This window comes from Equus asinus, chromosome 1, assembly GCF_041296235.1.
Source record: "Equus asinus isolate D_3611 breed Donkey chromosome 1, EquAss-T2T_v2, whole genome shotgun sequence".
In the NCBI taxonomy this organism is placed as follows: Eukaryota; Metazoa; Chordata; class Mammalia; order Perissodactyla; family Equidae; genus Equus; species Equus asinus.
This window is the reverse complement of record NC_091790.1, coordinates 106,924,486-107,039,364: the sequence shown is the minus strand read 5'-3', so window position 1 is coordinate 107,039,364 and position 114,879 is coordinate 106,924,486. Positions and strand designations below refer to the sequence as shown.

At 38.7% G+C, this 114,879-nt stretch overlaps 1 protein-coding gene, 1 long non-coding RNA gene and 1 gene segment (V, D, J or C); 1 reads left to right on the top strand and 2 right to left on the bottom strand.

The window, feature by feature from the left end:
* Positions 1–3,871: 3,871 nt before the first annotated feature.
* Positions 3,872–59,755, bottom strand: LOC106825183 (uncharacterized). 2 transcript variants are annotated; one of them, XR_011501851.1, is made up of 16 exons: positions 59,457–59,755; positions 33,934–34,263; positions 30,535–30,594; positions 30,201–30,248; positions 25,741–25,800; positions 25,424–25,471; positions 20,619–20,678; positions 20,302–20,349; positions 15,520–15,579; positions 15,195–15,242; positions 14,065–14,124; positions 13,736–13,783; positions 12,254–12,301; positions 5,863–9,765; positions 5,281–5,377; positions 3,872–4,347 (listed from the first exon to the last, which is right to left on the bottom strand). XR_011501851.1 is itself a non-coding variant. In XM_070504633.1 (16 exons), exons 1-16 carry the CDS (start codon positions 59,497–59,499, stop codon positions 9,566–9,568), a joined length of 1,521 nt encoding a protein of 506 aa, XP_070360734.1. In that variant the 5' UTR covers positions 59,500–59,745; the 3' UTR covers positions 4,359–9,565. The 2 variants fall into 2 exon arrangements, 1 of the variants encoding a protein (XP_070360734.1); XM_070504633.1 differs by lacking the exon at positions 3,872–4,347 and adding exons at positions 43,467–43,522; positions 59,039–59,342 and having other exon boundaries at positions 4,359–9,765; positions 59,457–59,745.
* Positions 59,756–66,524: 6,769 nt separating this feature from the next.
* Positions 66,525–67,450, top strand: LOC139044773 (uncharacterized). Its single transcript, XR_011501903.1, has 2 exons — positions 66,525–66,687; positions 66,969–67,450. It is a non-coding gene; the product is annotated as an uncharacterized lncRNA (long non-coding RNA).
* A 6,696-nt stretch (positions 67,451–74,146) lies between these two features.
* On the bottom strand, positions 74,147–113,015 carry LOC106825208 (T-cell receptor gamma chain C region C10.5-like). The segment is given in 7 exon segments: positions 74,147–74,740; positions 76,382–76,426; positions 76,694–76,741; positions 80,073–80,402; positions 89,931–89,981; positions 112,140–112,445; positions 112,562–113,015. Coding segments are annotated over 7 exon segments (960 nt in total).
* Between the last annotated feature and the right edge of the window lie 1,864 nt (positions 113,016–114,879).

The following is a 114,879-nucleotide window of genomic DNA, read 5'->3' as shown; positions in this document are numbered from 1 at the left end:
AGAGTCCCATTCCATGAATGTTGGTATGCTTGATGTTATCTCATAGGTCTCTGAGCTCTATTCAATTTTTCTTAGGTCTCTGTTGTTCAGATTGGACCATTTCTATCATACCATTTTCAAATTTATACATACTGTCTTCTGTCTCCTTGAATGTTCTCTTAACCCCCTCTAGAGAATACTTTACTTCAATTATTATAATTTTCTACTCCAGAGTTTATTTTTATGATCTGTTTATTTTGTAATTTCTGTCTACTTTAGAATCTCTTTTTGTTGATTTATTGTTCTCATACTTTCTTTTAAATCTTAAAATGTGATTTTCTATATTTCTTTGAACATACTTATAATAGCTGCTTTGAAATCTTCGTCTGCTAAATAAAATACCTGGAGACACTCAGGGACAGTTTATACTGATTTGTGGTTTCTGTTTTGTTTTTCTGCTGAGAATAGCCACAATTTTCTGATTCTTTGCCTGTCTTCTAAGTTTTTATTGAAAAATATTTAGTTGAGAATATATTGCAGAAACCCTACAATTTGATTTTTTTCACAGAAAGTTTCTTATTGCTATTTGTTTGCTTAGAAAATTGCCTGAGCTAAATCTGAAAATTTGTGTCCATTGTGGTGTGTGTCTGCTGATGTCTCTTCTCAGTTTTTTTCCTAAATTCTCTCATTTTTAAGCCTAACTTCCTAGGGCGTTCCCCCTGTGTCTACATAGCTTAGTGGAGGCCAGTGATTGGTTGGAGATTGTGCTCAAGCCCCTTTATTAAGGCTCCCATCCTCTGCCAGGTGGATATGTGTGTGTATTGGGGAGCAGATTCAAATTGCAGGCCATGTTGATTCTTCCTCAGCTTGTATGTTTTGCTGAGTCCTTTCATGTCTCCTCTGCAAATGGTCACAGCCTCAGGGCTGGCCAGGAGTCTTTGGCAAGCTTGGGCTATTTTAGGTCTCTGCTGAACATGCACACAGCTTGAGCCAAGGATGTGCTTGTTGCAGCCACGACCACAACTTCAAACCAGCAGAGCCTCCGGCCCTTCCTGCTTGCACACCACTGAGTTTGTCAGTTCGCCATCACATCACTCCCCACCCCAAATCAAGTGAGTTCCCCTCAACTGTGCAATTTTTCTGCCAGTCTTCATGACCTGCCCTACACAGGAAGAACCTTCAGGCCTGTTGGGCTGGGTGTTGGGAGGTAGGAAAGGAATGGAAGCAGCTCGAGGCAAAAGCACCACTGTTGTTGCTCGAATTCTGCAGTTTTTCAAGCACAAGCACTTCTCAGATTGTTGTACACCTTTGGTCATTTCCTGAGTTCTAAATGGTTAGTTTTGTTCTTCTTGTCCAGTTTTATAGCTGCTTTTCAAAAGGAGAGTTTACTGACAGCAATTTGAAAATACGTAGGTTAAATTATGTGCGCCAGAGCTCAAAGTTATTTGCACTTAAAAAACATATGGAAGCTTTTTAGCAAAGTTGTAGAAGAGCAATAGCACTAGATAATAATTCTTGGTCTATATCAATATTTTTACGATTATGTAAGTGAATCCATTTTGACAGATTAGTGCGCTTGATTGATCCTATTTTAAAGGCTTTCATCCTCCAAGAAATACGCAAACCTTTATTTTATATTAACAGTTTTGTTAACCTAAATCTCTTGAGGATTAACTATGTGTACTTCTCACTTAAAATGTTATGCATATATGGTGTAATTTTAAAGAAATCATCTCTTATTTTAACGGAATATGATAATTTTTCTTTATCACCATCCTAACCATGTAGGATCTGCAGAAGCTAAAGAAAAGCAGGACAGTGAAAAACCACTTTTAGAACTATGAGTGCTACATTTGTTAAAGTAATTCTTTGAAAATATAACCGTAACAGCAAACTAGTTAAATATGGAGCATTTTCTTTGCAAAGAGAGGAAACTTGCAAATCACTGAAAACTTTGTGCTGCTGACTTCACTGCCAGGCACTACTAGGCAGTGTCTCCTGTGGCTTCCAACTTCTGAGCAACTTCCTTCCGCACTGGGCCTGGGCTGCCCTGAACGAGGCGGCACAGAGAGGGAGAGCACAGGTGGTGGAGGGGACAGCCTGGGTGGCAGGAGGGCACTGGTGTGGCTGCTGGTGTGTTATTTTCTCAGACTGCTTTTGCGTACATACTCTGTCAAATGTGGTTGATTCATGGAAAATGCTTACATTCAAACCAGTTCCTATTGGTTTGGGCTTGTGCAAGCAGTGGCTAGGGTCTCATAAGGTAAATTGAGGACAGTTAAACCACAACCAACTTTGCTCACTTTCAAGAGGCCACAGCCAATGGGAGGAAAATATCCATCCACACACACATGATTGTTGTCCAACATACTCTTAGGCTGTGGGTAGCGGGTTCCCTGCTTTTTGTGTACAGACTTTAGTCCTATTAGCTGCAGTGTGAGTTGGGAATCTTACTCCCAGGACTGTTCAGATGCTGCATCTCAGTCCACTCTCGTGACCCTGTTCTGAAGGAAAGAGCAGACAGGACTTCTTGGAGCACTAAGATCATCCTAACAGTCCACCAAGTATCCGAGCTCTTCCATGGTGTTTGATTTACTGAGGGTCGTACCTTTTAGTTGCATTTTCTCAGTATAGATGAGGTGACACAGATCTGTGTCCCTGAACCAGGTAGCATGGATGGACTGTAGATGTGGGCAACAGTGATGTGCCTTTTCTCTCACAAGATCACAGAGATACTGAGGTCATGAGTTCAACTGTGTAACTGAATGTCATATACTGAATCATATAAATCCCTCTAAAATGAGTCAGAGTCAAGCTGAGCAAGCCTTAAGAGAGGACATTAATTTCAGACAGAAGTGTGATTGGGCTCAACTAGAGGGTGGATTTTCAGCAAAGAGAGCATAAAGAGCAAATGTACCCACTCCCAGCCACCCAAGCATGGTAGAGAGTGGGTGCGCAGCCCATGGACTCAATCTATCCGTCCCAGAGGAAGTAGAGCTCTATTGTTGAGATTAATGCTTTAGGCTTTCACAGTTTGACATCATGGCACCTTCACACCATTAACTTCATTCTCCTTGGTCTGTGCTCTGAGAGCCAACTTCTGGGTGAGCCTTGGCTTCCTCTGAGTATTGGCTGCATCTACTAGTTGAGCCCAGCATGTCTGGAGGAGAGCTGTTTCTCAGGTTAAATTAATACACTGACATCCAGTTTAGGCATCTCTGTGGGCTTGGTGTATATGCGACTGCACTCCTGAGACAGGACATTCTCCCTGTGGTAACACCATTGAGTTCCTGAGGCTTCAGTCCCACAGCAGACCCTGGAGCTGTTTCCCACCCCATTCTCCTCCACAGGAGCTCTTCTCCTTAGTACCCAGCCTCCAAGCACAACACCCAGTGGCATTTCTGTCATTTGGGGCCTTCTTAGAACAGCCATACATGAACTTGATTAGCTCTGCACAAATGGCCAGTTTCCACCCAAATCTGCACCATTCCCGCTACACACAATTGAGTTTTTCTTGAATGACTCAGTGGATAATGAAAGAAAACTAACAGACAACCTGCCTTCCTGTGAAGCCTTAACGTGAGTATTCATGTTTGAAAAAAATATATCATCATATGATTTAGTTCATTTTAATTCAAATTAGCTAAACATAAATGGAAAATGATGGCAATGATTTCATAGTGTGGGTTCAAAATAGGAGTACTCAGGCTATTTCAGAACCATACTCCTAGAAGGAAGATATTGTTTCATGATAAATGTAATATAAAATGTCTTGTGACCTTTTATATATATTCGCAATCACTCTTTGTCCTTCTTTTGTAATTCCAACACTTTCAGCCAAATACATAATGCAAAACAAGAAAAATAAAACTAAACATTTTGATATGTTGGATTTTATTACTTTAAAAAATTGTACAAAGAGCATATGTGCATGAGTTAAAAAACACAAAGGAAATGTAGGGTGTCCAAAAAGAAATACAAAAGAAATATGAAACATGAAACAAAAAAATTCCATATTGCAAATCAAAATAACATGATACTTTGCTTACTAAAACAGTGTTATTCCAATATGTTAAGAAGTCTTTTGATTAGGAATGAGGCACAAGACTTTTCTGCAACTCTCCATTAACAGATCAGACTTGGTCTCACTGAATACAAGACGGATCATTCCTTTATCTTACCAGCTACAGGAAGGCTACTAAATGTATGTGGATGTGGGACAGTGTCTGTGAGGTATGACAATAAGTAAATTCTTTATTAGCCGTTCAGTGAAGTCAGCAGTGGATGTCAGCATTTCAACCTTCAATAGGGAGACCCCATCTCCAGTCCTTTTTATCTCCAGGTGACTTTCGAGGAGGGTTTTTCACACTAGAAAAGAGAGAACACAAAAATGTTTGAGATGTAATATAAAGGGAAAATGCCACATTGCCTTATGTCGTTATAACAATGTCTGTGACCTGAAGATGAGCTGTGTTACAGACACTTGAAGGACCCTGGGTGTGGCCACACAGAATTTATTTAAGGAGTTTTAGAAGAGGATCTGCTATTCACATGCCCGCACTGTTGCTTCACGTCAACCACTGCTGTGGAAAGAAGGGGCCGCAGCATGTCGGGTGCTTCTGCTGCGGGCACGGGGCCTCCACCCACCACGACTCCGGCCGCCTCTGCTTCTCCACGACTCCGAGTCCATCCACGACTTCTCCCTTCTGTGACTAAACCATTAGGCAGAGTCGCTGCTGCTACAGTTGACTTCAGTTTATTTGCTTGTGTCTCTGAGGATGAACTATTTCCTGTGATGACCTGAAGGGACTCAACCACGTGCCCACCTTGAGGCCCAGCATGAGCTGCTGCTCTGACGATCACGTCCTTCATCTCTGAGGCTCCAGAGCACTTGAGAGACATCCCAGTGCAGGGCTGGAGGGGACCCTGGAGCCACACTGGGTGGGCCTGAGTCCCGGCTCTGCCACTTGCTCACTGTGTGACCTTGGACAAGTTACTCACACACTCTAGTCTCATTCGCCTCAGGTATAAATGGAGACAGTAACAGGACCACATCTCACAGGACTGCGACCCTCACAGCTCAGTAAGTTAGGGTTTGTGGATGAACAACATCTGACATGGAGACATTCTGACTAAGTCAACAATAACGAACTCATGCTCATTGTTTAGAAGTTTGGGACCCTGAGGTATTTTTCATACTTCATAAATTTATATTTATGGAGGAAATGTTTAAGACTGTGACATTAATTAAACGTGACTGATAAATTCACGTACATAGGACAAATCTGGCTTTGTACTCACACTCATATTCGTTGAATTTTACTTGGAATCTTTGCCTCTACTCTTTCCCAATGTAGGAATACTTCCAGGTCTCTAAGCAGAGGGCCAGGGATTGGGCCTAGGGAATCAAAGAGTAGATCTAAATTAAATTTAACCTTTCCTGTGTCGTGTGGGTCTTATTTTGTTTCCAAATGGGAACCTCTACTTGGTTTCCAGAAGAACCTGTCTCAAAGAAACTGAAGGCGATTGTAAAGAAATCAGCACAATTTTTCCCCCAATTTTAAATGAGACTTTTATTTTTAACGTATAAAAGAGTTATGTTAAAAAGATTAGTTAGAGAAAATAGAATCTCTCAACATTTTTTTACTCTCCTACCATACATGGAACATGTTGTTTTATGCCTATGCCTGTAGAAATACAGTGACACATATAAATTAGTGTCATACCTGTTGGTGTTATTACTCAGTATAAAAAATGGTCAAAGGACGTGAACAAATACTTCACAGAAAGAGAAATATACACTTTCAAAATATCAAAGATGCTTCTCTTCACTCATAGTATGAGAAACCCAATATAAAACTACACGAGGACACTATTTTTCACCTGTCAGTGTAGAAAGTCCTGAAGCACACTCTTGGCATTCACCAACACTGTGGTAGAAGTACGACATGGTGGTCTCTCTCTTGTAGGCAAGTTGGCAATACCTATCAAAATGACCAACGCACACGTTCAAAATGACACAAGACACTATTACAATTGCAGGCTTCTTCTAAGAGCAAAAGATTAGAAATGAGCCTATGGTCTATCACAGCGGACTGATTTTATAAAGTGTTGATATTCACCAGGGAAATATCATGCAGCCGTCTAAGTGTCCTTCCACACCGACATGAAAAGAGCTGTAGGATGTTTAAGGGAAAAGAGAAGTGCAGCATAATGTATATCATCAGCCATCTCTGTGTAAGAAGGGAGGAAGCGAGAAAATATATACGGGCATATATATTTGTATGCATACATTCATATTTGCATAAATAAAAACTGGAAGGATGCACAAGACACAAACGTAGGACTGGCAAGAAGTAGGGAGATAGTGACAGTGGTTGAAGCAAGATCTCTTAATGCATTTTTGGGTGTGTTTTGCTTTTGAACCAAATGAAGGTATTATCTAACAAGTTTTAGAGTATCATGCTATGTGTACTATTTTTCAACAATGCTGTCTGATTAATTCCATTACTTTAAACCATCTTCACTTTTTGAAGATACATAGTAGATAATCATATGATAGCCTTGAGTTTATTTTTTAGTTTCTTATTGGCATTTGGGTTAATTAGGAGCTGCTGTAAGCAGTGGTACAGTGAATGAATATCCTTGTACGTAAGTATTAGCTCATACATTTTGTTTCTTTAGGACAATGATGGGTGGAATGGTGAGAACACTTTCCTGGCTGCAGCACGTTTTCCCTTGTGTGCTGGGCTCTGTGATGGCTCCTCACTGCGTGTGATCTGGGACAGCAGCGCTGGAGCTCAGGAGCTCTTTCAGTCACCTGCTGGCCTCCACCCTGGTGCACATTAGAATTACTGAAGGATGTTTGTTAAAGTCTGATGCTTGGCCTGTGAGGAAGTCTGGGCTTCAGTGGTTTCTAAAGACTCTCAAGAGGAGAGCCAATGGGATAATGGATAGAGCAGCCGGTCTTTAGTTAGGCAGACTTGGAGTCATGTGGACTCGGGCTCTTCTGTGTTGAACGTTGTGGGTACAATCCACTGTTCTGGTATTCATCTCATCCAACCAGGTGCCAGGAACTTTAATCACAGAAATCCTGTTGGTCAGTGGGAGGTAACTGTATAAAAGTTACCTTGCATAAACTGTATAAAACTTACCGTGCATAAAAATTTTGTGTCGGGTTGGCCTATGACCCTCAAATTGTAGGAACAGCATAGGAGCAAGGAGGGGAAGTGTGGACAGGTGAAGAGGCAGTTCTCTCCATCAGCTCTTAGTCTAATAAACAGAGAAAGTTTTCTGTTTTAATTGAAACTACAGTAACCTGTTTCTACTCTTGTAGCAAATAATGTAGAAGTTAGGAGCAGAGCTCCTGCAGCCAGGCTGCTGGGTTCACATCCCACCTCTGCTTTTTATTAGTTACATAAGTAAAGGGACAATCTTTATCCCCTCTCTGCCTCAGTTTCCCCATCTATAAAACCTATAATTGTGTATATCTGGGAGTTAAAGATGTTAACATGTACTTAAACCAGTACCAGGAAGCACCATACCAGCATTTGCTTCATTCATTCATTATTACTTCATTCAGATGTTAACTGAATTTGTAAATCATACTAGAAACCTGATATTATTTTATTTGAACACTTTCTTCTAAAGCTGGGTAAACTTAGGCAATGTCACACAGTCAAGAACAAATAACACAGCTAGTTAGAGACAGCCCAAGGAGCCGAGGCTCTAACTATGGGGTGTGAGGTATGACCTCTGGGTCAGTGTTTCTCCCACCAGAGTACATGGCAGTTGTGTTGTGGTGGAAATATACTGGGCCAAAAATGATGTATAATCTACTTCCTAAATCAGAAATGCACCTGGTCCCACCAGGTGTTTCCACAGGAGATTGTGAGGACCTCCAGGCCCATTCCGTCCAGGGGAGGAGATGGAATGTCAGAATGGTACACCCAGAAAGCACCATCAGTGGGCATACTCTGCCCAAAACTCTCAGTCCATTTCATTAGCAGCACCCCAAAACAGTTGCCAACCTAGAATACAGACTCAGAATAAAGTAGGATTTCCATAGTATTGATAACGAAGGGAGCACTTAAGGTAAAAACAGAGTATATACATGAGGAGAACACACGGATGCAGCCAGGAGTCCTTAAGAAAATTCTCACTGACTCCTTGGAAGATGCCTTTAGTAGAGAAGCAGTGCAGGTTTTGTACTGTTTTACTCTTCCCAGTTGACAGTGGGTGAAGGGAAAGCCACCTGATAATAGGTAAGAAAATATTGGCTCTGAGTTCAGAGAGACCTGGCTCTAATTGACTATTACTTACAAAATAATGACCTTGAACAGAAGACTTCATTTCTTCAGTATCTGCATTGAGGACTATAATTGTGCCTATGTCGGGGGCTAATAGAGGATTAACAGGGTTGCCTGTTGCATAGTAGAAACTCAGAGTCCCTATTCCATCCATGGCTAACCTCTCTGCGGGCAAATAAGATTACAGATGGCTGTCAGTGTTTTTGTATCGTGTGGTATCCTCTATTCAAAAGTAGAAGTGCCTATAGTGGATGCTGATGCTGTTGAGGACGTGTAAGTACCAGGCGTTATTAACTCATCTAATCCAACAACTCCAGGAGACAGGGTGCTGTAACTCCATTCTACAGATGAGGATGTTATGGCATAGAGAGTTCAAATAGCTTTCCTGAGGTCACACAGATGCTAATACTAGACCCAGGATTCAAACACAGGCAATAGGGGTTCAGAGTCCAGGGGCTTAAACACTTTACCACGATGCCTCTTGGTGTGAGTGCAGGTCTCATGGGGTTACCATGAAAACCAGGAAACACAGTGCTTGTGAAACAATATTGTGAAGCTGAGCACACACAATGCAAGTCATGCTAGATGGTCTACTGACACCATCAGAATGTCCCAAACCAAATGACTGTGAATCTGGTGACCTTTGAAAAAGAAGTAACCTGGTTGCTTTCATTTGACTGTGGCACCTCTTGGAGCCAGTACCCCAAAGAAAGCGTTGTGACCACTATCTCGGGGCAAGAATTAGAACTGAGTATTGACCATCATCACACCCATCACTGGATTTGATGGCTCAGTCATCATGCTTCTTCTGTACCTTGGATTTTCAGTTAGATTTCATCAAATTCGAGTACACATACACAAGTGTAGACTTTTGATTTCTTTTTTATTTTCCCCTTTATGAAAAACAATGTAAAGAATTCAAGTAGCAAGGGTGTTGTGTTCAGGGTGTCCAAAATGGAAGGCTTCAAAGTAGTTCTGCTTAAATGGCCCTAAGCTATGCGACTAGAAGCTGCTTGCTGTCTGTACTCAGAAGGCATGGTTATTTGGGTTGCTGGAGGAACTGGTGGAGATCATGGAGAGAATGGTGTTAAAGGACAACCCTGTGGCCCTGCCCCTCAGTAATGACCGAATTCATTGTTGTTACAGAGTAAGATTTTCTGTATGTTCAGCGGTTTAAAATACCATTTTGTAAGATTGACTTTATAGAAGAATACACAGGTGAACTGAAATAACGCAAACCTAGAAAGAAAGTCTACCTAGATCCTCAGGAGACACTTTTAAGGAAATAAACGAAGAAGACAAGTTGACAGTTGACTTCTTTGTGCCACCGACTGTTGCAAACTCTTTCCATTGCCACAGTCTGCTGTTCTCCTAAACAGACAGAAGTTGATGATGGCAAAGTAGACTGTGCTGGCGAGGAGAAGAAGCAGGTAGGTGTAATAGGCAGAGGTGCTGGTGAGCTGCAGCTGCAGGGGGTCTAAGAGAAGTCATTTGGTTAGTTTCAACTGTTCTTTTGAAAGGATGGGGCATATTAGTGGAGGGTGGTCACAGTTATTTATTTCTGATGACCAACATTGCTGTGACACCCCATACCACCAAAACCCAAAAGTAAACATGTACCTCACCACCTCCAGAGACAACAACAAGACCACTCAGAATCCAGCTTGCAGGACATGTCAACCATCAACGTCTTAAATTCACTTAGAATATTCCATAATATGAAAAGTAAGATTGTATTTTTAATGAATGTGTCCAATGGGAAAGAAATATTTGTGATAAATAGATTTTGGCATTTCTTCACCCCCACCATATCTGTTAAGTGATGATAATAATAACTAGTATTCATTAACAACTAACCAAATGCTAACCACTTGTTCTGAGAGCTTTGCATGCAAACCGTTATCTTATTTAAGTTTTACAACAACCTATGAGATTATTATTTTCATTCCGATTTTTAAAATAATCTGAGGACAGAGAGAGAAGTAATTTGCCAGAAGTTATGCACTTAGTAAGTACCAGAAAGAAGATTTCAATCCCAACAACACGACTGTAAGAACACATTCTTAGCTATTCTGTAATTCTCCATCTCCAAGTGCAATAAATACGCTAGACATCAAAAAGTTAAGCATAAAGATAAAGTTGAATTCTAGTTTAGGTGCATCTGAGTTATTACACGTTGTGTGTACAATAATATTTCTATGAAGGGTACAAACCATGGAAATTTGGTGGCGTTCACAGTGGGTTGGGTGAGAGGTTTTATAAAGAGGACATTATATAAAATGGAAGAAAAGGGTTAATCCAAATTCTCTGAAACTTTAGGAGGTCATGGCCCATTCACCTGTCCTTCCTAAATATCCCTCATTGTGACTATGGTATTACATGATAATTGCACTTAATATCTTTTGCAACTTGAAAGAAATATGTGATGTCAAGAAATAATTAACGACAATGATGGTGAGCCAGACTGGCTATTCAGTGAACCACAAGGCCATGTCTCTTCTAGTGGAAATTTCCCTTTTACATGTTTTATCTTCATATAGTCAGAACTCCAGAATCACTAGCACTTGTTATGAGCACAATGGTGATGTGCTCATAACTCCTTGCCCTTTGTCAGGTAAGGTGTTAGCAGAGGTCCAGAGCCCACTTAGTCTTGGAAATGGAGGAAAGATCAGCAGGGCTGGAGCCAATGCTTCTAGTCACTTCCTTTGTACATATGTAGAGAGAAAGGGCCAGAAACTAGCACTGATTCTGTGCCAGTTAAATGAGATACCATATGTTAGACATCCAGCAAAGGTGACCTTGACTTTACCTCTTCAATAACTGAGTTAGGTGTAATTATTCCTGGCTGGCAGATTATGAAAGTGTTGCTCAGACTGTGTAAGTAATTTACCATTATTAGTGAAACTAATCATTAAAAGAACTGGGGTTCAAGTACAGCCTGTGATCATGTGAAGCTCACGTACTTACCCACCCTCCCACCATGTGTCCATCATCTCCCAAGGCCTTGGTTTTGGGGTTTCTTGCTCTAGAACCATATCTTAGAGGAGGAAGAGAGAGCTGAGTAATTGTATGAACCCTTGATTCAGATGGCCTGGTTTGAAAGTCCAGATCTAGCTGTGTGGCGTAGTGCAAGGGACTTAATTCACTTTAGCCCGTTTTCCTCATCCATAAAATGGGAAACAATATTGTAGACCTCATAAGAGTATTATGAGAATTAAAATAGAAAATGCACACAAAACACAGCACAATGCCTTCTGTATAGGAAGCTCTCTGTATGTGTCAGTTCATGTTATTAGGTATTAGGGAGGACCAAAGACTTAAAATAATCTAGAAGCACCTTGTTATCACATATTACTCACTCATTAGAAACAAAAGCTGCACCAAAGAATGAAATCCATTGTTGAAATAATTCAGAGCCTATCCCAGAACCCTCTAATTTATAGTCATCTCATCCCCAAATCAGCATCTACTGTGTTAAATGACTCCTAGGAAATGATGGATTGATTTAACATATCACTCTGTCTGTTCTGCAACAGCTACTCATTCTATCTCGAGTCAGAGAGCTCAAAAGTTAAGTTGTTCAGGAAGAAAAAATGCTGTCGCATGACATAAAGGCAAACAATACAAAATTTACTGCCTTCATTTTTCATACAAGCTTCTGTAGAATGAATAGCAGTGGCCTCTAGAAGAAAGGAGACCAAGTATTAGCCAATGTTTATGACTGTTATTTGATAACTGACATTATTTGACAACTGTGTATATGCAAATATCACATAGACACACACCCACGTATATAAAATCTGTCAACAGAAGGACAGGAGAGATATCATTAAAAATACGAACCTAACCATTCCAGGAATAATTGGGCTCATCTACCATGAACCACGGAGATCAAAACGTAATTTGATCAGGAAGGAAGAAACTGCTATAGCATGAGATGAAGAGAAACCTATACAAGAACTTACCACATTCCTCTTTTGGGGAAGCGGTTGCAGAATCAGTAGCAGTGACAACTAGAAGAAATGAGTGCGAGTATTAATCATTTGTCCATGCCCAGTTTTTGACAGTGCCTATATATGTATATAATATATATAACATATATTATATTATTATATATAATATAATATATAATCTATATTATAATATTATATATATATATATATAAAATATGTTGACAGACAAGAGAGACAGTCATTAAAAACAAGAAAATCATGAGCCACAATTCCAGGAATAATTGGTCTTTTCTACTTTATGCCTGAGAAGTTCGAAAGTGAAGTTGATGAGGAGGGAAAAAGCCTATAGCACGACAGAGATGCATAGACAATGACTTACTGCTTGCCTCTGTTGGATAAGCCTTTGTAGAATCAATAGTAGTGACAATTGAGGTGACAACGAGAAGAAATGGGAGCAAGTATTAATGAATTATTCATGCCCTTTGCTCAATAGTGTGGGTATGTGTTCATATGAGTATATGTGTATGCACACACAAACACACATACGCTGCTGCCAGAGAGACCATCATCAAAATTAGGAGCCCTACAATTCCAGGACTAGTTCATCTGATTCTACGTAATTCAGTAGATCTAATCCAGGTAATGTGTTTCTGGACATGAAGATACTGATTTACATGAAGGATACGTTGTTTTCTTCTGTATCACAACTAGATGGTAATATCCAAGACAATCTTGTTTTAATATCCAAGACTATCTTGTTTTCCTTCTGTACTCACAGCTCCTAGCCCAGTGCCAGCTACAAAGGAGGTCACGGAGAAACACTTGTCGAATGGAAAAATGAACAGAAAATGCAGCTACTCTCCTGTCTTCACACATGCTCTTAATATAAAGAGTTGCTCTAAAAAAATTCACATATTCCTCAGTCACAGAATAATTCAGAGCCTATCACTGCACCCTCTAAGTCACAGCCACCTCATCCCAAACCTGCATTTAGTACGTTAAGACGGCTCCTACGAAATGATGGATTGATTGAAAATGTCTCTCAGATTATTCCGCAACATGTGGCCAGTATAGTTTTTCTATATCAAGGCAGCAAAATTTCAAAAGTTAAGCTTTTCCAGAAGAAAAATATGCTATCACGTGACATAAAGGCAAAAATACACAAAAACTTAACAGCTTTCGTTTTTTGCATAAGCTTTTGTAGAATGAATAAGAGTGATTTCTAGAGGAAGTGAAAACAACTTTTAGTCATGTTTATTGCCTATTAGTAGTCAGTTAACATATATGTATATGTATGAGTGTGTGTCTACATATTTATATATAAAATCCGGAAACAGAGAGACAGGGGAGAGACTCCATTGCAAATAAGTGCCCTACAATATCAGGATTAATTAGTCTTGTCTGCTGTAAACTAGTGAAGTTCAAAATGTAATTTGATCAGGAGGGAAAAAAATGCCATAGCATGACATGAAGACAAGTATACACGCAACTTACCACCTTGCGCTGTTGGGGAAGCTGTTGTAGATGCAATAGTAGTGACAACTAGAAAAGATGAGAGCAAGTATTAGGAAAGGTTCATACCCATTAGTTGACACTGTGTGTGTATATAAAGCAATGTATAAATATATATATGTATATACATATATATGACCTGCTGACAGACAGGAGAGATGATCACTAAAAGTATGAAAGTTATGAGCTCCAAAATTCCAGGAATATCTGGTCTTTTGTATTTTAATCCTGAAAAGTTCAAAAGTTAAGTTGATCAGGAGGGGAAAATAACCCATAGCATGACATAGAGGGAAACATACGCAATGACTTACTGCTTTGCTCTGTCATATAAGCCGTTGTAGAACCAACAGTAGTGGCAGTTGAGGTGACAACTAGAAGAAACGGGAGCAAGATTAGTTAATTACTATGCCCATTGCTGGACAGTGTAGGTATGTGTTTATCTGAGTAAGTGTGTATGCACACACACACACACACATAATCCACTGACTGAGAGACCATCTTTAAAAATACGAGCCCTACGATTCCAGGAATAGTTCATCTGATTCAATGTAATTCAGTAGATCTAATTCAGGTATCGATTCTGCACATGAAGATGTCGCCTTTCATGGAGGATGCACCTTTTCCTTCCATGTCACAATTGGAGGGTAATATCCAATGCTATCTTGTTTTCCTTCTGTATTCACAGCTCCTAGCACAGTCACAGCCACAACGGAGGAGTTGGAGAAACACTTGTCAAATGGAAAAATAAACAGAAAATGTGGCTACTCTACAGTCTTCAGTACATGATGTTGACATAAATAATTCCTACCAAAATGATTCACATATTCCTCAGTCGTTAGCAAGAAAAGATGCACAAATGAAACAAGTCCAGTTTTGAAATAATTCAGTGCCTACCACCGCACTCTCTAATTTGTAGGCATCTCAACCCAAAACGAGCATTTAGTATGTTAAGACATCTCCTAGGAAACGATAGATTGGTTGAAAATATCACTCAGATTATTCTGCAACATGTGGCCAGTCTAGTCTAGTTTTCTAGGGAATTTCAAAAGTTAAACTTATCCAGAGGAAAAATATACTATCACATGACATAAAGGCAAACATTTACAAAAGTTTAACAGCTTTCGTCGTTTACCTAAGTTTTGTAGAATTAATAGTAGTGATTTTTAGAAGAAATAAAAACAAGTTTTAGTCAGTTGTCTGTGCCTATTAGTTGTCAGTTGATGTATATATATATATACGTATGTGTGTGTGTGTGTGTGTATTTATATATGAAATCAGGAAACAGAGAGACAAGAGAGGGACTCATTGAAAATATGTGCCCTAGAATTCCAGGATTAATTAGTCTTGTCTACCATAAACCAGTAAAGCTCAAAAATTAATTTGATCAGGAGGGAAAAAAATGCCATAGCATGACATGAAGACAAGCATATACGCAACTTACCACCTTGCGCTGTTGGGGAAGCTGTTGTAGATGCAATAGTAGTGACAACTGGAAGAAATGAGAGCAAGTATCAGGCAAGGTTCATGCCCATTAGTAACACTGCGTGTACATATAAAGGAATATATAAATATATATATACATGCACACAGATGATCTGCAGACAGAGAGGAGAGGTGGTCACTAAAAGTATGAAAGTTATGAGCTCCACAATTTCAGGAAGATCTGGTCATTTGTATTTTAATCCTGAAAAGTACAAAATTTACGTTGATCAGGAGGGAAAAATGCCTACAGCACAACATAGAGGCAGGTATCGACAATGACTTACTGCTCTCCTCTGTTGTATAAGCCATTGTAGAACCAACAGTAGTGGCCATTGAGGTGACAACTAGAAGAAATGGAAGCAAGTATTAGTCAATTATGACGCTCAGTGCTCGATAGTGTAGGCATGTGTTTATGTGAGTATACGTGTACACACACACATAGTCCACTGACTGAGAGACCATCTTTAAAAATATGAACCCTCTGATGCTAGGAATAGTACATCTGATTCCATGTAATTCAGCAGATCTAATTCAGATGTTGATTTTGCATATGAAAATGCTGACTTTCACGAAGGATAGATTTTTCCTTCTGTAGCACAACTGGAGTGTAATATCCAATACTATTTTGTTTTCCTTCTGTATTCACAGCTCCTGGCACGGTGACAGCCACAAAGGAGCTGTTGGAGAAATACTTGTTGAATGGAAAAATAAATAGAAAATGTGGCTACTCCACAGTCTTTAGCACACACTGCTGACATGAAGAGTTGCTACCAAAATCAATTCACTAGCTCTCAGAATCCACAACAGAATCTCACTTTTGAAGGAGTCTGGTTTAGGCACATTGCCCATGAAAGTAAAGGAATCAGGCATGTTTTTAAGGAGCATGCATATCCCAATGTCCCCAACGCATGCCCATGATTTTCTGAAGTTGTGGTGTCTGTGGATGACAACAATATGAATAAAAGCTCAAGGCTATTGAGTGATTATTACTGTACCAGGCACTGTGTTAAATGCTTCACATGCTTTGTCTCATTTAATGCTCCAGTCACACTGAAGCGAGTTGTAGTTTGGAGGAGTCCTTGTTGTAAATGAGGAGTAACCTTGGGAGAGTAAGTAACTTGCCGAGAGTCACATCAGTGATGGCAGAGCCAGCATTCAAAGGACCATTGTGGAGGATTCAGTGAGATAGAGCATGTGGAAAGTCCTTTGTCAAAGTAATTCCTAGAAATAGAAAATAACCTATCGAGGAACACCATAATTCCTCCACTGGGGACACTGAAAATATGTCCTCTTCCAGATATGTAAAAGATTTTTAGCCCATGACCTTTTCATTACAGGAGCTCAGCATTTCAGTGCAATTCTTTCCAGTGATAGAAAGCTAGGCCAAGTCACACTTACACTTCCCTGAATATATACAACGTGAGGTGAGGCTTGTCTACAATGTAAAAAAGAAAGAAGGCAAACACACAAAGAGAATACTTGTTTTAAAGACAATTGCCTGTTGGATGGAGGAAAACAGTGTAGAGACCATTGTTTTTATGCACCCTTTTTCTACTGGATGTGTCCTTGTCCATATGGATACAGTTGATGTATGCAATTTTATGCACCAGATGACATCTTTTTTTGATGGCTCTAAAACTGCGTTTGAGGTATAGGATTTGGAATGAATTTATAGAATGAAAATGCTAGAATAATCCTGTTTGGATGTTATACTATCTTCAAGAACTTACTTTAACGTGTCTTAAAAGTCTCTTTTTCTTCAGCAGTGACTTGTTCACCAAGAGATAGCTGAATCTCTTATTACCATGCATTGATTGAGGTAAAAACAGTAATCGTTTTTCATAATAAAATCTGTGTACATATCCTAAATTCTCTCTCTCTCAAATGATGTTAATCAAAACTTGGACCAGACTAGTTTTATCTTCTTCAAAATCACTTCACTGATTTGCGCTTCCAAGTTAAATTCTTAGCTTTCATCAAAAACAAACAACATCCAAGAAACAGCATTAGAAGTTTTCTGTAGGATGACCTTACCAGCAATGTCCTCATTAGCTCTGTTGCCCTGAGAGGCCCAGGGGAGATATTTATTTCAGAAATTAGATGCCAAGTAAAACACATTATGAACTGCAACTTCTCTGTGATAATCATCATCATGGAACTTACTGTAAGTCTAATTTTCCCCTGATCTCTAGAAAAATCAAAACCTAACAGAACATTTCAGCTCTGTGGTTATATTAACTTGTGCTTTGCACATGTTGCTTCCCCTCTGTCCTTATCTGTAGAAATAGTAAATTAGGGGTGTCATTTTACTCTTACGTTAGTCTTAGAAAAGGACGTGGAGAATACAATAAATACATAAAGAAATACATCCATGTTGTGTTTTCTAAGCAAGTGTTTTCGCTGACATTATTTCATTTGCTTTTCATCATTGCCCCAGGAGAAAGCCAAGGCAAGTGTTTGAACCTAATTTGGTCACTGATTAAACTACGGATCTGAGAGATGAAGACTCACTTTAGAAATTCCCACTGGTAAAGAGAAAAGGTCTACACACGTTTTCTTCGGGCTTGTTCCCCACGGTTTCAAAAGGGCTTGTTAACCACAGGGAAAAGTAGACTGATTCCTTCTCATTTATAGGTTCTCTGGGGCTTTTGGTCTGTTGTGTTCATACTCAAGACTTTACGATCCAGGTATAGAGAGTGACGAGACCACTGACGAGACCAAGGTCCATTCAGCCCTCTGCCCGCACTGTCTGAATCCGTGCAGCATCTGCACGAAAGGGACTCCTTTGGACATCATGCCTGAATCATGAGTGACCCGGAATAATTAGGAAAATAATCTACTCTCTTACAATAGTGCATCCTCCTTGGGAAAGCAATTCACCCCAGTGTGCTCATCTACACATCCATTCCAGGCCTGGCACAGGCCAGTTCTGCAAGAAATGTTTGTTCAGCTGCATTTTACCAATGGCAAGAATACACATTATGTACATAGGAAGTATGTGTGTACATATTAGCCTCACCCAATCTCTACTTATGAAATTTGACCTTACGGTGGTATATAAAATACAAACCTGGAAACCTAAGACCATAATAAAAATGCAAAGGCCAAATTATTGTATTTTTTGTTGAGGTGCCATCTAGCTCCTTCAAATGAACACTGTTTTGTCGCCTAATAGTGTAGTTTTGGGGTTGTACCCTGAGTATAGCAAGATGAAAGTGAGAGTGACATTTCTCGCTGAGTAGAAAATTCCTGAAAGGCATATAATTGTACCTATTCCCTAATCAAGTAAGATCATCCAAAGTGGGTGAGTGGTTAAGTTTGTGCACTCTGCTTTGGTGGCCCAGGGTTTTGCTGGTTGGGATCCTGGGAGCGAACACGGCACCACTCATCAAGCCATGCTGAGGCGGTATCCCACGTAACACAACCAGAGGCGCTCACAACTAGAATATCCAAGTGTGTACCGGGGGAGCTTTGGGGAGAAAAAGAAGGAAAGAAGCAAACATTGACAACAGATGTTAGCTCAGGTGCCGATAAAAAATATACATAAGAAAACATCATCCAAAGTGGAATCTCTGTCTGAGCATTTCTTGTGTGCTAAATGCTAGGTGCTGTCACGTATCTTGTTTCATTTAATCCATACAACTACCGTAAATAATATCATTGTGAGCTTAATATTTTGGAGGATGAAAGTCAGGCCTTGCAAGTTTAAGTAAATTTTTCTTCTTCATTTTTATGTTCAAAGCCTATAGTATTTTAAATCTATAGGGAAACAGAGGGACACTTATGCTAGCAATAATTGGAATAACATTTAGGAAAGATTTATATTTGTTTAATTAATGATAATGATAGTGAGCCTGGCTAGCTATTCAGTGAAACACAAGGCCGAGTCTCTTCTTGAGAAAATTTCCCTTTTTTATGTTTCGTCTCCACAAGTCAGAGCTGCAGAATCATTAGCACTTGTTGTGGAAAGGGATCTCAGAGGAGATGTGCTCATAATTCCTTGCCCTTGGTTGGGTAAGGTGTTAGCTGAGGTCCAGAGTCCCCTTGATAGTGGAAATGGAGGGAAGATCAGCCGGGCTAAAGCCAATGCTTCTAGTCAGTTTCTTTGTACACATGTGGGTAGAAAGGGCCAGAAACTAGCACTGATTCTGTGCCAGCCAAATCAGACAGCTTATGCTTGACATTCCACATAAGGTGACCTTATCTCTTCAATAACTGAGTTAGGGGTAATTATTCCTGGTTGGTGGATGACAAAAATGTTGCTCAGAAACAGTAAGTAACTTTCCTATATTGATGCTACTAGTCTGTAAAGAACTGGGGTCAAGTCCAGTCTGTGACACTGTGAAGCCCGTGCTCTTACCCAACCCCCACCATGCATCCATCATGTCTCAGGGTCTTGGCTTTGGGTTTTCTTGCTCTAGGACTATATCTTAGAGGAAGAAGAGAGAACCGGGTAAGTGTATGAACTCTTGATTTGGAGGGCCAAGTTCAAACCCCAGATCTAGCTGTGTGGCGTAGTACCAGGGACTTAATTAATTTTAACTCATTGTCCTCATCTATAAAATGGGGAAAATATATTGTGCCACCTCCTAGGAGTATTCTGAGAATTAAACAAGAAAATGCCTGCAAACGCTGCACAATGCCTTCTGTATAGGACGCTGTCAGTACGTCTCAGTTCATCTTATTAGCGATTAGCAAGGAGCGAAGCCTTAAATAAAAACATAGAAGCACACTGATATCATGTATTCCTCAGTCATTAGAAACAAAAGCCCCACAAATGAATGAAGTCTACCACTGAAATAATTCAGAGCCTATGACTGTACCCTCTTGCTTACAATCATTTCATCCCCAAACCCTCATGTACTGTGTGAAGACGACTCCTATATTATATATATTATATAATCTGCCAACAGAGAGACAGGAGAGACTGATTGACAATATCTGCCCTACAATTCAAGGAATAATTAATCTTGTCTGTGAAAAACCAGTGCAGTTCAAAAGCTAATTAGATCAGGAGGGATAAAATTCCATAACATGACATGAAGGCAAGCATATACGCAACTTACCAATTTGCTCTGTTGGGGAAGCTGTTGTAGATGAAATGGCAGTGAGCTCTAGAAGAAAGGAGAGCAGGTATTAGTCAAGATTCGTGTCCATTAGTGGACACTGTGTGTATATATAAAGGAATGTATCTATATGTATAATATAGGATCTACTGACAGACAGGAGAGATGGTCACTAAAAATATGAAAGTTATGAACTCCACAATTCCAGGAATATTTGGCCTGTTGTCTTTTAAGCCTGAAAAGTACAAAAGTTAAGTTGATCAAGAGAGAAAAAAGCCTATAGTATGACATGGAGGCAAAAATACACAATGACTTACTGCTTGTATCTGTTGGATAAGCCGTTGTAGAACCAACAGTAGTGGCCGTTGAGGTGACAACTAGAAGAAATGGGAGCAAGAGTAGTCAATCAGTAAGCCCAGTGCTGGACAGTGTGGGTAAGTGTTTATGTGAGTCTGCATGTATGCACACACACACACACACACACACATACAAATAATCCACTGAGAGAGACCATCTTTAAAAATATGAGCCCTCTGATGCCAGGAATAGTTCATCCGATTCCATGTAATTCAGGAGATCTAATTTAGGTATTGATTTTGTACATGAAGATGTTGAATTTAACGAAGGATACATTCTTTTCTCCTGTATCACAACTGGTCGGTAATATCCAATACTATCTTGTTTTCCTTCTGTATTTATACTCCTGGCACAGTCACAGCCACAAAGGAGCTGTTGGAGAAATACTTGCTGAATGGAAAAATAAATAGAAAATGTGGCTACTCTACAGTCTTCAGCACACACTGCTGACATGAAGAGTTGCTACCAAAATCAATTCACTAACTCTCTGAATCCACAACAGAATCTCACTTTTGACGGAATCTAGTTTAGGCACATTGCCCATGAGAGTAAAGGAATCAGGCATGCTTTTAAGGAGCATGCATATCCCAATGTCCCCAATGCATGCCCATGATTTTCTGGAGTTGTGGTGTTTGTGGACAACAACAATATGAATAAAAGCTCAAGGCTATTGAGTGATTTTTACTGCGCCAGGCACTGTGTTAAATGCTTCACGTGCATTATCTCCTTTAATGCTCCAGTCACAGTGAAGTGAGTTGTAGCTTGGAGGACTCCTTGTTGCAAATGAGGAATAAGCTTGGGAGAGTAAGTGACTTGCCGAGAGTCATACCAGTGAGGGCAGAGCCAGCATTCAAAGGACCATTGTGGAGGATTCAGTGAGATAGAGCATGTGGAAAGTCCTTTGTAAAAATCCCTAGAAATAGAAAATCACCTATTGAGGAACACCATAATTCCTCCTCTTGACACCAAAAATATCTCCTCTTCCAGATATGTTAAAGATTTTTAGCCCATGACCTTTCCATTACAGAAGGTCAGCATTTCAGTGCAATTCTTTCCAGAAACAGAAAGCTAGGCCAAGTCACACTTACACTTCCCTGAATATATACAACCTGAGGTGCGACTTGTCTACAAGGTAAAAAAGAAAGAAGGCAAACACGCAAAGAGAATACTTGTTTTAAAGATAATTGCCTGTTGGATGGAGGAAAACAGTGTAGAGACCATTGTTTTTATTTATCCTTTTTCTACTAGACGTGCCCTTGTCCATATGGATGCAGGTGAGGTATGCAATTTCATGCACCGGATGACATCTTTTTTTGGTGGCTCTAAAACTGGGTTTGAGGTATAGGATTTGGAATGAATTTTAAGAATGAAAATGCTGGAATAATCCTGTTTGGACGTTATCCTATCTTCAAGAACTTACTTTAACGTGTCTTGAAAGTCTCCTTTCCTTCAGCAGTGACTTATTCATCAAGAGATAGATCCAAATCTCTTATTACCATGCATTGATTGAGGTAAAAACAGTAATCATTTTTCATAATAAAATCTGTGTACATATCCTAAATTCTCTCTCTCAAACGATGTTAATCAAAACTTGGACCAGACTAGTTTTATCTTCTTCAAAATCACTTCATTGATTTGTGCTTCCAAGTTAAATTCTTAGCTTTCATCAAAAACAAACAACATCCAAGAAACAGCATTAGAAGTTTTCTGTAGAATGACCTTACCAGCAATGTCCTCTTTAGCTCCCTTGCCCTGAGAGGCCCACGGGAGATATTTGTTTCAGAAATTATGTGCCAAGTAAAACACATTATGAACAGCAACCTCTCTATGATAGTCATCATCATGGAACTGACTATACTTCTAATTTTCCCTGATCTCTAGAAAATCAAAACCTAACAGAACATTTCAGCCCAGTGGTTATATTAACTTGTGCTTTGCACATGTTGCTTCTCCTCTGTCCTTAGCTGTAGAAACAGTAAACTGAGGGTGCCATTTTACACTTATGTTAGTATTAGAAAAGGATATGAAAAATACAATAAAGACATAAAGAAATACACCCATGTTGTGTTTTTTAAGCACGTGTTTTCACTCGCGTTATTTCATTTGCTTTTCATCATGGCCCCAGGAGAAAGCCAAGGCAAGTGTTTGAACCTAATTTGGTCACTGATTAAACTACGGATCTGAGAGATGAAGACTCACTTTAGAAATTCCCACTGGTAAACAGCAAAGGTCTTCCCACGTTTTCTTCGGGCTTGCTCACCACTCCTTCAAAAAGGCTTGTTAACCACAGGGAAAAGTACAGACTGATTCCTTCTCATTTATAGGTTCTCTGGGGCTTTTGGTCTGTTGAGTTCACACTCAAGACTTTACGACCCAGGTATAGAGAGTGACGAGACCACTGCCGAGACCAAGGTATATTCAGGCCTCTGCCCGCACTGTCTGAATACGTGCAGCATCTGCATCAAAGGGACTCCTTTGGACATCATGCCTGAATCATGAGTGACCCTGAGTGATTAGGAAAGGAATCTATTGTCTTACAAAAGTGCGACCTCCTTGGGAAAGTAATTCATCCCAGTGTGCTCATCCACACATCCCTTCCAGGCCTGGCACAGGCCAGTTCTGCAAGAAATGTTTGTTCAGCTGCATTTTATCAATGGCAAGAATACACATTATGTACATAGGAAGTATGTGTATACATATTAGCCTCACCCAATCTCTACTTATGAAATTTTGCCTTATGGTGGTATATAAAATACAAACCTGGAAACCTAAGGTCGTACTAAAAATGCAAAGGCCAAATTTTGTATTTTTTGTTGAGGTATCATCTAGCTCCTTCAAATGAACACTGTTTTGTCACCTAATAGCATAGTTTTGGTGTTGTACCCTGAGTATAGCAAGATGAAAGTGAGAGTGACATTTCTCGCTGAGTAGGAAATTCCTGAAAGGCATATAATTGTACTTATTCCCTAATCAAGTAAGATCATCCAAAGTAGGGGCCAACCCATGGCTGAGTGGTTAAGTCTGTGCACTATGCTTTGGCCGCCCATGGTTTTGCTGGTTGGGATCCTGGGAGCGAACATGGCACCACTCATCAAGCCATGCTGAGGAGGCATCCCATGTAACGCAACCAGAGGCGCTCACAACTAGAATATACAAGTAAGTACCGGTGTCTTTGGGGAGAAAAAGAAGGAAAGAAAAATTGGCAACAGATCTTAGCTCAGGTACCAAAAAAAAATATGCATAAAAAAGGTCATCCAAAGTGGAATCTCTTTCTGAGCATTTCTTGTGTGCTAAATGCTAGGTGCTTTCACATATCTTGTTTCATTTAATCCATACAACTACCGTAAATAATATCATTGTGAGCTTAATATTTTGGAGGATGAAAGTCAGGTTTTGCAAGTTTAAGTAAATTTTCCTTCTTTTTCTTTTTTATTTTCAAAGCCTATAATATTTTAATTCTATGGGGAAATAGAGGGACACTTACGCTAGCAATAATTGGAACAACATTTAAGAAAGACTTAAATTTGTTTAGTTAATGATAATGATGGTGAGCCAGGCTAGCTATTCAGTGAACCGCAAGGATGAGCCTCTTCCTGAGAAAATTTCCCTTTTTTATGTTTCGTTTCTACAAGTCAGAACTGCAGAATCACTAGCACTCGTTGTGGAAAGGGATCTCAGAGGTGATGTCCTCATACCTCCTTGCCCTTGTTCAGGTAAGGTGTTAGCTGAGGTCCAGAGCCCCTTGATATTGGAAATGCAGGGAAGAACAGCTGGGCTAGAGCCAATGCTTCCAGTCACTTTCTTTGTACACATGTAGGGTGAAAGGGCCAGAAAGTAGCACTGATTCTGTGCCAGCCAAATCAGACACCCTATGCTTGACTTTCCACATAAGGTGACCTTATCTCTTCAATAACTGAGTTAGGGGTAATTATTCCTGGTTGGTGGATGACAAAAGTGTTGCTCAGAAAAAGTAGGTAACTTTCCTATATTGATGCTACTAATCTGTAAAAGAACTGGGGTCAAGTCCAGTCTGTGACAGTGTGAAGCCCATGCTCTTACCCACCCCCCACCATGCATCCATCATGTCTCAGGGTCTTGGCTTTGGGTTTTCTTGCTCTAGGACTATATCTTAGAGGAAGAAGAGAGAACCGGGTAAGTGTATGAACTCTTGATTTGGAGGGCCAAGTTCAAACCCCAGATCTAGCTGTGTGGCGTAGTACCAGGGACTTAATTAATTTTAACTCATTGTCCTCATCTATAAAATGGGGAAAATATATTGTGCCACCTCCTAGGAGTATTCTGAGAATTAAACAAGAAAATGCCTGCAAACGCTGCACAATGCCTTCTGTATAGGACGCTGTCAGTACGTCTCAGTTCATCTTATTAGCGATTAGCAAGGAGCGAAGCCTTAAATAAAAACATAGAAGCACACTGATATCATGTATTCCTCAGTCATTAGAAACAAAAGCCCCACAAATGAATGAAGTCTACCACTGAAATAATTCAGAGCCTATGACTGTACCCTCTCGCTTACAATCATTTCATCCCCAAACCCTCATGTACTGTGTGAAGACGACTCCTATATTATATATATTATATAATCTGCCAACAGAGAGACAGGAGAGACTGATTGACAATATCTGCCCTACAATTCAAGGAATAATTAATCTTGTCTGTGAAAAACCAGTGCAGTTCAAAAGCTAATTAGATCAGGAGGGATAAAATTCCATAACATGACATGAAGGCAAGCATATACGCAACTTACCAATTTGCTCTGTTGGGGAAGCTGTTGTAGATGAAATGGCAGTGAGCTCTAGAAGAAAGGAGAGCAGGTATTAGTCAAGATTCGTGTCCATTAGTGGACACTGTGTGTATATATAAAGGAATGTATCTATATGTATAATATAGGATCTACTGACAGACAGGAGAGATGGTCACTAAAAATATGAAAGTTATGAACTCCACAATTCCAGGAATATTTGGCCTGTTGTCTTTTAAGCCTGAAAAGTACAAAAGTTAAGTTGATCAAGAGAGAAAAAAGCCTATAGTATGACATGGAGGCAAAAATACACAATGACTTACTGATTGTATCTGTCGGATAAGCCGTTGTAGAACCAACAGTAGTGGCCGTTGAGGTGACAACTAGAAGAAATGAGAGCAAGTATTAGTCAATTATTACGCCCAGCGCTCGATAGTGTAGGCATGTGTTTATGTGAGTTTACGTGTACACACACACACACACACACACACACATAGTCCACTGACTGAGAGACCATCTCTAAAATTATGAGCCTTAAGATTCCAGGAATAGTTCATTTGATTCTATATAATTCAGCAGATCTAATTCAGGTATTGATTTCGCACAGGAAGATATTGAATTTAACGAAGGATAGATTTTTCCTTCTGTAGCACAACTGGAGTGTAATATCCAATACTATGTTGTCTTCCTTCTGTATTCACAGCTCCTGGCACAGTCACAGCCACAAAGGAGCTGTTGGAGAAATACTTGTTGAATGGAAAAATAAACAGAAAATGTGGCTACTCCACAGTCTTCAGCACACACTGCTGACATGAAGAGTTGCTACCAAAATCAATTCACTAACTCTCTGAATCCACAACAGAATCTCACTTTTGAAGGAGTCTGGTTTAGGCACATTGCCCATGAGAGCAAAAGAATCAGGCATGCTTTTAAGGAGCATGCATATCCCAATGTCCCCAGTGCATGCCCATGATTTTCTGGAGTTGTGGTGTTTGTGGACGACAACAATATGAATAAAAGCTCATAGCTATTGCGTGATTATTACTGCACCAGGCACTGTGTTAAATGCTTCACATGCATTATCTCGTTTAATGCTCCTGTCACACTGAAGTGAGTTGTAGTTTGGAGGACTCCTTGTTGCAAATGAGGAATAAGCTTCGGAGAGTAAGTGATTTGCCGAGAGTCATACCAGTGATGGCAGAGCCAGCATTCAAAGGACCATTGGGGAGGATTCAGTGACATAGAGCACGGAAAGTACTTTGTCAAAATAATCCATAGAAACAGAAAATAATCTATGGAGGAACACCATGATTCCACCATTGTGGACACTAAAAACATCTTCTCTTCCAGGTATGTTAAATATTCTTAGCAAATGAACTTTTCCTTACAGGAGTTCAGCATGTCAGTTCAATTTTTTTCTGGCGATAGAAATGTAGGTCAAGTCATATTTATACTTCTCTGAATATATACAACCTGAGGTAACACTTGTCTACAAGGTAAAAAATAGAGGGCAAATATACAAAGATAAAAACGTTTTAAAGACGATTGACTGTTTGATGGAGGAAAATAGAGTTGAAACCATTGTTTTTGTTTATTCTTTTTCTACTAGAAGTGTACTTGTCCAAATGGATACAGTTGAGGTATGCAATTTTATGCACTGCATGAGATCATTTTTTGTGGCTCTAAAACTGGGTTTGAAGTATAGGATTTGGATTAAATTCCAAGAATGAAAATGTGAGTATAATCATGTTTAGATGTTAAAATATCTTCAAGAACTGACGTTAACGTGTCTTAAAAGTCTCTTTTTCCTATACAGTGACTTATTCATCAAAAGGTAAATCAGAATCTCTTATTACCATGCGTTGATTGAGGTGAAAGCAGTAAAGTAATCATTTTTCATAATGAAATCTGTGTATGTACCCTAAATTCTCATTCTCGGACAATGTTAATCCAAAACTTGGACCAGACTAGTTTTATCTTCTTCAAAATCACGTCACTGATTTGTGCTTTCAAGTTAAATTCTTAGCTTTTATCAAAACAAAAAACTTCCAAGAAACAGCATTAGAAATTTTCTGTAGGATGACCTTACCAGCAATGTCCTCATTAGCTCTGTTGCCCTGAGAAGCCCATGAGAGACATTTGTTTCAGAAATTAGGTGCCAAGTAAAACACGTTATGAACTGCAACCTCTCTGTGATAATCAACACCATGGAAGTTATTCAACCTCTTATTTTCCCCTGATCTCTAGAAAAATCAAAACCTAACAGGACATTTCAGCCCAGTGGTTACATTAACTTGTGCTTTGCACATGTTGCTTTCCCTCTGTCCTTAGCTGTAGAAATAGTAAATTAGGGGTGTCACTTTATTCTTATATTAGCGAGTCAGGAAAGGATATGAAAACTACAATCAATACGTAAAGAAATACACCCATGTTGTATTTTCAAAAGCAAGTGTTTTCACTGACATTATTTCATTTGCTCTTCATCATGGCCCCAGGAGAAAGCCAAGGCAAGTGTTTGAACCTAATTTGGTCACTGATTAAACTACGGATCTGAGAGATGAAGACTGACTTCCGAAATTTGCACTGGTGCACAGCAGACGTCTTTGCATGTTTTCTTCTGTACTCGTTCCCCACTCCTTCAAAAGGGCTTGTTAACCACAGGGAAAAGGACAAACTGATTCCTTCTGATTTATAGGTGTTTGGGCTTTTGATCTGTTATGTTCATACACAGGACTTTACCACCCAGGTCTGGATATTTCCTGGATCACTGCCAGGACGAAGGCACATTCAGTCCTCTGCCCACGCTGTCTGAATATGTGCAGCTTCTGCATCAAAGGGACTCCTCCAGGGCTTCATGCCTGAATCACAAGTGACCCTGAGTGATTAGGAACAGAATTTCTTCCCTTACAATAGTGTATCCTCCTTGGGACCATAATTCATCCTAGTGTACTCATCCACACATCCCTTACTGGCCTGTGACAGGGAAAGATTTATGTTTGTCTAATTAACAATGATTGTGAGCCAGACTACCTATTCAGTAAAGCACCAGGCCGAATCTCTTCCTGAGAAAATTTCCCATTTTCATGTTTTATCTTCAAGAGTCAGAACTCCAGAATTACTAGCACTTGTTGTGGAAAGCGATCTCAGAGATGATGTGCTCATAACGTGACCAGCCCTTGGTCTGGTCAAGTGTTAGCTGAGATTCAGAGTCCTCTTCATTTTGGAAATGGAGGAAAGATCAGCAGGGCTAGAGCCAGTGCTTCTAGTCCCTTTCTTTGCGCATGTTTAGGGAGAAAGGGCCACAAGCTAGTGCTGATTCTGTGACAGCCAAATGACATACCCTACGCTAAACATTCAGCATAGGTGACCTTATCTCTTCAATAACTGCATTAGATATAATTCTTTCTTGTTGGCAGATGAGCAAAGTGTTGCTCAGAAAATGTAAGTAACTTTCCTATTTTGATGCTATTAATCTTTAAAGAACTGGGGCTCAAGACGAGTCTCAGATACTGTGAAGTCCATGCACTTATCCACCCCCCACCATGTGTCTTTCATGTTTTATGGTCTTGGATTTGGGATTTCTTGCTCTAGGGCCATATTGTAGAGGAAGAAGAGAGAACCCAGTAAGTGCGTGAACTCTTGCTTTAGATGGCCGGGTTGAATCCACAGATCTAGCTGTGTAACATGCTGCAAGGAACTTACCTGCTTTTGACTCATTGTCCTCATCTATGAAATTTGGTAAGATATTGTACCACCTCACATCAGTATTATAGGAATTAAACAAGAACATGCAGGCAAAAGCCAGCACAATGACTTCTGTACAGGAAGTTCTCAGTGTGTTTCAGTTCATGTTATTAGCTATCAGCAAGGACCGAAGACTTAAAAAAATCTAGAAGCACCTTGATATCACATATTCCTCAGTCATTAGAAACAAGCCACACAAATGAATGAAGTCCATTGTTGGAGTAATTCCAGCCAATTACTGCGTCATTTAATTTAGAGTCGTCTCATCCCCAAACCAGCATTTACTGTGTTAAGGCGACTCCTAGGAAATGATGGATTGATTTAAGGTATCATTCAGTCTATTCTGCAACATCCGGTAATTCTAGTTTTGCTATCTTAAGGCAAGGAAGTTCAAAAGTTAAGTTTATCTCAAGGAAAACAATGCTATATATAGCATGACATAAAGGCAAAAGTATACAAAAACTTAACGACTTTCATCATTGAGAACAGCTCTTGTAGAATTAATAGCAGGGATCTCTGGAAAAAATGAGAGCAAGTGTTAGAGAATTCTTTGTGCCTATTTGTTGAGAGTTGCCATGTATGTATACGTATGTGTTTGTATATATACATATATTTAAAATCTGCCAACAGAGAGACAAGAGAGATGCTCACTAAAAATGTGTGCCCTCCTCAGCCCAGTGGCATAGCAGTTAAGTTGATGTGCTCAGCCTCAGCTGCCCAGGGTTTGTGGGTTTGAATTCCGAGTGTGAACGTACACACTGCTCATCTAAGCCATGCTGTGGTGGCATCCCACGTATAAAATAGAGGGAGCTTGGCACAGATGTTAGCACAGGGTCAATCTTTCTCAATCAAAAAGGAAGAAGTTGGGCAACAGATTTTAGCTCAGAGCCAATCTTCATCAATAAAAAGAAAAGAAAAGAAAAGAAAAGAAAAGAAAAGTACCCTACAATTCCAGGAATAATTAGTCTTGTCTACTCTGAACCAGAGAAGTTCAAATACCATAGCATGGCAGGAAGGTAAGCATATGAAAAAAACTTACCACGTTGCCCTGTTGGGTAAGCTTCTATGGAACCAATGGCAGAGACCTCTAGAAGAAATGAGAGCAAGTATTAGTCAATTGTCCATGCCCATTATTCGACACTGTGGGTATATATGTAGGGATATATATGCGTGTGTGTGTGTATTTATACACATACATGTGATCTGCTGATAGACAGGAGACTCAGTCTCTAAAAACAGGAAAATTATGAGTGCCACAATTCAGGAATAATTGTTCTTTTATATGTTAAGTCTGAGAAGTACAAAAGTTACGTTGATCAGGAGGGAAAAAAGCCTATAGCAAGACAGAGAGGCAAATAAGGACAATGACTTACTGTTTTCATCTTTTGGAGAAGGCTTTGTAGGATGAACAGCAGTGACAATTGAGATGAGAACTAGAAGAAATGAGAGCAAGTATTAGTCAATTATTCATGCCTATTATTTAACACTGTGCATATGTGTTTATATGAGTTTGAGTGTATGCACACACACACACACACACACAATCTGATACAGAGAGACCATCCTTAAAAAGATGAGCCCTACAATTCCAGGAATAGTTCATCTGGTTCTATGTAATTCAGTAGATCTAATTCAGGTGTTGTGTTTCTGCACAGGAAGATGTTGCCCTTCATGGAGAACACATTATTTTCTTCATTATCACAACTGCAGGGTAATATCCAAGACCGTTTTGTTTTTCTTCTGTGTTCAGAGCTCCTAGCACCGTGCCAGGCACAAAGGAGCTGATGGAGACATGTGTGTCGAATGGAAAAGTAAACAGAAAATGTGGCTGCTCCACAGTCTTCAGCACACTCGCTGACATGAAGAGTTGCCACCCAAATCAGCTCATCAACTCTCAGAATGCACAACAGAATCTCACTTTTGAAGGAGTCTGATTTAGGCACACTGCCCATGAGAGCAAAGGCCTCAGGCATACCTTTCCAGAGCATGCACATCCCAATATCCCCAACTCATGCCCATGATTTTCTGAAGTAGTGGTATTTGTAGACATGACAACAACAGGAATAAAAGCTCATAGCTATTGAGTGGTTATTACCACGCCAGGCACTATGTTTGATGCTTCACATGCATTATCTCCTTTAATCCTCCAGTCACACTGAAGTGGACTTCAGTGGAGTCCTTGGAGGACGCCTTGTTACAAAGGAGGAATAGGTTGGGAGAATAAGTAACTTGCTGAGGGTCATACTAATGAGGGCAGGGCCAGCATTCAAAGGATCGTTGTGGAGGATTCAGTCAGATACAGCATGTGGAAAAGACTTTGTAAACATAAGCCATAGAAATAGAAAATAATCTATAAGGGAACTCCACCATTCCACATTTGCAGACACCGAAAATGTGTTCTCTTCCAGATGCGTTAAATATTTTTAGCCAATGACCTTTTCATTACGGGAGCTCAGAATTTCATTGCAATTCTTTCCAAAGATAGAAAGGTAGTCCAATTCACATTTAACTTCTCTGAACATATGCAACCTGTCGTGAGACTTGTCTATAATGTAAAAAAGCAAATAAGACAAACATGCAAAGATAAAAGATGTTTTTAAATATAATGGCCTGTTTGATGGAGGAAAACACAGTAGAAACCTTGGTTTTTGTTTATTGTTTTTCTACTAGATGTTTTCTTGTCCATATGGATATGGTTTTAGTATGCAATTTTATGCACTCAATGAGATCTTCTTTTTGAAGGATATTAAAATAGGACTTGGAATAAATTCCAAGAATGAAAAGGTTAGCATAATCATGTTTCGATGTTAAAATATCTTCAAGAGCTGAACTTACTGTGCCTTAAAAGTCTGTTTTGTAACAATGACTTTTTCATTAAAAGATAAATAAAACTCTTTATCATTATGCATTGATTGAGGGAAAGCAATAAAGTAACAGTGCTTCGTAATAAAATCTGTGTATGTATCCTAAGTTCTCTCTCTCAATCAAGGTTGGTCAAAAACTTGGACCAGACTAGGTTTATCTTCTTTCAAATCACTTCATCGATTTGTGCTTCTATGTAATATTCTCACCTTTTATCAAAAACAAAAAAACTTCCAAGAAGCATCATTAGAAATTTTGCTGTATAATGGCACTAACAGAAATGTCCTCATTAGCTTCAGTGCCCGGAGAAGCCCATAGGAGACATTTGTTTCAGAAATTAGGTGCCAAGTAAAATACACTATGAACTGCAACCTCTCTATGATGATCATCACCATGAAACTTACTATACGTCTTGTTTCTTCCTGATCTCTAGAAAAACCAAAACCTCACAGGACACTTAAGCCAAATGGTTATATTAAACTTGTGCTTTGCATGTGTTGCTTCCCTGGGATTCTTAGCTGTAGAAATAGTAAATTAGGGCAGTTTTATAAATTTTATGTTAGTTTTAGGAAAGGATATTAAAAAGTACAATAAACAGATAAATAAATACATCCATGTGGTGTTTTCAAAAGCAAGTATTTTCACTGACATTGTTTCATTTGCTCTTCATCATAGCCCCAAGAGAAAGCCAAGACAAGTGTTGGAACCATATCTGGTCACTGAAGAAACTAAGAATCCCAGAAGATAACGACAGACTTCAGAAATTCATACTGGTACACAGCAAAGGTCTTAGCACATTTTTTTTTTTTTGTGCTCGTTCCCCACTGCTTCAAAAGGGCTTGTTAACCATAGAGAAAAGTACACTCTGATTCCATCCTATTTATAGGTCCTCTGGGGCTCTTGTTCTGTTGTGTTCATACTCAGGACTTTAAGTCCTGAGTCTAGAGAGTTATCGGACCATCGCCAAGACCAAGGCACATTCAGTCCTCTGCTCACACTGTCTGAATACGTGCAGCACCTGCGTCAAAGGGACTCTTTTGGGACATCATGCCTGAATCATGTGTGACCTGAGTGATTATGAAAAAAATGTTTTCTCTTACAACAGTGCATCTTCCTTGGGGCAATAATTCATCCTCGTGTCCCCATCCACACATCCCTTCCAGGCCTGGCACAGGTCAGTTCTGCAATAAATCTTTGCTGAGCTGCATTTACCAATGGCAAGAAATAAATTCATTACGTAGAATGGAGGCATGTGTGTACACATTAGCCTCATCCAACCTGTAAGTAGGAAATTTTACCGTATGGTGGTATATGAAATACAAAAGCAGAACATCTAAGACCATAATAGTACTGCAGTGGCCAAACTATTTATTTTTCTGTTGAGCTACCACCTGGCTCCCTCAAATGAACACCATTTGGTTATCTAATAGCATTGGTTTGAGGTTGTACTCTGAGTAAAGCAGGATGAAAGTGCGAGTGACTCTGCTTGTTGAGTAGAACGTCCTGGAAAGACATAGAGTCGTACTTCTTTCCCGATCAACTAAGATCATCAAAAGTGGAATCTCTCTTTGAGTATGTCTTGTGTGCTACGGTGCTAGGTGCTTTCACATATTTGGTATCATTTAATCCGTCAACAATCCTGAAAAATGTCTCTAAGAACTTAATATTTTGGTTGATGAAACTAAGGCTGAGAAAAGTTAAGGAAATTTTTCTTTTCTTTCTTTTTGTGTTCTGAAGCCTATAATATTTTAATTCATTGGGGAAATAGAGGGACATTTTTGCTACCAATAAATAGAACAACATTTAAGAAACATTTATATTTGTTTACTTTTCATTGATACTTGACAGAAAAGGTGGGATATTCCCTTTGGAAAAAAAGTGTTCTAGGAGGTGTATTTATATATACATACCTTCAATCACTGAAGGAAAAATAATCTCTTGGTCAACCCCTCCTTTATTGTGCTCGTGTTGGACGATGCATTTGTGTTTCTTATCCACTGACTTTTCAGTGACGGTCAGCCAGCTGAATTTCATGTATGTGTCATTAGTCTTCATGGTATTTCCCTGCTGGGATTCTAGAATTGCTTTGCCATTCTTTTCTTTCCAATATATGTTAATAACATCAGGGAAGAAATTCTCAAGAAGACAAAGATACGTTCCAGCCTTATGGAGGTTTATTTCAGCAAGCGAAGGAAGAAAAATGGTGGGCTTGGGGGAAATGTCTGCAGGAAGGCGTCTATCTGTGGGGGAAAATGGAATAGCAATTAAAAAGAATCATTGGAGATGCACAATGATTGTGTGGTTTGCAACAACCTAGCGCACAGCAATAGGAAGAAAAGCTGCCATTGAATTAGTGCTTACCAAGGCCTTTCTTCCACCATAGGCTGTGAGGTTTTTATTGGTTTTATTTTCAATGAGAAATGAGGTTCCAGAGGTTATGTGACTTATCCAGAGTCACAGCTGTTAAGTGGCAGAGCCTGGATTTCAACTTGGCCTTTGTTCTGTCTCGACATCCTAAGATGGGGTATTACTTTTAGCTGCTCCATTGCAAGGCAGCTAACATTCATGAACAAACGTATTTTTAAAAATCTCTTTGTTCTATCATAGCAGAGTTTGTTTTCAAGGTGGGTAGGTAGGTGGTGGGAATAGGGGAGGAGATCAGGTAACTTTGATGATGTCTCTACACATGAGAATGTCTGGTCCTTTCTAAAGTACGTCCCTTTTACCATCCCATGAAGTTTGTAATTTATGCTCTTTTGGCCAAGTATCACTTTTTCATTTCTGCAAGTCTGTGAAATCTCACTCTTCATTTAACTCTTTCTGGAATGCACCTTACTTGGCTTATTTGTCATATAAATAAATATCAGGGAGAAGTTTTTCATTTTTTTAAAAACAATGCACAGTCGCTTGTTAATAGGAATCCATTTCCTCGTGTACTTGACAATCGAGTTGACTTGTTAGCTTCATATGTGGGTCCCATGCTCAGTTCTGAGGTAATAGTGTTCTCCTACTTGATGTCTAATTTTATATAACGTCTGAATTTCACCCCTGAACCACTCCAGATTTTTGAGTAGAACAGTATTAATAATGCACCTCCAAAGTATTTACAATGCCTTGAATTTAGAAGCAAAATAGCAATGTTTCCAAAACTCCTATTAAAATTTTTATTGATTATTTTCAGAAACGCTATTATAATAATCTTATCAGGTACTGCACTTAGAATTTTGCTTCACTTTAGAATATGCTCACCAAAAGCACATTTTATTGTGGCATTTGTTTAAGTTTAAGCCTGATTAATAATACACCACATTTTGACTCTCAGTGTCTCCTCCATAATTTGTCTCTAGCCTATAGGGCTGTGATATTCTTTTAGAGCTCCATTCTTTTCTCTGTTTTCACCTGCTGGTTGGTGTAATGTTAAGTGTCACAGTTCCAGAGTCTCTTGCAGACATAATGTCAAAATATATAAGAAAACATCATATAACAAAGGCATGTCACTTGTATGCTGGGATGTTAGTTGATTATATGTTTATTGTTAATCTAATGATGGCAATTATAAATATTAAAACCCTTCAATTTGATTTCCAATTGACTCACAAATGCTTTACTAATATTTATTGTCTTTGGGCTTGCTTGGAGTAAATAATTCAATGGACAATTTCTTAAGAAAAGTAGAATTAAATTTCTTATTTGAGAAAAAAGACGAAAAATTCTTGAGAAGTTCTGCCTATATAGCAAAGCTCCAGATTTTTATAGTAAATTAAGCAGCAAACTATGTTGAGCTTTTTACTCATACTATAAATGCAATTAGGTTATAATGTGCTTATTTTAATTTTATACATCTTGCTTTTAGTGCTATTGATATTTTATTGATTATGACAATAAAAAACTATATTTCTCCAACCATTTACTTTGTTTTTAATTTCCAAAGCATGTTATATTAAACAAGATTAATTTTTCAATCATACATTAAATTTATATAATTTTCACCTTTAGTCAATATATTAAAGAAACTAGGGCCACCATGGTGGCGTGGTGGTTAAGTTCACTGTGCTCTGCTTCAGTGGCCTGGGTTCGGTTCCCATGGAGGATCTACACCACTCTTAGTGGCCGTGAAGTGATGGCGATACATATACAAAATTGGTGAAGATTGGCAACACATGTTAGCTCAGGGCGAAACTTCCTTACCAAAAAAAAAATAAAAAATCTAATTTTCATCTTAGGAACTTTTGTTTCTTTATAGGGATAGTTCTGATTCATTATATTAGATAAATTGAAAATAAAATAATGAACTGGAAAATTTCTGTGTGATAACACACTATTCTTACCTCCTGCCCCTTTTCCTTAGCTAGATTCTTTAACTTTCATTGTTTTCAGAATAAAACTAATCTTGAATTCACATAGCTTTCTCAGTATAATGGTTAACGAAGCATTAGGTAGTGCACTTATGTATGTATGGTTAGTGCCTGTATTTTAAATAATTATATTACATGTTTGTTCTTTAAATATATTTAAAAAATATATTAATAGTGTTTTCTATGGTCAAAATCATTTTCATGATACATAGAATGGAAACCAAGAAAAACGTAAATAAACCCGTCTAATTACTTCATATACATTCATCTGTATGATCAAGTAACACATTTGAGTGAAATTTCAGGACTTCTTTACATTTTATTAAGGTGCTGCAGTATGAATTCCAAATAAATTTACCAATTGTCAACAAAACATTTTATTGAACGTATGGTATCTCAAACCTGCAGAGTGATTTTAAGTGTTCTCTAGTTTCTTCTTGTAATTTTTCTTTTATTAAATAAATAATTATAGATATTTCATATTTAAATATGCATTTCAAATTATGACAAGTTTCTACTATAGTTGATTTTTCATTTTGAGCAATTTCTATATGAATTAAACTTTTCTTTCTGATAAACAAGAGTATGAAGCCATAACTTACTAGCTGCAAATTTTTGGGCCAATAAATGTTGGCATTAGAGATGATATCAATTAAAATAACGGATTAAGATGTAAAGCACATGGAATATCAATAACAAAATAATCAAACACATTTTCATCTCATTTTCTTGCCAAGTGAGGGAAAAGTCTGCTAAAGAGAAACAAACACCCCGAAACTCATTTATATGTGCAAGTGGACAGTGAGATGAGTTTCCATTGGAGCAGTTGAAGTACAGCTAATCCTCTGGAGAGTTGCTGCTCTGTCAGTGTCATTGGCTGCAAACAACTCTTCACACTGGGTACAATTCTCCCTTCACATTTGAGTCGGGGGAACGTGTATTTGGCACCTGTTATGTGTTGACAATTTGCCGAGCACTTTATTCATGCTATTTCATTCCATTCTCATACCAGCCCTGCTGGATACACACTGTCTTCCCATTTTATGGATTAGGAAACTGAGGCCAGAGAATAAGCACCAATTTGCATAAGCAGGACCTAAAGTGGTGGATCCAGGTTAGCCTGACACCAAAGCCCAGGCTCTTTGACAACACCCTCTCACCGTTGGAAAGGAAATGTGTCAACTCACAAACTTATCTGTAATCGTAAACTTTGTCCGAGGGCCAAACACTTTCATGTCTCATACATTATACTTGAGTCCTTTAATAAGTCCATATTTACACGAAACCAGACCCTATTCTAATATTTGCACAATGTTGACTATGCTGTTCTGTGCCAAATGATTTGCTTTAAAATCACTTCTAAGGTTTCTACAATTGATCTCCTTCACATTCTTGCTTTTCCTAATCATTCTTTATTATTCCAATTTAATTGCTTCTTGCCTTTCCTCTATTACCGGGAAAAGTTCCATTCTTCTGATGCCTACCAATGATGACAAGTTTTGTTCCATCACCAAGGAGTTTTGTATAATAATTTCCACAGTGATCAATCCATATCAAAAATTTTAGACTAGTTTAGTTTCTCTGAGGTCTTCAAATTCTAGGAAACTATGGTGGCCTGCAATCAAAAGACCAAAGTTCTATCCTGGGGCGCCTTGCTGGGAACAAGTTCTGTGACTGAAAAAATCAAGTACATTAAAGTCTTTTGTGCTTTATTTGTTTGCACATTGTGATGTTAGTGTAAATCAACTCAACACCTCTTCCAGAGCTGAAGTGAGACCAAAACGAAACAAGATCTAGAACAGGATTTGATTAAAAATGCTGTGGAAATAGAGATTACAATAATGATTATTATTATCATTATTATTAACAATTTGTTTATAATGATTGTGTGTTCCAACACGATATTTTAATCTCATGTGACCAAACCTTGCTCTTACTAACAGGAATTCAGTATTTTGGGGTTGCAATTTGATTGCGGCAATTAAGTGTGAAGAATTGTCCCTTCATTTGGATTCCACTTTGCTCTAATATGCCTGGAATTCTCAAAGCCGTAAACACAGGAAACATGCTTTTTACACATCCAATTAGGAGGTAATCATTTGTCTTGTCTTATCTGCTCCATTCTCAGTGTAAGAAAGTCAAAGGATCATTGGGTAAATCCTAATAATATGTAGTCAGTGTATGGAACTGCTTCACTTGTGTTGTCCAAACAAATGGCTCTTTTCTCTGATTAACAGCACAATCTATTTGCATTTCAAGTTTTCACCAGAAATTTAAGCCTCAAAGTGACATCTTTTCAGCTAATTAAGAAAGTTCAGCTTGAAACTCCTGGCAGTGGGCCTTCAAGACAGAAGGATTAGAAAGATGACAGGAGGCCTGTCCTCAGATCCTCCTATTGTCACATTAGACACTAAATGCTACCTGCCTGACCATGTCTGCTGAGGGTCACCCTCTGTGGATGACATTCAATGTGACGATGCCCAAAGCGTTGATGCAGTAGTGGTATAAAATGGGTTTGCGAAAGACTATTTCTTCCACTTTATAAAATGTATGTTGAAGGCAATGTCCACCCTATTACTTCACTTTCCTCCTAAAGGACTCATGCATTAAAGTCCTTTTCTAATTTTATGGTGGGAAAACATATCCTACTTGAAAATTTAATGTGTTTTTTTCGTCAGTTAACGATAACTATGAATTCTACTTTATGTTCTTCTCCTACCTTTGAACATAAAATTTTACCCTATGCTCCTTGCTAGATATTCACAGCTCTTTTTTCTTCTGCTTTCCTTCATGGTTTGGATCTTCTATTTTTATTTCATGGTCTGACTGCACAGACATACCTTGGAGATATGGCAGGTTCAGTTCCAGATCACTGCAATAAACTGAATACCTCAATAAAGCAAGTCACACAATTTTTGGTTTCCCAGCATATATTTAAGTTATATTTACACTATACTGTAGTCTATTACGTGTGCAATAGCATTATGTGTAAAAAGCAATGTACATGGCTTAATTAAAAAATACTTTATTGGTTAAGAATGCTAACCACTGAGGCTTCAGCAAGTCAAAATCTTTCCTGGTGGAGGGTCTTGCCTCGATGTTGATGGCTGCTGACTGATCAGGGTGGTGGTTGCTAAAGGTTGGGGTGGCTGTGGCAATTTCATAAAATAAGACAGGAATGAAGTTTGATGCATCCATTGACTCTTCCTTTTACAATCAATTTCTCTGTAGCGTGTGTTGCTGTTTGATAGCATTTTACCCACAGTAGAGCTTCTTTCAAAATTAGAGTCAATCCTTTCAAACCCTGAGACTGCTTTATCAACTAAGTTTGCATGACACTCTAAATCTTTCATTGTCACTTCAACAATCTTCACAACATCATCACCAGGAAGAGATTCCATTTCAAGAAAGCACTTTCTTTGCTCATCCGTAAAAAGCAACTCCTTGTCCGTTAAAGTTTTGTCATGAGATAGCAGCGGTTCAGTCACATCTTCAGGCTTCACTTCTATTTTTAGTTGCTATTTCCACCACATCTGCGGTTACTTCCTTTACTGAAGTCTTGAACCTCTCAAAGTCATCCGTGAGGTTTGGAATCAACCTCTTCCAAACTCCTATTAGTGTTTATATTTTGATCAATTTCAATGAATCACAAATATGCTTAACCTCATCTAGAATGGTGAATCCTTTCTGGAAGGTTTTAAATTTACTTTTCCCAGATCCATCAGAGGAATAACTACCTATGGAAGCTATAGCCTTATTTCTTAAATCATAAGACTTGAAAATCAAAATTACTCCATGATTCATGGGCTGCAGAATGGATGTTATATTAGCAGGCATGAAAACAATGTGAATCTCATTGAACGTCTCCATCAGAGTTCTTGGATGACCAGGTGCATTGTCAATGAGAAATAATGGTTTGAAAGACATCCTCTTTTCTGAGCAGTAGTTCTCTTGAGTGGGCTTAAAATATTTAGTAAACCATGTTGTAAACAGATGTGTTGTCACCCAGGTTTTGTTGTTTCATTTATAGAGCACAGGCAGAGTCGTTTTATCATAATTCTTAAGTGTTCTAGGATTTTCAGAATTGTAAGTGAGCAGTGGCTTCAACATAAAGGCATCAGTTGCATAAACTCCTAACAAGAGAGTCAGTCTGTCCTCTGAAGCTTTGAAGCCAGGAATTCCTTCTCCTCTCTAACTATGAAATTACTAGATGGCATCTTCTTCCAACATAAGGCTGTTTCATCTACACTGAAGTTCTGTTGTTTACTGTAGCCACCTTCATGAATAATCTTAGCTTGATCTTCTGGAAGCGACAGCTTCTGCATCAGCACTTGCTTCGTCACCTTGCACTTTTATGTTACGGAGATGGCTTCTTTCCTTAAACCTCATGAATGGAGCTCAGCTAGCTTCAATCTTTTCCTCTGCAGCTTCCTCACTTCTCTCATCTTTCACAGAATGGAAGAGAGCTGGGCCTTGCTCTGGAGTAGATGTTTGCCTAAGTGAACATTGTGGCTGGTTTGAACTTTTATCCAGACTGCCAAAACTTTCTCCACATCAGCAAAAAGTCTGTTTTGCTTTCTTATCATTCATGTGTTCACTGGAGTAGCACTTTTCATTTCTTTCAAGAACTTTTCCTTTGCAGTCACAACATGGCTAACTGGCACAAGAGGCCTAGCTTTTGGCTTATCTCGGTTTTCAACATGTCTTCCCCACTAAGCTTACTCATTTATAGGTTTAACTTAAAGTGAGAGGCAGGCAGCTCTTCTTTTCACTTGAACACTTAGAGGCCATTATAGGGTTATTAGTTGGCCTAATTTCAATATTTTTATGTCCCAGGGAATTCAGAGGCCCAAGGAGAGGGAGAGAGATGGGGGAACAGTCAGTGGGGCAGTCAGAACACACAATGTTCATGCATTAACTTCGCTATCTCATATCGGCACAGTTCATGGTACTCCAAAACAATTACAATAGTAATGTCATAGATTGCTGATCACAAATCACCACAACAGATACAATAGTAATGAAAAAGTTTGAAATATTGGAAGAATTTCCAAAATATGACACAGAGAAATGAAGCGAGCAAATGATTTGGGAAAAATGGTGCTGATAGACTTGCTCAATACAGGGTTGCCACAAACCTTCTATTTTTAAAAAATGCAATATCTGCAAATTGTATTAAAGCAGAACGCAACAAAATGAGGTATGCCTGTGCTTGTGTATTTGATTTTAGGTCTTCCCAAATGGATTCTGGGAATAGGCACTAAAATAAATGACAAATATTTTGTGCATTATAGCTTATTTCTTTTTCTGCCCCAGCGGTTGATAGTTTAGTTAAAGGTCTAACTTGAATATGACATGAAAAGTGGGAGAATATATTTGCAAATCCTGGCTCTGTGATATAGAAACAAAACAGGCAGAATTCAGATAGACTCAAAGTGCCAGAACATAAAGAGAGGCTTTCTTTCTCAAAATTATCCCTCAGAGAACGGGAGTCATCTTATGTTTCAGTCCTTGTGCCACCTCTCATATTAAAAGATGCTCTTCTTATATTCTGCTGTGATCAAAAACTACTACTTGGACAAGATCACCACTTGAAATGAACTCAATTAATGCCAATTTTGGAACTAACACTTGCAAAAGAAAGTAAAGAAATTTAACGTGGATTTGGTAAATACTACTCGGGACTACAGCTCTACAGTTTGTGTTTACATTGCACGTTTATAGAATCACAGAAGAGATGAAAAAATTATTTCCTTTTAGTTTGTAAATGGATAGTTGTCTCTTTAGATAAAATATCCAGTGACATCGTGTATGGGGATCCCAAAACAGACACTCAGCTCCTGAGTTGATCTAGAAAGTTTCCCTAAGGTAGATGTTGCTGATGCATGTGAAGAGTCTGAACAAAATTTTTAACAAAATTAGTGCAAAAAAAGTAATATTGCTCAAATGATATTTGTATTAATATAACTTTTAGCTTTGTAGCTATAATCCAACTAAGAAATATTATAAGTGGATATTTGACTTTTACCTATATCACTATAAATTTATACATTCAACTTGAAAGAGCACCTCTTTTTTGGACTTCCAGGTATTTATACTGGTAAACGAAGGATCACCTTATTCAGGCTAATAATATTTGAGATAATTCTTATTAGATTCTAGTTTTTACAGAAGCAGGTAACAATTAGTCTTAGAAATTGAAAGTTTTTTCCAAATGCTGACCATTGTTCTAATGTAACCTGTAGACTAGAAGATAATTAATACATTTATCTGTATAAGAACACTTATCCACTAGACTAGAAGTTTTTGGAGTATTGGGAAGTTTTCTATCTTTATCTTCTTCCCCCATTTCTCCCCGCTATCCAGCACAGAAACTGTCTTCATTGAGTATTTGCTGACAGAATAAATGAGCAAATGAGGATGTAAAACCGTGAAGACTCTTTTCATGGCCTTTGGAGCTGAAATGTTTTATTAAACTTATATATTCCCTTAAACTGATCCGTCTCTATGCAAGTCAATTGATTTGTCATAAATTTTGACTGCTCTCTGCCTACATCTAAGAACCTAGAGTAATAATAAGTGAGATTTATCAATGTTCTATAGTCATTTACTCTAAGAATTCATGTTTTGCATTGCTGGTAGGAATGAGATGAAAACCAGTACATAGATTTTGCAGGTTATTGTGAGAAAGGAGCACTATGTTTTGTCTCAAAATATAGACAAGAGGTAATTAGTAAAAGTATCTTCCGCTTAAAAGGCAGTATACAACAAAAGCATTTTGAACCCATAACTTATACCAAATGTTTACAGATGTGGTCCAAAATATATCTTAATTTCTAGTCTGAGTCTATCATTTCTGTGTGTGTATTCTAAAAGTAATGTTTCAATCTGCTAACAATTATGGAAGTAAACAAACCATTTATGAAGTAGTTTTGTTTTCACATATAGTGTTAGTAGCTGCGAACTCGCTGTTCATATGCTAAGGCCAAGCATGTGGCAGTCAGATAAGTGTGATCCTAAATTGTTTTTCCAAAAAAGCATCTATCATTTTTTCATTACTAGGGCAAAAATAGAAAAAAGTTACTTACCAGAGGAAGTTACTATGAGCTTAGTCCCTTTTCCAAATTTCTTGATCCAGCTTGAGCTATCACACTGGTTACAACTTCTACAAAAACTCAGCCTCCTCCTAAGCTTCATGATGTAACTAGCAGTTTAAAAACCGTGTACGAGCAATTGGATCTTCTGGGTTCCTTTGGAAGTCCTTGAATATAAGTTTTGTGGTATCACATATTTTATAACTTTTCCTCAGATAAATTGACCCAAATGTCTGTTTTCCAACAAAACAGTAATCATTGAAAAGCAATGATGGAAAATGGAAATAATAAAAGCAGCAAAAGAAGAGATCAGGCCTAACTAGTCAACCAATTACTTTTCTAAATTACTAGGAAAAGCACTCAGAGAATTAAGGCTTTTTTTTTTTTTTTTTTTTTTTTTAATATCCAGGTGTTCAATTGTGTTGTAACTGCTCAGAGATTGCATCAAAAGAACGTCCCTTTTGTTCTCAGCAATTCGGGCATGTATTTCTGAATGGAAGAAACTCTCCAGTAACTGAAATGGAAAAATGCCAATATAATTATATTTGAGAAATGTGCACCGATTTCTTCATTTTTAATAAAGCCACTTTTACCATTTGGCAATATGATTCTTTACTCTGCAATTCCAAATGAGAAAATAATTTACTTTTCCTGGAGTAAAAGAAGAAATTTATAGAATTCTATCTCCTATGAAATCATAGATTCTTTATTTGAACTAAAATTTGAAATAACATCAAGCATCTTTTCTGATCACAGGATGTGAAACGAGAAATAAACTATAAGAAGAAAGCTGGAAAAGCCACAATTATGCTACTGAATAACTATTGGTCAGTTAAGAAATTGAAGGAGATATAAAACAAATACCTAAATACAAATTAAAATGAAACACAACATACAAAAATCTATGGGATGCAGGAAAAGTCATACTGAAAAGAAAGGTTATAGCAATACTGTCCCAACTCTGAAAAGAAGAAAAACCTCAAATAAACACTCCAACATTACACATAAAGGAACTAGAAAACAAAGAGCAAATGAAGCCAGAAATCAGTATGAGGAAGGAAATCATAAAAATCGGAGTGGAAATACATGAAAGAGTCACTAAAAGGAAAATAGAAAAGATTAATGAAACCATTACCAGAACATTCTTACTATCCCCCAGGATAGAAATCAAGAGAGACAACAAACGGGAGTAGAAAAGTAAAGTTTATTAGCTTGTCCATAGGAGAGGCAAAAGGGGGTCAGTGCAGAAAACAAAGGGGCAGGTAACCAGCTCATTAGGGAGGGAGATTCTGGGGCTTTTATTAGGCAAAGACATGTAGAGGTGGGGTTGTGCTTGTGCCTGCACTGTTGTTCAAAATGCCACCACATGCAACACATGTATCATTAGCATGCTAGCTCTCCACCCTTGGCTGTGATTTTTACTATGCTAATAGGGCTAGGGTCACCTTCGGTGGACTCTTGGGTGTTAGGGTGCATGTGTAAGCCCAAGAATGTCCCGAGGCTGCGAATGCGGGTTTTGGTGGCCTCTATCTCATTCTCCTAGCTTGCCAATTGGTTAGGGGCCTTACCTTATTAGGCCAGGGGCCTTGCAGATAGCCCTGTCTTGTTAAGCTGACTAGATAGCTCCCTGAGTCTGTGTCAGCCTGTGCACTAATGACTCTTTTTCTACCTGTTACCTGCAGTGGATGGGTGGAGGTGACGTCTAGGAGAGTCCAGGATAATGAGGGATGACCCCAGGGTAACCAAAGGGACCCAGAGGTAGTGAAAGTTGCCAGGCCTTGACAGAGTAGGGAGTCCACGTGCTTTTTGCATGGGGTACAGGGCAGCTCGTGTAGCTGTGCTGGTTCCAAGAAGTGCAGTAGCACATGCCTGCATTGCGCTTCCCACCCTCCAAGACAGACAGAATACGTGTGCCATCCTTGACCTCCATCATGGTGACTTTATCTTCTTTTAGGACTGAATCCCACTGCACATCTGTCTGAACATGGCCAGTCGGAGGAGTCTTTCAGGGTTCCTGCTGTCCAGTGACTGTGGAGTCACAGGTGCATGCCCTAAGCAGCTGGAGGAAGTTTAAAGGTGCTTAACACTCCCTCAAGGATGTTCTTCAGAGCTATGTGGGGAAGAGATGCCAGCATCAACTACCCTGAATCAAATTGATCCTCACAGCAAGGGCAGCACCTGCCCAGATGATCTGAAGATGACCAGAAAATGCCCTTTTTCCTCATTGTAATACTAAAATCTCTGCTTAGGAGGAGCCTAGCCTTATCAGTGTAACATGTGATGTATTGAGAACATGTTTTCAGACTGTGCCCGTGCCAGCTAATACCCACCTCTACATGTGATGACAAAACTTCCCTTTGAAATATTCATTCCCCACCCAAAATAAAAGGACCTCCTTCCCTTTGTTTGGGGAGTCCCATAACTCTGGAAATGCTTCTGCATAGTCTCCTGTTTGCTGCAAATATACTTTACTTTGTGTGTCAACTACTTCTGGTGGAGAGTCTGACTTTAGGTCACGAGGGAGTGAACTCATCTTGATTCGGTAGCAGTGGTACCAAGTGGATGGAGCTGATCATGGTGTGGGCATGCATGGTAGGATGGCCAAGCTGAGCCAAGGTGATGGTGCACACTCCTGAGGCCCATTCCCCCAGCCTGACTGCTGCCTCTTCACCTGCGAGGGAGACAGTGGTGAAGCAGGAGAGGCAAGAACCTCAGAATCCTCCTGTGCATGCTACACTGGAAAATGGGGTTGGACTTACCAGGAACAGGAGGGCACATGGGAGGGCAAGGAGACCAGCATGGCCCTGCATCCTGCCCTGGTGGAAAGAATCCCAGAGTGATCTTGTGAGAGGAGTCACACTTTGGTGCATGGTGGAGGCAAGGTTAGGGCCTCAGCTGCTTCTTTCCTGGGGGCACAAGGAGGTGACTAGTGAGAAATGAGGGAGGAGTGGGTCTAAAGAGAAGAGACAGAAGTCTGGCCACAAGGTGTAGGGAGGGATGATGAATGGTGAGATTTCTGAGAATCCTAGAGAATAATTGGTGGGATAATAACAGCAATAATAGCATTCTTTGATTGGACATGGACTACACTGTAGCACTGCTCTAATTCGTTTATATTCATCGTTTTATTAAATCCTGAGAATAGCCCTTTGGGATAAATATTATTATCCTCAGTTTAGAAATGGGGGTGGGGCTGATATTTTAAATCATGTTCCCAAATCTGCACATCGTGATAGATGACATGAGTGCAGTGTGTTAAAATGAAGCCAGGGCAGCCATTTCAGAGGAATTGCCTTGCTCATCTTGTTTTCTTTGTCTTCCAAACTGGGTCAAATTGCCAGCATTCCAAGCAGTCAGTAAGGACAAGAATATCCTGTTTGTAAGAACTGATGAAATTGGATTTTGCTGATGATTGAATTGCTAACCAATCAATGAAGTACGAGTCTAGCCTTTTGCCTGATGACTGAATCTCAAGCCAGTTTATGAATTACAATCCTAGCCTACCTCATCTGGCACCGATGAACTCTTCTTTAATACAACTAACTTCATCTTCCTCCCTTTTTCCCTTAAAAACCCTGAGGCCCTCTCTTATAATCAGGACACCACTATGGTTTCTATGTATATCTGTGTTCCCAAAATTACAATTCTTTGATCACAAATAAATGCTTTGCCCTTAAACTACTTTCTGTTTCTATAGATTGCCAAGATCTGTGGAGAATGAGGTAGGGATATAGAGCCTGGTCTGGCTGGAGACAAATCTAATGCTTCACTTCCCACTTGATAGGACAATGAGTGTGCTGCTTGCTTGGGAGGGAGGGACAAGCACAGAACAGCAATCCCTGCCAGAAACACATGCCCACTGTCTGAGCTGGAATGAACATATTTAGCTAGAGTTCTCATCAGAAGGAGATTTTAAATGCCCTAAAATATCACGATAGATTTGTAGCAGCTACCAGAGTTCTTATTGTCCCCCAGGATAGAAATCAAGAGAGACAACAAACAAGAGCAGAAAAGTAAAATCTTATTAGCTTGCGCACAGGAGAGGCTCAAGGGAGCTGGGGAGGAAAGAAAAGGGGCAGGTGATCAGCTCATTAGGGAACAGGGTTGTGGGGTTTTTCTTAGGCCATGACTGGGGAGGAGGGCCTTGTCATGGCATGTAGAGGTGGGGTTGTGCTTACACCTGCACTGTCATGTAGCATGCCATCAGATGGAATGCATGTATCGTTAGCATGCTAGCTCTCCACCCCTGGGGGTGATTTTCACTCTGTTAATGGGGCTAGGGCCACCTTCAGTGGGCTCTTGGGCACTAGAGTGCATGCTTGAGCCCAGGAAAGTCCAGAGGCTGTGAAATGTGTATCTTGTGGCCTCTATCTGATTTTCCTAGTTTTCCTATTGGCTAGGGGCCCTATCTTGCTAGGAAAGGTAGCTTGCAGATGGCATGACTCAGTTTGCTTGCATTCTCATAGTCTTGGGCAAATTATGCCACCTCCTTTTCCTCATCTGTAAAAAAAGGGAACTCATATGGTTGCCTGGAGAGTAACCAGGATGATGTGAGCAAAGCATGTAGCCAGTCGCAGATGCATAGAAATTCTAAGGACATGGTGGGATTATTGTTTATCTTGAAACTGCCAGGTTGCAGTGGATGATCTCTGGGGTCCACATAAAGTAGAAATTATAGGGAATATAATAGTTTTGGAGACTCAGCCATGTGTATATGTGAGTGCATAGCCAAAGGAAGAAGCCTAGATTGAACCAGGGGGCAGGGAGGGTCAGGGGCTGGACCAAGCCCTCCTGTTCCAGAACCATATCCTCAGAAATGGCAAGATGACGTTGTGAAAGATCAGCTGAAGAATGCATGTGAAATGAAGCTTTGAGAAATAGAGGTAGCCTAGACTTCCAACTGAAAGGAAAGTTCCTTTTCGGTTATGCTAATTCTACACAGTGCTTCCTGGGTATAGTTATGCTAATTATACCCTGATGGCCAAGAAGAGGAAACAGTTGGCAAGGGGATTTGGCCTGGGGAGTGGAGATGTTGGTCCTTCAGCACCTAGTATCAGACCCATTTCCTGAGCTCCTCTTCTATAGTAAAAGCTGAAAGGCAGACCTGCTCAGCTGTAGCCGAGATTGAAGGCTCAATTGTCCCCAGATGTAGGCTTTGGGGTCGTGCTGAGTTGGTGAGGTGGTGGTCAAATATAAAGCAATAGAATACTTTGCTAAAAGAATATTCAGGGCTATCATTTATACCTTCTGCTGATGTCTAGCACATTTGTTGTAAAATGTTAATTGGAAAAGGAAAGTGACAATTGTGGTGACATCTACATAGCAAAAGGACAGGTGGAAAGAGTCTCAATAAAGTCAGTAAACAATTGGGTAAACTCTTTTCTTTCATTTTTCTCCGTATTATAGACTTTCACCAACAAGAAGACAGTATTGGGGGACAAAATCCACAATCATTTACTGCTTTATGAAAAAATGTTATTTCACGTTGTCAACATTCAAAACTATGCTTCTCTCAATGAGTATCACCATTTTTATTCAAATACTGCTCAAATTTAAAGCATAACAACTGTTCAATACTGACTCAACATAAGGTTGACATAAGGGAAGTCATATTGTAGAAAAGAAAGCATGTTGTAACTTTGGAATGACCTCTGATTAACTAACCCAGACATGCACTGTAGATTTTACGGCCCCTCCCAGTGGCTGTGAGTTGACAATTTTGTTCCTTGAGTTCCTTCTGAATGTGATGATTCCCAGGCAGAGAGTCTGTGCTGATGGCCATCATCAATGACAACTGAACCATCTGGGTATAGAGCATTGCTCCATCTCTGATGCATATTATTAAAAAAAAAAAGATTACAGGAACTAAGACCAGGTGTCTGCCCCCACCCGGAGACCAGCCTCCTACATAACTGGCCTATAGACTTTGTTCTGTAAGATGATTCTTTTGGACATTAGTTAGCCATCTTCCCCCTTGCTATCAAGCTGTAATAAAAAAACCCTTTCTCTCCTATCACCTTGCCTCTTGACTATTGGCATGTATTGCTGTGGGCAGGTGATCCCCCTTGGGTGGTAACATATTTGGCACCCCAGATGGGACCTTACGTCCTGCTCATGGCCAGTTCACCTTGGATGGGCAACCTGTTGGGTAAGTCCTTAGAGGCTGCAGAGGTTCTCTTTGTCCCCAGGAACTGCCTTTCCTGCTTTCCTGCACCCAAGCTTGCTGCTTCCTATTGCTCACTGTGGTAGGAAGAGTAATGGCAACATATATTAAGTCCATGGGCTCAATCTGGAATAGGGTAAGTCATCTCGGGGATGACTATAAAATTCTTTTCCCTCTGTCTGGGGTCCATCTGTTTACGGCAAGGCCCTCTGGGGTCCAATGTGACTATCTGGGCACACATTCAGAGTGGGAACAGTTGTAGGACCTGTTACCCTAAATCTGAGAACTAGTTCAGTGGTGTCTGGATTTTCTGAATCTGTGTCTGTGTTAGTAAATAGCTTAAAATTGGCTGTTTGGGGACTGAGTTTCTTGGGAATCATAACAACCTCTCTTTAGAAAAATTACCTTGTTTGTTGTGGCCGCCTTGGGAAAAGCTCCCTAAAATGGGGATAGCTGTAAATAGCTGGCAAGATAAGCTGGGATAAATTAAAATTATAGGGGCCACTTTGGGCTCTATTTGAGTTTTGGAACCAAGAAACAAAGAAATCTTTAAAGAGTCAAAGTCTCCACCCCTGGGAGGACTCCTCTGGCTTCTGGTTTCAGAGAGTCCATGTTCCACCCCTGGCAGCTCTCCTCTGGTTTCCAGGCCTGATCAGTCCAGTGACCCCAAGTGAGGTGCCCTGTCTTGGCAGTCCTGGGTTCTCTTAATCTGTTTGGGCACCTGGAGTGATTCAAGGTTGGCACTAGGGCAATCCTTTGATTGACAGTCTGGGACCCTGTTTTCTCTCCTGTCAAGAACCTGCTGAGTATTTTAGGCACCTACTGAGTCAGTAACAGAGACAGGAGAACTGTAATTTATTCTTTAAACTGTCCTACCAGGGTTGTGTGTCCCAGCATGGGAACAATTGCTTGTGTGACCCTTATCCTGATAACCCTTGGGAAGAGGCCATGAAGGCAAGGCTTTATCATCTCTTTCCCTTCTTTGTCTGTCTCATTCATGACCTCCTCTGTTGTCAGTATATCAAAGTTAAGTTCAGGCTGTACCTGAGCAGAACATGGACCTTCTGTAAAACCAAAAACTTGAAAAACTTTCTGCCATTGACTTAATTCTCAACCCCAGCATTTGGAGCCCCAGGCCTTTTACCTCCCTAGTTTGCCTTGTGCTGGCTCAGAAGGCTGAGTGGGACTTAACTAAATCTTATAACTATACTGAGAATTGCAGTTGGGCTTTGCACCCTTCTCCAGGCCCACTGTCAATCAGACATGGGCTTTACCATTGTGGGGAATGCCCCAAGCATCCTGGGAGACTCACCCCTTGGGTGCATTTTAATTTATTAGAAACATTTTCAGTTGGATGGGTTATGCCCCAGAAACTCCATTTTGGAGAAAACTTGAGTGGTTTCTCTGTGTCTTTGTGATGTAGCTGGACAAGTAGATCAATCTGAAATTGTCAATTAAGTTACAACCCAATTTCTGAGAAATCAAGAGCAACTGTCCTTAAAAAAATCCTTGCAAGACTAGAAATGCAGCTCTAGAGGCTGTCAAAGGTCCATCCATTTTCCTAATCTCAAGAAACTTGCAAACCCTCCAGGGAATATCTAACCCATCACTAAGTCCTAGGAATGAAGAAAAAGAAAAAAGAAAAGCAGGCATAAGTGTGTCCTCACCAAAAATCTAGCTTCTTGAGTGTCTTCTCCACAAATATTAGTAAAAATGGCTTAAAACAAAATTTGGATTCATAACTGGGAACTTTGTATTAGTGTACCTGATTCATGGCAGTAATTTTAAAATAGTATCTGTGGAGACTCTGTGTATCTGTGTCTATAGGTATGTTATATAAGTGTGATATTTTACCTCCGGATGGTATGGCCAAAATTAAGAGCTCTATTTAATTGGCTTGAAGTAAGTGTTTACATAATTTATTTCTAAATGTAATAGAACATAACCCAAATGTCTTTCAAGTTAACATGATATGAAATAATCTTTGGTGAATGAAAGCTTGTTTAGGTTTGTTGGTTTGATTGAAATAAGCACGTTCCCAGATTTGTCAGTATTTGGATATGATGCAGATATGCAGCCTTCATTTACTAGTCAAATAATCTCATGTTATCTGTTACACATTTGTCAGCAAAAATCATAGCTTTAAAAGATAGCTAATTTTGTCTAATGTCTCATGAAGTTTTCATGGGTAATATAAATATAAATATAGTTGTTGGAAACAAATGATTAAGACAGATGAAATGGTTAAGAGTTTTTGGATACAATAATAATGTTTTATGGCCTGTATACTTGAAAAAACAGCTTCCAAATGCTTTTTGGTAACTTAACATTTTAGGGTTTTACTAAATTAAGTTAAATGATAAAATTGTGATGAGTATTTAGGTCATGTCCACATAAGATAAAATATTAGAAGTTGATTATTAAGCATAGATTTGTCTCTCTTTGGTTTCTTACCTCACAGCAACTAAAAACATGCTTAGGGTTTGTTGATAGATATGTTTTGTACATGATGATGAACTTTCTATGAGAAAAAATATATTTCTAGAAAGTTTGTATATAAGAAAACTAAAATGTATGTTTTCAGAAAGGAGGTGCAAGGAATAGAGATATTTGTTTTGTTAATAAAGATAAATTTGTCCAAAAGCACTAGGGGGAAAGAAAGAAAAGAAGGCATGGGACAAATTCTGAATGTAAAAAAAAGAAAACTATAGAAGGTTTGTGGGGGAGGAACCCTGAGAAAAGAGTTTTGCTTGGTCACAATCTTAGTTGGCTAAGACTGAAATAAATTTAATTAAGTGAATAAGTTTTAATGTGAAAAGGAAGCTGGTGCAAATTTAGAATTTTGTCTTCTTTCTCTTAAAAGAATCATTTTCTTGAACTTTTGGTCTGCTTTTGATAAAGAGGTTATAAATGGTTTTTCTGTTTTTTTGAGTAAGTCTACCTAAAAGAAAGAAGAATTATATTCTGTTAAAATAATTTCCTATGTTCAAAAAGACTGAGGTGTCTCTATTAAGTTTCTATTAACTATTTGTCTTTCTAGGTTTGCCTTCAAGATCTTTGGTTGTCATCATAGTTAAATGGATAGCTAAGCATTGTTTCATGGGGACCTATGATAAACTTTTGGATCATAAAACTGAACTGGGTAAGAGATTACAGATGAAAAATATTACAGAACTTTCCATGATGACTTCGTGAAACTGCTAACAGATTAAGGTCAAGAATCAATTACATAGAAGTGAATGAACTGATGAGGACAGTTCTAATTTTTATGACTTTTACTTGAAATATTGCTGACTTTTAATGTTTTTTTTCAGATTTAAGTAAATCTTTTTCTCATTTCTTTCAAGCTAGCTATGATTTACAGCAATTTGGTAAACCATACCTTTGTAAGCAGAAATGAAACAGTTATTTTCTCCATACCTGATCCCTCTAGAACTTGGAAACTCTTAGTGAGTGAGTGAGCATTATTTTCATGGCAATAGAATTATTTGCATAAGTTCCATAAGAATCTGTTCTCCTTATAACAGGACACATTTGGAAACACTGGTTATATTACCATGGCTTTGTCTGGAATGTCATATTTGAGAGAAAAATGCATAGGCTCAGGTATGACTAAGCTTTAATAGACAAAGATTGGACTCCATGGAATAAAACCACTTGGAAATATTGGCCTGGTATCTTGTTTACAGCTTTCCCAGCAAACTTAACAGGTAAGTAAATAAGATCATTTCTCTGGCAGGTTCAAGGAGCCTCTAAATATTTGGGCAGACCTTGAAAAGAGAGAAATTCACCCGATTCTGACGGTATTGCAGGTTAAGCCTGATGACAAATCCTTGGCTTTGTTTCCTTGGCTTCAAGACGTCTTTAAACTTCAATTTGAGTTTCTTTATAAAAACTTCCAGCAAGGTAGATTTAAAAGAACCTATATGATGAATGGCTATTCTTGCTGGACTCATGTAAAAAATTGGGCCAAATTTATTGAAACTAGACTTATTTTGCAAACCAGATAGTCTTAATTTGGCTATGTTTTGTAAAAAAAAAAAAAAAAAAAAAAGAGTGATGGTAGAGAGAAAATTATGTTCCAGTAGAAACTAGAGTAAATATTCATTGATGTTAGATTCTAGCTCTGTTAATTGTCTTTGATGTTTTTATTTTATATCTGTTAACTGGACTAGATCCTGAGTAGTTCTAGTCTCCTGAAATTTCTGGCTACAAATCTCAAAACAAACGTTTTCAATTTTTTCTAACATTTTCGTTTGGAATCATTGAAGACTGAACTTGCCTTTGTGCCTGAAGGCTTGTAAACTGAAGCTGGAGAACTTGATGTCAACTTAAGAGAAATTCATATCTGTTCCTATGTAATCCACTCAGAAAGATATCTACATACCTGATGACATCATCAGAGACATTTCAAACTACAAAAGATGCTTTGACTCTGACATCTAGAAGTCATTTTGGCTGGCTGCCCCCAGGGCTCAGGAACTGGTTTATAATTGGCTCCCACCATTACCCTTGTTTTTGTCTTATTAAATACCTGATTACTTGCTTATAGAACATAGGCCTAACTTTGGGAGCCTAACTGCATCACCATCTTACTAAGAGACTGGTTCAATGAGATGGAACATCCTGTGCCCCTCATCAACAGGATAGCCCTCAAGATTGAGGGATGAAGAAAAAGGGGGGAGGAATTGATACCAGCTCAAAACAAGGTTGATATAAGGGGAGTCATGTTGTAGAAAAGAAACCACATTGCAACTTTTGAATGACCTCTGATTAACTAAACCTGACATACTCTGTAGATTTTATGACCCCTCCCAGCTGCTGAAAGTTGATAACTCTGTTCTTTTTAGTTCCTGAGGAATGTGATGACCCCTGGGCAGATAGTCTACATTGATGGCAATCATCTGTGACAACTAAAAAGCCTGGGTATAGGGTGTGGCTCTCATCTCTGATGCATACCCAGTAAACCAAAAGATTATCAGAACTAAGACCAGATGTCTGCCATCACCCAGAGATCAGATGGATGACCCCACACAGAGACCAGATAGCTCTCTCACATGGAAACCAGACCCTTACATAACTGGCCTGTAGTCTTTGTTCTGTAAGATGGTTCTTTTAGACATTAGTCAGCCATCTTCCCCCTTGCTAGCAAGCTGTAATAAAAAACCCTTTATCTCCCACCACCTTGTCTCTTTATTGTTGTCATGTCTTGTGCAGGGCAGGTGACCATCCGTGGGTGGTAACATGTTCACAATAACCAGCCATAGTTAATGAAGACTGTCCCAACTCCTAGACAAATACCTTTTCCAGTGTGTCAAATTACAGAAATAATATAATTTAGTAATGAGACTGAGGCCTTTATGCAAGGGAAGACAATACATGGACTGGGGAGCACAGTGACTCACAAGCAGTGGAGCCCTCTTCCCTGGGATTTTGTGCAAGTGGAGTTTTATGGAGCCTTAAGAGCAGGGATGCAGAAAGACGGCAGGATTAACTAGGAGGCCAGTGATTTCCCAATAAGGATACAGGGCAATTGGGGAATAAGAAAAGAGTATTTGGCTTAAGTTGATTTGCTTGGGTTGCATATCTGACCTTATTTAGAACAGGGAAATCGTTACAGATTCTTGGCAGTTGGGGACTGGCTGGCTGGATAGACTGCATTTCTGGTCCAGCACAGCATTTACAGGGACAGGAAAGTTACCGAAGTTTCAGTTTGCTGATGTGGCACATGGGGCAGGAGCAGCTCCATCTTGGGCCTAGAAGGTAATTTCAACAAGTGACATTGGTTTTCCTTTCCTCTACTTCTTCTCCTGCTGTGGTGTGTCCTCTCTAAAGGGCGCTGAAAGATTATTCTCCGCTAAAAGAGACGCATGTTTAAAAAACAATAGAGGAAAACTCTTGTTCAGGACTCAGTCAAAGAGCAGCCACGGGCTTCCCTCTCAGCCCTCATGTGGAGTCTGGAGGGTTCTCGTCAGGACCCCCCTGGTCTCCGGGAAAAGAGAAGCAGGTGTTGCTTGAGGGAGAAGGACTTCTTCTCATCTGGGTCTTCCTGCTGCTGCCAGGACTGACCCTGTTCTGAGGGAGCTGAGCTCAGCCAGCCTGGGAGCAGGGCGTGGGGAGAGCAGATCAGACTCAGGCAGAGGAGGGAGCAGAGATCCAGGTGCTGAAGTTTGGACTTTTAATTTAAACCTCTGAGACCCTGGCAACGTTGTCTGACCCAGGAGAGTGCTCTGCTGGCCATCACAGAATCTGAGAACTAATCTAATCTGACTTCTCCATTTCCGTCATATGGAATCAATTAGATGTACACATGAGGACAATTATCAGTGAAATGGACAAGCCTGGAAAACCAAAAAGAAGGAGGCCATATTTTGATGAGAGGACTGTGGACATAATTTTCTTTCTTTCATCTCTTACTTACGTCTTTTTAACACTATGTGTTGTGTAAATTTTTATTTATTTATTTTTAAATTTGTCTTTTATTACAATGAGTAACCCCATTGCTAAAACCAAGTCATAGGTTTGCTAAGGCATCACAGATGCATAGACGCTTAAAGAGCTCATTGTTTCTTATTTTTAAAGATGGGAAACAGCTCCCAAAATGAAGGTGACTCCTTCAGTGTTACAGGACCGTGAGCAGCTGAGGCAGGATCAGAACGCCCCCTCCCTCCTTTCTAGTGTGCGCACCTTTTACGGAGTGAACCTGTCATCTCAAATTTAACAAGTCCATCCAGAACACCCAGGACATGCCCAGGCTCTTTCACAACATTGATCTCATGTTTATAACCAGTGAAGACAATGAAAGTTTTTGAGGCCACACTAGTATTCTCAGTCAACAAATGATGAGTGTGGGGTTCCCTGGACATTCCTCACAAAGGTTTCCTTACAGAACTGAGGAAGCCTAAGATTTATCAGGTTTGGGGGTGCTTCCTTTTAAAGAACATGAAAAGACACCATCAAGTGTCCATTTGTAAGACGAGAAGTACTTCAGAGAATGAAAGAAAGGTGTACTATAAAGGGATTGTAAGAATTTGGTTTGAAGACAAAAAGAATTCATTGAGTGTGATTTGTCTTAGGGATGCATGCTAAGTCAGGAAATAGGAAGAATTGAGAAGGAAGTGTATTATTGGCATTGGTGTTGGTGGTGCTGTGGTTTACAAAGCGGGATGCATAAGATACTTCATTGATTTGTGGGAGGAAAGTGTTAGAACTACACTTTGTATTTGTTTTTATCAAATATTTTAAAATTGTTTGTTTTTGTGTATGTTTTGTAATATGCATAATACATTTCTACCATATTTCTTGTGACTTATTACTTGACAAGTAAATACATGTACTTATATGTACTTATATTGAGTGTTTATTCATGCATAAAATAAAGCCAACAAAATTTTGAAACACAAAAAAGCAAGAAAATTTGCTTACCAAAAATCAAGCATTATTATAAAGCTATACTAATTAGAATACTTTGTTCCTGGCACAGGAATAGACAAAACAGGGATTTGGCCCCATTTGTAAAGGTGAAGTTCTGCATACTCAGCGACTCCACCTGTAGCTGTTTCCTTAGAGAAACTGGCTTGTGTAAGTGGACACATACAATGAAAGGAAGAGAGAGAGAGCAGCAAGGGCTGTGTGAGCCTCTGGAAGCTTAGTTATCACAGGGGTGCTGATGAAGAACAGTGGGAGTAATGATGGATTAGTCAATAATTTGGGGGAGAAATTGGATCTCCACAGTCAGATTCCTACCTTACCCCCATACACGAAAATTCAATTCAAAGCAGATCAAAGAAATAAATGTGCAGAACAAAGCCTTAACACTATGAGAAAAATATAAATGAAAATGTTAATGCTTCAAGGTAAGGAATAAACTTTTATAAGGCTGCAAAATAGTTAAAATACATGGTCCCTGGTACAGTAGAGCAAGTTAAAGTTGGTTTATTTAGTGGACAATTCTTCTTGCCTGAGGTCACAGCAGTGGGAAGGAACTGGAGTTTCCACTTGTGGTTCTGGTGGAATTATGGAGAAATGTGATGACCTGTTAGAGCAGCAGCATCCAGGGTGCGATAAGAGGGGAGGGCTTTGTGTGTTCGGAGAAAGCCCATGAGCACCTTTCTAGAAAGCATTCTTGTGTCAGGCTGAGAACCAGGTGATCTCAGAGGGAGACAGGTCACCCTATCTGTTACTGCTGGGACGGCAGTTCTTAAAAATCTATTTGAATAAGAATCAGTGTGGAGTTCATTGAAAAATAAACATCTTCAGCTTTCATCCTAAAATTCTGATTTAATTTGTTAGATGTTATCCAGAACCCATACTTTTATTCAAACCTACCAAGTGTTTCTGATGCAGGTGGTCCATGGACCACAGTTTGAGAAACAGCGTTCTAGGAGCTTAAACCCTAAGGTAGAGTCAAGGTTAAGAGATCTGGCAGAAGGTTGGAGGATCCAGTACACAAGAGATCATGCACATGTGAATCTGGCACTTCTGTACTTCAGGATTAATTTCATATCCTCAAACCTGGTCAATATGGCAGCCACAACAGTTTCCTGAAGGACTTCTCAATTCAAATATATACTATTCATCATGTGATTCTTCGCCCGAAGTGTCCCTTAATTTTAATAATTGAGAAAAAACAATCTCCTAAGACTCATTCCAGTTCAGGACTTGGCTATGTCAATGTTGGTGGAGGGGTGGAAACGAGCTTTGACTTTACCTGTCTGAGACAGAGCAGTTTTGGCTGAGGCTGAACTTCAAAAGAAGCTGTGAGCAGAATATGATGCTTGGCATCTCTACAACAATCACTTTATTCCTAGACTTTCAGTGTATCAACAGTGCCATGGTTCGCTATGTTGAGGGAAATATCAATTTGTCCAAAAGATAAATTGGATACCAGCTTGAGGTCTTCATGAAGTCCAAAGTCTTCATTTCATTATTTCTCATTCTCCTGAGTAAGGCAGGAGCTCCTTTCCCAGCCATTTTCTCTGGGAAATGATTGGAAAAGTGATTTGGTACCACTAGCCTTCCCAGATTGCTCTCCTAAATGTCTCCCCGAACAAGTAAGACTCTAGGTGACCTTGTCTGTACCTGGAAGCAGATTGAATGTTCTGCACAGACTCCTAGGAGAGTAGAAGGATTATGCGGTCTGCCAGACTGCTTGCCTACCTCCTGGAGATGGGGACTGGGGTCTTCGAGAATGTGCTATCACTCATTGGGGGAGGAAGGAGGTCAATGGGATGTGAGGTTGGGGATTGGGCTTTGACTTCAGGGTCTCTCTTTGTTCAGAGCACAGTGAAGTCAGGAAGGAAGGGAGGCAGGGGCTGGTCCATCCTGTATGACAAGGTTGCTCTTGGCAGCCACAAGCAAAATTTTCAGTGCAGGATAGGGGAGGTCTGAATCACTGTGCTACTCCCAGACAGCACAGTAATACACACCAGAATCACTTTCTTCTAGATTTTCAAGTGAAAATTTACAGGTCCTCCCTGTGCCTCCATAAGCATGGTATTTCCCTGAAGTGATTCCGGATTCTACCATAACATTTGAGCTGAAGACCTGATAGTAGAGAAGTCGTCGTGGGGCCATCCCCTCCTGGTATTGGTACCAGTGGATGTAGTTACTGGTATGTTCAATATCACAAGTGATTACAGCAGACAACCCAGCTTGTCTGGTGAGTGACATCTGTTTCCCTTCCAAGTTGGAAGATACCTGAGTGGCTGCAATGGGAACAACAAAAAGTAACAAGGAAGCGGTAATAAGAATTCCTTACTATGGCCTCCTGTTGCCAAAAAAAGAGAAAAATCCCAGAAGCAGGTAGGCAGCACACTTACCAGGAGCCAGGAAAGCTAGAAGGAGGGCGAGAGCCCACAGCATGCCTTCCTCCTCGGGCCTTAGAAGAAAGGGACAGATGACAGGAGGGGCAGACACCCTCTCACATTCCAGTCCTGCTCCAAAGACAGGGAGCCCAGGACAAAAGGAGGGAGTCAGAGCCGGTCTCTGCACAGCTGTCCCAGGCAGGCAGTAACTGAGGGGCTCTCCTAGAAGACCACTCAGCTGATGACCCAGAGGGGGTGGGGCTGGGGGAGGCCTGGGGAGGAGCCCTGCCTCTCTGCTCAGCCCATTTCCTGAGAGCCTCCTGGGGCAGGCTGAGAGCAGGCCCTCTGCAGAAGAGGAGGAACCAGGAGCCCTGAGAGCCCAGAGCAGAGGGAGGGACAGCCTGAGCCCATGGAGGGGGCAGGAGAGTTATTGATAGATGAGATCATCAGAATCTTAAGAAGATTTACCTGTTCAGGTCACTTAAGCAGTAACTAATGGAGCCTGGATTCAAACCCAATTCTAACAAATTCCAAAACCCATGTCACCATCCATTCACTATACATAAATTCAGTAGTCATATATATAGAATTTCTTTTTAAACTAAAAGGTCTAAGTCACATGAAGAAAATTTCAGAGGCATTGCGGTAACTCAAGAATAACTCTCACATGCCAGTAAGAGCAGAAGTTATTCTTGAAGTGCATTTATTCAATTAATGTTGATGGACCTCAAAAGGTAGTAGAAATTTCTTCTAGCACTTTTGAGTTGAGTTGATCACCTTTTGTAAAAGTTAATTTTTTTAAGTCATGCCAGAAATAACTTATCCATGAAATGATAAATTATTGAATGTCGAACATTGCACATATTTATTCCTTCCTTGCAAGCATAAAGCAGGTGTTACTGATCCACATTTTGCAGATGAAACAGAGTTTTAGGCTGCTTAAGTAACTTAACTCATGGTTGCGTAGCTAATAAAGAGCACACCAAGACTTTGAACTAAGTCGGCCATTCTCCTGGGCCTCTGCCCCAAGTAACCTGCTTGGCTGTTTGTGATTCAGGGATTAATTTCTGTTCTCATTGGGCCTTTGCATTTGAATACCAAATGTGATGTTATATTTCCTCTTTGTTTTCAATTCCCTGCTTAGAAAGTATAGCATTTTGATTGCTTTTAGTTATTTAGACTACCTTCTAGCACCCCCTCCTGGCGATTTTGAATTAATTTTTGTGTATGGAGGAAGTAAGGAACTAGATTCGTTCTTCCGAGGCAGCGCCATTTGTTGAAAAGACTGTCTTTTCCTTCTTGAATTAACTCAGCACGTTTCTCAAAAACCTATTGAGCATAAATACAGGGATTTATTGCCGGACTCTGCACTTTCCTCTGTTAACCTGTGTGCTCTCCTTGCCCCAGGACCACACTGGCCTGATGACTGTGATTTTATTTTTATGTGACTTTAAAATCAGGTTCTGTGAGTCCTTGCTTGAAAGGCCTGCCCCGCCGTCCCCAAGACCTCGCTTTTCTGAGTAATAAAACTTGTCAGACCCTCTGGGTGTGTGGCATCATCAGTCTCAACATGGAAATTAGATTTGGGGGGCTCCGCTAGCCCCACCGCTCTTGCAGGGTGTCCATAACAGTCCTCCAACTTTGGTCTTTATAAAAATTATTTTGGCTATTCTAGGTCTTTTGTGGTTTCACGTAAATTTTAGGATGAGCTTGTTAATTTTTGCCGCAAAAACCTGCTGCACGAATTAATAGATCAATTGGGGAAGAATCGCCGTGATGACATTACTGAATCTTCTAATCCTTGAACATGGACTCTCTCTGCATTTATTTAGATGTTCTTTAATTTTCTTTGTGTCATTTTATACTGTTCAACATACAACTTTTGTTCTTCTTTTGTTAAATTAATTCTTAAGTATTTTATTCTTTTTGGCCCTATTGTGAATATAATTGTTGTTTTACTTTCATTTTCAAAATTTTCCTTGCTAGTATATAGAAATACAATTGACATTTTACTTTTTCCTTTTCAATCTACTGGATATCTTTAATTTTGTTTTTCCATTGTTTCACTGTCTAGAACCTCCAATACAGTGTTGAATAGAAGTGGCAAGAGCAGACGTCCTTGTCTTGTTCCTGGTGTTGGGGAAAAGCATTCAGTCTTTCAACATGAAGTGTGATGGTAGCTGTGGGTTTTTACAGATGCCCTTTATCAGGTTGAGGAATTTGCATTTTATTGCTAGTGTTGGAGAGTTTTTATCGTGAATAGCCATTGGATTTTTCAAATGCTTTGTATGCACCTGTTGAGATGATCATGTGTTTTTGTCCTATAGTCAGTTAATATGATGTGTGATTTTAACTGATTTTTGGATGTTAAATCAACTGTTTATGTATAGGATAAATCCCATTTGTTCTTGGTTATAATCCATTATGTATGTTTCTGGATTCAATTTGCTAATATTTTCTTGAGGATTTTTATACCCATGCTCATGATTTTTGTATCGATCTGTCTGTGGATTTCTTATAATGTCTTTGACTTTGATATCCGGGTAACGCTGGCTTCATAGAAAACATTGGGAAGTGCTCCCAACTTCTGTGTCTTCTGAATGAATCCTTTTCATGAAGGATCAATATTATTCCTTCTTTAAATGTTTGATAGATTCTCCAAGGAAACCATCTGGGCCAGGGATTTTCTCTGTGGGAAGATTTTCAATTACTAATTTATTTACTTATTATTTATAGATCTATTCAGATCTTTTGTTTCTTCTTGAGTCCAATTTATTAATTTGTGTCTTTCTAGGAATTCATCCATTTCTTCTAAATTATCTAGTTTCTTGACATAAATCATTTATACTATTCCCTTATAATCCTTTTAAATTTCTGTAGGGTTGGTGGTGATGTTCCCCTTTTTTTCCTTGACTCAGTAATTTTTATCTTCTCTAATTTCTTCTTGGTAATTCTAGCTTGAGGTTTGTCAAATTTGTTGATATTTTCAAAAACCTGACTTGTTTTTATCGATTTTTATCTCTTCTTTTCTGTTTTCCATTTCAATTATTTCCGTTCCTATCTTTATTATTTCCTTTATTCTACCTGTGCTGGGTTTAGCTTGCTTTTCTTTCCATTGTTGATTTGGATCTTTTTTGCTTTTTTGATACAGACATTTAAAGCCATAGATTTCTACTAAGGCACTGCTTTAGTGACATCTTATAAATTTTGAAGTGTTGTGTTTTCAGGCATTCCTTGGTTTTCAACAGGTTTCCTGTAATGTGTCTACTTGCGAATATCTTGGTACATTTTTTAATCAGTATTTGTTTAGCTTATTTGATGTGTAGATTAATATTTCTCAACAATTTTGAGGATTTGAGGACATTCAGGCCATTTCTTCAAACATTTTTCGGATTCTTTTTTTTCCCTCTTCTCTTTTTCTGGGAGTCCTATTACATGCATGTTGGTATCCTTGATGTTCTCTCATAGGTATCTGAGCTCTGTTCAGTTTTTCTTACTCTTTTTTTCTCTCTGTTATTCAGATTGGATAACTGCTATTGCTCTATCTTCAAGTTACAGATTCCATCTTCTGCCAATTGACTACTCTGTTAGCCCTGTCTAGTGAATATTGGACTGAGCTTATTATACTTTTCTACTCCAGATTTTATTTGTTTGAATCTCTTCATTTTTCGATTTGTCTCCTTGAGAATTTCTATTTGTTGATTTACTGTTTTCATACTTGCCTTTAATTCTTTTAACATGGTTTTCCATATTTCTTTGAACATATTTATCATAGCTGCTTTAAAGACTTTGATAAATAAAATATCTGAATATACTCACAGACAGTTTGTATTGAGTTGTAGGTTTTGTTTTTTCTTCTGAGAATGGTCACACTTTTTTGTTCATTACCTGTCTTCTAATTTTTTATTGAAAAATATTTTATTGAAAACATATGTAAGAACTCTAGAATCTGATTTTTCCCAAATGCATTTGTTGTTATTGCTGGCTGTTTTCTTTGAAAATTGCCTGAGCTAAATCTGTGAAATTATGAGCCCTGTGAGATGTAGTGGCTGATGGCTCTTCTCAGTGTTTTTACTTTTTTCTTTTTAGCTCTCTTATTTTTAATTCTAGCTCCCTAGGGGTCCCACCTGTGTCTACGTACCTTAGTGGTAGCCATTGATTGCACAGAGACTGCTCAAGCACCTTAAGACTTCCATCCTCTTCCAGGTGGATACATATATATGTTTTGGGGAGCACATTCAAATTTCAGGCCATTTTGAGTCTTCCCCCCTTGTACTTTTTGCTGAGTCCTTTCATGTCTCCTCTGCAAATGCTCCAAGCCTTAGGGTTGCCCAGGAGTGTTTGGCTAGCCTGGGCTCTTGTGGGTCTCTACTAAGGATGTACACAGCTTTAGCCAAACATATACTTGCTGCAGCAGTGACCGCAGCTTCAAACCAGCAGAGCCTCTGGCCCGTCTTGCTTGCAAACCACTGAGTTTGTCAACTCACCATCACGTCACTCCTCACCCCAAATTAAGTGGGCTCCCTTAAGCTGTGTAACTTCTTTGGCAGTCTTCATGACGTACTCTACCTTGAAAGAACCTTCATGCTCATTGAACTGAGTGTTCAGAAGTAGGGGAGGAATGTGAGAAGTTCCAGGCAAGAATACCACTGTTGTTGCCTGAACTCTGCAGTTTTTCAAGCATAAGCGCTTCTCAGTTGCTGTGTGCCTGGGGTCATTTCCTCAGTGCTGAAATGGTTAGTTTTTCATCTGGTCCAGTGTTATAATTGCTTTTCAAAATGAGAATTACTGACCTCCTCACTTGACCAGAGCCTGAAGTCCTTGCTATTATTCTCTTTTATATTATGTAAAGCATACATATGATTAGGTTTTAATTAAAAATTTGGCTTTATTTAGGACTCACAAATAATTCCAAGACATGTCAGCTCATTGTGGCTCCAACGCCATTAGCCTGACAGGTGGAAAGTGAGCCCAGAAACAGGAAGACTTGGTTTGTCCATCTTCCTCAGACTCCTTTCAAAAGGAGAAGGCAGTTAAACCACCCCAGTGTCTCTACGATTTACAGCAGTTTAACAGGCTGGAAAGGGAAGCCTTCCAACCCTATACCTTTCTCTATTTATTTCACCACAAATGTGACCTGAACTATGTGGCACTGATGAGGTTATGATGTGGGACACAATCTTTTCTTAGGATCCTCGGCCATTCTTTCTCTTGTACCAGGTTTGTTCTTGGCTATAGTCCAGGTAGACGTTCTCATAAGAAAACATGTCCCTCTTGAAGTGCGTTGTCTGACACGAGGAAAGCACGGGAGGCAGGCTGCTTCTGAGTGTGAGGAGGTCACATCCCTGACCTGCTGCCTCAGCCTTCTCACCGCTCCTTTCTATTTCCCTTCTCTGATTGTGAGAATAATGCAAGCTTTTTAGAAAAACATGGAAGGGCAAAAATAAAGGTCCCCTGTCCTTCACACGACTCAGCTACATCAGTGTGACAGTTTAGTTTGTATTAAAGTTTAAGAAAACAGTTTTGGTTTGTTGTAGAAATTTTGGAATCTCCGGAAATGTATGTAAGTCTCCTGGCTGTTTTCTTCTAGACTTCCTGATTTGCACATTTTTATTTAGTTATTTATTTTTGTCAATTATGATTTTACAGTACCTACAGTTTTATTATATATTTTCTATTATTTTGTAGCATATGCCTTTTCCATGTTGTATAACCTATAAATATATTTTTAAGTGATTTTTGGATATTTCACTGAAATACCATAATTATTTAACTTTTACTCTCAGACATTGAGGTATTTTTTTCTAATTTTGGGAGGCAAAATCTCCATAGTGGAAAACTAATATTTTTTTTCCTCAGGGATATATCCTAAGGTAGTAATTTCAGGATGGAATGACTGGATAAAAAGCACAAACTATCTAAGTCTCACGAGACATTGACCCTCCATGGTTGTAGCAGTGGTCACTGGCAACAGTCACAAGAATGACCTTGTGGCATCACCCTTGGCATTAGGAAGCCCTTTTAGCTCTCTCAGTCACTGGGGACAGCGATTTTGAAAATACGGAGATAAAATTATTTGTACCAAAACTCAAAGTTATTAGCGGTTGAGAAACACATGCAAGCTTGTTAGCAAAGACGTGCAGGAGGAATAGCAGTGGATAGGAATTCTTGATCTGTATGAATAATTTTACAATTACATAGGTGAATACATTTTGACAGATTGTTGTGACTTATAGATCCTATTTTAAACACTTTCATCCTACAATAAATAAAGTAAAACTTTATCTTACATTAACAGTTTTGTTAAACTAAATCTCTGAGCATTCAACATATGACTCTCTCATTTAAAATTTTATGGATATACGTTGTAATTTTGAAGAACTTGTTTCTCACTTTACTGGAATGCGATGCTTTTTCTCCTTCCTCTTCCCTACCGTGTAGGATCTGAAGAAAAGCAGGACACTGAAAAACTACTTTTAGAACTATGAGTGCTACTTTGTTAAAGTGAGTCCTTGAAAATGAAACTATAACAACAAAGTAGTTAAACATGGAGCGTTTTCTTTGAGTAGATTCAAAGAAAATTCAAAGAATAAGAGAGTGAGTATATAACCAGATTTGTCATATTTACTTGAATTTATCATTCATATTTTGTTAATGTCACATTTCTTAACATTTTCTGCATAGGTATAAATTTGTGAAGTATTAAAAATGCTTCAGAGTCCCAAATTTCTAAATAATCAGCATGAGTTCATTATTATTGACTTAGTCAGAATGTCTGCATCTCAGACGTTGTTTATCCACAAACCCTAACTTAGTGAGCTGTGAGGGTCGCAGTCCTATGAGATGTGGTTATTGTCTCCATTTATGCCTGAGGCGAGTGAGACTAGAGTGGGTGAGTAACTTGCCCAAGGTCACACAGCGAACAAGTGGCAGAGCCAGGACACAGGCCCACCCAGTGTGGCTCCAGGGACCACTCCAGCCCTGCACTGGGATGTCTCTCAAGTGCTCTGGAGCCTCAGAGATGCAGGATGTGATCATCAGAGCAGCAGCTCGTGCTGGGCCTCAAGGTGGGCACGTGGGTGAACCCCTTCAGGTCATCACAGGAAGCAGTTCATCCTCAGAGACACAAGCAAATGAACTGAAGTCAACTGTAGCAGCAGCGACTCTGCCTAATTGTTTAGTCACAGAAGGGAGAAGTCATGGACGAACTCGGAGTCATGGAGAAGCAGAGGCAGCCGGAGTCGTGGTGGGTGGAGGCCCTGTGCCCGCAGCAGAAGCACCCGACATGCTGCGGCCCCTTCTTTCCACAGCAGTGGTTGGACCTGAAGTAACACTGTGGGGATGTGAATAGCAGATCCTCTTCTAAAACGCCTTAAATAAATTCTTGCGTGGCCACACCCAGAGTCCTTCAAGTGTCTGTAACACAGCTCATCTTCAGGACACAGATGTTGTTATGAATTCATAAGGCAATGTAGCATTTGACCTTTACACTGCATCTCAAATATTTTTGTGTTTTCTCTTTTCTAGTGTGAAGAACCCTCACTGAGAGTCACCAGAGGAAAAAATGGACAAGACGGGATCTCCCTATTGAAGGTTGAAATGCTGACATCCACTGCTGACTTCACTGAACGGCTAATAAAGGATTTATTTATTGGAATACCTCACAGACACTGTCCCACATCCTTATACATTTCGTAGCCTGCCTGTGGCTGGGAAGATAGTGGAATTATCCATCTTTTATTTGGTGAGACTGAATCTGATCTATTAATGAATAGTTGCAGAAAAGGCTTGTGCTGCATTCCTAATCGAATGACTTCTCAATATATTAGAATAACACTTTTTAAGTAAGCAAGGTATCTTTCTGAGTTGCAGAATGGACATTTTTTGTCTCTTGTCTCAGATTTGTTTTGTATTTCTTTTTTAACACCTGACATTTCCCTTGTGTTTTTTAACTCATGCACATGTGCTTTTTGTACAATTTAAAAAGAATAAAGTCCAGCATATCAAAATCACTAGTTTTATTTTCCTTGTTTTGTATTATGTATTTGGCTGAAAGTGTTGGAATTACAAAAAGGTGGAAGGAGGGATTTTGATACATATAAAAGCTCACCAGATGTTTTGTGTTAATTTTATCATGAAATGCTATATTTCTCCCAGAAATATGGTTCTGAAATATTCTGAGCACTCTTATTTTGAACCCATACTATGAAATCATTGCCATCATTTTCCCTTTGTGTTTAGCTAGTTTGAATTAAAATGCACTAAATCATACGGTGAGCTATTTTTTCAAACTTGAATATTTACCTCAGTGCTTCACAGGAAGGCAGCTTGGCTCTTAGTTTTCTTTCATTATCCACTGAGTCATTAAAAAAAACTCAATTGTGTGTAGTGGGAATGGTGCTGGTTTGGTTGGAAAAGTGGCCATTTGTGCAAATCTAATCAACTCCAAGTGTGCTTATTCTAAGAATGGCCAAATGACAGAAATGCCACTGGGAGTCTCTTAAGGAGACCGGGTCCTAATGAGAAAGAGCTTCTAATGGAGGAGAAAGGGATAAGGATCAGGTCCAGGGTCTGCCTTGGGACTAAAATCTCAGCAATGCAACGGTGTTACAACGGTGAGAATGTCCTGTCTCAGGAGTAGAGTCATATATACACCAAGAAAGTGGGTGCCCAGGCCCACAGGTGATGCCTAAGCTGGACATCAGTGTATTAATTTAACCTGAGAAAGAGCTCTCCTCCAGGCATGCTGGGCTCAAGCAGCAGATGCAGCCAATCCTCATAGGAAGTCAAAGCTCAACCAGAAGTTGGATCTCAGAGCGCAGACCAAGAAGAATGAAGTCTATGAATTGAATGTGCCATGATGTCAGACTGAGAAAGCCTACAGCATTGGTCTCAACAATAGAGCTCTACATTCCCTGGGATAGAGAGATTGAATTAGTGGCCTGGGAACCCACTCTCTCCCATGCTTGGGTGGGTGGGGGTGGGGACATTTGCTGTTTATGCTCAAGTTGCTGAACAGACCTCCTCTAATTGAGCTCAATCACACTTTGATCTGATGTCAATGTCCTCTGTTGAGCCTTGCTCAGGTTGACTCTGACTCATTAGAGGGACTTATACGATTCAGTAAACGACATTCAATTACACAGTTGAACTCAGGGCTTCTGTATCTCTGTGTTCTTGTGAGGGAAAAGGCTCATCATTGTTGCCCACATCTACAGTCATTCTGCGCTACCAGGTTCAAGGCACAGACCTGTGTCACCTCATCTACACTGAGAAAATGAAACCAAAAGTTACCAGCCTCAGTAAGTCAAATACCATGGAAGAGCTCGGATACTTGGTGGACTGTTAGGATGAAGTTCGTGCTCCAAGGTGTCCTGTCTGCTCTTTCCTTTGAACAGGATTGTGAGAGTGGACTGAGATGCAGCATCTGAACAGTCTTGGGCATAAGATTCCCAACTCACACTGTAGCTAATTGGAGTAAACTCTGTGTATAAAAAGCAGGGCACCCCTGGCCACAGCCTGAGTATGTTTGACTGCAATCACATGTGTGTAGATGGATATTTTCCTCCCATTAGCTGTGACCTTTTGAAAGTGAGCAAAGTTGGTTGTGGTTTAACTGTCCTTAATTTATCTTATGACACCCTATCCACTGCATGCACAACCCCAACCTGTAGGTGCCAGTTTAAGTTTGAGCATTTTCCACAAATCAACCACACTTTACAGAGCATGTACATAAAAGAAAGCTGAGAAAGTAACACACCAGCAGCCCCCTCCCGCCACCCAGGCTGTCACCTCCACCACCTGTGCTCTCCCTCTCTGTGCCGCCTCATTCAGGGCAGCCCAGGCCCAGTGCGGAAGGAAATTGCTCAGAAGTTGGAAGCCACAGGAGACGCTGCCTAGTAGTGCCTGGCAGTGAAGTCAGCTGCACAAAGCTTTCAGTGATTTGCAAGTTTCCCTTGTTTGCTTCTACTCTTTCCCAACACAGATATAGTTCCAGGTCTCTAAGGAGAGGGCCAGGGATTTGGCCTAGAGAATCTGATCAGATTCATGGGGATCGAGGAGTAGATCTAATTAAATTTAATCTTTCTTGGATCATGTGAGTCTTACTTTGTTTCCCAATGGGAACTTCTACTCGGCTTTCAAAAGAAGGTGTTTCACAGAAACTGAAGCTGATTGTAAAGAATCAATAAAAATTTTTCCAAATTTTAATTGAGATGTTTCAATTTTAATATAAATAAGTTTTTGCTTTAAAAGTGTTTGTAAGAGAAAATAGGAAAATATAGAATCTCTTATCACTTTTGCACCTTCCTACCATACATTGAACATGTTGTTTTATGAATATGCCTGTAGAAATGCAGAGACACATATAAATGAGTGTCATACATGTTGGTATTGTTACTTAATGGAAAAAATGGCCAAACGACATGAAAAATATTTCACAGAAAAAGAAATTTAGACTGCTGGTATAAGAAAAGATGCTTCTTCTCACTCATAGTAAGAGGAAAAAATTAAAACTGCAATGAGTCTATGTTTCATCTGTAGACTAGAAAGTCCTGAGGCACTCTCTTGGCATTCACTGACACTTCGATAGAAGTACAACACGATGCTCTCTTTAGATCTTGGTTGATTTGGCAATACCTACCAAAATGACCAATGCACACATTCAAAATAATAGGAAATGCTGTTATAGTTCCAGCATTTCTTACAGTAGCAGAAGATTGAAAATGAGCCAATGGGCTATCATAGGGAACTGATTTAATAAAGTATTGTCCATTCACCAGTGAAATACCACACAGCCATCTGTCCATCACTCTTTACTGACATCAAAAGAGCTCTAGAACTTTTAAGGGAAAAGAGAAGTGCAGAATAATGTATATCATTTACTACTTCTATGTAGGAAGAGAAGAAATGAGAATATACATATCCATGTGTATATATGTTACATGTACATTCATATTTCCATAAATAAAAAACAGAAGGATGTACAAGAAACAAAAGTATTACCTATACGAATTGGGAGAGGGAGAGACAGCGGTTGAAGCAAGATCTCTAGATGCATTTTTTAGAGTGTTTCGATTTTCTTTTAAATTTTTAAATTAATTAATTATTTTTTTGAGGAAGATTAGCCCTGAGCTAACATCTGCTGCCAATCCTCCTCTTTTTGCTGAGGAAGACCGGCCTTGAGCTAACATTTGTGCCCATCTTCTTCTATATGTTGGACGCCTACCACAGCATGGCTTGCCAAGCGGTGCCGTGTCTGCACCCGGGATCCAAACCAGTGAACCCTAGGCCACCGAAGCAGAACGTGCGAACCTAACCACTGCACAAGTGGGTCAGCCCCTAGAGTGTTTTGATTTTTGAACTATGTTACGATATTTTCTAATAATTTGTATAGGGTCATGCTATAGGTAATATTTTTTTGACACTTTGTGATTAATTTTACATTTCTTTAAACAATCTACATCTTTTGAAGATGGATAGTAGACAATACGACATCTTTTAGTTTATTTTTTAGTTTCTTATTGGGCATTATTGTAGGCATTTGTCTTAATTTGGAGCTGCTATAAATGGTGGCACACTGAGTGAACAGCCTTGCACGTAAATCTTAGTTCATACCTTTTGTTTCCCTAGGAAATCTATGGGAGGAATGGTGAGAACACTTTCCTGGCTGCAGCACAGTTTCCCTTGTGTGATGGACTCTGTGACGGCTCCTCACTGCACGTGATCTGGGACAGCAGTGCTGGAGCTCAGGAGCTCTTTCAGTCACTTGCTGGCCTCCACCCCAGTGCACATGAGAATTACTGACGGAGGTGTTTTTTAAAGTCCTCTGCATGGCCTTTGGGGAAGGCTGGGCCTCAGTGGTTTTTAAAGGCTCCCAGGAGGAGAGCCACTAGAATAATGGATAGAGAAGGAGGTCTTGAGTCAGGCAGACCTGGAGTCATGTGGACTCAGGCACTACTCCATGTTTAATCTCAGGCATATCTCTTAGCTTCTCTGGGACCTAGTCTTCTCATCAGTGAGATGAGCATGATACACATGTGTGGTGAGAACATTAGACATAAAGCATGCCAACTGCCCAGCAGAATTCTCGATGCTCACTAAGTGGTAGGAACTTGCTTTATTCAAACAAAACAAAAGACAGCAAGCAAACAAAAAATAGAATAACAGAACATGACAGAGTCCATGAATTTACCCATATAAGATTTCACGGCTAATGAAAATGTTAAGTTTCTGGCCTGTGCGTGAATGGTGCATGTTTGTATAGCATCTCTCTTTATCTCTTGTTACTTACATTTTCAAATTTGCAGTTGTATGGAACCTTGAGCGATATGAAAGGGAACATCAAATATTACTCAATTGTGACCTGCTTGATTGACAGCAGCCTTCAAAAATTGAAGTCTTTGAAGAAAAAAATTCCAAACAGTAGGGAGAAGTTGTAATGGGGAAATTTTCAGAATTGCTTCCTTGAGGTTTCCCTTTGTTACAGCTGAGAAGTGTATGGAGACTCTCTAAAGATATTGAGACACGAGTGTTTTTATGTGGAATTGTGTAAATCTTTGCCTAGTTTTCCATTGCACACCTGTGGATGCATCCTGTTGTTCTGGTATTCATTTTATCCAACACAGTGCCGTGGACTTTAATCACAGAAGTCCTATGGGTGGGTGGAGGTCTGCGTATAAAAGTCTTCCCAGCATAGAAATTGTGTGGCCTGTTGACCGTGACCCTTGAATTGTAGGAACAGCATAGGAGCAAGGAGGGGAAGTGTGGACAGGTTTACTTGGCAGTTCTCGTCACCAGCTCTTAGCCTAATAAAGAAGGAAATGTTCCTGCTTTAACTGTAACTCAAAGTTACCTATTTCTACTCTAGTAGCATCTAATGGAGAAGTTATGAGCAGCACTCCTGCAGCCGGGCTGCTTCGGTTCAAATCCCAGCTCTGTTTCTCAGCTGGCTAACTATGGGGACATTCTTTATCCCCTCTCTGCCTGATTCCCCATCTATAAAACAGAGATAACTGTATATATCTCAAAGGTTTCTTGTGAGAGTTAAGTCAGTTAATGTGTACTTAGACCAGTACCAGTAAGCACCATACCAGCATTTGCTATTATTACTTCATTAGGATGTTAATAATTGAATTTGTAAATAGCACTAGAAACCTGAAATTATTTAATTTGAACACATTCTTCTAAAGCTGGGTAAATTTAAGCAATGTGACTTGGTCAAGAATAAGTGACACAGCTAGTTAGAGCCAGACATAGGTACTGAGGCTCTAACTATGGAGTGTGAGGTGTGAACTCTGGGCAAGTGTTTCTTCCAACACACCATGTGGCGTTCATACTGTGGTGGAAAATTACTGGACCAAAAAGGATGTATAACCAACCTCCAACCTCAGAAATTCACTTGCACCTACCAGAGGCTTCCACAGGTGATCGTGAGTTCCTCTGAGCCCATCCAGTCTAGGGGAGGAGGCGGGGTGTCAGAAGGGTACACCCAGAGAGCACCAGCAATGGGCCTGCTCTGTCCAAGACTCTCAGTCCATTTCATTAGCAGCCCCCAAAAAAGCAGTTGCAAATCTAGGACACACACTCACAGAATAAAGTAGGATTTCCTTAATGCTGACAACAAAGGCAGCAATTATTGTAATAACAGCATATAAACATGAGTAAAAAACAAAGATGTTCCCGCAAATCCCTAAAAAAATTCTCACTGACTCCTTGGAGGATGCTTTTTGTAAAGAAACAGTGCATGTTTTGTTTTGTTTTGTTTTTCCCAGTTGACAGTGGTTGAAGGGAAAGCCAACTGATAATAGGTATGAAATACTGGCTCTGAGTTCAGAGAGACCTGGCTTTAAATGACTATTACTTACAAAATAGTGACCTTGAGCAGAGAAATTAATTTCTCCAATATCTACACTGTGGATTATAATTGTACCAACTTCAGGGGGCTCTTTGAGGATTAACGAGATTTCCTGGTACACAGTAAAAATGCAGAGTCTCTATTCTGCCCACAGCTAACCTCTCTGTGGGGAAATAAGATTACAAATGACTATCAGTGTTTCTGTGTTGTGTAGTATCCTCTATTCAAAAGTAGAACTGCCAACAGTGGTTGGTAATGTTGTTGAGGACTTGCGAGTACGAGGCATTATTAACTCACTTAATCCACACAACTCCAGGAGATGGGGCACATGCAGGAAATTATGGCACAGAGAGTTCAAATAGTTTGGCTGAGGTCACACAGATTCTCATACTAGACCAAGGATTCAAACCCAGACACTCTGGGTTCAGAGTGCAGGGGCTTAATCCCTCCACTGCGATGCCTCTTGGTGTGAGTGCAGGTCTCATGTGGTTATTGTGAGGAGCAGGAAACACGGTGCTTGTGAAACATTAGTGTAGAGCTGAGCACACACAGTGCAAGTCATGCTAGATGTTCTACTGACACCATGAGAATGTCCCAAACCAAATAAATGTGAATCTGATGGCCTTTGAAAGAGAAGTGACCTCGGTGCCTTCATTTGACTGTGGCTCCTCTTGGAGCCAGTGCCCCAAAGAAAGTGTGATGACCACCATCTAGGAAAGAATTGGAACTGTGGTATTGACCATCATCACACCCAATGCTGGATTTGATGGTTCAGGTGTCATGTTGCTTCTTACCCCAGACTTTCAGTTAGATTGCATCAAATTAAAGTAGACAGAGACAAATGTAGAGTTTTCATTTTTTTTATTGTGCCCATTATGAAAAACGAAGTATAGAATTTAAGTGACAGTGATGGTGACTTCTGCGTGTGTAAAATGGAAGGCTCCAAGGTGGTCATCTGGTTAAATGGCCCTAAGGGACGTGAGTAGAGTTGCATGTTGTCTGTACTCAGAAGGCATGGTCATTCAGTTTGCTGGAGGAGCTGATGGAGATCATGGAGAGAGTGGTGCTAAAGGACGACCCCACGGCCCTGCCCCTGAGTAATGGCAGAGTTCATTGCTGTCATAGAGAAAAAATTTCTATTTGCCCAGTGTTTTGAAAAACCATTACACAATAATGGCATAACAGCAAAGCACACTTTTGAACTGGAATAACCCAAACCCAGAGAGAAAGCCAAGGTAGATTCGCAGTAGACACTTCTAGGGACAATAAATGATGAACAAAAGTTGACTTCTTTGTCCCCCCATCTGTTATGAATTCTTTCCATTGCCAGAGACGGCTGTTCTCCTACACAGACAGATGGTGATGATGGCAAAGTAGACCGCGCTCACGAGGAGGAGCAGGAGGTAGCTGTAATAGGCCAAGGTGCTGGTGAGCTGCAGGGGGTCTAAGAGAAGTCAGATGATTAGTTTCGCCTGTTCTTTTGAAAGAAAGGTCATATTAATGGGAGGCTGGTGACAGTTATTTATTTCAAATGGCCTACCTTGTAGTCATACCCTGCACCACCAGAACCCAAAAGTAAACGTCTACCTACCAACATAACCACCACAGACAACAACAAGGCAACTGAGGAGCCACTCACCAGGTCATGTCAATCAACAACCTTTTCTAAATTCACTTAGAACATCATACAATTGTTTATATGTAATTAGTATTATATAAAGCAGAAGAGAGTGGTTAATCCAAATTCTCCAAAACTTTAGGATATCATGGCTCACTCACCTGTCCTTCCTAAATGTCTCTCATTGTGGTATAGGATAATTGCACTTAATATCCTTCGAAGTTTGGCAAGAAATATATGACGTCAAGAAGTAAGTAATGACAATGGTGGTGAGTCAGACTGACTATTCAATGAACAAGGCCGAATCTCTTCCTGTGGAAATTCCCCTTTCACATGTTTTATCTTCAAGAATCAGAACTCCAGAATCATTAGCACTTGTTGTGAAAAGGGATCTCAGAGGAGATGTGCTCATAATTCCTTGCCCTTAGTCAGGGAAGGTGTTAGCTGAGGTCCAGAGTCCCCTTGATATTGGAAATGGAGGGAAGATCAGCAGGGCTAGAGCACCAGTGACTGGTGATTCTAGTCACTTTCTTTGTACACATATAAGGAGAAAGGGCCAAAAATAAGGACTGTGCTGGCTAAATGAGAAACCCAATCCTAGATCTTCCACATAGGTGAACTTATCCGTTCAATAACTAAGCCAGTTGTAATTAATTCTGGTTGGCAGACAAGGAAAGTGTCGCTCACAAAATGTAATTAATTTTCCTATATTGATGCAACTAACCATTAAAACAACTGGGGTTCAAGTCCAGCCTGTGAGACAGCAAAAGCCATGCCCTTACCCAACCCCCACCATGTGTCCATCACGTCTCAGGGCCTTGGCTTGGGGGTTTATTGCTCTAGAACTATATCTTAGAGGAAGAAGAGAGAACTGAGTAAGTGTATGAACTCTTGATTCAAAGGGCCGTGTTGAAACCCAAGCTCCAGCTGCGTGGCATGGTGCCACAGACTCAATTAATTTTGGGTCTTTGCTTTCATCTGTGAAATGGGAAAAAAATTATTGTACCACTTCACAGGAGTATGATAAGCATTAAACAAGAAAATGCATGCCAAATCCACCATAATGCCTTCTGTAGAGGAAGATCTCAGTACATGTCACCTAATGTCATTAGCTACTTGCAAGGACCAAAGACTTAAAAAAGAAATCTTGAAGCACCCTGATATCACATATTCCTCATTTCTCAGAAATAAAAGCTGCACAAATGAATTAAATCCATTGTGGAAATAATTCAGCGCCTATCACTGCACCCTTTAATTTACAGTCGTCTCATCCCTAAACCAATATTTACTGTGTAAAGATGACACCTAGGAAATGATGGATTGATTTAAAATATCACTCAATCTATTCTGCATCATCCCACCATTCTACTGTTTCTTCCTTAAACCAAGAAATTACAAAAGTGACGTCTAGCCAGAGGAAAAAAACGCTGTCACATGACATAAAGGCAAACATGTACAAAAACTTACTTTCATCTTTCAGACAAGCTCTTCTAGAAGTAACAGCAGTGACGTCTAGAAGAAATGAGAGCAAGTGTTAGTCAATTGCTCACGCCTATTATTTTACATGTGATATATATGCAGATGTATGTGTGTGTATACACACAGACATAAAATCTACTAAAAGACACGGGAGAGATACTCATTAAAAATATGAACCCTACAATTCCAGGAATAATTAGTCTTGTCTACTACAAATCAGGGAAGTTCAAAATGTAATTTGATCAGGAGGAAAGGAAATGCTACAGCATGATGTGAAGGCAAGCATATATGCAAACTTACTACTTTGCTCTGTTGGGGAAGCTGTTGGAGAATCAGGAGCAACGTCAACTGGAAGAAATGAGAGCAAGAACTAGTCAATTATTCAGGTCCATTATTGGAGGGTGTGTGTATGTGTTTATACGTGTACACGGGAATGCACAACCACACATACACGCACATAGACTTCGCTGAGAGAAAGACTGTCCTTAAAAATATGGGCCCTACAAATCCGGGCATAGTTTCTCTCATTCTATGCAGTAAAGCACATCTAATTCCTATATTGTGCTTCTGCACAGGAAGATGTTGACCTTCATGAAGAATACATTTTTTTCTTCTTTATCACAACCTGACGATAATATCCAAGACTATCTTGTTTTCCTTCTGTATTCATAGCTCCCACTACAATGCCTGCCTCAAAGGAGGTGTTGGAGAAGGACTTGTCGAATGGAAAAATAACCAGAATACGGCTTCTCTATAGTCTTCAGCACATGCTGTTGACATGAAGAGTTGCTACCAAAATCCACTCATCAACTCTTAGACTCCACAACAGAGTCTCACGCTTGAAAGAATCTGGTTTAGGAAAATTTCCCATCAAAGCAACAGAAGCATGCAGACCTTTCCAGAGCATGCATATTCCCAGATCCTCAACTCATGCACTTGATTCTCTGGAGTTGTGGTGTTTGTGGACGTGACAACAATATGAGCAAAAGCTAATGGCTATCGAGTGATTATTACTGTGGCAGGCACTATTAAATGCTTCGCACGTGTTATCTCATTTAGTGCTACAGTGACACTGATGTTGGTTGTGTCTTGGAAGACTCCTTGTTACAAAGGAGGAATAAGGCTGGAAGAAAAAGGAACTTGCTGGGAGTCATACCAGCGAGGGCAGAGCCAGCATTCAAACGATTGTTGTGGCGGATTCGGTGAGATAGAGCATGTGGAAAGTACTTCGTAAAAATAACCCATAGAAATGGAAAATAATCTATAGAGAAACGACATAATTTCACCATTGTGGACACTAAAAACATTTTCTGTTCCAAATATGTTAAATATTCCCAGCAAATGAACTTTCTATTACAAGAGCTCAGCATTTCAGTGCAATTCTTTCCAAAGATAGAAAGGTAGGCCAAGACACAATTATACTTCTCTGAATCTATACAATCTGGGGTGAGATTTATCTCCACTGTAAAAAATAAAAGAAGGAAAACATACAAAGATAAAAATTTTTAAAGATAATTGACTCTTGGATGGAGGAAAACAGTCGAAACCATTGTTTTGGTTAATCCTTTTTCTAAAAGATGTGTTCTTGTCCATATAGATAAGGTTCTGGTAGGCAATTTATTGCACACAATGAGTTCTTTTGTTGGTGGCTCTAAAACTGGGTTTGAACCAATAAGATTTGGAAAAATTCCAAGAATGAAACAGCATAATCATGTTTAGATGTTAAAATATCTTCAAAAACTGACTTTGATGTATCTTAAATTTCTCTTTATTTTACATAACAGTGATTTATTCATTAAAAGATAAATAAAACTCCATTATCATGAATCAATGAGGTAATAATGAGAAAAGAAACATTTTTCATAAAAAAATCTGTGTATGTATCCTAAACTCTTTCTCAACCAAGGTCAGTTAAAAACGCTAGTTTTATCTTCTTCAAAATTACTTCATTGATTTGTGCTTCTAAGTTATATTCTTAGCTTTTATTGAAACTAGAAATTTCCAAGAACAGCATTAGAAATTTGCTGTAGAATGGCATTAACAGAAATGTCTTCATCAGCTTTGTTGCCCTGAGAAGCCCATGGGAGTCTTTTGTTTCAGAAATTAGGTACCAAGTAAAACACATGATGAACTGGAATTTCTCTATGATGATCATCACCATGGAACTTACTGTACTTCTCATTTTTCCATGATCTCTAGAAAAATAAAAAGCTAATAGGTCACCTCACTTCAGTGGTTATATTAAAGCTTTGCTTTGCCCATATTGCTGCTCCTCTGTTTCTTAGCTGTAGAAATAGTAAATGAGAGCAGTTGTTTCAATATTACATTATTGAGCTTTAGGAAAGGATATTAAAAAATACAATAAATACTTAGAGAAATACATTCATGTTATAGTTTTAAAAGTAAGTATTTTCGCTGACATTATTTCATTTGCTCTTCATCACAGCCCCGGGAGAAAGCCAAGGCAAGTGTTGGAGCCTAATTTATTCACTGATGAAACTAAGGATCCGAGAAGATAAAGACTGACTTCAGAAATTTGTGCTGGTGCACAGCAGAGGTCTTTGTACATTTTCTTCTGTGCTTGTGCCCCACGGCTTCAAAAGGGCTTGTTACCCACAGGGAAGAGTACAAACCGATTCCTTCCTATTCACAGGTGCTCTGGGGCCTTTGGTCTGCTGTATTCATACTCAGGACTTCAAGTCCCGAGACTAGAGAGTTACTGGACCACTGCTGGGACCAAGGCACATTCAGTCATCTGCCACTGTTTAAATATGTGCAGAATCTGCATCAAAGGGACTCCTTGGGGACGCCATGCTTGAATCATGAGGGACCTGAGAGATTAGGAAAACAATGTATTCTCTTACAACAATACATCCTCCTTGGGACAGTAATTTATCCCAATATCCTCATCCACACATCCCTTCCAGGCCTGGCACAGGCCAGTTCTGCAATAAATATTTCTTGGGCTAGATTTACCAATGGCAAAAAATAGATTCATTATGTAGAATGGAAGTATGTGTGTACACATTCGCCTCACCCAATCTCTAATCATAAAATTTTGCCTTACAGTGGTATATAAAATACAAATCTGGAAAACCTCAGATCACAAAACAATGGAAGTGCCCAATTTATCCTGTTTTTTTGTTGAACTGTGGTTAGCTCCCTCAAATGAACACTGTTTTGAGAACTATTAGCATTGCTTTGGGGTTGTACTCCGAGTATTGCAAGATGAAAGTAAGAATGACTTCGCTTGCTTAATAGAACATTCCTGAAAGACATATAATTGTTCTTATTTACCGATCACCAAAAGGGGATTATCTTTTGGAGCATTTCTTTGGTGCTATTTCCTAGCTGTTTTGACTTATCTTGTTTCATTTAATGCATACGACTACCCTAAAATACATCACTGTGACCTTAACACTTTAGATGATGAATCTCAGGCTGAGAAAGGTTAAGTAAATTTTTCTTTTTCTTTCTCATTTTTATATTCCAAAGCATATACTATTTTAATTCTATGGGGAAAGAAAGGAACATTTACATTAGCAATAAATAGAACAACATTTAAGAAATATATATATATATATATATATTATGTATGTTTTGCATTAAGACTTGACAGAAAAGGTGGGGTATCCCTTTGAAAAAAATGTTCTGGGAGATTATATTTAAATACACATACCTTCATTCACTGATGGAAAAAGAATCTCTTGGTCAACCCTTCCTTTATTATTCTCGTGTTGGACGATGCATTTATGTTCTTTATCCATTGACTTTCCAGTCACGGTCAGCCAGCTGAATTTCATGTAAGTGTTATCAGTCTTCATGGTATTTCCCTGCTGGGACTGCAGGATTGTATTGCCATTCTTTTCCTTCCAAAATACCTTAATAACCTCGGGGAAGAATTTCTGAAGAAGACAAAGATATGTTCCAGCCTTATGGAAGTTTATTTCAGCAATTGAAGGAAGAAAAATGGTGGGCTTGGGAGAAATGTCTGCCGGAAGGCGTGCATCTGTGGGGGAAAATGGAACAGCAAATAATCATTGGAGAAGCACAAAGATCCTGTAGTTTGCAACAACCTAGCACATGATGAAAGGAAAAAAGCGGTCATTGAATTAGTGCTCACCATGGCCTTTCTTCCACCACAGATTGTGAGGTATTTATTGTTCTTATTTTCCATGGGAAAAGAGGTTCCATGGTATTACAGCTTGGCCTTTGTTCTTTCTCCACATGCTAAAATGGGGTATGACTCCATTTCAATGCACCTAACATTGATGAACACACATATTTTTTAAAATCTCTTTTGTTCTACCATACTGGAACATGCTTTCAAGGTGGGTGGGTAGGTGGTGGGCATGGGGGAGGATACCAGGTAACTTTGATGATGTCTCAACGCATGAGAATATTTGATCATTTCTAAAGTACGTCCCTTTCCTGTCTCGTGAATTCTGTAATTTGTACTCTCTTTCACCAAATAGCACATTCTCATTTTCCGCAACTCCGTGAAACCTCACTATTCATTTAACCACTTTTGGAATACACCATGTATCTCTTATTTGCCGTATAAATAAATTGCAGGAGGAAATTTTTAATTTTTCTAAAACAACGCACAGTCACTTGTTAATGGGGATCAATTTCCATGTGTACTTGACAATCTAGTCGTCCTTTTGCTTCCAATGTGGGTCCCATGCCCAGTTCTGAGGTAATGCAGTTCTCCTAATTGATGTCTAATTTTACGTATCATCTCGTTTTCACGTCTGAACCACCCCAGGTTTTTAAGTACAGTTGCATTGACACTGGACTTCCAAATTATTTACAATGCCTTGGATTTAGAGACAAAATAGCAATATTTCCAAAACTTATATTAAAAAATGTATTGGTTATTTTCAGAAATGCTGTTATGCTAGTTTTATTAAGTAAATGCGCTCAGAATTTTGTTTCACTTTACAAAATATTCACCAAAAGACTGTTTTATTTTGAACGTTCATTTGAAGTTTAAGCATGATGAATTATGCACCATCTTTTGAATCTCAGTGTCTTCTCTGAAATTTGTATCTACCCGAAAAAGCTGATGAACTGTCTTAGAGCTCCACTATTTTCTTTATCATCACCTGCTCAATAAATTATATATGTAATTGGTGTAATGCTAAATGCTACAGTTCCAGAGTCCCTCGCAGATATAACGTCAAAATATATAACAAAACATCATAGCTTACAAAGCCCTGTCACTTGGATGCTGAAATGTTATTTGATAATATATTTATTGTTAATCTGATGATGGGAATTATAAATATTAAAATTTTTTCCAATTTGATTTCCAATTGACACATAAATGCTTTAATAATATTCTCTTTGGACTAATTTAGAGTTAAATAATTCAATGTGCAATTTCTTAAGAAAAGAAGAATTAGATGTCTTATTTGAGAAGAAAAGAGCAAAAAATTCTTGAGAAGTTCTGCCTATTCAGCAAAGCTCCTGATTTTTACAGTAAATGACTAAGCAAACGATGTTGGGTTTTTTCTCATGCTGTAAATATAATTAGGTCAAAATGTGCTTATTTTAATTTTATACATCTTGCTTTTAGTGTAATTGGTGCTTTATTGATCATGATAATAAGACACTTTATTTCACCAGCCTTATATTTATTTTTAGTTTAAAAAGAATGTTATGTAAAACAAGATTAATTTTTCAATCCTACATTCTATTTACAGAATTTAGTCTTTAGTCAGAATATTAGAAAATCTAATTTTCATCTTAGGTACTTATGTTTCTTCATAGGAATACTTCTGATTCATTATACTGACGAAATTGAAAATCAAATGATGAATTGAAAAATTTCTGTATGATAACACACTATTCTTACCACCTGTCACTTTTCCTTAGCTAGATTCTTTAAATTTCATTCTTTTCAGGATAAAATAAATCTTGAATTTCCATAACTTTCTCAACGTAATATTTGAGCGTTAAATAGTGTACTTGTGTATATATGTTCAGTGCCTATATTTCAAGTAATTATACTACCCACTTTTTCTTTAAACAGTCTTTTTAAAACTTATTAATGGTGTATTCTATGGTCAAAATCCTTTTCACAATGCAAGGAACAGAAACCAGGTAAAAAAGTAAATAAACCTCTCTAATTCATTAATACGCATTCATTTGCACATTCACATAATACATTTGAGTGAAATTGTCTGAGTTGTTTGTATTTTACTAAGATACAATCGTATGAATTACACATGAATTTACCAAATGTCAACTACATTTTAGATTGAAATTATGATATTTCAGACCTACATACTGATATTGATAAAGTGTTCTTGAGTTTCTTCCTGTAATGTTTCTTTCATCAAATAAATAATTATAGCCGTTTCATATTTTAATATGTATTGCAAGTTTACGACAAGTTTCTGCTAGAATTGATTTTAAATCTGACCATGTTCTGTATGAATTTAAACTGCTTTTCTGATAAATATGAGCATGAAATCCAAACACGTTTGCTATAAATTTTGGTGCCAATAAATGTTGGCGTTAGAGATGATATCGGTTAAAATAAAGGATTAAGTTTTAAAGAGAGTAAAATGACAAAATTAATAAAAAAGGACATTTTAATCACATTTTCCTTGCCAAGTGAGGGAAAAGGCTGCCAAAGAGAAGCAAATATCTCCAAACTCATTTTTGTGCGTGTGAGTGGACAGTAAGATGAGTTTCCACTTGAGCAGTTGTAAGTACAGCTGAATCCTTTGGAAAGTTGTTGCTCCGACAATGTCGTTGGCTGCAAACACTCTCCACACTGGGTACAGCTCTCCCTTCACGTTGGAATTGGGGGAACACGTATCCAGCATGTATGGTGTGTTAGACAATGTGCCAAGCACTTTACACATGACTTCATTTGATTCTCATACAAGCCCTGCTGGCTACATACTGTCACCCCATTTTACGGATTAGAAAACTGAGGCCAGAGAATAATCGCCAAGTTCACCTAAGCAGGACGTAAGTGGTGGAGCCAGGTCAGCCTGAACCCAAAGCCCGGACTCTTTGAGAAGACTTTCTCACTGTTAGAAAGGAAATGTGTCAACTCACAAACTTACCTGTAATTATAAACTTATTCTGTGGGCCAAACATTTTCATGATAATTATATATGTTATACTTGAGTCCTTATATAAGTCCACCTGTACACAAAGCCAAATCCTATCACAGTATTCACACAATGTTGTCTATGTTGTTCTTTGTCATAATGATTTAAAATCTCTCCTAAGATTTCTACATCCTGTCCCCATCACATTCCTGTCTTTGTCTAAACATTCTTAACTGTTCCTCCAATTTAATTGCTTCTTGCCTTCCTTCTATTACCTGGAAAAATTCCATTCTTCTGATACCTACCTGTGACGACAATTTTTTTTTCCATCAATGGGGAGTTTTGTATAAGAATTCCACCGTGATCAACCCATATCAAAAACTTTAGACTAATTAGCTTCTCTGAGTTCTTCAAATCCTAGGAAGCTATGGTGGCCTGAGACTGAAGAGACCACAGTTATGGTGCTCGTGAATTTTGCTCACAGCAAGTTGTGTGGCTGATAAATCAGGTAAATGAGAGACTTTGGTGCCTTATTTGTTTGAAAAAGGTGATGTTAGTGTAAATCAATTCAATGTCCCTGCCAGAGCTGAAGTGAGACCGAAATGAAGATTTGAAAAGCAGAGTAAAAATGCTAGCAAATAGAGACTGTAACTATTATTATGATCATTATTATCATTATCATTATTATTAACATTTGTTTGTGATGATTGTGTGGTTCAACATGACATCTTCATCTCATGGAAGCAAACTTTTCCCTTACTAATAGGGACTCAGTATTTTGGGGCTGCTATTAGATTGTGGCAATTAAGTGTGAAGACTTGTTCCTTCGTTTGCATTCCACTTTGCTCCAATAACCTGAAATTCACAAAGCCATTATCAGAGGAAACGTGCCTTTCACACACCCAATTAATAGGCAACCATTGTCTTGTCTTATCTGCTGCAGTCCCAGTGTAAGAAAAATCAAAGGATCATTGACGAAAGCCTAATAACATGCAGTCAGTGTATGGAACTGCTTCACTTGTGTTGTGAAAACAAATGGCTCTTTGCCCTAATCAACAGCACAATCTATTTGCATTCCAAGTTTTCACCAGAAATTTCAGACTAAAGCTGATATCTTTCTAGCTTATGCAGAAAGTTCAGCTTGACACTCCTGGCAGTGGGCCTTCAAGGCAGATGGACTAGAGAGATGGCAGGAGGCCTGTCCTCAAATCCTGCTATTGTCACATTAGATCACTAAATGTTACCTGCCTGACCGTGTCTGCTGAATGTCACCATCTGTGAATGACATGCAATGTTATGATGCCTATAGTATTGATGCAGTGGTGGTATAAAATAGGTTTGCTGAAAGACTATTTCTTCCATTTTATGAAATGGATTTTAAAGGCAATGTCCACGCTGTTACTTCACTGTTCTCCTAAAGGACTCATGCATTGAAGCCCATTTCTAATTTTACAGTGGGAAAACTTCTTCCTATTTGAAAATTTGGTTTGCTTCATTTCATCAGTTAATGAATACTATGAATTCCACTCCATTTTTGTTCCTACCTGAGCATAAAAATTTACCCTGTGCTTCTTGCTAGATAATCATAGGCCTATTTTCTTCTACTTCCCTTGGTGGTTTTGATCTTCTATTTTTATTTCATGGTCTGAATGCACAGGCATACCTCAGAGACATTGTAGGTTCAGTTCCAAAACACAGAAATAATGCACATATTGCAATAAAGCAAGTCATACGATTTTCTTGGATTCCCAGGGCATATAAAAGTTATATTTACACTGTACTATAGTCTTTTAAGCATGCAGCAGCATTCTGCCTAAAAAAACCAGTGTGCATACCTTAATTAAAAAATACTTTATTGAGGCCCACCTGGTGGCATGGTAGTTAAGTTTGTGCACTGCCCTTTGGCAGCCCAGGGATTGCAGGTTCTTGTCCTAGGCACGGACCTAGCACAGCTTGTCAACTCATGCTGCAACAGCATCCCACATAAAATAGAGGAAGATTGGCAACATGTGTTAGCTCAGGGCCAATCTTCCTCACACACAGAAAACTTTATTGCTTAAGAATATCAGCCATCTGAGCCTTCGGTGAGTTGTAATCTTTTTCTAGATGGAGGGTCTTGCCTCAATGTTGATGGCTGCTGATTGCTCAGGGTGGTGGTTGCTGAAGGTTGGGGTAACTGTGGCAATTTCTTAAGACAATGATGAAGTTTACCACATTGTTTGAAGATTCCTTTCATGAACAATTTATCTGTGGAATGTGATGCTGTTTGATAGCATTTTACACACAGTAGGTCTTTTTTCTTTCTTTCTTTCTTTCTTTTTTTTTTTTGAAGAAGATTAGCCCTGAGCTAACTACTGCCAATCCTCCTCTTTTTGCTGAGGAAGACTGGCCCTGGGCTAACATCCATGCCCATCTTCCTCTACTTTATATGTGGGACGCCTACCACAGCATGGCTTTTGCCAAGCGGTCCCTTGTCTGCACCCGGGATCCAAACTGGTGAACCCTGGGCCACTGAAGCTGAACATGCGAACTTAACCGTTGTGCCATGGAGCTGGCCCCGGTCTTCTTTCAATATTACAGTCAATTCTCTCTAACCCTGCTATTGCTTTATCAACTAAGTTCATGTAATGTTCTAAATCCTTTTCTGTCATGTTACCAATCTTCACCAGGAAGAAATTCCACCTCAAGAAACTAGTTTCTTCGCTCATCCATAAGAAGCGACTCCTCGTCCATTGACGTTTTATCATGAGATAGCAGCAATTCATTCACATCTTCAGGCTCGACTTCTATTGCTAGTTATCTTGCTACTTCTATCACGTCTGCAGTGACTTCCTCCGCTGAAGTCTTAGACCCCTCAAAGTCATCCATGAAGGTTAAATCAACCTCTTCCAAACTACTGTTAATGTTGATGTTTTGACCTCTTTCAATGAATCATGAATGTTCTTAATGGCATCTAGACTGGTGAATCCTTTCTGGAAGGTTTTCAATTTACCTTGCCCAGATACATCAAATGTATCAAATTTAGTGATCCATCATCAGCTTTAGACATGCCTTCCTCTTTAAGCTTACTCATTTCTAGCTTCTAATTTAAATTGAAAGACATGGAACTCTTCCTTTCACTTGAACACTTAGAGACCATTGTAGGGTTAATTGGCCTAATTTCAATATTGTTGTGTCTCAGGGAATAGGGAGGCCCAAGGAGAGGAAGAGAAATGGGGACACAGTCAGTGGAGCAGACATGACACACATACAATTTATTGATTAATTTTGCCCTCCTATATGGGCACCTTAAACAATTGCAACAGTAATATCAAATCTCACTGATGACAAATCACCATAACAAATATTGGTAATTAAAACCTTTGAAATATTGCAAAAATGACCAAAATGTGGCACAAAGAATCAAAGCAAGCAAATGCTGTTCAAAAAAATTGCACTGACAGACTTGTTCAACGCAGGGTTTACTGCAAACTTTCAATTTTTAAAAAATGCAATATCTGCGAAGTGCAGTAAAGCAGAGTACAAAAACAAGGTATGCCTGTGCTTGTGTATTTGATTTTAGGCTTCTCAAATAGATTTGGGAAATAGGCTGTTGAAATAAATGACAAAACGTTTGTGCGTTATAGCTTGTTTCTTTTTCTGACCCAGTGGTTGGTAGTTTAGTAAGGCCTAACTTCAATATGACATGAGAGTTAGAAGAACAGTCTTGCAAATCCTGGCTCTGTTATATAGACACAAAACATGCAGAATTCAGGTAGACTCAAAAGTGCCAGAAGATAAAGTGAGGTTTTCTTTCCGAAACTGTCCCTCAGAAAATGGGAGTCACCTTACATTTCAGTTCTGTGCAACCTCTCATATTAAAAGATGCTCTTCTAATACTCTGCTGTGATCAAAAAATACAATACTACTTGGAGAAGATCTCCACCTGAAATGAACTCAGTTAATGCCAGTTTGGGAGCTAGCATTGGTGAAAGAAAATAAAGAAATTGAACATGGGCTTGGTAAATATTATTCAGGAATACAGCTCTGTACTTTATGCTTCCTTGCACACTTATAGAATAACAGAATAAATTAAAAAATGCTTTCCTTTTATTTTGCAAATGGATAATTGCCTCTTTAGATAAAATATCCAGTAACATCCTCCTACGGGGATCCCAAAACAGACACTCAGCCCCTGTGATGACCTGGAAACTTCCTCTAAGATGTTTCAGCTGCATGTTAAGACTCTCAACAAAATTTTTAATGAATTGTGAGAGTAAAGAGAGTAATATTTCCCCAAGTGATATTTGTATTAATAAAATTTTTCACTGTGTAGCTATAATTTAATTAAGAAATTAAATATTGTAAGTGGATATTTGCCTTTTACCTATTTTATTATAAATTGATACATTCAATTTCCAAAAGCCCTCTTTTTTCCCCCATATATTTCTAATGGAAAATGAGAGATCACCTCATATTCAGGCTATTGATATTTGAAATATGCTTATTATATTCCAATCATTTTTAGATGCAGGTGACAGTTAGTCTTAGAAACTGAATGTTTTTACAAATGCTAACCATTTATTCTAATGTAATAGGTAGACTAGGTGGTAATTAATACACTTATCTGTACTTCTTATTTCATAAAGAATTCCAATGGTGGTAATTTGAAGTCTGGGGAACTGACTTTTTTAAATCACTGACCATGGTGGTAATTTCCATATTTAATTTCATTTAATCATCACAACATCCATTTGAATGGTTGTTACATAGAAAGAATGAGTGGAAGAAAATATATCAAAATGTTAACAGTGATGTGTCAATACAAAATTTTAATTTTTTCTTTATTTTTTGTATTCTGAATTTTTTTTCATAATGGGCAGTATTATTTTTATAATTTTAGCATAGCAGTAATGAATGAATCCAAATTTATTGGCCAAAGAATATTTATCCAGAAAGTGACAGACCCAGAATCAAAGTCCACACCTTTCCCTGCACCACACTCTCCTAAAAACCATTTTTCAGGACCTACATGAATTATATCTGTGCCACTTTTAATTTGATTGCTACAATTTACATTGAACATATAATCATTTAGGGAAAATAACACCAGAAAGTTGCTTTTCAATTTATGAATTCTATATTTACATGATCACAATCACTGCAGAAACCAAAATACACAATTTATTTCATTTTTTCAATGCTTCATCAACTTTGTGAAAATTCTCTAAAAACTTTCATTTCAATAGACCTAGCAGGCTAGGAACATCCTTGTGAGATATTGTCCCTCATTCATGCATAATTTCATCTTTAAGGCTAATGAAGGTGGGACAAATTTACTGGACTGAATTTAGAAATAATCAAATCCAGCTTATTACATTCTTGAATAAGTTTGCCCACTTAAGCATTTTGATACTTGATGTTCACCATCCTCCGACTAAATGACAAGTTTAGCAATTTTTTCCCTCATTTTCCCTCGTTGGTTATTTTTGGAAAGAAATAAAATATCTAAACTTCATCACAAATCTTTCAATATAGAAATACCAAATGGACCTAACGTCTCCAACCCTTAGGGAGTCACAATTGGTATAAGTTGTTAACTCCTTGTCAATGTTCCCTCTTGACATGTCAGGCAGAGAACTGCCTCCAAGGACATGGATGGAGTTAGAACACTTATCTGTTAGACTAGAAGCCTTTGGAATGCTGTGGATTGTTCTATCTGTGTCTTGTTCACCGTTTAATTTCTAGCATCCAGAACAGAAACTGTCTTCAATGAATGCTTGCTGACAAGATGAATGAGCAAATGAAGATATAAAACCATGGAGACAATTTTTGTGGACACTGGATCTGAAATGGCTTATTGAGCTAGCAAATTCCCTTAAACTAGCCCATCTCTAGGCAAGACAAGAAGAGTTGTGGTATCATAAATTTTGACTGATCTCACCCTACTTCTAAAAAGCTAGGGTAATAAGAAGTGAGATTTATCCATGTTCTATAGCCATTTATTTTAAGAGTTAGTTTTTTGCACTGCTCTTAGGAATGAGATAAAAACCAATAACATAGGTTTTGCCTGTTATTTCAACAAAAGAGTACTATGTTTTATCTGAAAATATAAAGAAGAGGTAATTAATCAAAGTGTCTCTCACTTAAAAGATTGTCTATAAGATAAGTATCTTGCACCAATAACTTATACCAATGGTTTATGGATATCGTCCAAAAATATCTTAATTTCTGTCCTGAATCTATAATTGTGTGTGTGTGTATTCTAAAAGTATCATTTCAATATGGTTACAATCAGGGAAGTGAACAAACCATTCATGAAGTAGTTTTGTTTTCATAAAGAGTGACTAGTAGCTGCAAACTTGCTTTTCATATGCTGAAGCCAATTATGTGGCAGTTAGATAACAGTGATCCTTAATTGTTTTTTCTAAAAAACATGTACCAGTTTTTCATTTCTAGAGTAAAAATAGAAAAATATTACTTACCAGAGGGAGTTACCACGAGCTTAGTCCCTTCTCCAAATTTCTTGACCAGAGTTACCACACTGGTTACAGCTTCTACAAAAACTCAGCTTTCTCATAAGCTTCATGATGTGAGTAGCAGTTAAATAACTGTGTCCTGGCAATTTGATCTTCTGGGTTCTTTCAGAAGTCCTTGAATATAAGTTTGGTGGCATCAGATATTTTATGTTTTCCTCAGATAAACTGACCCAAACATCGGTTTATAACCAGGCAGTAATCAATGAAAAGCATTGTTGTAAAAGAGAAAGGATAAGAAATCAGGTCTGACTTGTCAACCAACTACTTTTCTAAATCACTAGGAAAAGCACTCAGACAATTAAGACTTTTTTTCCTTTCCAGGTGTTCAATGGTGTTAAAACTTCTGAGATTGCATCAAAGGAAAGGTCCTTTTGTTCTCACAAACACAGGGGCTGTTTCGTTAGCAATTTTGGAATGTATTTCTGAAAGGAAGAAACTCTTCAGTTACTGAAATGCAAATATGCCAACACAAATGTCCTTGAGAAATGTGAACAAAGTTTTTCATTTAAAATAAAGCCATTTTACCAATATTAAGGATTCTTTACCAGGCAAGGCAAAATGAAAAATCATTTCTGTGATGACATTAATTTTCTAATAAATTAAAGAAATTTAAAGAATTCAGAATTCTATACCCTAAGAATAATAGATTTTTATTTAAACTAAAATTTGAATTCCTGTCACGCATCTTTTCCAACCTCATTGTATGAAATTAGAAATAAAATGAAAGCAAATCAGATAACCAAGAAGAAATGGGTAAATTTCCAGACCAAACAAGCTTCCAAAACTGAAGATTGAAAGAGCAATCAAAAACCTCTTCTCCCAAAAAGTCCGGGAGTGGATGACTTCTCAGGTGAATTCTACCAAACATTTCAAGAGGATTTAATACCTATTCTTCTCTAACTTTTCCAAAAACTTGAAGAGAAAGGGACGCTTCCTAACTCATTTTACAACATCAACGTTACCCTAATACCAAAACCGAAAAAGGATGACACAAAAGAGAAAATTGAGGCCAATATTTTGACAAAGATAGATGCAAAAATTCTCAACAAAATGTTGGCAAATTGAAGACAAATGTACACTAGAAAGATCATATGTCAGAATCAAGTGGGATTTACTCCAGGAATGGAAGGGTAATTCAAATCCACAGTTTCATCAGTGTGATACACCACATTAAAAAATGAAGAATAAAAATCACGTGATCATCTCAACAGCTGCAGAGAAAGCATTTGGCAAGATCCAACATCCATTTATGATAAAAACTTTCAATAGAATAGGTATAGAAGGAAAGTACCTCAACACGATAAAGATTGTATAAACAAACACACAACTAACACCCTACTCAATGGTAAAAACCTGAAAAGCTATCATCCAAGAACAGGTGGAAGACAATGGTGCACACTTTTGCCACTCATTCAACAATCTATTGGAAATCCTGCAAGAGCAATTAGGCAAGAGAGAAGATAAAAGGTATCCAAATTGGAAAGGAAGAAGAAAAACTGTCACAACTTATGGATCACATGATTTTATATATAGAAAACCATGAAGAATCCACTAAAAAACTATTAAAAATAATAAATGAAAACAATAAATTACTGTAGGGTACAAAATCAGCATACAAAAATCAGTTGTGCTTCTAGTCAACTACAACGAACTAGCAGGAAGAGAAATCAAGAATACAATTCCATCTATAATTGCAACAAAAAGAATAAAATACCTAGGAATAAATTTAATCAAGGAAGTGAAAGATCTATATACTGAAAACTATAAGGCAGTATTGAAAGAAATCAAAGAAGGCAGAAAGAAATGGAAAGACATTCTGCACTCATGTATTGGAAGAATTAACATACTTAAAATGTCCATACTACCTAAAGCAATCTATATATTCAATGCAATACCAATCAGAAGCCCAATGACATTTTTTCAACAAAATAGAACAAACAATCCTAAAATTTAAGTTGAAAAACAGAAGACTGCAAATAACCAAAGCTATTCTGAGAAAAAAGAATAGGGCTGGAGGTGTCATGCTCACTGAATTCAAAATATGGTACAGAGCTAGAATAATCAGAACAGCATGATACTGGCAGAAAAATAGACTCACAGATCGATGGAAGAGAATTGAGAGCCCAGAATTTAAACCACACATCTATGGACAGCTAATCTTCAATACAGGAGCTAAGAACAGATAACGGAGAAAGCAAAGTCTGTTCAATAAGTGGTGTTGGGAAAACTGGACAGCTACATGCAAAGGAGTGAAAATAGACCATTATTCTACACCACACAGAAAAATTAACTCAAAATGGATTAAAGATTATAATGTAAGACCTGAAAACATAAAACTCCTGGAAGAAAACATAGGCAGTTCACTCTTTGACATCAATCTTATCAGTTTGTTTGAGAATATCATGTCTCCTCAGGCAAGGGAAAGAAATGAAAAAGTAAGCAAATGGGTGTTCATCAAACGAAAAAGCTTTTTCATGGCAAAAGAAATCATCCACAAAATGAAAAGACAACACACTATCTGAGAAAATATATTTGCAAATTAGATATCAGATAAAGGGTTAATTTCTAAAATATGTAAAGAACTCATATAACTCAAAACCAAAAAACAAACAACCTGATCAAAAAATGGGCAGATGACAAGAACAGACATTTTTAACCAAAGAAGACGTACAGATGGCCAACAGGCACATGAAAATGTGTTCAATGTCACTAATCATTAGGGAAATGCAAATCAAAGCTAAATGTGCTATCACAGCATCCATACCCGTGAAGATGGCAATTATTAAAAAGAGAAGAAATATAACAAGTGTTGGAGAGGATGTGGAGAAAAAGGAACACTTATACACTGCAGGAAGGAATGCAAACTGGGGCAGCTACTATGGGATACACTATGGAGATTTCTCAAAAATTTAAAAATAGAACTACTGTATGATACAGCTCTTCCACTTATGGGTATTTAACCAAAGAACATGAAAACACCAATCTGAAAAGATATATGCAAATGTATGTTTTTGCAGCATTATTCACAATAACCAAGACTTGAAAGTAACCCAAGTACCCATCAATGGATGAATGGATAAGGAAGATGTGGTATATATACACAGTGGAATATTACTCACTCATGAAAACATGAAATTGTGATATTTATGGCAACATGGATGAACGGTACAATACTAAGTTAAATAATTAAGAGAAAGGCAAATACTGCATGATTTAACTCATATGTTCAAAATAAACAAACACATAGATAAGAACAGATTGACGGTGACCAGCAGGGAAGGGGGTGAGAGGAGGGCAAAAGGGGTAAAGGAGCACATATATGTGGTGACAAATAGAAACTAGACTTTTGGTGGTGAACACAATGCAGTCTATATAGAAGCCAAAATATCATGATGTGCACCTGCAGTTTACACAATGTTATAAACCACCGCGACTTCATAAAATAGTAAAAATAATTTTAAAAGTTCTCCGTCAATGGAAAAAAAAAGAGATAAGCATCTTTACTGCCATCTGTAAAGCTTCCTATCTGCACAACTTGGGGAAAAAGAGATTTTGAAGCCCAATAAGCCACCCTAACATCACAATTGTCTCTAACTTGGAAAATGGGATAGGTAGGAATAAGAAAAGGAAACCGGTTTTGTTTTGTAAAAACAACAAAAGTTGGACGAGAAAAGAGGAGGAAAAGTGGTCACAACAGAGCCCATGACAGTCCTTTCTAATCACCAAATTCCACACGTGGTCTCTAAGTGCTCAATAATATGCAGAGATAGTTTTAATATTATGAAACGTGAATTGTACTTCAAAATAAATTTTGAAATAAAATACATACGTGTTTTCTACTAGACAACTTGAGGGGTACAGAAATGATGTAGGAAAAAAAAAAATCTCCATGATCCCGGTGTCCAGAGATGACCACTCGAAAGTTGTACCCTTTCCTCTGAACCCATTCGTGGGGCTGAATAAAAACAGCCCCTGAGAAAAAGTAGTCAACATAGATTTCAGGAGGGCCTTGCAATTTGAATTGTGATTTTTACAAGAGGACTTCTAGGTTACAGACATCACTTTCCCACAGTGCTAGGATGTGAGGGGAGTTGGGTGATAGATATGATATATGAAAATAGTGATCTTGAAGAACTTCTTGGTCTTTTTCAGCACTCATTAGATAATATAATGTTGCTTCTATTACGCAGAGTCATTGTCACCTACTTCAGTTATGATGGAAAATAAGTTGAGCCAAGATCACCAGGATCTTTCAGGCATCCAAGAACACAAAATCCTGCACCTAGTAGGTAATGTGAGCACCACAATGATGATCAAAATATTCTCTCATCTCCACAGAGAGTAACAGTCCCCACAATATTTGGTGCTGTACATTCTAGTAGATGCTTTCAGTGTTTGTATAAATCAGCAATTTAAACCACCATTGAACTGGCAAATGTTCACTTAGTACAGTGCTGGTTTCCTCTGGCTGGTTTGCCTTTGGTGGGTGTGGTCAAAGTGTTCTTGGGGAAGTTACTTCAGCCTAAAGGAGAAGGGCAGGAGGAGGAAGTGACTCCAAATATGGACTTGTTTTTTCCCCCAGTAGACATTGTTTGCTCAAGCATAAGGCTACTGTCCTCCCCAAAGTGCGTAAGTCAAGGGGACTATGGAACCACGATTGAAAACTTAGATTTAAATTGATTTGCTATGACTATTCACAAGAGTCTCTTCATATCTATTTAATCTCTCTTTACCTAAACTGTAACAGTCAGCCACAGTATGACAGACGTGGTGCTAAGCCATGGTGTACAAATGTGTGTGGTACATGCGTGTGTGTATGTTCTGTGTGTATATGTATCCTAGTTGTTGTTTTGTTTGTTTGTAGTTTATCATCTAACATTACTGAGCTGTCACAGTGTGCCATGCAATGGACCAAGCACTTAATGTGCATCATCTCAGGAATCCTCACAACAACCCACGAGGTAACTACAGGACCTCTGTTGTACACGTGAGGAGATGGACTAGAGAAGGTGTTGGCCTGACACACAGCTAGTAAGTGTCAGAGCACCGGTCAGACCTGGAGTTCTCTGTACAAGAGGCTTGGGTCCTAACCACTTTGCTTTACCATATATGTAGACAGATAATGGCAGCCCAGCAGGAGAAGAGGGCTCTGCAGGAGCAACCTCCAGTCTTGACAGAGCAGGTGAGATTTGCCATGTCTGCTGTGCACTGTGCCTGGCTCAGAGGAGTCAGTTAAACACTTGCTTAAGTTGGATGAATGGAATCTTAGACCAGAAAATGCACTACTCTTCAAACTTCAATCCAAAGTACACTTTGATTTGGACTCATTAAGCAGCAATGTTCATAAGTTTGTGCAAAATCAAATATCACCACTCCTCTCCAGGTTATACATCTGACATATTATCATTGCAGTTGTCTCTGCCTGTGGTTAGATCATGCTGTGTTGTTTACATTATAGCCTCTAGGAGAATGAGGATAATTTAAGGTAATCTCCAATATTTTAATCAAAGAAGAAAAGTGGTTCAGAAACTACTAATTGTAATACAATTTGAGTAATACAAAAGAAGTTAGAGAAATGATGGGGAATACATATCTTGGCAGAAAAGAAAATAGAAGAGTCACAGAAATTGACCTACAGGAATAAACTTGGGTGCCAGGGACAGCATCTTGGGGAGAGTGTAGATTCCTGAAAAAATAAGGCTGATCATTTACACCCATTTATACAAAGATTCCTCTTTAAGAAAATATGGCAGTGTAGGCAAAGTCTGAACTCACTTCCTCCCATGAACACAACCAGGTGACAAATATTCTTGGAAAAATCACCCCAGAGAGACAACTGAAAATGTGATCAAAAGAACCTGCACAACAAGGGAAAGTCCTGAATAAGGTAGAAGAGGCAGAAATTCCTTCTGGAGAGAAAAAAGACACCATCACCAGTGGCAGAGTTTGACATCCAGTTGGGCAGGTGCCATCCTAAGGTATGCAGCCCTCCCTGGAGGAGTGGGGACCTGGGTAGGGGCTCATGACTGTTATCAGCATCCTTCAGATTCAGCACAACTGAGATGAGTGTCATACTATTTGTCTTCCTTGGCTAATAACTGCAGTGAGGAATACCAGCAGAAAAGCTATCAGATGAAAGTTGGAAAAAAGCAGCTCTTGAAGGGCCCATGCACAAATTCACCCATCTCAGAGAGCAACCTAAAATCACCAGAAAGAAGGCTGCACAGTCCTTTGGTGAAAAGAGACTCACCTGGTGGTCTCTGAGTGCATGCCAGTGGGAGGTGGGACCTCCCCAGAGACTGGGACGTTGGTGGCAGCCATTGGTATGACCTAGTGTGAGCATGCTGGCACAGACACTGGCAGACGCCATTGAGGTTCTTCCCCTGGCCATTTAGCCTTGGGGTCAGCCACACCCACTAGAGTGAAGATTTAATCCAGTTTAGCCATGGCAGGCAGCCTGCCCTAGGGACAGGCCCCACACAACAGCAAGCCCTCAGGCTACTTGTCAGCCTGCATACACTGGGTGCCTAGATCATCTGCACGCAGGTGAGTGTGTCCACCTCTGTGGGGCAGGGCCTCTGTGAGGATCAGTTGAACTGTGAGGGACATTGTGGAGAGTTGGGGACTTCTGCAGTGGGGTGACTGGGTATGCTTAAGGGGGTTAGGAAGTGTGCATGGGCCAGGACTGTTGACTGTCTGTGTGGACCTTTGGGATTGTGGCTTATCAGTGGCAGAAGACCTCTGCTTCACAGTCACAAAGAGGATCAGCCTCACCTTCCAAAAGCCTGAAACAATTGGTTACTCCCATGTCTGGGGCCAGGCCCACTCAGCTTCAATCCTAAGACAGCTCACAACAGGCTTACAGGCCTGGGGCATACAGCAACAGTAAGCCCCTGAGCCTAGTAACCAGCTGCACTGGATACCTACCCAATTAACAGGAAAACTGCAACAGGAATGTGCTATTAGACCTTGTGGCTAATGGTCCTGTGACTGCTCAAATGCAACTTGCAAACAGGTGGCCAGGGAGCAAAAGCCTAGACTCCCTGGGTACCTGCAGTAAGAGCAACCTTGCTGCAGCAGAAGAACACAAGTAGCCCACAAAGCGGTCACTCCTGGAACATTTGGACTGGTGATGAGAGGGAAGCACACTGTCTAGCCTCTAAAGGCACCTTGTCCATAAGGCCACTTTTCCAAGATCTGGAGACATAGCTGACTCACTTAATACATAGACATAGGCACAGAACAAGAAACACAATGAGGAGGCAAAGGAATAAATTCCAAGCAACAGAACAGAGAAAAACCATGGAAAAAGAACTTAATGAAATAGAAATAAGCAATCTACCTGACAAACAGTTCAAACAAAAACTCATGAGGATGCTCACTGATATTGGGAGAATACTGGATGAACACAGTGAGAATGTCAACAAAGAATTGGAAAACATAAAAAAGAACCAATCAGAAATGAAGAATGCAGTACTGCAAATGAAAAATTCACTAGAGGAACTCAATAGCAGAGTAGAGGATACAGAAGAATGGATCAGTGAGGTGGATGAAAGACTAGAGGAAATCCCCCAAGCTGCACAGACAAAAGAAAAAAGAAGTAAAAAGAATGAGAACAGTCTGAGGGAAGTCTGGGACAACATCAAGCACACTAACATTCATATTATAGGTGTCCCAGGAAGAGAAGAGAGAGACCAAGGGGCACAGAATCTATTTGAAGAAATAACAGCTGCAAACCTTCCTAACTGAAGGAAGGAAATACACATCCAAGTACAGGAAGCACAGAGAGCACCAAGGAAGATGAACCCAAACAGGACCACACCAAGACACATTATAATTAAAATGTCCAAAACTAAAGATAAAGAGAGAATCCTAAAAGCAGCAAGAGAAAGGCAATAAGTGACATAAAAAGGAAAGCCCATAAGGCCATCGGTGGATTTCTCAGCTAAAACCCTACAAGCTAGAAAGGAGTGGCAAGACTTATTTAAAGTGCTAAAAGGAAAAAACCTACAGTCAAAAATACTCTATACAGACAGGTTATCATTCAGATTGGAAGGAGAGATAAAGAGTTTCCCAGAAAAACAAAATTCAAAAGAGTTTATCACCAAGAAACCAATTCTACAAGAAATCTTGGAGGGACTTATTTAAGTAGGAAAGAGAAGATGACAAATAGGGATAAGAAAAATATCAAAAAAAGAAAAAACCCAAGACAAGCAATAAAATAACTGGTAAAGGCAAAAATACAGTAAAGGTAGAAGATCAAACGCCTATGAAGATAATATAAACGTTAAAAGACAAAATTAATAAAATCACCGATTTCAATGATAAGAGGGTAACACATAGACATGCACAAAATAAGAGATTAGATATGATTTCAAAAACATAAAATGTGGGAAGAGAGGAATAAGAGTAGAGCTCTTAGAAAGAGGTCAAGCTAAAGAGACCATCATCTGAATATAGATTGCTATATATGTAGAATATTACAGAGGATCCTCACAGTAATCACAAACCAGAAACTTATAACAGATAAACAAATAAGTAAGAGGAAATAAATGAAACATATTACTAAAGAAAGCCATCAAACCACAAGGGAAGACAGCAAGAGAAGAAGAAAGGAACAGAGAAGAACTACTAAAACACCTAGAAAAAAATTAAAAAGTGGCAATAAACACACATTTATCAATAGTTACTTTAAATGTCAATGGACTAAATGGTCTAATCAAAAGGCATAGGGTGGTCAATTGGATAAAAAACAAGACCCATATATAAATTCCATGCAAGCGGCACATTTCAGACATAAAGACACTCACAAAATGAAAATGAAAGGATGGAAAAAGATACTCCATGCAAATGACAAAGAGAAGAAAGTAGGGATAGCTATGCTTATATCAGACAAAATAAACTTTAAAACAAAAACTATAACAAGAGACAAAGAAGGTCACTACGTAATGATAAAGGGGACAATCCAACCAGAGGATATAACACTTTTAAATATCTATGTTCGCAACATAGGATCATCTAAATCTATAAAGCAATTACTATCAGACATAAAAGCAGAAATAGACAGTAGCACAATAATAGTGGGGGACTCTAACACTTCACATATGCCAATGGATAGATCATCCAAACAGATCAATAAGGGAATATTGGCCTTAAATGACACATTAGACCAGACAGACTTAGAAATATATAGAACATTCCATCCAAAAACCATGGAATACACATTCTTTTCAAATGTGTACAGGACATTCTCCAGGACTGATCATATATTAGGCCACAAAATAAGTCTCAATAAATTTAAGAGGATTGACATAATACCAAGCATCTTTTCTGATCACCAAGGTATAAAAGTAGAAATCAACTACAGGAAGAAAATCAGAAAAGCTGCAAAAATGTGGAGATAAAATGCTATGGAACAACGAATACATCAATGAAGAAATCAAAGGAGAAATCACAAAACACCTGGAGACAAATGAAAATGAAAATACGACATGACAAAATATATGGGATACAGCAAAAGTGGTTCAAAGTGGGAAGTTTATAGCAATTCATGCCTATGTCAACAAACAAGAAAAATCCCATATAAACAATCTAACAGTGCACCTAAAGGAACTGGAAAAAGAAGAAGAAAATAAGCCTAAAATCATCAGAAGGAAGGAAATACTAAAATTCTGACCATAAATAAACGAAATAGAGACTAAAAAAATAGAAAATACTGATGAAAGCAAGAGTTGATTCTTTGAAAACGTTTAGCTAGACTCACCAAGAAAAAAAGAGAGAAGGCTCAGAAAAATAAAATCAGAAATGAAAAAGGAGAAATTACGATGGACATCTCAGAAATACAAACGGTTAAAAGAGAATACTATGAAAAGTTATATTCCAACAAGTCGAATAATCTAGAAGAAAGGGATAAATTCTTAGAATCATAAACCTTCCCAAACTGAACCAAGAAGAAGTAGAGAATATAAATAGACCAATCGCCAGTAAGGAGATCAAAACAGTAATCAAAAACCTCCCAAAAAGTGAAAGCCCAGGGCCAGATGGCTTCCCTTGTGAATTCTACCAAACCTTCAAAGAAGATTTAATACCTATCCGTCTCAAACTCTTCCAAAAAATTGAAGAGGAGGGGAAGCTTCCTAACTCATTTATGGAGCTAGCATTATCCTGATACCAAAACCAGACAAGGACAACACACACAAAAAAGGAAATTACAGCCCAATATCACTGATGAACATCGATGCAAAAATCCTTAACAAAATACTAGCAAATCGAATACAACAATACATTAAAAAGATCATACATCATGATCAAGTGTTATTTATTCCGGGGATGCAGGGATGTCTCAACCTCTGCAAATCAATCAATACGATACACAACATTAACAAAATGAAGAATAAAAACCACGTGATCATCTCAATAGTTGCAGAGAAAGCATTTGACAAGATGCAGCATCCATTTATGATAAAAACTAAATAAAATGGATATAGAAGGAAAATACCTCAACATAATAAAGGCCATATATGATAAACCCACAATGAATATCATTTTCAATGGAGAAAAGTTGAAAGCTATCCCTCTAAGAACAGGAACCAGTCAAGGATGCCCACTTTCACCACTCTTATTTAACATTGTATTCGAAGTCCTGGTCAGAGCAATCAGGCAAGAAAAAGAAATAAAAGGGATCCAAATTTGAAAAGAAGAAGTGAATCTACCACTGTTGTGTACCACATGATTTTATATATAGAAAACCCTAAAGAATCCACTAAAAAACTTTTAGCAATAATAAATGAATACAGTCAAGTTACAGGATACAAAGTCAGCACACAAAATCACTTGTGTTTCTATATGCTAACAACGAAGTAGCAGAAAGAGAAATTAAGAAGCCAATCCAATTTACAATTGCAACAAAAAGAGTAAAATACCTGGGAATAAACTTAACCAAAGAGGCAAAATATCTGTACATCAAAACCTATAAAACATAGTTGAAAGAAATTGAAGAAGACACAAAAAAATGGAAAGATATTACATGCTCTCAGATTGGAGAATTAACATAGTTAAAATGTCCATACTTCCTTAACTAATCTATAGATTCAATGCAATCTCTATCAAAGTTCCAGCAAAATTTTTCAGAGAAATAGAAGAAATAATCCTAAAATGTATATGGAACAACAAAAGACCCCAAAAAGCCAAAGCTCTCCTGAGGGAAAAGAACAAAGCTGGAGGTATCAGACTCCCTGATTTCAAAATATACTACAAAGCCATAGTAACCAAAACAGCATGGTACTGGTGCAAAAACAGACACACAGATCAATGGAACAGAATTGAGAGCCCAGAAGTAAGCCCCTACCTCTATGGATAGCCAATTTTCAACAAGGGTTCCAAGAGCATACAATGGAGACCAGGAAGTGTGTTCAATAAATGGCATTGGGAAAACTGGACAGTCACGTGCAAAGGAATGAAAGTTGACCATTAGCTTACATCATGCAAAAAAAAAAATCAACTCAAAGCGGGTTAAAGACGTGAATGTAAGCCCTAAAACTATGAAACTTCTAGAAGAAAACAAAGGCAGTATGCTCTTTGACATTGGTCTTAGCAACATTTTTTTTGAAACACCATGTCTGGCTGGGCAAGGTAAACAATAGAAAAAATAAGCAAATGGGACTTCATCAAACTCAAAACCTTCTTCACAGCAAAGGAAACCATCAACAAAACGAAAATACAACCTAAAAATTGGGAGAAGATATTTGCAAACTATCCATTAGATAATGGGTTAATATCCAAAATACACAAAGAACTCTTATGTATTAACAACAACAAAAAGACAACAACCAATTAAAAAATGGGAAAAAGATCTGAACAGAGATTTCTACAAAGAAAATATACCAACGACCAATAGGCAAGTGAAAAGATGTTAAACATCATTAACTATCAGGGAAATTGTGTTATTGGTCCAAACAGCTGTAGCCAGTTGGTTAGAGGAACATGTAACAACCTGTGGCTTGCAACCAACATCTCTCTGTCTCCTTGACTCTTTGTGTGGCCATGCTTTAACGTGGGAATTTCATCTTCTGAAAGTTCCTGAGAAGTTCTTCCCTCAGAAACTATAGCTAGGTTAATATTTAAGAACTATGGCCCATCCTCTTATAAATTTTTGTCCCAGTGGACCGATAGTACTAAAGATGATTTAAAATTATAATGGCCACTTTGGAGCTGTTTTGAGCTTCCAAAACTTGGGGGGTTTTGTGCACTATATTTGAGAACAGTGGACTAGACAAATTAAATGAAAACTTTAATTTCTAAAGGGTACAATCTGACACACCTGTTTAAAAACCATCGTCTCAGAAGCTATGAATATTTACAAAAAAACCTCAAGATCTTGCTAATCTCATTTTGTGTCCTGCAAGCTTGGATCAATATCCATTATTTTGGGGGCCCCAAAATAAGTAAGACAGAAATGTTGTTTGCAAGCTTTTTGTAGCCATATGTCACTGAGTAGAAATGGGGGTTAAATTCCATTTGTGGTTATGGTCCTACCAAACTGCGACTAGACTCAGGGAAATCACATTGTTCATTAGAAGAAATGTTCTAATTAGATAAGATCATTTAAGAAGTGCACTAGAAAGCAAAGGTTTCAAAATGCCAAAAAAGCCTTATTGAAAGTTTCATTGCAAAAAAGCTAAAGAAAAATTGAGATGAAAGAGAAACCTAAAAGAAAGACTATACAAAAGACAATTAAGTTAATGACTTTACAGACATCTCCATAACTACATTCAAAGGTAGGGTCCTGTATGGGTCCTTCTCAGAGTTCACAAAACTTTGAGACATTTTCTGGTAAACTGCTATTCTACTCCCTTAAACAATCAAGGGGAAAGTAAAATTAAATTTTAAAGGAATTGTTCATTACTGACAGAAATATTTAATCTTTGTCCCAGATGAAAGTTGACAAGATATTTGAAAGGATATAATAACTTATTGTGAGAAATTTGGCCAACGTACATACAGACAGGTGGATATAGACAGGTGGATTAACCTATGACGTTGTTTAAGTTACAATCCAATTTCTGAGGAATTGAAAGCAACTGTCCTTATCTTACAAATCTTTGCAAAACTGGAAATCCATCTCTAGAGGCAGTTCAGATTTGATTCATTCTCCTTTATCAATCTCAAAAACCACCCCTATTTATTTCAAAAAGTTTGTAACTTCTCCTGAAACTGTTTTCTAGACCATTACCAAGTTCTAAGACTGAAAGAAAAAAGAGCCAAATGGCTAGAGAAGCACCATTACCCAAAATGTGGCATCCTAAGTGCCTTTTCTACAAATATTTGAAGAAAAGCTTTAACCAGTTATGCAGATAACCTTAACTCATTCCATCTTCCAGAAACACAAATTGAAATCAACTTTCTTTCATAACTAGCTAGCTTTGTATTAGTATATATGATTCATGGTGGTAACTTTAAAACAATAGCTATGGGGTCCCTATGTATGTCTGTGTATATACATTTATGTCATATAGATGTGATATTTTTCTACTTCTGGATGGTATTATTTCTAAAATAGCTCTATTTAATGGCTTAAAACACACATTATATTGAGTGCACTCTCAAAAATATAATAGAAACTAACCTGAACGAGTTTTAGGATCACACGATCTAGGAAATATTTGGGATTAATGCTAATTTGTTTGTTGTCTTTGGAATGATCAGCATTAGACACGAAGCTTCTGTTCTACTTCAATTTACTAAAAGTTAAATAAATTCATGTTATTTCTGTTACAAAATGTGGCAGCAACAACATTGATGGCTGACTTTAATGTCTCATGAAGTTTTTGTAGGTAATCTTAACATAATTATTGGGAACAAGTAAACTAAATAGATGTAGGTAATATTAAACAGTTTTTAGGTGAAATTTTTCACAATAAGTATGTGTTATGGTATATGTACTTAAAAATCAATTTGCAGCTTGAAACTAGAATTTTGCTAAGTTACATTAAACGATGGAAATTCACTGAATGTCTAGATCATTTCCAAAGAAGATAAATTATTGAAAATTACTAAACAAGTTTAAGATTGCCTACTTTGGGCTTTATTACAGAAAAACTTAAAGATGTTTGGGTCTATTAGTAAACATTCCTTGTCCCACATTAAAAAAAAAATATGCTATGAGAAAATGTATGTTTTCAGTAAAAGATCTTCTAAGAAATAGAGATATTTTTTGTTAAGAAAGTAAATTTGTCAGGAAGTAATTATGTTTCATCAAAATAATGACCTGTATTATTTTTATCAGGTCTTTAAGCACAAGATCTTGGAGGTTCCTTACAAATATTTAATTTTCTGTATTTGTATGAAAACCTTTAATTGTTACCAAGGTTAAGTAAATAAGTAAACATTGTTTTACAGTGGTCTATGACCCTATTTGGCCAAGTGTTTTAAAATATTTTGATATTTTTGACAAAATTCCCCAAATCAAATTCTAAATGAAGACTTTTTGACATGGAACTAAATTTGGGGTTTTCTAGATGGCCCCTGGAACATCTTTCCTCAAAGAATTTGTTCCCTCCTAGTAGAAAGAGGGAGATATTAAACTATTTAATATGTTAAGTTACATGAGAAGCATTGTTAAATAAATGATGTTAATCCATCTTAGATTATATTGTGTGGATGAATATTATTAATATGTGTTCTAAAACATATAAAATTTGCAAAATTCTAATATACCTTGGTATATGTTATCAGTCACAATTCTAGCCACTATCTTAAAATTTATATCATAAAAATAACAAAGTTTCTTTGTCAATTGCATTAAAAGGTTAAGTCTTCTGTCATTGATAGTTATTTTTTACTCTAACACTTACTCTAGAATACAGAGTTCTGATAAAATTTTACATTAGAATACTGAACTGAGTAAGAAATTATAGAAGTCTAACAGAAACTGATGGCTTCATAAAACTGTTAAGAAAAGATCAATTACAAATATTAATTACATGAGACTACATGAACTGAGGACAGTGTCCTAATGTTTTGTTTTTCCAGATTTAAAGAAATCTTTTCTCTTAAGCTATCAACAATTTGGTAAGATATATCTTTGTGAACAAAGATGGAATGTTTGCTTTTTCTCACTATCTAATCCTTCCAGAATTCAGAAGCTCCCATTTGTTTAACAAAAACAAATTAGTTTTCCTTTGATTATCTTTGACTAAAGAAAATGATGGTAATTGTGGATAGAAAAATTATTTCTGCACTTTTGTAGATGTTGGATTCTAGTCCTGCTAATTGTCTTTGAGGTTTTGTTATACACCTAAGGACTGGACTCTCCTGGTATAGGGTAATACCTTTGGTCTTGTCAACTCTTTTCACCACGCACTGACGTTCTGTGGTTCTTTGATCCCCTTAGCTGGCTGCCTTCACGAATTGCCTCCTAGTTCCTGTTTACTCTACAATTTGGACTTAGTGTTTTGTTTGTTATGACAAGAATTCTCATTGCTGTGAAACTTAATGTACTCTACATAACTCCATGTTATAAAAACACCACTCAGATAACGGTCACTCAGTGCTTTGAAATGATTACTAATGTTTGTGAAACTTCACATGAGAGACTTCAAGGAACTGCAGACAATGTTTACCCTTAAAAGAACTTGACAGTAGCATTCGTTTGCTCTGGCATTTTTATTGCTCAAAGGTGAGCTAAAAGGCTCCTAAGGAAACCCCTTTCTCTCCTATGTGGGACAGGAGATACTGGTAATGAGCTTTCTTTGAGACAAGAGACTAATGATGCTTTGATGGTTCATCAGCAATGCTTTCCAATAATCAACCATCAATGCTTTCCAGCGTTAGATCAGTGATGCTTTGGAGAGGATCTTCATCAAAAAGGAAAGGGTGACAGACGATTTGAGACCAGTTATATTAAATAGAGCTGGAGGAGATATTTGAAAAGAACTTTCTTTCTCATATTTTTCTTTTCTTCCACTATGGTCCAAACTAGCAATATTTGAAGAAGTCAGAACGGACAAGAATATCCTGTTTGTAAGAAATGATGAAATCAGACTTTGCTGATGACAAAATCACTAACCAATCAATCAAGTAAAAACCAGCCTTGCCTTATCTAGTGCATATGGACTCTTTTTAAATAAAACTTACCTCATCTCCTTTCGTTTTTCTCATAAAAACCCTCAGCCCCTCTTTTGTAATTGGGACACTGCTTGAGTTTCTACACAAATCTGTGCTTCCTGAATTGCAATTCTTTGAACCCACATAAATGTTTTGCCCTTAAACTCATTTCTGCTTTTATAGATTGACAACACTTACAGAGAATGAGGTATGCTATGGAGCCAGGACTGGCTGGAGACAAATCTCATGCTCATTTCCCACTTAATACTGAGAAAGCAATGGGTATGCTGTTTTCTTTGGTGGGAGGGACAAGCACAGAACAGCAATCCCTGCCAGAAACAAATGTGTACCATCTGAGCTTCATTGGAGCATTTCATCTAGAGGTCCAATCAGGAGGAGATTTTAAATGCCCTAAAGGAACATGATAGTTCTGTATTCTTCAGCAATTTATGTCACCTCCTTCACTTCATCTATAAAAAGGACCTCACGGGGTTGCCTGGAGAGTAAACAGCATTATGTGAGCAAAGCATGCAGCTGTAGGGGAGGAAGACAATTCCTCTACCCTCTAGGTCCTTCTGGCTAGTGTAAGAATTAAATTGACATGAAACAGAATAATAGGAGAAAATTAAACAAAGTTTAAAAACAGGTTCCTGAGTGACTCCAAGGAATACCAAAATCTGTCACCTTGAATATGACCTCCAGCTAACGAACAAGGAGGATGTTGTGGGTAGTGGTTTGGGTCTTCAAAGGAGAGGAAGGCATTTTACATGGAAATAGAAAAGTAAAGGGGCCAACTATGGACAAGGTGAGGTGAGAGACACATTTTACATTACACTACAGTTACCTGATAGTACTTTCTTCTTCCTGGAATAGGCCTTCTATCCTAAAATCTTTTAGGTAATTAGTGGGGAGGGTCAAAGTTTCTTTCAGAGCCTTTGTCTCCTTAAAAATAATGAAGGCAAAGAGACACATTTTGGGTGGTCAATTCTGATCCCTCACATTCCTGTTTTTGAAACTTTAAGAAGTTTCACAGTCCAGAAGCTGAGTTGGTAGATTATTGCATTTCACTGAACACATTTCTTAGTTCTGATACTAGATCAATACATTTAAATTCATTTTAGAAGGCGGTGATGTGGGTGGGATCCCATACTGTGGCCTATATTGTGGAAGCAAGAAATCTGATATTTAATAAGTATTTCTTTGGAAACAAAAAGAAAAACAACATGAGTTGTTGGAGTAAATTATAAACCAGTTTACCTGCCCATGGGACAGTCCCTCAAGAAGGTTTCTAGATGTCAGGGTTGAAGCATCTTTTGCAGCTTGAAATTTTCTGATTATGTTATCTGGTGTCCAGGTATCCTTTTGAGTGTCTTACATAACAACAGGCATGCTATTGTGGTGATCTCTTTTAAGTGTATATTAACTTAGCCAGCTTCAGTTTGCAGAGCTTCAGGAAGCAGAGTGGTTGCTGTTCTCAACAATTCCTAATGAAAATGATGGAAAAATTTGAAAATTTTAGTTTGGAGATTTGTAGCTAGATGTTTCAGGAGACAAGAAGAATTCAGGATCCCCCCTAGATTATAGACAGAAAAGAAACCATTAAGGGCAATTAACAAAACTAGAAACTAATATCCACGAATATGCACTATAGTTTCTTCTGAAATATAATTTTTATCTCTAAAATCACAATCATTTTTACCAATTATAGCAAATTAAAATTAACTGGTTTTTAAAATGTCTAGTTTCAACAAACCTGGCCCTATTATTTACATACATAAAGCAAGACTCATAGCTGATCTTACAGCCTCTTTCAAATTTGCTTTGCTCGAACTTTTTATAAGATATCTCAGATTGAACTTCAAAGGTATTTTGAGGCTAGGAAAGCCAACCCAAGGACTTTTCAGATTCAACCTGCAATACCTAGAGATTTGGGTGAATTACCTGCCAGAAAAGTGACCTTCTTTACTCACCTGGTAAGTTTTATGGGAACCCTGTAAGCAAAGAACCAAGCCAATATTTCCAAGCGACTTTATTTCGTAAAGTTCAATCTTCGTTTCTCAAAAGGCATCTGGTCATATCTGAGTCTATGCATGTTTCTCTCAAATACAACATTCCAGTAAAAGCTTTGGTAATATGACCAATGTTTTCAATTTTGTCCTGTTATAAGGAGAATAGATTCCTATTGAACTTATGCAAATAACTCCATTACCATGAAGTAAGAAATATTCTCTCACTAAGAGTGTCAAAATTCTGGTGGGATCTGTTAGGGAGAAAAAGATAAATGTTTCAAATCTGATTACAAAACTATAACTTTCAAATTGCTATAAGTCATAGTTTTCTCTTAAGAGGAAAGAGAGAACCTTTTCATAAACCTGAACAAACAAAACATTTAAAAAATCTGCAATATTTCAAACAAAACATCACAAAAATTTTAATGATCCTCATCAGTTCATTCGGTCCCATATAATCAATGCTTGATCTTGATCTTTTATTAGCTGTTTCAGGAAGTCATCAGTTCCTGTACTAGAGTTCTGTAATTTTTTTAACCTAGTCCAGTTTTATGATCTGATAGTTGATCAAAAACCTGGAGTCCAAAGTAGGTTCCAGAGCCTTTTCTGTCAATATCTCTGAGGAAGAATACATTTGGAAAAGCAGAGTAAAACGCAACTCTCTGTAAATGACAAAAGACTTAAAAATGGCAATTGACAAAGAAATTTGGTTATTTCTGTGCCATACAACACTTTGAAATAATAAGTAGAATTATGGCTATAATCATTACAGATCAGGATTTTATGAATGTTATATAATTTTTAAAACACTTACATCAATAACATTTACCTACATTATATATCATCTGTGAAAGTTTATCACCATTTATTTGATAATGCTTCCCATATAATTTTCATACCAAATAAGTCTAATTAGTTTAACATCTTCCTCCTTATAGGAAGAGAGAGAGCAAACTATTTGAGAAGTCCCAGGGCTAATTGAAAATTCTCAAAGTTTCCCTGATCAAAAGAAAGACTTTAATTTTGAGCAAAGTTTATCAAAAATATTAAACACTTTTAAAACACTTGGTCAAATTGCAAGGAATGTTTAGTTATCCATTCAATCAACGTGAAAACATAAACAGTTTAGAAAACCTTAATAGAGAGACCTTAGTCTTTTTGAACACAGGAAATTATTTTAACAAATCATATATTGGTGCCATTCATGTAAAGGATAACATTTACTATATACATTGGAGATTTTTTTCTTATTGTCTTTAAACCAAATCAAGGTATAGGGCATTGCTCTGGTCTCTGATGTATATCCAGTAAAACAAAAGATTATCAGGAACTAAGACTTGATGTCTCCCACACTCAGAGACCAGCCCCATATATAACTGGCTTGTAGTCTTTGTTCTGTAAGATGATTCCTTTGGACATTAGTTGACCATCTTCTCCCTCACTGGAAAGCTGTAATAAAACCTTTTCTCTCCTACCACCTTGCCTTTCAGCAATTGGCATGTTTTGCAACAAGCAGACAATACCCCCTTGGGTGGTAACAAACTTGGGACTCCAGATGAGACCTTGGGTCTTGCTCATGGCCAACTGTCCTCGGATGGGCAATCTGTTGGCTAAGTCCCTAGCAGCTACCAAGGTTCTCTTTGGCTTGAGGGTCTGCCCTTCTTCCTTTTCCTTTTATGATGCTAGCTGCCTCCTAACACTGACTGTAGAAGGAAAAGAAACAGCTGTGTCTGGCAAGTCCACAGGCTCAATCTGGAATAGGGTAAGTCACCTCAAGGATGGCCGTGAACTCCCTTCCCCTCCATCTGGGGTCTTTCTATTTACAGCAGGCCTATCTGCCGTCCAATAGGACCATTTTGACATGCATTCAGAGTGGGAAAAATTGTAGGATGTTTTACCCAAAATCTAGTTCACCAAGTCTGGTTTTTCTTTGTCTGCATCTGTGTCTGTAAACAGCTCCAGGATCAGACACAAAGCAGTTCTACCATACTTCGTGTAACTTATCACTTTACAAATAAATAAAGGTACATATATTTAGAGTTTATTCATGCATAAATTATTGCCAAGGGAGTTTTGAAAAAAAAAAAACAAGAAAACTTGCTTACCAAAAAGCAAGAATTGTTATACAGCTATACTTATTAAAATACTGTATTCCTGGCATAGGAATAGACAAAATTTGGTATTTGTCTATTGTCACCTTTACAAATGGTGTCTATTTGCACCATTTGTAAAGGTGAAGCTGTGCATTCACAATGACTCCACTTCTAGATGTTTCCTTACAGAAATTGTCACATGTAAGTTGACACAAACAGTGAAAAGAAGAGAGAGAGTAAAAAAGGCTGTGTGAAGCCTATGGAACCTTAGTTATCATAGGGGTGGCAATGAAAAACTGTGGGATTAATGATGGATTACTCAATAATTTGGGGGAGAAATTGGATGTCCACATTCAGATTCCTACTTCTATCTCATAAACAAAAATTCAGTTCAAAGAAGATTAAAGAAAAAATGTGCAGAATAAAGCCTTAACACTATTAGAAGAATATAAATGAGAATATGTCAATGCTTCAATGTAAGGAAAAAGCTTTCATAGAGCTGCAAAATAGGTAAAATACATGGTCCCTGGAACAGTAGAGCAAGTTCAAGTTGGTTCATTTAGTGTACAATTCTTCTTGCCTGAGGTCACGGAAGTGAGAGGAACTGAAGTTTCCACTTGTGGTTCTTGTGGAATTATAGAGTAATGTGATTACCTGATTACCTGTTAGGGCAGCAACATCAAGGGTGCATTAAGAGAGGAGGGCTTTGTGTGTTGGGAAGAAGCTCATGAGCGCCTTTCTAGAATGCATTGTTGTGTCAGGCTGGGAATTGGACCATTTCATAGGGAGACAGGTCACCTTATCTATTCCTGCCAGGACAGAAGTTCTTACAAATCAATCTGAATAAGAATCATTGCGGAGGTCTTTGAAAAATACACACTTTCAGCCTTCATCCTACATTTCTGATTTATTGTGTTGGATGTTGCCCAGAACCTGCACTTTTATTCAAAGTTTTCCAGGTGCTTCTGATGCAGGTAGTCCCTGGACCACAGTTTGAGAGTCAAGGTCAAGAGATCCGGTAGAAAGCTGGAGGATCCAATACACAAGAGACCACACACAGGTGAATCTGGCATTTCTGTACTTCGGGATTAGTTTTATATCCTTAAACCTGGCCCAATATGACAGTCACATCCTTTTCCCATTTGACTTTTCAGTTCAAACATATACTTTTTATTGATTGTTCTTGGAAAGCATCCCTTTATTTTAATTATTGGGAAAAAATTAATCTGATAAGACTCATTCTAGTGTAGGACTTGTCCATGTCAATGTTGGGGGAGGGGTGGAAAGGAACTTTGGCTTTACTTGTTTGGGACAGAACAGTTCTGGCTGAGGCTGAACTTCAAAAGACCCGTGCATAGAACACAATGCTTGGCATCTCTACAACAATCACTTTGTTCCTACACTTTCACTGTGTGAACAGTGCCATGGTTCGGTATGGTAGGGGAAACATCAGTTTGTCCAAAAGAAACATTGGATACCAGCTTGAGGTCTTCATGAAGTCCAAAGTCTTCATTCCATCATTTCTCATTCTCCTGAGAAAGGCAGGAGCTCCTTTCTCAGGCGTTATCTCAGCATAATGAATGGACAAATGATTAGGTATCACTAGCCTTCCCATATTGCTCTCGTAAATGTCTCCCTGAACACATCAACCCTAGGTTACTTTGTCCCAGAAAGCAGAGAAAATGAACTCCACCAGCTCCTAGAAGAGGGGAAAGAATATGATGTCTGCTAGACTGCTTGCCTAAGGCCTGGAGATGAGAGAAAGTGCTCATTGGGAGTGGAGGGAGGCCAGTGGACATAAAGGTGGTGGATGGGCACTGAACTGAGTGTCTCTAGTTCAGAGCACAGTGAAGTCAGGGCGGTAAGTGAGGCAGGGGCTGGTCTATCCTTTGTGGCAGCCACAAGCAATATTTTCAGTGAAGAATAGGGGAGATGTGAATCACTGTGAGCCTCCCAGATAGCACAGTAATACACACCAGAATCACTTTGTTCCAGCTTCCGGATTTCAATTTTACGGTTCCTCTCTGTGCTTTCATAAACACGGTATCTCTCTAAACGGATTCCTGGATCCGACACTAATCTGGAGTCTTGATGATGGTAGTAGACAATTCGTTGTGGGGCCATTCCCTCCTTGTGTCGGTACCAATGGACGTAGGTGATCCTTTGTTTACTATCACAAGTGAATACAACTGAAGACCCAGCCTGCTTGGTGATTGACGTCTGTGTCCCTTCCACATTGGAAGATATCCAAGTGGCTGCAAAGGGAACAATGAAAAGTAATGAGGAAGCGGTAATAGGAATTCCTTCGTGTGGCCTCCCATTGCCCAAAAAAGAGAGAAAAATCCTGGGAGCATCCAGGCAGCACACTTACCAGGAGCCAGGAAAGCTAGAAGGAAGGCGAGAGTCCACAGCATGCCGTCCTCCTCTAGCCTTAGAAGGAAAGGGACAGATGACAGGAGGGGCAGACACCCTCTCACACTCCAGTCCTGCTCAAAAGACAGGGACCCCAGCACATAAGGAGGGACTCAGAGCCAGGCTCTGCACAGCTGTCACAGGAGGGCAGTGACTGAGGGGCTCTCCTAGAAGACCACCCAGCTGATGACCCAGAGTGGGTGGGGCTGGGGGAGGCCTGGGGAGGAGCCCTGCCTCTCTGCTCAGCCCATTTCCTGAGAGCCTCCTGGGGCAGGTTGAGAGCAGGCCCTCTGCAGAAGAGGAGGAGCCAGGAGCCCTGAGAGCCCAGAGCAGAGGGAGGGACAGCCTGAGCCAATGGAGGGGTCAGGAGAGCCATGGATGCAGCTCCATGCCCCCTGGTGCAGGGAGCAGTCCTGAGTCAGGGGACTTCCCTGCAACTCAGGGTTCAGTGTTCACGCTGCTCCATGGGCTTGTCCTGCGATGCAGCTTCTGTATTCTCACCCTGAACCACATTCCTCTCACATCTGTCAGCAAACTGTGAGGCACCCACAGCAAAGCTGATGAGCACTGAACCTGCTTTAGTAAAAGAAATAGGATCAGTTATGTTGGTCTACATCTGACTCTCCTCAAAGAGAAATTAATGTGTGTGGGTGTGTATGTATCACGTCCATGTGTTAGACGATTTCTCTTCATCCTCATGTAAAAGGACACCTCGCATAAGGTTGCCAAAGTTAGTAAAGAAAAAAAGTGTAGGGTGCTAGGCAATATTTGGGACATACTTGAACTAAAGAACTATTTGTTGTTTATCTTCAATTCAGATTTCCTTGGGCATCCTGTGTTTTCTTAGGCGGCCCTCCCCTTAGGAAGTGTACCCACATCTGCTATTTACTTGGATTCACAGATGGGTAGATAGGTGATCAAACAAGTATAGTGAAATCATGGGAGAATTGAGGTCACGCATACAGAGATTTGAACCCCCGCTTTTATAAATGTGTTTGGACACATGTTTACAGCACGTAGAAAAATGCCCTCTCCATCTTTGTTTTGGCCTCTCTCTCATGTGGTTCATTTTCTGCCATCCTAACAGACAGCTGAGAAAGGAGGAAGGGAGGGGACTCGGGCTGCTCTTCCTTCTGCCTTGGGGACCACATGTGCAGAGACATGAGGTGTCGCAGCAGCAGCTCTGCAAGAGAACATTCCAGGTCACTATGCAGGAAGGAGCTCAGTGCTGTGGAGTCCCAGCACATCCCTGCTAGACAGAATCGTGGTTTAAAGGTGAGAAAGGAGAAAATGGTGTCACACTAGAGTGGAAAGAAAATTCTTAAAAAAGTAAGAAAAGAAAACTACTCCACCAGAATGTAAAAAGAAGTATAGAGCTACAGTAATGAAAAGAGGGCATTATTGGGGCTAGAATATATTCATGGAACACATTGTATCCTGAGAGAGCGATAGTGAGGGAGAGAGTGAAGAAAAAGGAAAAAAAGATTAAGTTACATCCTCTGGGCCTAGCGTTGTCAGTGATAATTATAAAATTGTTTCTATTTATATTTTTATAATTTTACTTGACACTGTTAGGAATTATGATTTCAGCGTAAGGGAAAATCCAGATATAAAAATTAGAAATTTTAATAAAATCCCTACGATCTATAATTTGAATCTGTTCTTTCTAAAACAGAGGGTTGTTTTTAGCTATAAACTGAAAAACTAGAGACCAATAACCCTGCAGGAGTAATGAGCTCTTCTAGAATCTGTACTGTGGCATCAAGTACTATTTTTCACTAAAAGACTAGGGCTCAATGGAGAAATGCCTGAATCTAGGACTGAGAAGGAGGTGGACAAGATCAGTGACATCTCATCTTGCCTGAAAGCAAAGACGCCACGAGAGATGGCTGTGGTCATGTCACAGGATGCAGAAGTCAAATCGCTGAGTCTCTCACTGGCCACAGGACAATATGAGCATCAAAAGACCAACACCTACACAAGCATGTTAAAGCCCTAATATATAAAAACACACAGGCTCACTGATGAAGCTCAAAATTAGTGTGTCACCTGTGGAGGTTGCTAAGGCACTATCTCATCATTCTGAAAAGGGGAATACAAAAGAATCGAACATTTCCCTTCTCTTTCTGTACAAACTGTACTTCAGGATAACACAGAGCTTATAAATGAAAGTTCTTCTTCGTAGGAGTATTACAACCAATAAATGCAGAAGAAGTATTAAATTAGGAAATTAGCATCCTGCAGCCCTAACGATGTCCTGGACTAGATAACTACCAT

Excerpts from the sequence above, each read along its gene's own strand:
- LOC106825183 (XM_070504633.1), bottom strand. The coding sequence starts at position 59,499 with ATGCTGTGGGCTCTCGCCCTCCTTCTAGCTTTCCTGGCTCCTG. Across the intron at positions 43,523-59,038 it reads TATTACTGTGCTGTCTGGGA|CTCAAGCTGGATCAAGAAAT; the intron begins GTAGCACAGTGA and ends CCAGTGTGATAG. Across the intron at positions 15,580-20,301 it reads TTCCCCAACAGAGCAAATTG|TTGTCACCTCAATGGCCACT; the intron begins GTAAGTTGCGTA and ends CATTTCTTCTAG.